Source organism: Danio aesculapii, chromosome 24 (genome assembly GCF_903798145.1).
Source record: "Danio aesculapii chromosome 24, fDanAes4.1, whole genome shotgun sequence".
In the NCBI taxonomy this organism is placed as follows: domain Eukaryota; kingdom Metazoa; phylum Chordata; class Actinopteri; order Cypriniformes; family Danionidae; genus Danio; species Danio aesculapii.
Genome location: NC_079458.1, coordinates 27,042,721 through 27,186,899, shown reverse-complemented (window position 1 = coordinate 27,186,899; position 144,179 = coordinate 27,042,721). Strand labels below are relative to the sequence as shown.

At 35.4% G+C, this 144,179-nt stretch overlaps 4 protein-coding genes across 6 annotated transcripts; 1 reads left to right on the top strand and 3 right to left on the bottom strand.

Annotated features, from left to right (window-relative positions):
* Positions 1-25,301: 25,301 nt before the first annotated feature.
* On the bottom strand, positions 25,302-27,823 carry myca (MYC proto-oncogene, bHLH transcription factor a). The gene is made up of 3 exons (XM_056451058.1): positions 27,589-27,823; positions 26,647-27,275; positions 25,302-26,252 (listed from the first exon to the last, which is right to left on the bottom strand). Exons 2-3 carry the CDS (start codon positions 27,266-27,268, stop codon positions 25,633-25,635), a joined length of 1,242 nt encoding a protein of 413 aa, XP_056307033.1. The 5' UTR covers positions 27,269-27,275; positions 27,589-27,823; the 3' UTR covers positions 25,302-25,632.
* Positions 27,824-43,647: 15,824 nt separating this feature from the next.
* ankha (ANKH inorganic pyrophosphate transport regulator a) lies at positions 43,648-75,229 on the top strand. Its single transcript, XM_056450718.1, has 12 exons — positions 43,648-44,055; positions 53,680-53,896; positions 53,986-54,104; positions 55,828-55,911; positions 58,378-58,548; positions 58,634-58,768; positions 62,044-62,136; positions 62,847-62,939; positions 71,402-71,531; positions 72,152-72,275; positions 73,248-73,347; positions 74,697-75,229. Exons 1-12 carry the CDS (start codon positions 43,960-43,962, stop codon positions 74,820-74,822), a joined length of 1,488 nt encoding a protein of 495 aa, XP_056306693.1. The 5' UTR covers positions 43,648-43,959; the 3' UTR covers positions 74,823-75,229.
* A 780-nt stretch (positions 75,230-76,009) lies between these two features.
* On the bottom strand, positions 76,010-118,593 carry LOC130218513 (fibrous sheath CABYR-binding protein). Of its 3 annotated transcripts, none has more exons than XM_056450717.1 (11): positions 118,506-118,593; positions 109,647-110,044; positions 105,912-106,934; positions 101,082-101,258; positions 95,288-95,578; positions 93,387-93,472; positions 93,166-93,272; positions 90,564-90,707; positions 89,480-89,608; positions 87,332-87,601; positions 76,010-81,694 (listed from the first exon to the last, which is right to left on the bottom strand). In XM_056450717.1, the coding sequence occupies exons 2-11, from the start codon at positions 109,778-109,780 to the stop codon at positions 81,479-81,481; spliced, it is 2,577 nt and encodes an 858-aa protein (XP_056306692.1). In that variant the 5' UTR covers positions 109,781-110,044; positions 118,506-118,593; the 3' UTR covers positions 76,010-81,478. The 3 variants fall into 3 exon arrangements, with proteins under 3 accessions (XP_056306692.1, XP_056306690.1, XP_056306691.1); XM_056450715.1 differs by having other exon boundaries at positions 76,011-81,694; positions 105,912-106,937; XM_056450716.1 differs by lacking the exon at positions 118,506-118,593 and adding an exon at positions 112,089-112,312 and having other exon boundaries at positions 76,011-81,694; positions 105,912-106,937.
* On the bottom strand, positions 113,221-118,616 carry otulina (OTU deubiquitinase with linear linkage specificity a). The gene is made up of 3 exons (XM_056450116.1): positions 118,506-118,616; positions 118,165-118,286; positions 113,221-113,653 (listed from the first exon to the last, which is right to left on the bottom strand). The coding sequence occupies exons 1-3, from the start codon at positions 118,614-118,616 to the stop codon at positions 113,221-113,223; spliced, it is 666 nt and encodes a 221-aa protein (XP_056306091.1).
* Between the last annotated feature and the right edge of the window lie 25,563 nt (positions 118,617-144,179).

Below are 144,179 nucleotides of genomic sequence, written 5' to 3'. Positions count from 1 at the left end.
CATTCATTTCCTATGACGGTCACTTTTGACCGAGAACACCACAAGTGTAACAAGGTTGATTAAAACACTCAAAATTAAATGAAAGAGGTGATCATCACTTTTATATATTCAAGTGCACAGTAGGGAGGATATCATAAGGCCTTGAGGCAATCAGATGTAAAACACAATATTTATGAGTGATTTAAGACCCGAACACGACAGAAAGGTTAAAACAAAGCATTAGATTCCTAAGCTATCGATCAGTGCATCTCTAATTATGTTTAAATCTTGCAATTTAGCATGTTTTTATTTTTTAGAATTAAATATACATAGATTTACCTGAATGGTGATTGCATGATCCAGCTGGTCTATTTATATTGTAAGTGTACAGTGTTGTCCATTTATATTGTTAGTGTTCTCACAGCCACCTGATAGCATGTAATCACTGTGGAAGGTTTTCACTGTGTAAAAGCGATGCTATATTCACTATTTGCTGCTATGCCTGCCCGAGTTGTTTAATTTCATGTACTCTTACACATGTAGCTTGATTCAAGTGAATCTCATACATGAAACCCACACAAAGAATGCCCCATTCATCTGGGAAGGGAAATAACAGAGGAAAGCTCTCCACTCACCTCTAGAGTCTGAGCTCCCCAGCAGGAGAAATGAAAAACATGCTGACCTACTGTACTGGACATCAACAGATTTTTTTCCCTTCGCTAGTGTTGATTTACAGATTAATCTACAGTAAAATTGTATCAGGTTTAAAATGCAATTTTAGCCATTGTTAATTTTTTCCCCTCTCTTTCAAGCTAAACATACATGACTCAAAATTGCTTTTAGAGAGAGAGAGAGAGAGAGAAAACATGTCATGTTGTCAGTACAAAACTGTAAATACAAATATGAATCCAAACATATTTCGTAAGTAGGGCTGGGCGATTTGACCTAAAATCAAAATCTCAATTGACTGAACATTTTAACTCAATTACGATTAATAAACAATTATTTTATATTTTATTTCATTTTTTTGCCCTCATAGTTCACTGACAAGTTTTATATGTCATCTAAAGGCATCTCTGGTGCAGCTTCCAATCATCGTCAATGTAGTGCAAAGGCTCAAGAATTAGTCCATCGTCCTACTTGACCAGAGATCAGATGTGGCTGCAAAAGTAGAAATCAACCACAGCCTTTAACAGAGCGGGGCCACATGACACGTAGGGAAAGTAATTTAAAAAATCGTCCTGGAAAACTTGATCGATTATAGGTTCTAAATGCCGATTTCGATTACTTTTTTAGATTAATCGCCCAGCCCTATTTGTAAGTAGTGTTGCCAGATGTAGCTGATTGATTCAAACCCCAAAACTGTCGAAAAACAGCTGAAAACCAAAAAGCGCCACCCAACATTCAGTAGACTATAATAAACTGTCGTAAGGCTGAGGAGCAAGGGGGAGGTGTTGGTGGATGAGTGACTGAGATGTCGTATCGGGGAGGGAGATCACAAGCGTTTCTACACTGTTCTAAGCGTTTGTATGTGAAGAATGGGGGCTATGGCATCTCTTTGGAGATCAAAACAGGTTTAAAAGTTCAGACCGGGGCTGGCGGGCACGCCATTACAAAACCTCCCAAATTTTCACAACCCGCGTATGTCATTTTTTACCCACAAAAATAAACTCAAAACCGCCTAATTAAGTGGAAAACCGCCCAATCTGGCAACACTGTTTGTAAGCATATGTAATTTTTGGACTTTTGAAAAGTAAGAAAAAACTGAAAAAAGTTAAAGTTAGATTGGGAAAATAATGATTACAGTTTACAATATTTTGTATTTTATTTATTTATTTATTTTTCTATGAAGTGATATCGGCAGGTCAATTTACCAAAAACATGGAAATCAGAATTGGCCAAAAAATTACAATTGATGCATCTCTACTCTGAATTGGGAGATTTGTGAAAAGTTGAAATGGTAGGATAATAATTGTATGATATTATAAACCTAAAAATTCAAGACAATTTATCTTTTGAATTTAATAAAATTTAATTATTATGTGGCAAAAACAAGTGCACCTTTTAAAACAGGAAGGACATCCTGGCCATTCTGGCAATCAAAACAACTGTGGTGCCAGACAGCCATACTCATCTTTAGCTTCAAATCTTGCTAACCACACTAGTAAAGATATAGATAAAATGCTATTTGAAATATTGAACACATTATATTTAAGACAGTAATTATGAATATGTATGAGAATGGTAGCCTTAATTTCTTAGACTTCACCACTATGAAGCACACCACTCAGGTTAATTGGATTAAACATTATTAAAAACCCCAATTCTATCTGGAACTTTATCCTTTCTTATGTTTTTTCAAATATTAGCAGTCTTATTAATTTAATTTTGATGTGCAATTACAATATAGACACAATTTCAATTAAGTTATCTGCCTTTCACAAAGAAGTCCTCCTACCATGGTCATTCCTCCCCACATCGCTATTTCATTTGGAATAATGGACACATTTTATACAAATGCAAAACTCTCTTTTTTATTTAATTGGTTTGAAAATAAAATTTATTTGGTAAGTCAGTTATAAAATAAAGAAGGTACTCTTTTCTCACAATAAAATCCTGTCATTAAAAAATTTCAATTAGCCAACAGTTTCAACTGTTAATGGTTCAATTCCTTCAGGAGCCCTTATGTTATTTAGAGGTATTAATCCAGACCATGCTTCGGATACAACATCTTTTGATATTATCTTATGTTGGCAAAATGCATGGCTCAGTGGTTAGCACTGTTGCCTCACAACACTTGCCACTGGGCCAGTTGCCATTTCTGTGTGGAGTTTGCATGTACTCCCCTTGTTCGTGTGGGTTTCCTACAGGTCCTCCAGTTTTATCCACAGTCCAAAGACATGCGCTATAGGTGAATTGGGTAAACTAAAATTGTCCATAGTGTGAAGGTGAGTGTGCATGAGTGTTTCCCAGCACTGTGTTGTGCCTAGAATGGCAACCGCTGTGTAAAAAATATGCCGGAATTGTTTGGGAATCATTCTGATGTGGTGACCCCTGATAAATAAGGACTGAGCCAAAAGGGAATGCATGAATCTCAAGAGTAATAATGAAGCTATTAGAGCTCTTTTCCAAAAGAAATCATTACTGTACCTTATATCCAGCGTAATTGGATGTCTTAATTAATTTGCTGGAAAAAAAGTGTGGCTGTTACCACATGAAAATCATATTAGAAATACAATTAAAAACATGTGAAATTAAAATTAAAAATATGTAAAATAATATACACTTCTCCACAGATGTTATCTAGGAAAAACATTATTTACAAAAAAATTTAAAGTGGGATTGATGTAATTGTTGTTTTTTTTTATGAATATGTGGACACGACTTTAAGGCATTATTTTAGCATTGTACATAGTCAACTTATTGGGTGAAGCACAAAAATTATTGATAACAAATTTCACTGTTCAAAACCTCTATCATTGTTATGAGAAAATGTACTTTTTGGCTTTGCGTATGCTTATGAAGAGGAAAATAGTTTTTATTTAATTCATTTACTTATATTAACTAAATTTTACATTCATAAATGTAAATTTACTATTAAGAAACCTTATTCTAAGGTATTGGTGACTGAAACATGCTTGCATATTACCAGTATAAGAGACTTTCTAAACTAGAAAGCCCTACACACTTTAAAGGGTACCTTTGATGAAAATCATCTTTATAAGCTGTTTGGAAAGAACTGTGTGTAAGTATAGTGTGTCGACCGTCATATTGTAGTAATAGAAACACAATAAGGGGCAGATTACAACGAACATGCTTTTTGTGTTGAGAAGTGCCTTTTTTGAATGATTTACTAATGTTGTGAGCATTTTGTGAGCCGCTTATGCGCCCTGCGCACCTCGTGTTTTAACCGCCTGCTGTGCCTCATATTTTTACCGTTGCACACTGTGCACTCGCATTTGAAAAAAAGTCAACTCTGAGCAGAAAAGTGCTTTACGTCAGTCACGTCTTTTTTATTCTCCAATCAAATGAAAGCAGAGGCGGGGTTTCCGTCGAGGTGCCTGCAGTGTTTGTGTTATCAAGACGACTATGGAGACATTTGAAATGAGAGCCCAGAGGCTGCTGTTTTGAATTATCCGAAGCTGTATGACTTTAAATATGCTGAATATTACAATATTATTAAATATTAAAATTATACCAATCAACAGCAACACTTTTGCACAAAACGCAGCTGATTCAGTCGTTGCCTTGCAACATAAAAAGTGCACCGCAATCCTTTTTTTCTTGTCAACAAAAAAGGCAGTGTGATGCGCCTCACATTTTTGGAACATAAAAGCACTTTCGGTGTGATCGGCCCCTAAGTCTCTCTTTTTTTTGTTTCCTGACGTTAAAATAGGATCCAAATCCTTCCCATTTTGAGGCCCACCGCAACGTGACGTGTGTTCGGTTTCCCCAATCAAAATGATTGACAGCCTTGTATTAACATGCTTCCGTAGTAACACATATAATCATATCAACAAGACAGGACGAGCGCAAAGCAACTGGGATTAAAGATCTGTTCAGCTCTCTGTGATCATCAGCCATCCTCAAATGTGTTCAAGAATGAGTTTTACAAGTTTAAAACGTTTTTAAAACAGTGCACGTTTGTAATGAAGTAAAATCAGTAAAATCACTTCATCAGCACAGCCATATGTCAGTACAATTATAAAAGAAGAAGCTTTAATTCCTGTTTGTGGACGTTAAATAAGGTTTAGTTTGTACATTAACATAATAGATATTCATACAGCAGTGGATATCAATGTGTATCCTGTCACATTTGTCGTGCAAAAACAGTGCAAAGTTAAACACGCACGCTGTGTGTGTGTGTGTGTGTGTGTGCGTGTGTGTGTGTGTGTGTGAACATTGTAACAACATAGTGTGCGACTCATCATTGCAGAAAGGCTTGAATTAACTCCACAAGCGTTACATGAGATCTGCTTCCTTCATATCTGTCACTGTGCTGTTTATATGACGCAGCAGGAGATGGAGAAACCATGGAAGACACTCATCAGAACCACAGGGAGCAATCTTCTGTGGCTCTGACAGGCATGTGGGAACGGTGGGCGGAGATTACTAGCTCATTTGCATTAAAGGCACAGGCAACAAAACCAGCTACAATGTACTCAGAGCTGAAAATTGCAATATTAAGAAAGATATATTAAATAATCTGATGGGTATTTTGAGCTGAAACTTTACAGAGACATTCTGGAGACACGAAAACTCTTAAAACTTGAAAAAGGGGGTAAAATAAGTGCCCTTTAAACATTTGTAAACTCTATAATGTTTTTATTAAATTAATACATATGCACATTTTGTATATCTGTATTTTATTTTACCGCTGGCATGTATTATATATGTTTTATTGTATATGTTATTTGCTTTTCTTTAAATAAATAAATAAACAACTGTGTGGTGGACTATAACTAACTAGTGGGCTGGCATCCATGACAAGGTGCTTTTATTTGTTTTGGATTTTAATGTGAAAGACGAAAGCTTTGACATGCTTGTGGTTTAACTTCAAAAACGTGAGATGAAAAAAGCCTAATCACTATCAAAATTAATATAATTTCTTTAACAAGCAACACACTCATTAATTTCCAAATTATCATACGCTTATAATAGGGGTAAGTTTAAATGCATGAGCAATACCAGCAGTAATAGCAAACACAATTTAAAAGTTTATTGGCCGTGAGAAAAGTACACAATGTACCGCAACCATTCTGTTACATAACAACCAAACAAGGTTCTATTTATATATATATATAAAAAAATGGCAACTTGTTTTATATCTGATCATTCCAAATGGATAAATGCTCAGATATCCTGTTAAACAGCCCTCCTCTTCAGCGTGCCTTTTATGTAGGTCAGTTGTACAGTTTGGATTTGAATAACCCTTTAGTTTAAAATTGTGTGTGTGTATGTGTGTGTCAGAGTGTAGTTCATTGTCCATCAGTGTCTGTTGTCCTGGCATGCAGTGTGTTGGCAGGGAAGCAAACACACTGTTTGTAGTAGCAATGACTCACACATTAACAGAAGCTGGAAAATGGGCCAATGAGACCAGCCCATCATCCTTCTATGGCTTTTTCAATCCATCTCTTTTCACCCTCCACAGCTGCTGACATTCAACTGGTTTGACTCACACTTTCAATCTGAGTAATACTAAATCTTTAAAGATGTAAGCAGTGTGCTACTGCGTGCTTACGGTCTATCTGAATAAAACATGCTATTCATTTTAAGTCATACCATTTGATATAAAATCATATCATTGTCTTTCATTACTTTTTTTTTCCTCAAACTACAAACATAACGCAAGGTGGTTTAATCTCAATTCAAAGACGGACTTTGAAGGCTCAAAGTCGCATTTTCTTTGTTGTCATCAGAGGCTTGTCAGTTGTAGCTTTCATTACCTTTGCAAATTACATCACCATGACACGCCTCTACTATGGGAACTGTCCGGCTAGTGAGAATTAACCTTAGGCTAAATCCTGTTGACACGCAGGTGAGTGAATGGAGAGAGAGAGATTTGTAGATTAGGTGATGAGTTTGAACTTGACTTTGTGTGTCAAAGGGTGTGAGAAAGGACGGATGTCTGCCTAGGGCAATGTTATCTCACAAATTCAAAGATCAATTTTAAAGAGAAAGAAAGAAAGTTTTTAAAATTCAGTGCATATTCAGAGGGTGTTTCAAAAATGTGGCTCTTGTTAACAAGTAAATGTCAGGTTTGCTCCTAAACTTGAAAACTACTGAGATGGGAAGCACAATAAATACATAATATATTGCATATATCCAAAACATAATAGGGGTATAATTCTCAAAATAGTAAATACAATCACCGGCCACTTTATTGGGTACACCTGTCCATCCTGCCTTGTATTAATGGTTCAGGCTTGTGGTGGTGGTGAAATGGTGTGGGGGATATTTTCTTGGCACAATTTGGGGCCATTAGTACCAATTGAGCATTGTGTCAACGATGCTACCTGAGAATACTACCAGAGTAATACTATCTGAGTATTGTTGTTGACCATGTCAATCCTTTTATGACCACTGTGTATGTACCCATCTTCTGAAAACTACTTCCAGCAAGATAACTTGCTCATGTCACAAAGTACGAATAATCTCAGACTATGTTCTTGAAAATGACAATGAGTTCACTGTACTTAAATGGCCTCCACAGTCACTAGATCTCAATCCAATAGAGCACCTTTGGGATGTGGTTGAACGGAAGATTCGCATCATGGATGTGCAGCCGACAAATCTGCAGCAACTGTGTGATACTATCATGTCAATATGGACCAAAATCTTCAAAAGGAATATTTTCAGTACCTTGTTAAATCTATGCCACAAACGATTGAGGCAGTTCTGAAGGTAAAAGGGGATCCAACCCAGTAATCGTAAGGTGTACCTAAAAAAGTGGCCGGTGAGTGTATATTACAATAATACATTGCTTTTTTCAGTACTTAAAGTACTATACACATTTGGAGAGGGAAATCTACGCAACCACCTCCAGTGTGCAACATCAACCTGGTTGACACAACAGCAGCTGAACTGCAAACAGAACACACAACAGCTTATTGGTGGAGATGCCACACATTGTTTAAAACAACTATTTGATAAAGAGATGGTTAGGAGGCCAAGATGAACAGAGGCCCATGGGCAAGTTTGACCAGGTTGCCCGGAAAACACCTATACACATTTTTTAAGACATCTTGGTACTTTTTAAATATATAACCACTGAGATTCAGCACCTTAGTTTAACATCCAAAAAGGTGTTTTTGACAATAGTTTCCTTCTCACTCACTGTGGCACAGGATCAACACAGATAACAGATTAAGCATCCCATGTTGGCCTCGCAATCACCTCTTCCAGCAGCACTCTAGTTTTCTCAGGAATCCAGGTGCTGACCAAACTCAATCCTACTAATAGTGGGCAACTAGAACAGAGCTACAGAGTGACAAGATTACTGTTACTGAGTACTATTAATTTACTCATTTTAAATAGTAGGTGACTTTTTCTAAAGTACAAAATACCCATTGTCATTTAGACTATATATTGAGGTTTTATGAAGAGAAACAATTGGTCTGTTTGAGAAACACTATTTAAAATAATAGCATTATTACCTCAAATGCTCCTGACAACAGTTTGACAGTATGGAGCTTGAATATTAAGAAAAGAACATTTTAATGAACAATTAATATTAGTATTCATCTCCTTTAAAAAACATTATTTAAAAAACATTATTTAGACAATCATGTAAAGCTGCAAGTAAATTACACAGCAAGTCTGTATTATTTTTAATGACACTTTTCTGATTAGGGATGCAAGATATATAGAAATACAACTGATGTAATGATATTATTAGATCGCAAAAGTTAAGTAAATGCACATTTCAAATTGAGAACCGTTTTACACCAAAATACATATTTTTTGGTTTATTATAAAGCCATTAAAACAAAATAGGAAAAAAAAAAGCTATGAATTTGTTTGCTGTGTAAAAGCAAGTCTTAGTCAATACATGTAAAGCTCAGGTCACGTAGCTGAAACTAATCAGTCAGTGTTTACAATCAGGTCATACCAGGTCAGGTACACTATAGCATGAGACGGCTGCCTATTCTTCAAAAACTAGTTGCTGTGTTCATATTAAGAGCAACTGGTAAAGTGCAAATATATTTAAATAAGGTGCCTTTGTTTACACAAATTCAAATGCAATCGCAAATAAAATGATTCGTCCAATCCCGATGCCGGTTATTTCCTGACTATTTCTCAATGAGCTGAAAGTAAATCAATTAATTTACTTAACTCAGCACAAATATTTCTCTGAAATTTCCATATTGCTTGGAATTGTTGCGTGTGTGTGTGTGTGTTTGAGTCTGTCTGAGCTGCTTACATACTGTCACAAGCGCTAGTCTATACTAAGTCTTTAGCAGCTTACATTCAACAGTCATCCCTTACACTGAGGTACCTATTGCATATACAAATACCCTTTCATTTAAGCCTGAGACAGACATAAATAGTCTCTACTGCTGAGTACTGACACATCACAGAGCGCATAGTAGAGAGTATATAACCGTAATTCAGTCTATATTTCTGAAAACAAGCTTGTTTTTAGAATAGAATGACTAACATAGGCTCTGACATCACAGACTTTTTCCCTCAACAGCTGTTTGAGACGACAGGCATGTGCATTCGCGCGTGTTCGCGTCTGTGTGTGTTTGTCTTGGGGAGGTCTGCTTAAATATTCACAGAGGTGCCCTGCGCTCCAGAGACTGTAAATGAGCAGGATTACAGCGGGAGTCCTGATCTTTGGTGGTCCGAACATGTCTCTTTAAGTGTGTAAATCTGGATGACTTAGTTTTGCAGTGCTGCTTTTTATGCCTAGGATGCACTCGGTGAACGCCAGCTCTTGCAGAGCTAACACGGGCGAGAAAAAGCAGAAAGCTACTTGGCAAGCTGACAGCCCAGGGTCAGCAGGGCCAGGAAAACACAGACGCTGCACCAACGTCACTGCTGTCTGATGGAAAGAGTGAGAGACAGGAGAGAGAAACTGAAGAAAAAGAAGTGAGAGAGAGCATGTTTGAACCTTACTCCTCAGGCTTCTAAAGGTGTTCTAGTGATAGAGGCTATGTTCCATGGTCTTTAGTCTCCTTGGTAGAGCAACCGACTCCCATTTGGAAAGTCGGCGGTTCGATCCTGGCTCGGAGCGGGTTGGATGGTGTAGGACCGGAAGGGTTACACTGGTGCCGTAACCTGGATGGGCGTGAGGTTTAGGGGGGTGGGTGTAAAGGAAGCCAGCTAGTAAGTGTTGTGCAGGTAAACCTCACTCCTCTGTGCTCTAGAGGTGCTCTAGTGACAAAATGCTAGGGGCCATGGTCTTAAGCCTCATAAACCAACTCAACTAAAACAACCAGCTACCATGTGGAAGGTCGCAGGTCGATCCTAGCGGGGTTGCACATGTATGTTCACATGCAAACCATGCATGTTCACAATTTGTCTATTATGTAGTAGATGCTGTAATGCACATGCTGTGATGGTTGAGTTTAGGGCTGGGGTAGACATTAATAACTGTGAGGAGTAGACAGTGTATTTTAAAAAATAATACAAATAATTTTCTTTTTTTCTAGCAATAATCGATCACACATGCACATCGACAAATTGGATGTAACCGCTTTACACCCATTCATTTGTGCAGTTTATTTATAAACTAATTTCGAGAAGATCAAGTACTTATGATTGACCATGGCTGGTCCGGCATCATCTTCATATAGTGCATCAATCAGATGAATCTTAACTCCCAATAAATAAACAGTTTTCCACTTCATTCATCTTTGTCTAAAAGAATCCCCCCTTCCACCCCTAATTCTCCCCCTCTCCTGATAGGGCAACATGGCGGCCCGGTGGTCCAGCAAGAATGCCACTGGTTCGAGCCCTTACCGGTCCAGTCTGCGTTTCTGTGCGGAGTTTGCATGTTCTCCCCCTGCTCGCGTGGGTTTTTCCCGGTTTCCTCCCACCATCTAAAGTCATACATTAAAGAGCCCATATTATACATGAAATAGGGTCATATTTAGGTTTTAAGGGTCTCCAACAACAGTCTAATATGCATGCAAGGTCAAAAAACACTTTCATGGTCTTATAATCTGCATTTATTTTTACCTAATTATCCCAGCGACTCCCATATGATTCGTTCAGCGATTCATTTGTACCCAAACCCGTCTCCAGCGCGAAGCTAATCTGCGCATATTGGACCGATGACAGCCTGTTGCGATTGGTCGAAACTGACAGCCTTCAGCGCGAGACAGACTGAAATCCCCAGCAGCTAATCAACAATATAAAAGTAGTCACAGTGCATACACGCTTTATAGTGTAAGGTGTGGATTTTGGCTGCCAGTGGGTGAATGTAAATACAGACGATGGACTAAAAAAAACAGACGACAAATAGGCTTGTGCCGGTATTCGGTAATGCGATAAATCACGGTAATGAATATGCACGATATTGTTATCGCGGGCACTTCAAAATACCGTGAAAAATAATAGATCCGAATTTATATTCTTAGAACGCGCCTTAGCTTATTTTCCATCAACCGCTTGAAGAAACACTGCGTATATGCTGCGCAGAACTGATGCGCACTCTGATGTAAACAATCCCCACATGTAGAAGCCTTGTGTGCGCGCCGCCGCTGCCACCGCACTAAAATTCTCACACGCAGGGGCGTACTTGTCATCTGGCAGACCGGGCACTTTTCCGGTGGGCCGACGTACTTTTTGGGCCGAGCTGATCATTGTCTTATGATTTGATCGGCCCATAAAAGGCTTAGCAGCCTATCGTTTTTTTCTGCGTTATTGATTGACGCTGCTGTGATCTGTGACTCTCTGAAAGTAGATGCTTTTTTTCCCGGACAGACAGACCGGGCCGGCCCATGTGACACTCTGCACCCCATTGGCTCATTTCGGTATTGACATTGGGCTGGCCCAATCACAAACTCCTATTTTGGACTCGTATGAGCGTGCGTCGTCTGTGTGTATTTGTCAAAATAGTCGAGAGTCAGAGAGAAGAAACGCAAGGGAGGCGCAGAGAAATCGCGGGAAATACACCGGCGTTTCATTTAGCGATTCTGAAAAGTTCTCTGTTCATTCTAGTACACGGCTAAAACGCAAATCACGTGACCACACACTCTCTGCCCAGAGCTGCAGCCACTAGTTCAGCGGGTAAGCATAAACCCCAGGTGAGAGTTTAGTGCATGTCAGACAGTTCATCTGCTGGGTAATCTCATCTCACTATAGTTGTTAAACGTGATATTGAATTAATCTTGTTGTCTCTATCTTACAATTCTTTTGTCTTTTGAATCACTTGTTCTCAGTTAACTGTTTTGGCTGAGTGCAAAGCTAATATATTAATTTATGTAACCACATACACTGAATCTGCACATTGACTGATTGCTTACCTTTATCGTTTAAATTTAATGTACGTTATACTGTTATAATGGCCATTATTGGTTATTAAAACTCATATTCTGCAAAAGAGACAGGGTAAATCAAATATCAAAATGAAACAAATTTGACTTATATTATGTTTTCAATGTTTAGATAGTGAAACAGCAAGCAGGATGAGGTGAAAGGTTATAATGTAACACTGTTCCCTTTGAAGATTTACCCATGCATTAGCAGGCAGTTTTTGTTATGTTTATTATTGAATATAGTCTGAGTGAATAGTGTATTGAATAAGCTAAATTGACTGTAGTGTATAAGTGTGTGAATGAGTGTGTATGGGTGATTTCCAATATTGGGTTGTGGCTGGAAAGGCATCTGCTGCATAAAACATGCTGGAATAGTTGGCAGTTCATTCCACGATTGCTGATCGAAGACGGTTTCCCTTTGCACATTCACTTTGATATAATTGCTCAAGTTTACTTTTATATTGTATATTGTTTTATTTATATTTATTTGTATTTAAATGTTTGAAGTACTTTTAGTTAATTAAAAAGTTCTTAAAGTTACTAAGTTGACGAAACTGAAGTTTTTTGTGTTTTTACCTGTTTCTCTAGTAAAATTACAATATCGTGATAATACCGTATACCGTGATAAAAGCTCAATCAATTAATCGCAGCATGAAAATGTGATACCGGCACATGCCTAACGACAAACTATTTTATTGAGCAAAAACTCCAAGAACTCCAAGCACGTCACCATCTACCTGCTCTTTTCACACAGACACACACATACACACACACACACAAACACCTCCTCCTCCTAAGAAGACACAACACCAATAGAGAGGGAGACGTCCGCGACACCTCCCTCACCACCTGCGTCCACAGTCATATCTGCGACACCCACCGTGCTCACTTTGCTAACGGGTCACTTTTGTTTTCACTTTCGGGTTGAGGGCAGAGTGATTGTCCTTAACTTAGAGCGGCAGTTCAGCTTGCTGAACCGCCCCTGCGCAACACACGCACATTACCCTCACCGTTCGCCTAGACTAGAGCGCCAGTTCAGCTTGCTGGGTGCAATTTAGAAACCTCACTTGAACCTGAGCTGAAATATTTTGAAACTTGACCGTTGCATGTGTGTAGGAATAGCTGGCGATCCGTAAACAAAGCGGCATGCGTCGCGTTTTCAACATGGCTTTACACGCGATATGAGAATATATAGAGTTAACCTGATACAGTACACACGGTTACAAGTAACAAAACACAACTAAATACATAATTTGCAAGCTAGAGTAAACGAGGCAACAATTTTAATCGCACGTACTTACACTTGTGAAATGGGGGTAGAAACTGATTCATGATTCACTGATCCATGTTCTGACAGTCTTTACTGATCCTTCCTTTAACAAACCGATGAAGTCTTCTTTTTAAGCATGTAGTTTCCAGAAGCACTCTGGGCTATAATGCTGAGCTTTCATCTTTGGGTAGGCTGTCAATAGTATCCATCTGCACAGCGGGACTTCATTCGACCGGTGTCTGTGTGTGTCTCTGTGTGTGTGTGGGGGTGTGTGTGTGTGTGTGTGCGTGTGTGTGTGTGTGTGTGTGTGTGTGTGTGTGTGTGTGTTTGTGTGTGTGGGGCTTTTTTTCTGTGTTAGTGGGCGGGGCCGCAGGTTTCAAATGTCCCGGGTTTGTGCGCGCAACTACTTGTGTTTCGTAGCCGCGTCATCACGAAACACCTAATGACTCGTTATCAAGACGACTCGTTTGAAGCACTATGAGTCGACTCCTTTATAGATGAATCAATAGTTTTAAACACTGTACACTTACAGATTTAAGCCTTAGCTGGATATTTCACTTCACTTAGAGCTGTGTTACACACTACATGGAAGGGCATTTTCAAAAACCCATAATATGGGCTCTTTAAAAGTAAATTGTCTAATCCACTATGTGGCATCATAATACAAACTCTTAGCCAGCTACATCTCTCAGTTATTCCTAACATGTTCACAAGCAGGGGAGTTCTCGAGACCTTCCTGAGCTCAATCACCCCTCTTGCCCAGTTACCTCACAGCAAGAACGCCACTGTTTAGAGCCCTTACCAGTCCAGTCGGCGTTTCTGTGCAGAGTTTGCATATTCTCCCGGTACTCGCATGGGTTTTTCCTGGGTTCCCCAGTTTCCACCCACCGTTCAAAGACATACATTATAAATAATCCAAAGACTAATCCAAATGGACTAATCCAAAGTGGCATCATTATACAAAGTCTTAGCCAGCTATACCTTTCAGCTATTCCTAACACATTCACAAGCAGAGGAGTTCTCGAGACCTATCTGAGCTCAAACTCCCCTCTCGCCCTTCAAACAGGAGGGTGCTCTGGGCTCAATTATATTCCGATGCAAGCGGTCAGCACTTGCGCGAAAAGGAACAGAAGCTGTCAGGGGCGTCATACTGCCCCACAATATTCGTTTTACAGATGAAATGCAGCCAGATGTACCTCTGGGTACATACTTTATGGTCTCCAGAAATGTAGACCTAAGTACTAGGGCTGCACAATATTGGAAAAATCTTTTTTGTGATAAATATTGTGATGTAAATACAGTGTGAATAGCTCTATTTGACAGTTTTCTAGGGATTCTAACAGTATTTAAGAACAGTAACTGAATAATCAAAATGCTTTACTTACTTTGTCTCGTTTCTAATCCAAATATCTGAAAATTCTTAAAGGGCACCTATGGTGAAAAATCTACTTTTCAAGCTGTTTGGACAAAAATGTGTGTAAGTATAAGTGAGTAAGTGTATAAACTGTCATATTGGGGTGAAATGAACACACCCAGTCCTTTTTTTTCAAATTTAACAACATAAAAACAGTGGACCAATTGGAGCTGTTTTCAGATTGACCGCAACTTTACGTAGGAGAGCGGTCCCCCCGCCCACCAATATTGATTGACAGCTGCGCGCATTAACATGTCCGGTAGTCACGTGTATAATCATACCATCAAGAGAGGACGAGCGCAAAGCAGCCGGGAATAAAAGGCCTGTACAGTTCGCTAGGATCATTAATCATCATCAAACGTGATCAAGAGTGAGTTTTACAAGTTTAAAATGTTTTAAAACAGAGCATGTGTGTAATGAATTATAGCGATTCACTTCAGATGGACTTAATCAGCACAGCCGCGTGTCAGAACAATTATAAAAGAAGACGCTTCAATCGCGGTTTGTGGACGTTAAATCGGGTTTATTTTGTACATTAATATAAGAGATATCCATACAGCAGTAGATATTACCAGTATCATGTCACATAAAAATCTTGCAATCATGCAAAGCTTAACGCACCTCTCTCTCTCTCTCTCTCTCTCTCTCTCTATCTCTCTGTGTGTCTTCGTGTCTGAGCTGTGTGTGTGTGTGTCTGCGTGCCTGAGCTATGTGTGTGTGCGTATGTCTGCGCTACGTTTGTGTGTGTATGTGTGTGCGCTATGTGTTCGTGTCCTTGCTGTGTGTGTGCGTGAACTTTGTAATGACATTGTGTGTGACTCATTGTTGCAAATCCACAAAAAAATGCATCAAATACTAATTGTTAAAGTTCTTACTGTAGTATTTCTCACACACGTTATGTGAGATCTGCTTCCGGAGGCAGCCGAGGGCAGCGATTGCTGACAGGCACTTGGGAACAGTGGGCGGGGAGGACTAGCCTTAAAGGGCCTGTACAAAAAAACAGCAAAACCTTTTTTCCAGCTATAATATAGACACTTCAAACAGCTATAATAAATAATCTGATGGGTGTTTTGAGCTGAAACTTTACAGATACATTCTGGGGACACAAAAGACTTATATTAAATATGAAAAAAGGGGTAACCTATGTGCCCTTTAAATCAAGTAAAAATATTGTTTTATTTTCACCTTCAGAAGAATTAAATCAATAATAAAAGTTTTCTTTAAAACAAGATAAATGATCTGCCAATGAGGTAAGTTAAAAATATATATATTGTTTTCACTGTAGATGTTAAATATTTGGACCAGAATCAAGACAAAAATTGTTTTACATTAATCGTATAAATTGTATAAATATTGTATTATCTCCAAACATCATAATTTTTGTGCCCAAAAGTTTTAAACTTATGCAAATTATAAACCTTCACTCTATCATTGGTTAACCTTAGCAGTTATTTTACAAATCAATGTGTCCTGTAGCTCACATGTGTTTTTAGACTCAACATTTCATATCCTGTGATCTGACGTTTGCGGATGCGCACATTGCGATATCGATGCTGAAACAATATACTGTGCAGCCCTACTGGGTATGTATCCACAATGATCCTGAGTTGGTCATTTCAACTATGTTGAATCCCATGTTTTAAAAAGAATCATCAAAAACCAGCCACAAATTCCCATGTTGGTCAAGGCTAGTTTATGATGGTTGGAGCTGGTATAGAGATGGTCTAGTTAGTGGACCAGCATTCTCAACATATTCTCAAAACCAAGCTGGTATTGCAATCACACCTACATACCAGAAAGCTCCAAATCACTAGCATCTCATGTCAGTTCCATCATGCAAAAACATACCTTGTGCTGGCGAAAAGCCAAGGCTGGATTTTTCACCGGTGATCCTAAAACTTTTGGAGGTACACATTGATATATGCAGTATCTAATATGTTGCAGCAGTATTTGAGCAAATGACAACAAGCAGTAAAGAGAGCATGTTATAACAGAGTGATGTCAGCAGGAAGTGATTTCATTGGTAACAGAGGCCTAACGTTGGGGGAAGAGTTTAAAAAAGGAGACGGTGAAGACAAAGACAAGCAGTCCTGCACTGTGCTCAGATCTTGCCGTGGAATGGGGACCTCCATTCCAAACTAAGGGAGGTATTACATAACACATGGAAAACCATCCAAAGAACTAAAACAGTCCGGTCTCTGTGTTGCCAAAGAAGCCTGTTCCACCCTCTCTCACAGCCTATAACACAACTGATGGATCTAATTTGTCTAAAGTGCAGTTCAACAGGGTTCTTGGAGTCTGCTCTCAGAAGTCAAATACCAAAAGTTATACACAGAACAATGTTTAATAGACTTTGTTCCCTGAAACTGAAGCACTAATAAATATCAGATGAAGAATTGTTAAAAGGGCACTACACAAAATTAAACTGAGCTGCCAAAGTGCAGGAGTTTTCTTTCCAAAACCCTGTTTCGATTACATTTTTTTTCTCCAGTTTTGCTTTGAGTGATGTTTCATGGGCATTCGTAAACGTCAAATTGACATTGCTACACAATTTTGAAGTATAAGTAGATTGTAATGAACTTGGTCAACGTGAATTTGTATTATATGTAAACATTTTCTAGTTGTTTTCCTCTCAATAACAAAATAAACACAAAATGGCTTTGGTCCAGAAAACAGCGCAAGTACACACAAAACTGAAAATTTAGCCATCATTTACTTGTCACAAACCTGAGCTTTGTTTTTCTTTTGAACACAAAAGTAGTTATTTAGAAAAAGGTTGGAAACCTCTAACCATAAACTATGTTTCCATCCACCTATTTTTATGTGCATTTTACATATTTATGAAAAGAAAAAAATCTAAAAGGAAATTTATGGCAAGATGCACATAAATTTGCGCATACATAACGTAACATATGTGCATAACTGAGTAGGACAAACTTTTTATTTGATAAGAAAACATGCGCATAAACTACGATGGAAACACTTCTACCGAACAAATTCCAGTATGCGCATTAAAAAACTCATGTCATTTTTTTTAAAGAGATCATGTGATCTTAAAAATGTGTGTGGATGGACAAACCAGCTGGCTGAGCACATTATAAAACATTTGAAATGTTGTTTTGGCCATTCAAAAAGCCTTAACCATTTCAGTATTAGTGTTATTATGTAATTAATTACCTCCAGAATTGTCAAGAGTGTCTGTGCTCCACGTCTGATGCCTTTAAACGCAACCACGCATTCATTGCGTGTTGGCAAACTGTCTTCTGAGGCGCAAGTCATTTATTAAATAAAGGAAAAAAACTTGCAGCTTCTCCTATAGCAAATTCCGTAGCAAATTCAGTCTTATATGCAATATTTCAGTTTTGCGCATAAATTTAATTTGCAACTTGGGATGTAAACAGCTATTGACTTCCATAATATTTGTTTTTCCTTCTATGGAAGTCAATGGTTCGAGTATCTTCTTTTGTGTTAAAGGTATGGAACCATCACTTTAATTAACGTCATAATTACTTGTATGTAATTTTTTACAACAAACAGTTTAAAACAGCTTTTATGGCATCATATATGAAAATCAGTGTATCAATTGCTTACATTTCAAATTACAACTTCAATATCTACTCTAAAGCAGGTCTCTCGTGGTTTCATATTATATTCGGTGCTGACCTAGGGTGACCAACTGTCCACACAGTCTGGGATGCGCTTCCCAAACAACGACGTAACTCAATGGCTCGAACTATCACAGTTACTATGCATCATTTGGGAAAAAGAACGATGTAGTGACGAGTGTTCCCAAAACCAGTAGTTGATCTGTAGCAGATCCATCGTTTTTAAACCATGTAGTTAAAACGTAAAACGCCCCTAATGATGCTCTATAAACGGGATGGGAACAAACATCTTTAGTGAAGAACCCCATAATTTCTTAGTGCCAATTATATTGTTTTACACGCACACACATTTAAAAAAAAAAACAATATTAGTTTTGGTAAAACATGCACTCGTTTTCCATATTAATTGAAATATTTGTAAATGGCACATGTAAAAGGGCTTATGTTTCCTTTTCAAATATGATTGAGAATATTCCATATTCTATTCTAAATTAACATAAAATTACTTACAAAAGCTAACACATATCTTATATCATATATTAATTATGTAAATAAATAAATAAATAATGAGGCTATTTATTAAGAAATGAAATTTTATATTTAATATTTATTAAGAAATGAAAAACTTTATTACTTTATTATTATTTAATACTTTAATAATAATATTAATGATGATGATTATTATAAAGTAGGATATATATATATATATATATATATATATATATATATATATATATATATATATATAATATATATATATATATATATATATAATTATAATTTTTTTATTTTTAAGTGAAGTTTATTTATAAACTAATTTCAAGAGGATCACATGATTCTGATTGCTTGCAGCTGGTCCCGCATTATTCAATTTATGATTCACCAATCAGACGATTCCTAAGCCACTATAAATACCCTAAGTTCCATATAACAGCAATCTTCGTTTGAAAAATTCCCCCTTCCACCCCTACTCCTCCTCCTTTTCTAGATGGGTGGCACGGTGGCCCAGTGGTTAGCACTGTTGCTCACAGCAAGAACGTCACTGGTTCTAGTCCTTACCAAGCCAGCTGACGTTTCTGTGCGTAGTTTACACGTTCTCCCCGTGCTCACGTGGGTTTCCCCCTGGTTCCCCGGTTTCCTCCCACCGTCCAAAATCATGCAACTTAAGTTAAGACTAATCCATATCGGCACCATAGACATGCTCCTAGTAAGTACTTATCTCTTAAGCGCAATCACTATCTGTTCATTAGCTACTACAGCAGGGGAGTTCTCGAAATCTATCTGAGCTCAAACTCCCCTCTCGGCTTGCAAACGGGAGGGAGCCCTGAGCTCGAGGATCTTATGAGCTCAGGGCTCTCTCCCGGGACAGCATGCCAAACAAGCTTTATAATCAATCATCAGCTAAGTGTGAACTCTTGAAACAAACTTTGTTTTTTGTTTTCACAAGCTTTGTATACGTAATGTAAATTCCGCTTTTAAATAATAGGTCACCTATAGCTTTCGTCATGAGCCACAGCAGTCTTCAAAATGACATTAATGTTTTCAAAGTGCACTACGAAGGGAGCGCAATTGCAAACATGAAAATTGCTAAAACTGAACTTTAAAAATGCTTTGAAAGCAAATTACACCTAAAAGTGATGCCATTAATGCTTTTTTAATCATTCCAAGATTAAATGTCAATGGTCTAAACGAATAGGAAATAGGGAGGATAACTGGGATTAGAACACAGCCAGGAACTATGTTTCTAACTACAGCTCAGAGGTGTAGTTGCAAGCATGGAAGTTTGCGATTGCAGTTTGCAAATGTTCATTGGAATGATGGATTTGGCAAATGCCAAATCAACAAACTATGTTTGTAACGACACAACTTGCGACCCTTAGTTGGCTAACAATGTTTTTTTCGGAAACACACACCTGAATGGCATTCCCAACATTGGGAACTTTGTGAGCAGAGTCCCACATTTAAAATTTTGTCAGTAGCTTATTGTTTTTCTGCCATTGAAAGTACAATAACACAATAAAAATACTGGGTTGAAATTGCTGCACAATATATTGTTTCAGCATCGATATAGCAATGTGTGCACTCGCAATAGTCACATCGCAAAGATAGGCAATGTCGAGTCTGAATTATAGTTGACCAGGAGCCACAGAATTGTATTTAACTACTGTATTTATATGGAATTTATATGACTTATGCAAAAAAAAAACATTTCTTACTTAGAATTTTTGTCTTGTTTCTAGTTCAAATATCTACATTTCAAAGCGAAAACAAGATAATTTTTTACTATTTTTACTACAAAAATTCCATGACTTTTCCAGGACTTTCAAGTCAATTTTCATGGCCTAATGCTTCATGTAATGTCTTCATTTACAGTTGAAGTCAGAATTATTAGTCCCCCTTTGAATTTTTTTTTCTTTTTTAAATATTTCTCAAAGGATGTTTAACAGAGTAAGGAAATTCTCACAATCAAACTTATTAGCCCCTTTAGGGTACATATTTTTTGATACTCTTCAGAACAAACCATCATTATACAATAACTTGCCTAATTACCCTAACCTGCCTAGTTAACCTAATAAACCTGGTTAAGGCTTTAAAAGTCACTTTAAGCTGTATAGAAGTGTCTTGAAAAATATCTAGTAAATTATTATGTAATGCCATCATGGCAAAGATAAAATAAATCAGTTATTAGAAATGAGTTATTAAAAATATTATGTTTAGAAATGTGTTGAAAAAATCTTCTCTCTATTAAACAGAAATTGGGGGAAAAAAAGCCTGGGGGCTAATAATCCAGGGGGGCTAATAATTCAACTGTACGTGGTAAATCATAAGAGACGTTTAAATTTATTACAGCATATCATAAAACATGCAATAGTTTCAATTTATTTTTATATCTCCGTAAAATAGATGATGCTTACACAGCACTAATAATGTGAGAGCATGGTTTTGGCCAAGAAAAGAAAAGAAGTAAAATCAACTAACCTTCATTCCAATACAGATATTTGTCAAACTAATTTTAGATAATCTTAATAGTTTGTTAAACTAGTAATAGTAGGTAAAACTACTTCTATTATAAATCCGTGATCACACTGCACTTTTCGCGCCAGACTTTCATTCATAGGCATGCAAATGCGGAATTTCACATTTCACTGCATTCGAAAGTTCAAACTTTGTGAATTCTTACCTGAGAAATCACACCAGGGGATTGTGTGAGACTAATAGAAGATGATTTAAAATAAGAAATTTAAAAATATGAAGCAATCGCTCACTTTTATTAATGTCTAATCCTATTGTTTAACCCTGCCTTTTTTGCAGCACCGTACGACAAGGTCTAGTGTAATTGCAGCTTAAGTCGCTTTGGACAAAAATGTCTGCTAAATGACTAAATGTAAATGTAATTTCTATGACTTTTCCAAAACCTTGTGGATTTTTTTTGTTTTCTTAAAACTTTTCCAGGCCTGGAAAATGCCATGTCAAAATTCTATGACTTTTACAGGTTTTCCATGACCGTATGAACCCTGTTCGTTTTGCTTGATACAGTAGTTCAACCAAAACGGAAAATTCTGTCATCATTTATTTCCCAACGTGTTTGACTTTCTTCGGTTGAACATAAAGAAGATATTTTGAAAAAAGCTGAAAACATGTAACCACCCAGTAAGCATATTTTGTTTTTAAAAGATGACTAATAGATGTCTAATAGACATCTAAACATAGTCGTGTTGGCAAAAACAAAGCTAAATTTGGGCTGTCAGTGAAAAACTAACAGATATCTAGGCCAAAACTAGACTAGTCATTAAATAAACAGAAATCAATGACTACACATATAGAGTCTGTCTAATATGTCTATTTGACGACTAATCTAGTTTTGGGCTATTCTTAGATCTCTATTAGACTTTCACTGACAGCCCAAGTTTAGCTTTGTAATAGCCAAGCTGTCTATGTTTAGATGTCTATTATACGTCTATTATACACAAAATTGTTTGCTGGGCATTCCATAATATTTGTTTTTCCTACTATGGAAGTTAAAGAATACAGTTTTTTAGCTTTTTTTTAAATAACTTCTTTTGTGTTTGAAGGTGAGTCAATTTTAATTTTGGGTGAACTATCCCAGAGCTGGACTAAATCTGTGAGATATTTTTAACTATTTTATTGGTCTATCAAGTGACAATCACAAGGCACTTGAAAATAAAAGTTTCCTCAAAAAGCTGAGACCTTACGTCATCATTCATGCCCATAGCACAAAGTGCCAAACTTTAATACATCCACTTAGGAGTTTGTTCAAAGTCTGAGCAACAGCAATCGTGCAATCACTGATGTCTGTCATGTTTAATTTTCTACATAAACTAAGCAAGTTCAATAAGACAAGAAGCTATTCAAATGACGCACCAACATATCCTAAATGCTCCAAGTGCAGGTCTGTTAAGAGAACAAAGTGTATTATCTACTGCTTGCCTATAATATCTAATATCACTTATTGATTCAATTTGAGGCTTTCAAATAATAAACAAGCTTTATGATTTCAGGCCACCTGTATTTACATTTATATATACCTATAACATACATTTATATGCTGTTAAACAGGGTTTTAAGACTCCATTTTGTGTCTGTGTTTCAGACTAACCCCGAGGCCAGGACAGACCTCAACTGTGTATTAGTGTGTGGTCTACCTCCCTTAGAAAGACGTATTCTGCCATTGCCAAAGGGAACCATGTGACCCTGGTGAAGGATGAGCCAGAGGAACCAGTTTCTTTTCTGCTTACAAGTGACTGCTAACTTTTGCTGTAACAGAATACTAAGAGCATAAAGTAATTAAACGTGTTGCTGTTTTTAAACATACTAGGCATTTAATGTTGTAGACTAAAATGTGCAGCACTACTCAGCTGTACATACAAATCTGTGCCGACCTTTGCACCACATCTGTACACTTTTGCAAAGTCTCTGCATACATATGTCAGCTGACAATATACAAAAAATGAAAAATGATTGTATTTTTAAGTCTATGTGAAGATTTAAAACACACGTTTTAAAAAACATGTTTAAAGTCGAATCTAAAATAAGAGAACACAATGCAAAGCATGGAAACAATAAACGCAAGCTATATGGTTGATTAAAACCTTGTTGGTGAGGAAAAATGCTAAATTAATATGAAATATGAATTTATTAATGCAGAATGCTTTCAAACATTTATCAGAATACCTAATATATCTAATGGCCGTTATATGTTGCAGCTTACTAAGACGTAACAACAATATTTAATGCAGGAGGAATCATATATAGAACAAATCATTTATATAAAACAGTAAAGATGTTGTGGTGCAATGTGGCTGCAATACTTATCTGTTAGACAAAAGGAGCTCAATCTAAGCAAACAAATCGCAACTGCTTACTTAAGAACCCTTTGATTCTGTTTTTTTACATGTATTAAACATTATTGAGTTCATGTTTGATTTGTGGTATTCATATATTCTCTATTGTTGTTTTGGTACACAAAACAGATAACAATGAACTTGAAAGATAGTAGCTAAGTGTTACATTGATAAAAATCAAATCTCAGCAAGGCAGTAATAATACATTATGAAAACTGGAAATAATGTGAATAAACATTATAACGTCTGAATACATCTAATAACATGCACATATGCCTATTGTCAAAGCATCAGTTTATCCAGCATGAACACATGTGTGCCTCTAAAACAAAATTCTAAATTATAACGCACAGTATTGGTAATATAATACAGCACCTACCCTCTTATGTTCCAGAATGGATTCAGTTTCTGCAAATATTCCTTTACAGGTGTGGAGTTATTCTTTGGACACTTCGTCTCGAGCCCTTTTCCATGTGCTCGGAGCACGCGCTCCGCGGCACGCGCTGCGTACAGTCATACAGTCGATGACGTCACGCAGACCTAATACAGCAGAGTCGGGAAAAATCACAGCTTTGTGTATCAGCGTGGAAGTAGTCAAGCAGAAGACAAACACTGAGCGTTTAAAGAAGGGGGAAAGCGTGAGCCTTCCAGTGACAAGCATGCTCATTGATTAGCTTATCATATCGGTGCATGATGTTCATACTTTTTATGGATATGAAAACTCTATAATAATGTCTAGACAGTAGACCATCTGTCCACACAGAGTGTGAATTATGGGATAAAATAGATGGGGGCGTCTGACCACTTCATTAAAACAACGGTTGTGGGTAGCTTTAGTAATAAGCACAAGGGTTGTATCAGTGGTTATTTCTTGTGTTTACATTTTGCTGTAGGCTAAATTTGTCATTCACGAACTGAAATCTCTTGCGTACATGTAACAAACATTTAACGCTTGTACTGCTTATTAATTTAAATATTAAATAAATAATAGATCTGAAAAGCTTGCTCATGCTGAACTACAACATGTACTTTTAAAATATCTGTTTGAAGAAATAAAGCTATAATTCTCACTGTCCTAATCATACAATTATGTCTGCAAAGCTGCTGCACTGATTTCTGAGTGGTTTGAAGCTCAGCTGCATTAACAGAGATTTGCCACATCCATAGCAGATGCTCTGTGAGCCTTGCTTCGAGACAAGATTTAGAGATCTTAATGACTCAGCTTCGGTAAATCACCTGAAAGGGACTTCTCCTGCTGTCAAAACGGTCCACAAAATAACTTTGCATTAACTTACATTTTTGGCTTCTGAATGCCAAATGTTAAGGGGTCAAGTTCATCTTGATGCAGGCATGCAAGTATTTATATTCTTTTATTCATGGTTCTAAGTATTGTCTGTGTATTTCATGCAGGAATCCCACATTACATTTTAGACAGATACGAATAAGTGATCTTAATAATAAGGAAAACCCCTGAATTTGTTAACATCTTGTCATTGTAAATCAAATGCAGTATGATATATTACTTTGCTATTTTTTTCTGAATGAACACTACACAAACATTTGTGTCTAATCTGTGTGTATAATGAGACCAAGAGAGTGAAGTTCAGAAAGAATTCCTTTATGATTGAGTGAAAACATTGAAAAACCATATAGTGAAAACGAATATGGTTTATGAGAACACATATCTAATACAGATTCAAAAATATTTTTCTTAGGAAATATTAATTCATTATATACAAAAACTTACAAAACGATTTTACTCTAGGGTTGTGCATCCCTATATTTTTCTTATTTTATTAATAAAAATAAATGCCTTAAATACAAATTATTTGAACAACCTTGCAGTTTGCAACCAAACTGGCAGTTTCAAACATGAAAAAAGTTGACAATATTCAAAAGGAAAAAAAAATGCATTTGACATGCAACGTTAAAACTATACACAGCAACAGTCTTGCATAAAAAAGCAGGGGGGTGGGAGTTCTTGGAAAGTCTTTTCGCTTGTGACACAGATTCATTAATGTGAACTCCGCAGCTGCTGAAGCCTGTGTTTTAACTGTTCGCTCTTTCGCCTCAGCTGTTCTTTGATGGACAGCAGCCTCTGCTCATCCAACTGCATGCTGTGGATGCACTCTGTTGCCTTCTTTAAGATAACCACTTTAGCCGCTTTCTCGTTATTCGCAACCTCAGGGATCTCATCCCGTAGTGCGAAAAAGCTTAGTTTGAGTTCGTTTCTGCGCTGGCGCTCCAGCACATTGTGAGTCTTGCGTTTGTCATTGTCCTCAGAATCCGATGTCCGAGGACTCGCACACTTGCGCTGCTTCACATGCCTGTTGCTGCTGCTGCTGCTGCTGCTGTTGATGCTGTTGTTGTTGCTAGCCTCAAGTCGTAGCCTTTTGACAGCTGGCTGGTCATGCCGCGTTGACGGATGGGCGGCGTAGTTGTGCTGGTGGGTGGAGACGTGACAGCGCTTCAAAACTAGGGGACTGGGGTACCTCGACTCTGAAGCATCCGTCTCGTGCCTTTTCTGTCGCTTTTCCACAGTCACTACATCAATTTCTTCCTCTTCTTCCTCCTCTTCTTCTTCCTCTTCCTCTTCTTCTTCTTCCTCCTCCTCATCCTCTTCTTCTTCATCTTCTGCAAGTGAATTAAAAAAAAAGAAAAAGACAATTATTACATTGCAAATAACATCCCAACATTACACAGCAGAGTGAATACAATCTAATTTGGCAAGTGGCTTTCCACAATGGGTGGGGTAAGGGGGTGAAATCTCTGCATTCCAGTCCCCGCCCACTTTCCTCATCAGCTGATATTTGAACATTGCAGCCTTTCCTACAGAACAGACTAGGGTCGAACAGGGGGAGGTAGAGAGATCTTATGCAACTACCACTTGCATCAAGGGTACAAAGATAAAGTCCCGTGACCGGCACACTCCATCTCAGTGGTGACAAGTAAAGGTCACTTACAAACGCAAGCATGCATTACATCAGGATTTGGGGAGATCTAAATGACATAACACTGCGTAACATACCTGAATCACTGCCACTGCTGCTGGAGCTGTTAGGTGGAGTGTCCAGAACCAGCATGGGCTTCGATGGCGCAACCTTGCTGGCTTTCCCACACTCTGTCAGAGGATATGGGAAGACCACAGAAGGATCGATGCATTCTGATGCAGAGGTGCTCAGATCCTGCAAATAACTCGCGTTTAGTCGATTTGAGCTGCTGTCAGACATCAGTTCCTTCCTCTCGGCGTGCAAAGACGCCAGTCTCTCCGAAACCACTTTCTCCAACTTGGCAGCGGCAGAAAAGCCGCTCCACATGCAGTCCTGGATGATGATGGACTTGATGAAGGACTGGGAGTAGTCCGCATCATCGCAGATGAAGCTCTGGCTGACCACGTCGTCTCCCAGGAACTCGCTGACCATCTCCAGCTGTTCCGCGGTGGAGAGCGACTGTCTCCGGCTGGGCGAGAGGGGCGGTGTGGGCAGCAGTTCGAATTTCTTCCAAATGTCCTCGCTGGGGGCTGAAGGTTGAGTCTGTCCTTGCTGATGGTGATAAAAATCCTCATCGTCGTTATCGAAGTAGAAGTAGGGCTGGATGGAGTCGTAGTCGTAATCGTAGTTTTTATACGCCAAACTCGCACTCACCGGCATTTTGACACTTGGGGGGAAATGAAAAAAAATACGAATTTGAATCACTACGGTGCACAGGCAACGTCTAACTAAACACACAACACAAATGCTTAACCAAAAAACTGCACATATCAAGATATACAAGCGTGTAAATAATACAAGCAACTGACAGCATGTGTAAAAACAGCGAGTGAAGCCCAAAGCGGCAGTTATTTCTACCAAAATGTCCTCGAGCATCTCTGCTTGTAGTGTTTTATTCGAGCGCACAACCGTGCCAAACTTACTGTCAAACTACACTTCAAGTCAAAAACGCGTGAAACGTCCAATTGTCGGATCCTTACCTTGTATTTAACGAATGCCGTTTCAGAATGGTTTCTTTCGAGACGCAATGCAATGAAAAGAGAGCAAAAAATAAGGAGCGAGAAGTAAAATCCAACAGTTTGCTCCAGTCTCTTGCAGCATAAGTGGCTTCAGAGTCACGGTCAAGTGGAAAGGAAAGTGATGGAAAATATAAACAACCCTGCGCGCTGGTGCAGCTCTCAGATTCTGGACAGACTGATAGGCTGCTTGTCAGGGGCAGGATGAAAAAGCTCCAGCGAGCTGAAGCAACGCCCTCTGACGTATAGCCGTGCTATAGTAATGTTTCCCGCCAAACCAATACACGGTAGTTTGCGAATTCGAGCGTTGGGCTCAAAAATTCAACCGACTGTTTGAAATCATATCTTTACTTCACAGGCATGTTGCTATTAACTATGAATGCGAAAAATACGGGACTATACTCGCGGAAGGAAAACAGTACGCAGACTGAGGGGTTTGACGTCATCATAGTAGCGCTCGGTCAAGCAGTGACAGCTCACTTTTAACAACGAGGGTGTATTTTTATATCTTCGTAAACAAGGGTCTAACCAATTCAGACCTGTCATGTTATGTTTAGAAACCACACAAAACATATTAAAAATGGCTTAAAAGAATCCAAATAGTAATACAGCATTATTTTACACATAAGAAACCAACAAAAGCACATAATTGTTGTTGTATATATTTATTCTTTTATATGTATTCTTATTCATCTGCCAAGTTTCATTATATTTTTAATTGCTTCTAGAATTTGTATGACTCGTATAAAAGACATACAGTAACAGCATGTATGGATTATCTACGTTAATTTGACCATGTATGCAATATATTTTTTAAATATATACATATATATATAACATATATATATATAACATATATATATATATATATATATATATATATATATATTATATATATATATATATATATATGTATGTATGTATGTATGTATATATATATATATATATATATATATATATATATATATATATATATATATATATATATATATATATATATAATTTTATTTTACTTAGTTTATATTATTATTATTATTATTATTTATTATTATTATTTTTTTTTTTTGCAAAATAACAACAAGGAAACTGTCACTAGTTTTCACGTAATGCCCATAAAAATAGTTAATACCATCATCAGCTAACGTCAAAATGGTCAAAGTAATTCAGAATGGGCTTGAAGTCCACTAGGGGGCCTTATAAAACATCTAAAGATGTTGCAAAATGACTTTAATTGTAGCACTATAATGAAGGGATTAATAATTTCGACAAAAAAAAAAAAAGATTTAAAAAAAGAAAAATATTTCCTCATTCCCCAGACAGGCACGAGCATGGAAAGATAAATACAGCCTAAATGATAAGATAAAGCTTTGTGCCTTACAAAATCATTAAACAAGATGGGTAAGATAATTGTAGGAGCAAAAAAAATCTATTAGTTCTGTAGAACAAGCCCTGATGTTGAAGGAATATTATGAAAAGAGCGTCATGTTTTAAATTTCACCAGGCATTATGTCTTTAAGCATAATCTTTAAACATAATCAATTAGAATTAGATAATTAATTAGATAAATAGAAAATTGGTTAGGCTCTTGCTCTTAAGGAATGATCAGAATATGAAGGGACTGTGGAGTTTCCACTGACTCTACAAAAGGATAGTTTTGGAAAAAGCGTTGGTATGCGGCGCCCTCTGCTGTTAACTCTTGTAGTAGCGACATCATATTGCATTTTAATTTTAATGAAACTCAAATAAGCAGATAAATGACATAGATAGCATCGTGAAGAAACGAAACTTACGATTGATTCGTGTATTTAGCCAAAATACTATAAAGAAATAAATATAATTAAAGAAAAGTTAACGCTTATGGGGATGGGGATGTTTTCATCCACTCTGGGGTGATTTTGTGTCTTAATTTGGCCATAACTTAATTCTATTTCAGCTAGCAGAATGATTTTTGGTGACAAATCTTATTTTGACACATATTTTGAGAAAATGTTTTGAATTACAAAGAAAAAAAAATCAACAATACACTAAGGGAAAATTGACCCTTTTGTTATGTTCGGGATGAAAACATCTAGTAAATTAAACTGCTGTAAAAATGCTTCAGATAAATATCTTTTTGCATAAATTAGTGAATCAACCTTAGTGCTGTTAAAACTACTAAACTGCTTAAAGAATTACAGGATTTTAACTCTAATTTCCAAATTCATAAATGTTGTCACTGATTTCGTGACAAAACACACAAAATGATGTATTGTTAATGTCAAAAGTAACTGTTTTTTTTTAAACCTCTTATCAAAGTCTTGAACATGTGAAACGAAATTGCTTTTGATGCATTGTTTTTGATTGATTTTAGTTTTTTCTCCCTAATTTGCTGCTTGTGGCTGTTTTTGCCTCATTGACATCCATTACAAACGATTGTTGGTGGTTTTCCCTGTTAATAAAACCAAAGACTGAAACAAAAATAAAAACAAAGACTGCGTATTTATGCACCATCAAATGTGGTTATAATGGGGGTCAATTAGGAAAAAACAGCCACCGACTGTAAATTAGCGAGAAAAAAAATGTTGCATGCATCTTGTATGCATCGAAACCAATGTTGTCACATGTCCAAGACTGATAAAAGTTTTTTAAAATCCAGTTCACAATTATTTTTTATATTGAAAATACGTCATCTTGTGTGTTTTCACCAAATAAGTAACATCATTTGTGAATTTGGCAATTAAAGAGTTTAAATCCTGTACATTTCTAAACAATTTTGTAGTTTTTATTAGAACTGAGGTTGATTAACAGATTTATGCAAAAAGAAAAAAATAATAATAATTTGATGCATTTTAACAGCATTTAATTCAGTGGATGTTTTCATCCCTATATAAAAGGGTAGTAAATTTGAACAGTGCACAAGTGTTGATTAACAAGTTTCCATATGAATGGTTTTTGGATTTTTTTTTATATCCCTAAGAAAACATTCCAATCTGTGTATTTGCTCCTTAAGAAATATAAAATAGTTTCTGTATTTAAAAACAGTTATTGTACAGTGCACTTAAAAATACAACACTATTATTTTCTGTTATTTTTCTTTTTATAGTAGCTTTTTTTGTATAAAATTATCAAGCTTTTATTTAGCTATTAAAAATGACTTTTTTTGAGATTTACAGTAAATGAATTGTTCAGAAATGGTAATCATGTTTATTAACAGTCAATTGATACACAAATGAGTAGATCATATTACCACTATATTTTGTCCATATCATATAAAATGACACTGTAAAAAATGCAGGCTTGTTTTAACTGAACATTTGGACAGATATAAGCAGACGATTATTTAAAGGGTTTAAACAACATTGCATTTTTTTTATAATGCTGCTGTACTTTTTTATAGTTTGCTGACTACTGATATGGGCTAATTTGTACCAAGAAAAAGGCAAGTCATTATAACTGTATTTACAAATTATTTTCCTAGTTGCCATAAAAAGTTATGTAGTTACTCAATAATGAATTTAATGACTCGGGACTACTTCAAATATTACTAAAATAGACAATAGAAATTAATCAGGGATCGCCACAGCGGAATGAACCACCAACTTATCCAGCATATGTTTTGAGCAGATGCCCTTTCAGCCGTAACCCAGAACTGGCAAACACTGGGAACTTATTTAATTCACTTGTACCACATGACTGTGGGGGGAAAACGGAGGACCCGGAGGAAACCCACATGAAAACAGAGAGAACAAGCAAGTTCCCACATGTCGACTGACCCAGCCGGGACTCGAACCAGCGACCTTCTTGTTGTAAGGCAACAGTGCTAACCATTGAGCCATTGTGCTGCCACAATCATCTTATTAATGTACAATAAAAATACAATTATTCAATTGATTAATACAGAATTGTTGAATTTATTTACAGTATCAAAGTCAAGCACATCATAAGTCATTTTAAATTTACTTTAAATTGTATTTTTTTCTTTAAATTTTAACATTGAAGAGATAGTTTCCCAAAAATAAAATATCTGCCATAATTCTTATCCTCCACATGCCCCAAACCTCTTTTTTTTTTAGAACAAAGTAAGGTGTAGAAAATTGGGAAAAAATAGCCATTGACTTGCATATATATTTTTAATGCCAGTAGCTTATTTTCTCCATCATTCTTCAAAATATTTTTTTTTGTGTTTGCAAGAAAGAAACTTAGTACTACTCGAGTGGGATTAAATGGTGAGGAAATGTTCATTATTTAGCTGAACTATCCCTTTAATTAACTGTTTATACTTTGAAACTACAGTAATTACAGCTCCTAAGGAGGGCCACTGTCCTGTACATTTTAGCTCCAACACACTTTGATTACAGTTTCAAGTCAGAAATCCTTGATTACCTGGTTCAGGAGTGGAACTCTTTACATTGTCTTTAGGAGCGGACATTAAATTAAAATAATCAGACATTCTAATTAAGCATTGTATTAAAATATAAGAAACAAACAAATAAAAGTTGAATTAAAGCAAATTATTTGAATAATTCTAAAATAATAAAATTAAAATAAATAATTACTAGATTAAAACAAATAAACAGCAAATTGAAATTACATTAAAATTAAGAATATAAATGTATTAATCCAGTGGTTTAAATGCTAGTCCTATAGTGAGATGATGCTTGTAATGAGTCGGTGGTGGTGACAGAGGTGAGCCTCCAAATGCAGTTTATTTAGTGAATGGTCATACATGCAAGGTTTAATAAGGGACAGAAAGGGCCATGCAGGTCATCCAAGGAGTAGTTGAAGTCACAAGCGCATGGTCGGGGCATGTGGCAAAGCAACATGAACAATAAACAAAGCAAGGGTCAAAAACAGAGCTAGAAAAGGCAAAGAAAACACACACTACAGTAAAAAAAGAAAAACAAAACAAAACAAGACTCAGCACAGAACAGCTCATGTGTGTGGTGTGTATATAGTCCATATAATTAGTCCTCAAGAACTTCAGTTGTGTTTATGTCTGTAACCAGGGGGTGATCTGGCGCTGGTGTGTGAATGAGGTGCATGATGCGATATGTAGTTCAGTTCAGCAGCAGGTGTATAGTCGGGTGAATGCAAAAGCATAGATTGCTGCTAATGATCATAACAGCGCTCTGCTTATATACCATTCTTATTTAACAAACCTGATTAAATTCATTGGCCCACAAGTAGAGCAAACTGAATTGTCTGCCTGAAAAAAAGAAAGACATAAATAATGAGCCTAAATTATATATTTTCAGTAATAAGGACTATAATAATAAATAACAAAAGACTATATTAATCTCAATGCAAAGCATTGTGGCGCAGTGGGTAGAACTATCGCCTTACAGCAAGAAGGTTGCTGGTTTGAGCCTCGGCTTGGTCAGTTGGCATTTCTGTGTAGAGTTTGCATGTTCTCCCCATGTTATTATTATTATTTTTACATTTATTTTTATTTTGCATATGAGTCATCTTCATCATACACAGACTTGCATATTAAAAAAGCAAACATCTATTCTAATTTGAATAGCTTTAATTTTATGGACGACAATGCGGTAAATGCACATTCACTTTTAATTTTAGTCAGCCAGCCCCAGGGCCTCTTTAATTGTCATCCCATACAACATCGCCATGTTTAAGATCTGATTTCTTTCATAAAAAAACAGTGATCTCGACTGCCTGACTGAGAAACAATAGAAAGTGGGTACACAGCTAAATCCTCTGAGTAAAATTTACTCAGTTCAGAGAGTATTTGGTCCCTCTTTATAAAAAGGCAAACAGGCTAGTCATAAGGAAACTGCTCTTTGTGGAGTTGCTTATTGATCGAGTTGATCCTCTGCTGAGATTTTGAGAGATTCAATGTATTATATTTCAGCTGATTTCATCTAAGGCTGTGACTGAAGTCAGTTGTAGTTTTGTGTTTCTCTTCTGTGTTTCTGCTTAATAACAACTAGTGTTCATCATCAGTCCTCAATCATCACCTAATTAATAATTTAATTGTCTCATTAACTTGAGTAACATTAACTTAATTTAATCTAAACTGAAATTTTACTCAGAGGATTTTGTTGTGTATCAAACCAAACAAGAAGCACTGCATTAAATTCTATTATTCCACGTCATGTATTTATAATATTAATATTATAATATTAATAACTTAATTTTACCCCAGTATTTTCAATGGAATTTCTGCGCTAGCCTGCTACTAATGACAGTCTTTTATCTCTTTTTACACTTTAACAACCAAATGAATGCTTAAGTCTATTTAACTGATTATATTTGAATTATATTACAACATCGATGCTGTAAAATGAACCTTATGAAATTGAAAATAGTCACATTAAGCTTTCACCGAAATTTCATCAGTGGCTGAAAAACACTAGCTGTGCATGTAGCTTATTAAGGCAAATATTCTAGTTGGAACTAGTTTTTAATTCTAAAAACTGAATTAAAAAAAACTTTAAAAACTTATTTATAAACTTCTAAAAAAAAAGTTGCGATGAGTTTTCTAACGTTTTCTAAAAAAAGGTAAGGTGAATTCTAGAAACAGTTTTGTAAAATGCAATGAAATTAAGAATCTATAATTTGTTAAATCTTGTTAACTTTTTTTCCATTAAGCAAAGTAAGCCGAATTTTTCAGAATATCGAAGTAAAAGTGAAAAGGTGCAAGAATAGCCATTAATAAGTTTAAAGCAGTCCACAATGCACAGGTAAACTGGTGATACATGAGGGTTTTATGTTTGGGTATAAAATTTGCATCTTTGCATGCAAGCAAAACAGAATCATGGCTCATTGTTTTGGGTCAAAAGTCATATAAGAATTGTAAAACAAATAAACAATTACATTTATCAATGGAAAATCAAAACCAATTTAAGTCTTTCTCTAACCATATTTGATATTGTGAAAACTTTGAGGAAAATCCAGAGAAATATTGATCTATATAGAGCAGGGGTGTCAAACTTAGATGCTGCTCCAACACACTCACCTGTAGGTTTCAAACAAGCCTGAAGGACTCAATTAGTTTGATTTGGTGTTTAATTAGGGTAAAGCTAAACGATAAAGCATTTGACACCTGTGATATAGAGCAAGGCAGGAACCCTCAGCTGAATGTACTCCACCTTAAAGCCTCATATTTTCCTGCGTGAAGAACTGTCATGTTTTGACTTTGTGAATGTGTTTGACTGGCCTTCTTGTAGTTCAGATCTGTGGATTATTATAACTCCAAATCAGAAAAAGTTGAGACAATATGGAAAGAACAAATAAAAAAAGTTGTTTCTAAATACTTTTTTTATTGTATTTTATTGCAGACAATAGAACAAACATTATTTAATGTGTTCCATATCATTTTTATTTTTTCAAAATAAACATGTATGCCAACTTTGGTTCTTGCAGCACATTTCAAAAAAAGTTGGAACAGTAAAGCAGTTACCATTTTGTAATGTTGCCAATCCTTTTCACAACCCTTAAATTTATAGATGTATAACGATTCTTGATGCAGTGCTGCCTGATTTAGCTTACCCAATTCACCATTCACCTATAGCGCATGTCTTCGGGTAAACCAGAGCACCCAAAACCCATGCGAACACGGGGAGAACATGCAAACTTCACACAGAAAGTGACACAGCCGAGGCTCGAACCAGCAACCTTCTTGCTGTGAGGCGACAGCACTACCCACTGCACCACCCTTTGTTTATTTTGAAAAAAAAAAATACAAATAAAAATCAATAGAAAAACATTAAACAATGTTTGTTGTATTGTCTGCTATGGAACAATGTAAGTCAAAGTAAATTTGGAAATCATACTTTCTTTTTTTTTTTTTTTTGTTGCATTTTTCATACTCTCCCAACCTTTTCTGATTTGGGGTTGTAATATAAAACCAATATTTTGGAATATATGTTGCATATATGTGCATATATATGTACAGCTGAAGTCAATTTATTTTAGTTTTTATTTCCCAAATGATGTTTAACAGAGCAAGGACTTTTTCACAGAATTTCCTATATTTTTTCTTTTCTCCTGGGATTTTTTTTTTCTTATTATTTGTTTTATTTCGGCTAGTATACAAGCAGTTTTTAAATTTTTAAAACCATTTTAATGTCAATATTTTAGCCCCCGTTTTTTTTTTTTTTTTTTTTTCTACACTGTAAAAAATGATTTGTTACTTTGATTTCAAAAAAGTAGGTTACCTGGTTACCTGACTTACAAATTTAAGTACACCCAACTTAAAACTGTGAAATTGTTGAGTGAACAATCCATTTGATTGCTTGAAGAAGTTGATACAATATAATTCAAAGTTATATGAACAAAAGATTTGTCAACTACAACAATAACTAAGAAGTTTACATGGTTGCCTTTAAATTATGAGTTAAATCAACTAAATATAGCTTGTTGTAACAATTAACCATGAAATTTACACAGTTGTCTTAAAATTATTAGCTAAATGAATTCACCACATGCTAACATGACAAACGCATTAATCAAAAGAAATCTGTAATATCATTTATTATAACTTCAAGAAGCTATTTTCATTCATCAGTTCAATGACTTAATTTTAAAACTCCTTGAATCAACAAGATTTGTAACTCTGGAGATCAACAAGTTCAACACTCTGTAAATGTACTTCATACATCATGCGAAAGTTATAAATCTCAACAAACATTAACATTAATTTCTCCAATGGCATTAAAATGAACCCTTGGAAACGTTTCAACATTTTAAAGGCTTACACTATTCATAACATAGTGAAAAATGTGTTTACAACTGTTCTGTAATGAACATATTCAAATAGACTTTCTGTTACAGACATTGTGTATGAACTCAATCTGCTAAAATTGTGGGTGGTTTAACACAAACTCAAGTCATAAATCTCAGGAAACACTTAAATGCATTTTTCAGCATTAAAATTAACTCTTCAAAATGTTTCTTCATCTATTCAACATTTTAAAGCTTACATCGATTCATAACATTTCATAATGAAAAGTATGTTTACAACTGTTCTGTAACAAACAGATATTCAAATAAATTCTGTTATAAACCTTCTATTCAAACTCAGTTTGAGTTAAAGTGCAATTTTAGCAGACAGTTTTTATATCTAACTCAATGAGAGCGATATGAATTGTGTGACGTGTAATGCGAGAACAAGAAAAAATAATCACTTACTCTGAAGTTTCCTATCATCAAACAGATTTTCTCCTTTCCATTAATATTAAGTATCTTACATTTGATTTAGTCCTCAAAGTTGAATGAACAACATGAATATCAGTAAGTTTAAGCATAAGAGAGCAAAATCCACTAAACACTTAAGAGTTTGCTTCGTGTTCTTCTCAGTGAACTTTTGCAGAGCATGCTTTGCCACCAATTTTTATCAATTTTTGGAGGATTTCAAATGTATATTTGGCCTTGGGATAAGTGATATTAAGGGCAAAAAGAATCCCTATAGGGTATATGCCGAGCTAGTGTTTTTCCCATACTGATAAACTTCCGGTGACCTGTTGAGTTTTTTTCCATTTTATACGGTTGCTTTTACAGCTTTTACAGCATCGATGTTGTAATGTAATTAGAATAGAATCAGTTAAACAGACTTTGGCATTAATTTAGTTGCTCAAGCGTAAAACGAGACAAAAAGCTGTTTGCTCGCACGCGCCTGTCAGAATCGGCAGGCTAGCGCAGAAGCTCCATTGATTATACTGGGGTAAAATAAATGCTCATATATGCTCAAGACGTGGCAGGAAAAATGTAATTTAATGCAGTGCTTCTTGTACAATCTGAGACCCACTTTATATCGGATATCACTCAGCCAGTGGAGATTGCTGATTTTTAAAGAAAACAGAACTTAAATGCGCCAAATTTGCATTGGCATACAATTAACCGGAAACGATTAACCCAGGTTACTAGAAAATTAAAAGTCCTATTAGCATGCTTCAGCATATACCCCATTAGCAGAGCAAAAGCATTTGACACATCCCTCAAACACATTGACACATAATATTAGCCCCTTTAAGCTATATTTTATTTTGTTAGTCTACAGAACAATTATACAATAAAAAAATTAAAATAAAATAATAATAATAATAATAATAACAACATATATATATATATATATATATATATATATATATATATATATATATATATATATAGATGTGTATATATGTGAATATTTGTGTGTGTGTGTGTGCGCGCGTGTGTGTGTGTGTGTGTGTGTGTGTGTGTGTGTGTGTGTGTGTGTGTGTGTGTGTGCGTGTGTGTGTGTGTGTATCAGAATTATTAGCTCCCTTGGATTTTGTTTTCTTTTTTAAATATTTCTCAAATTATGTTTAACAGAGCAAGGACATTTTCACAGTATTCCTGATAATATATTTTCTTCTGGAGAAAGTCTTATTTGTTTTATTTTGGCTAGAATAAAAGCAGTTTTTAATTTTATTAAAATTATTAGCCCCTTCAAGCTATATTTTTTTCGATAGTCTACAGAACAAACCATCGTTATACAATAACTTGCCAAATTACCCTATCCTGCCTAGTTAAACTAATTAACCAAGTTAAGCCTTTAAATGTCACTTTAAGCTGTATAGAAGTGTCTTGAAAAAAACCTAGTTAAATATTATTTACTGACATCATGGCAAAGATAAAATAAATCAGTTATTAGAAATGAGTTATTAAAACTATTATGTTTAGAAATGTGTTGAAAAAAATCTCTCTATTAAACAGAAATTGGGGAAAAAAATAAACAGGGTGGCTAATAATTCAGGGGGGCTAATAGTTCTGACTTCAACTGTATATATATATATATATATATATATATATATATATATATATATATATATATATATATATATATATAAATATAATACATACACACATTAGCTGGCTATGATGATTTGTGACCTTCTAGCGGTCACTAAAAATTGCTCATCAGGCAGCAGTTAGTCCACAGCTGGTAAACTGTTCCAGACATGGTCAAATATACAGGGGTGTCCCAGTTGTGAAACTCCTTCAATTCAAAGGTGTGCTATGGCTTGCGTTCTCTAGCATCTTCTTTGCTGAACTGAGTTGCTGTTTTGAAAGGTGGTATGATGAGTTTGGTCCCTCGCTCTGCTGTTCTCAATGGTTCTCAATGGTGAATCCTTTGTCAGCCATGCAAGCATCCCCTGGTTCCAACAGTTCGAGTATACCTGACTGTTTTGTCAACTCTTGATCTGAAATGGAAACAGTGAACAAGCTGGAAACAAATGTGACTGCTCCACATGGGGCAACACCAATCAACCCCTTGAAGGTGGTAGTGTTTTTAACATGAGGAGTGTGAGGGAAGACGGATTCTGGAACCTTATCTCTGTGTAGTCGATGATGATCCGCTCCTCTGGACAGAACTATCAAACTTCTCAGACATTGTGGAATTCACTTGCTTTCTGCTCATCCAAACTGGAAAAGATCCAAGGATTGGGTAAATATAATTAGCCCAGGTTATGATGATGCGACTTACTGTGGAGAGACTAATTTTGAAAATGTCTGCTAACATTTTCTCTTTAAGTCCTGCAGAAACACGACAGCAATATATGAAAAACTCATCAATCAGTGGCAAGCTTCGCTGATGACTTTGAGAAGCTTCCATTCCAGCTGTATGTCCCTTCTTCTGGGCCAGAGACCAATAGACCATCATGGATGCAGTGGGCTCAACTGCTTTCCAGAATGCTTGGAAGACTTCTTCAGATGGAAACCTTGTGTAAAAATGTATGTCTTCATCTGAAGCACAAAATCTCTGAAACTGTGACAGAGATTGGTTTATTTTCAGCTGCCCGAGCTCAGTTTCCAGTCTTCTGACTTCAGCTTCAAGTTCCTGTATACGTGCTGCTGCTGCATCCTGTTCACCTACATTCACAAAAATAAGTACATTAAAAAATTGGGCAAAAAAGTATCATTACCTACTTGTCTGAAGTCAAACATGCAAAACTGTGACATACAAATACAAAAAAATTGGTGTATTGTTTTTAGTGGTATTATAGATGGTAATACAAAAGCTGACATTATCCCTAATGTATTGCAAAGTTAGCATTAGTGTAAAAACTGTAAAAATCCAACCCACTATAACAAAAAGTTTAAGTTACTTTAACAGATTTGTGTTAATCTGAATTTTGACTCCTTATTTAGAGAAGCCTTTAAAATTAGACAATTTACAGTAATCTTTTTTCTTAAACGTTAAATTATGTCTTGAATAAAATGGAAACTATGATTAAGAATGAAATCTTTTTAGAAAGTAATACCTTTAATTAAACATTAAAGAAAAATGTTCCTCAACAAGTTCTTTTCAGGAATAAACATGTCACCTGGAAGAGGAGCGACTGCATATTCGTGGTCAGCTCCAGCTTTTGGTGGTACTTCAGGAACAATGTCGCCGTTTTGAGCATCGTAAGAACTGAGTGGAGAAGTCCCCTTCGATCTACTACTCTGTCATACACCGACTCTCGTGAAGAATCTCCCCAGTTATTCCAGTGGAATCGGGATGGAACGGCCCCTTTTCTGATGCACTTTCGGCCGGTGGCGGCAGTGTAATCCGCCTCAGTGAAGTGCCGGCTGCAAACATATGTGCTGCCTCTGAGGATGTTAAAAGTCAGAAATCAATGTTGCTTCAGCAACTAAAGGGTTTTCCGCATTCCAATCCCGCATGCGTGAAATCTAAATAGGCCTTTTTCACACTTCCTGGTTCCGGTAAGCGAAACGGTGTATCACAACATCCGGTTCCAATGGAACGGAGTATGATAGAATGGCAGAGTCGTCTCGTCGCTGTTATTGCAGCGTTCCCGGCTGCTCCAGCTTAAAAAAAACGACATCCTTACCTCAGATTCCACGAAAAGACAAAGTACAGAGGAAATCATGGGTGAAATTAATTAGAAGAAATGAATGTCCTTCATTTCAAGTTAAATACCAGAGTATGCTTATGTGCAGTATGCACTTCAAAGCGGAGATCATTATGTTTTATCAAATATTGGTGGTCTTAGTTTTATTTATTTTGATGTGAAATTTTAATATAGACAATATTCCAGTTAAGTTATCTGCCTTCCACAAACAAGTGCTCCTATCAAGGTCATTAATATATAAGCATTTTCCCCCACATTGGAATAATAGACAACTAATACAAATGCAATTTTTTTACAACAAAATTAATTTGGTTAGTCAGTTTTAAAATAAAGCTGGTATACTTTTCTTACAATGAATTTCTTTCTCATCACAGTATCTCAATAACCCTGCAAGTTTTTAACTGTTATTGGTTCAATTCGTTCAGAGACCCATGTTATTTAGAGGTATTAATCAAGACCATCATCTTTTGATTTTACTAAATCTTATGTTGGAAAAACTTGTTTTACAGTAAATACCAAAAGTAATAATAGAGCTTTTCGAACTCTTTTCCAAAAAGAAATCACTACTGTTCCTTATATAAAATTTTATTGGATGTCTTTATTAAAGGGTGACTTGATTTGCTGAAAAAAAGTGTGGTTGTTCCCACAGAAATATCAGGTTAGAAAAAAAATTAAATAAATATCCTATAAACTTCTCTACAGATTTTATCCAGCAAAACATTATTTAAAAAAATTTAAAAGTGGAATTGATGTAAATTGTATTTTTGTAATGAATATGAGGAGACGGTTTTACACTTATTTTGGCATGGTACATACTCAGTCAAAAGGAAGAGGTGCAAAAGATTATTAACAATTTTCAGTGTTCATAACCTCTTTATCATTGTGGGAAAATGCACTTTTTGGCTTTACTGTCTTATTAACTAATAAGCGACCAAATTTTAAGGTATTGATCATTAAATTATGCTTGTATATTACCAGCATCAGAGACTCTTTAAACAAGGAAGCCTACCCACTTTAAAAAATTGTGACCTCTATGATGTATTTATTTAATTATTACATATGTACATTTTTTACATTTACATTTGTATTTTATTTATAATTATCCCCTGGCATGTATATTTTTTGTGTTGTAAAATGTTATTTGCTGTTCTTTAAATAAATAATAAAAACATTGAAAGCAGATGAACAAAATGAACTGGAACATGAACTAACTTTAACCTGAAGATTTAGAAACACACCCTATACGCTACAGACAGACTGTTTTGAAGATATTTGCTTTAAAATTTAGTAATTAGTGGAAAACTAAAGTGCTTTAATAGAATCGTATTGAAACACTGAACACAACAACAAATATCTTTATATTTTCCAGCGAGTTGGAGCTAAATTATGTTTCCAGACTTGAGTAAACCTTACGAGCATTAAGCAACCTGTCATTATGGGGCTCCTCGTTCTTTCGCATTGACCGATAGCAACTCACCCGTATCTGACCCTGAATACAAAGGAAGGAGGGGGTTAGCACAGCTTACGGACAACTACTAACATAAAACTAATCCTGCTGGATATTTAGTAGTTATTTTTGCTAACGAATGGCTTGAGTTAGCAGATCTTATGCTGTTGGCTGCGCACCTTACGGTAACCTAACGTTGCAAACATTTCGTGTAAGACACATTTTCTGCACAAATTCCTTTTAAATGCTGATTTATTTAGGCTATGTCAGTTTTACACATTTTTACACAGTTTTACACAAGCAAACAACGTGTTCTTGTCCAAATGACGGCAAAGTTGACAGTGAAAATGTCATCCAATGTCCTGAGGGTGTCGTTTCTGCGACTGTAAGCGAAACCGGAAACAGCGAAGCATTGCTTCGGAGGGCGCTTCCTGTATTCAATTCCTCTGTGAAAAAGGTCTATTCCAGAGTCTTAGGTTCATCTTTTTTTATGAATGTCAACATTCAAAGAAGCTTTGGGAAGACTTATCATTGTATGTCGAAAAAACAAATCAGGTTTTAGATGTAATTTGACCACCAAAGATGATATATTTTATTTTGTCTCAAACATTTATCTGTGAAATTTATGAATCTTTTGATTTTATTTGGTAAATTTCATATTCATAAATGTAGATTGAATAACTCTACATCTTGTTTAAAGGGTTTCTATTATAGATTTTCATATAGACTCGCTCCAGTAGCTATATTAATAGCAAGAAATGTCAAGATACAATTATAGTTGCAAAGGAGCTGAAGTTAACTGAATAGTAAACGTTAATTGGGTAGGCTAAATAATAATATCATTGTAAAGGTTTCTATGTTGAAGTTGTCTTTTTATTTATTTTGATTGTCATTTATATTTTAGTTTATTTTATGTTATTAGTTACATTTATTTTAGATGTCATGTTTAAAGTGTATATTTGCTGTTGTTTAAATACATTTAAAAAATAAATGTAAAAAATCCTTTATGCGAGAAAAAGGCCTGTTATGATAATTATCAGGGGTGGCCAAGTTTTGCGTAAAACTCGGTAAAACTGTATATACAAATAAATTGGGCTGTAAAGAAGATTTAAACGTGACAGAATCAATATATTTCCTCAGAAAGTCATAGTTGGACAATTACCAAAATAATTTTTTACAGCAAAAATAAATTTGTAGTAATCTCTAAACAGGCCCGGGTGCATTAAGCAAATTAAGCAAAATGTCCACTTTTTGAGAAAAAATAACCACCCCTTTCAATAGGCTGGCTACAGGCCTGCTAAACATTAACAATGTGTGCTCACTGATGACTCTAGCCTAGATCAGTGGGTGTGCTCCTATTTAACATATAGGGCTTATAACAGTAATATGGACATTGTATTATATTGATTTATGTGATTTATAAATGAATCTTTCATGTAATTGCAGGCTGCAGCATTACTGTTGGACCACATAAAGGTTGTGTTTCCATGTTGATTTGAGTTGCCCTGTCTGTTTCTCCAAATAGTCTCCAGTAGAGGGCAGCATATATTTTAAAAAACATATATAAACATAACTTTCCATTCCAAGTCACTAAGGCATTACCTTATTGTAACTGCATTGCTCTAAACAGATACAAAATAAACTGAAAAATATGTCTAAAAAATAAAACAACTCTTAAGATTAAAAGCACAGCGTAGGTCAGACTGACGTGAACAGCTGGAGAAGGATTGGTGTTGTGACGCCCCACGTGTGTTCTGCACAAGAATAAATAACAGACACGCGCGAACACACGCAGCCACCAGCTCTTCAGCCTGACGGAGGTTAAAATGCTGCTTTCCGACATCAGCACTTCATTTGGCAGTGAGATTTAATTCGCGGGCGAATGACATCATAATATAATGCGAAATGTTTGGATGACCTTCTCATCTTATCGGAAAGGGTAACGACAATGTCTCCAGTTTCTCCAGTTTTAGTTCAGGCAGCAGGAAGCCACCAGCCATAAGCAAATCTTCAGTGCAGCCTGCCGGGTCGAATGCCTTAATTATTATCATCATCATTAACTTCATCATGAAGGACTGTTTATCACGGACTGCGTACTGGCCCCTGATTCGCTTTCTGCTGCCACTGGCCATAACTAATATAGCCATAGACTTCGGGGAACAGGTGAGATATGATGACATTGAACTTGTCCACTTTGCTATTTTGACATTTAACAGCTTTTTACGACACAAACAACATCGACGTAGGTAAATAAACACGTTGGACTTTGATTTTAGAGCCACAAAGTTCAGTTTGGGTCATGATTGATATAAATGTCGTTTCGTATTTGTCATCTGTTAGTTCTCAAAGATTAGTGTCGAAAGTTAAATGTTGTTTATTGTGATGTGCTTTTGTACCCTTGAGCAGTGAACTTTTATGAGGACAGGATTTATGAGGATAGTTGAAGTTTGTGTCATTAGTTTCTATTATTTCAACCAAAACAATTGGTCTTGTAAGGAGTTTTACTTTCTGATTTTTTTTGTTGTTGTTGATTTGTGAATTATTTATGTTAGATTACTCTTTCAACATCGTTTCAGCCTAGACTATTGCAATTTACACTTTTGACTGTTTTGGCATTTGTTATAAATCTCTTCAGTACGTGGTGATAACAGTTTTGGCCTTATAAGAAACTATATTAAGGTAATGGAAGGTAAAACTATTGTCCCAGTTAGGAAAATTTGTCTTGGGCTCTTGCCCTCAGCTGCAGTCATCACAAACATGGAAAAATAATACAACATACAAAAAACAAATGAGAATATAAAAAATAAAACATACCCTTCTCCATATATACACACAACTAAGCAAAACAGATACTCTGTCTATAAGCCACCACTACTGTTTAATAGCTTAATGGTCACTGGATAAAAGGATTTTTAGATCTATTTAATCTACAGCAAGGCACCTTTTCCCCAAAGGTAACAACTCGTATTCATTATGCAGAACGTGATGCGTCACAAACTATTTGTTTAGCATGTCTTAATGTGTCCTATTCATACATATGCTGCAGTGACATCTGTTCTGATACACCAATAATTTTCCAAGCAGTGCGAATCAAACGGACTACTTTAGATCTCAGCTGCACAGACAAGTTGCCAAACCAGGCTGTGATGCCGTACCTTATCAAGCTCTCAAAAGCAGCCTGATAAAACATGACCATACATTTTTGATCATCTCCATGAATTCTTAGACGTCATAAAAAATACATTTGTTGCTGAAGTTTCATGCAGAGATTGACAACATGCAGATTCCATTTCAGTGAATTATCAAAGACGCCAAGATATTTATACGAAGTGACCTGTGTGATGGTTTGATTATTGATGGTCACAGGGTTATGATCACCAATTCCTCTAGGGTCAAACACCATCTTATTTGTCTTACTGACATTCAAAGCTAGAAGGTTATGATCGTACCAACTCGCAAATCTTCCACTCTGAAAAATATTCATATAAATCTCTGTTCTTATTCAATAAGCCTAAGATGGCAGTATCATCTGAGAATTTAAAAATGTAATTATTAGAATAAGAATGCACAACCCTGCGGAGCTCCCGTACTCAGAAATTTTGGCTCAGATAGTGTTCCATTAACACTAACTTGCTGTCTATGATCGGTTAAAAAAGAATAATACCAATATTGTGAAGATGGACTTTACTACTGCTACTCATTTTTTATAAGTTAGATTTTTAGCTTTTGGAAATCATAGTTATTCAGAATCAGAAAGATATTTATTGCTAAGTGGGCTTGCACATACAAGGAATTTGTCTTTGTTATGGGAGCTGGGATAGGAAAAACAGAACATAAATAAATAACAAAAAAAAATAATTCCACCAAATATTGTTTGCTTAATTTTTTTGAAGTCCAATTCAGAAGTCATCGGTGTTGTCCTGTAAAACATTGTCAAAAATGTATATAAACATGTCTGAAAACAAAAAAAAAAACCTATATTGTCATTTTAAATTCTCATTTTATTTTTCATGTGTAACCTGTGTTACACAGGATGTGGAAACCTTATTTTCAACCATAAGAATTGGAAACATTTATTGTTCTGACCAACTTGATTCATAACCACTTAAATGTGTGAGTAAATGGTTTATTTTGTAGGTGAACTATCTTTTTAGGTGCCAAAAAACGCAATGCTATGTTTTTGTCAATTATTTATGGATAACATGGTTTTAATTATTGACTTATGCCGTTAAGACAATTCTTGAGGATGTTTGTATATGAGTATTTGCATAATGTACTGACACTATTAATCCAGTATAGTGTAGCACCTTTAACCTAAGATTTTGTTAAAGTCAGGGAAACTTTAGCATGCATCTGGTTTATTACATAATTAAATGAATGAGTTAATAAACAAATAACTTATCTTTGACAAACAATAGAGTTTAGTCTCATCTTTTGCATAATAAAAGGAGAACTTCTTTAATAGTGCCAAGCATAAATATCCTTGGTACACCCCTGGGAGATCTTTCTATAAAATAGATCGTTTTTTTCTATATGAGACAGTAATGTATTTTCTGTATATTAGATTATATTAGTCAGTACCAGTAGGCTGGTCACGATATCTTTTTTTGTTGTACGATATATTGCAAAATATATTGCAATAAACTATATTATTGTCATTTTAAGACCGTTTTATGTCACTCATTATATAATGCCACAATGATAATATAATATTATTACAATGCAAGTATGCTCTTCCAAAGAACACATCACATTTTATTCCTAAGAATATTTAATTTTAATTTATAGTCATTTTAACAATTTAATAATTAGGCAATGAAATCAGAATGTGAAAACGCATATCCTAAATAAATAACAATAAAGTGCAAGGTAAAAAGTAACAGAGGCTGTGGTATCTGCTACCAGATCTATTTTCAGTTGCCCTCATGAAAATATACTATATTTATTTATAGTAAATGCTACAGTGTTTTTATTTATTTATTTATTTTAACCATACTGACACGGACGCGTCCAATAGAAATCGAGACGTTGCACTGCTAGAATTTACTTTTAATGTATGGGTGACGTATATTGCATCATTAAAAGTGATTGTGGTTATTTTTGTGTGTTGTGCAGTAAGTGGATTATATTGATTATTGTGACAGACCTAAGTACCAGGGCCAAAACTACAGCTAATTTTGCAAAACTATTTAAGATTATGGTGTAAAATATAAAAATCCAAACTAATATATGAGAACATATTAGTATAATATAGGGACAATACTAAATAAAATAATAAAGAGGTTAAATCAAAAGAATAAAATTTGTTACAAAATTTGCAGTTTGTAATTTCTTTTAAATTATTTTAAATGTATTTATTATTATTATTTTTTTAACTATTTAAACTTATTCTCTCCTCTTAATGATTCATTACGACATTAATATGATCTGTTGTGGTCCAGCGTATGTTTCCTTTTTAATAAGATTTTTTTTTAAAATCTGTAATAGGCTACCACTGTTGACCCTCATCGCTGGTAAAATAACCAGCATTTTAGTAAAACCTGATATATTCTTGCAGGTTTGACGCAGACTACACTGTCTGAGGCCAGTTTTACTTAATAAATACTCCCTCGCCAAATCTTGCCTTGAATGAGTTGGAGAAAATGACAGCAGGTCAGCACTGAGGAAAATTCAGATGCTCAAGACATAATCTTTTTAAATTATGACTTCTATTAATCAAGTAGCAAATATATGACAGGTTTGTGATACAAAAAGTACAGTGGAGCATTAATTTAATCAAATATAATGAGAGAACAAACTCATTGTAAGAATATTTTATGGAGCGGCGCACATCGCGTCTGCGCAACCGGTGCATGAATGAAGAGCTTGATACATCACTAACACATAGCTCGCACCCCTATGGTATCTGTGGACACTTCCAAAACTTAGCAGCACAAAAGGAAGGCCTACTTTGTGTGTGAAGAGCAGGTAACAACTCTACTCCGGTGTTGCGAATGCGATCTGCTGATCTAACAGACACAGTGCAACGTGATTTCGAAACAGCAGTGAACTCCTTGTTGCCAGTCAAAATGAATCCATTTAATGCAAAACAAAATGCATTTATCCACTGATTATTTTAACTAATAGGAACAAATAGTTTTGGAGAGTATTGTGTTGTCGTAAATTAACGTGACACGCAGTTTGAATTGTGAACGAATGAAGAATTGTAATTTAACCGTTTGAATAATCGACTGTACTTCACATTAAACTATTGAATGGCTTCAGAACATTTGGGATGTAGTAGGCCTACATGACAACTTTCTAGTGCCTTATAATAGGCTACCTTCTTGGCTTTTGTTAGCTTATAAATTACACAGAATATAGTGCATGCGCAAGATCAGATTTGGATCGGTATTAGCTAGTTGATACCCTATCCAGCACAAATGTGCGGTATCGAACCGATATCCAATCAGTATCGGATCAGTGCATCCCTATTAATAATACTCTTCACCTTTATCAGCAAATTTATTATGTCTATATTCATTGAGAAATGTGTGTGTGTGTGTGTGTGTGTGTTTATCTTTTCCTCTATTTTTATACTAGGTTTAATCATTTTATTACCTTTTAAACCACCTCTGAAGCATGTATAGAGCGCATGCCTTTGTTTGAGCTCAAATGCTATTAACTAAATGCTTTTTAGGCTAATGGGCAAATATTTACCCATAACATTTATTGTAAACATCATGCAATTTTTAAAAGTGGCATAGGCACACACAATTCTATGCTATCAGTGATGCTACAGATGTAATCAAATTATTGTTTCAGTTTCTTTGTGTCAAAGCTCAACCCAAGCCTTAATTTTGCAGCTTGGGTATCTTACGCTATTCTGTTTGCGTATATAAAGATATACAGGACTAATGCATTTATTTCTTTTCTCACTGATGTTTAACATACACCTTGTGTCCTGTAGTGTTGGACATTGACAATCTTATTAAGTGTGTGCGTGCGTTTAAGCTAGGAGACAGGGTAAGGATTAGTTATGTAACTACAGTTTGAGTGTATTTATAGCAGACCTCTCATTGTCTCTCTGACTCTTGTTCTTCCTTTTCTGTAAAGCTGCACAAATATGGATACAATGAAGAGAACTGAAGATTTATGTTTATTGTTTTGATTGAATAATGATGACCATATATACTTATTTTCATTTACCTGTACTTATTTACACATGTACATAATCCTCTTATCTCTGTTTATTAGAATAAAACAAGAAAATACAGGTTAGAGTTAGATTTTTTTTTCCCCGTCTAATTGTTTAAGACATGTGAAAGACCAAGTTGCAGAGAAGTGCTTTTACAGTACATTTTGACGGTAATAAATTGTAGTTTAATTGCTTTTATTTAAAAGCTTTTATCAAGGAAGGGCTGTGCAATATGGACAAAATAATTAAATTGCGATTAAAATAAATGTGGTGATAGACACTTGTTGCACTTCACAAGTCCCCATGATGCTAAAGTTTCAGAAATATATTCTCCAGTGTGATCTTCCGGTTTGCACACATCAAATTTTCATTTCAAAGATGTCATTAGTATAGTGGACCGTTAAACTCGTGTATGGCTACATTGTTCTGCTGGACCACATATCTGTGGTCATGGTGAAGTATTTAGTAAACCTGCTTGAGCTCATGTTCAATACCACCTTAGATTTCTCATACATTTCGGGAATAGCAAATCGTGTGAAATGAGTGCGAGATGTTAGATGGTATCTTTTGTCAAGTGTTTGTATTAGTCTTCGAAAGCCGTCTTTACTGACAATGTGTGCAGGCATCATATCTTTGCATATATAATAGGTGATTGTGTCTGTAATTTCTTTGTGCCGTTTTGACACTTTCTCATAAGGCACGGGCGCTTGCAAGTGCTTGAACAATGGATGCTTCAGTCTGTTTGGGCTGGCAAATTTGATTTGTGCTTTTGTTTGTTTTGATGGACTTTGTCGACTTGCATTGATTATGCAGATTTTTATGACGCTGTTTTAAGTGTTGGAACAGATTTGTAGTATTGCTCCGTTTTGTTGGAATAATCATTTCATAAGTCTTGCAAATTACCTTGCCCTGTGACGCATCCTCTCTCCTGAATCCAAAATACTCCCAAAGTCCTGCATCCATATTTTATGTTATTTTCTCCTGCTCGCCTATTCGGTTCTCCCGCTCTACTTCGTCATGCAACATTAGGAAATGTTAGTTAATGGATTTTAAATCAACAGTGAATAAAGTCCAATTAATTACAGATTCTAAGTTATTACTAAGTTAGATACTATCAGTTATTAACTTTATTTAATAAAGCAATTTTAACTGCAAATCTAATGCAATATTAGGCATTAATTAAGAAGTTAACATCACCGAAGATTGAATCAAAGAGCTCTTATTGTGCATTAAAAAAAGGTAATATTTTGGTTTTGGGGGTCTTGAACAACAGTCTGATATGCAGGCAAGGTCAAAAAACACTTTCATTGTCTTATATGTATTTATTTTTACCTAATTATCCTAACGACTCTCATATGATTCGTGGAGCGCTTCATTTGTTCGCAAACCCCTTCTTAGCAAGATGCTAATCTGCGCTGATTGATCTGATGAGAGAGAAATGCCCACCACCCTTGTCGACGGCTTATTGTTGAAGTAGTCGGAGTGTATGTGTGAGCCCAATGCAGGAGTGCATTAAAGCAATGCAGTTTAACACCAGCATATTGCTCTTTTTTTAACCAATGACTCTAATTCAGTATTAATCTACACAGTGGCAAAAGCTGAACTATTTTGAAGCCTGACCACCACATGTGTAGGAACAGCTGATGTTGGCTATTGCAATGACAAATGGCAGTGGATTGTGAGCTCAAACTCATTTAAATTCGTAAACAAAGCGGCATGCATCACATTTTTAATGTGGTTTAGTCGCGATATGAGAATATAAAGAGTTAACCAGATACAGTAAAAGCCACATGGAGCAATTACAAGTAACAAAGCACAATTAAATACATAATTTGCAAGCTAGAGAAAACAAGGAGGCAACCATTTTAATCGCACTTGAGTTACTTACCCTTGTGAAATGGAGGAAGGAACTGATCCATGAATTGTGTACTGTAAAATTCCTCTCAAGCTCTGTAATCAAGTCCCATATATCAGTAGTCTTTTTTGAGCCTTCCTTTAACAAACGGCCGACGAATGCCCTGTTGTAAGCATGTAAATTGCTGAAGCACTCATCAGAAAAATGACAGGAACAGAGCACAAGGCTATATTGCTGAGATATTTTTGTTGAAAATAAAGTTCAACTACTGACTCGTCACAGCCTCAACTTTGGGTAGGGAAAATAACACTAAATTTCCCTCATACTTCAGAGCACAACGTCTTCATGACATGATTCAACTGAGATCTGCTACAGTGTTTGTCTTTCTCTCAGTGTTTGTGGGCGGGTCCGGGGGGTTAATTTTTCCAGGTCTGTGCAATCAACAAATGGGCGGGCCTCTGTTACGCTGACACAGCTAAAGACTTGTTACCCCACGATTAATTTGAACCACTCTGAGTCGACTCTTTTATAGATGAATCAATAGTTTTAAACATGGTGCACTTTCAGAATAAAACCTTAGCTGGATGTTTCACTTCACTTAGAGCGTTGTTACACACTGCATGGAAAGTCATTTTCAAAAACCCATAATAGGGGCTCTTTAAAAGTAGCTTTTGTACTATTGATTTAGATTTTTGGGAAGTTTGTTCAATTAACCAATGTTAACTAAAAGGGCCTTATTGGATGGTGTTAACATACTGTACATTAGTCCTATAAGTAGTCACAAAAGTCTGTATTTACTTACTGAATTCACTGCATATTTGAAAGGAGAGAGAAAGAGAGGAAAAAAAAAACAGCTGATGTAATTCAGACAGTCATGAAATGGCCTCCACAGAGTCCAGACCTGAAAATTATGTAGGCAGTATAGGGTCACCTTAACAGAAAAAGTTAGATATAACAACCTATACCTAAAGAAGAACTATAGGGGATGCTGGATAGGTCATGATAAAACATACACAATATTTCAGATAACCTCAGGACAGTCTGCCCAAAGCAGTTGTTCTTGGTCCCAAGGGATGTCACATTTGTGGGCACACAGAGGTGCTTGAAACATAAAACTATTTATCCTTGTTCAGTCTTGTCTTTAAGAATATTTTGAGAAAGTGAGTTTAATAGGTGGTCAAAGATATCTATGAACAGTATTAAGATATAAGCCCAATATTTCAATATACCTACTATTTTCACACTTACTTGACTGGAGATAATAAGAACAAACATGCCCTGGAAATTCTGATTCAGTTTGGCCAACCAAAACCATATTTAGTTTTTTTTTTTTTTTTTTTTTTTTTTTCCTTCTTCTGCTTAAACCTTGTGTATTGTTCAAATTGACTACCTTTTCGTTATGTTCAGGGCTGTTTTTGCCTTGTTGACTTCCGTTATAATGGATTTTATAATTTTTTGATTGCAAAGCCATGACAGCAAATTATTATGCATTCTTGATTATTGGTATTTTTTTCCTCCTGGGAAGAAGTCAAACTTTAAATTTTTACTGTTAACACCATTAACCCTATAAATAGGCATGTGCAAAAAAGTTTTTGGTTTTATAGTTTATGGAGTAAAACTGCAAATTATAGTGTCCATGCATAAATACACGTATGTTTACTATGTTCTGGAAGCTGAACTGCTTATTTTTGATTTTTCTCTAACATGTCAAGGTAAGTGCACAAGGTCTTTCTCACACACTCTCACATGCCAACACACACATACACTATACTTCAAATAACCATATAATTTTTTTATCCAGAAACTAAGCTGTTTTTGCACTGCAACTGATGATCAAAAGTAAAAATTTTAAATTTTACCTCTTACCAACTGGAAAAACTAGCAGCAATCAAAAATACATCATTATATGGTGTCAAAAAATGTAATTATAATGGAAGTCAATGGGACAAAAACAGCCACAAACATAACGAAAGGATAGTCAATTTGCCCAGAGTGTATTGTTAAATTTTACAAAACTTTCAAAGCATTTTCCCAAAATATGTGTTAAAATAAGATTTTCACCAAAGCGCATTGTATTTGCTGAAACACAGAGACAGTTGTGGCCAAATTAAGACTCAAAATCAAAATAGGGGTTAAGACTTCTGGCATTCTATAGTAATCGAAATGTTTTTTTGTTTTTTTTTTTGGCTTGATCGATTATTAAACCCCAAAACATGACTATAAATTCATTATTTTCAGAACTAATAATCTGAAAAAAAGTGAGTATATTCTTTTGGTTCAGTGTCTATATGGTTGAATAATGATGTGGCGTAAACGCTCTATACTTTTACTTTAGGCATAATTTAAGAATTTTTGTACAAATTAAATCAAACTTTTGAAACAACACTCTACTGTTTTGGAAATACATTTTACAAGTGACAGTTTGGCAAAATTTCTTGATTATTACAGTTTTAGTACATAATGTAACTACAGAACATTAATGCTTTTAAATAGGAAAATTATACATACTCTCTTTTTTGAAAATTGTGTAAGATGCTAATGGTCTAATCTGATTCAATGATTTATGCTATGCTAAGCTAAGTCCCAAAGATCAGCTGAATTGATAAAAAAAAAAAAAAACTCAAACTTTTTAACTCTAGGGGAATTGTAAAATGTGCCTATTTCCAAAAAGGTGGAGTGTTACTTTAAACTTTAGTAGTATGTGTGTGTTTGTGTGTATTTTATATTAAACAACTTCTCTCCTTCATGTCTTCAGGCTCTGAACAGGGGCATTGCTTCTGTAAAAGAGGACAAGGTTGAAATGCTGGCAAGCTATGGTCTAGCATACTCTCTTATGAAATTCTTCACTGGACCCATGAGCGACTTCAAAAATGTGGGACTTGTGTTTGTCAACAGTAAGAAGGAGAGATCCAAGGCTATCCTCTGCATGGCTGTGGCTGGAGTTATTGCCATTATCTTACACGTCCTCATAGGTGTGTTTATCTTGTGAATCAGTTTTTCAAAGATATCAGCAAACGTTTCTCAATGTAAAACCTATTTTAACCTGTTATATTTTTTCTAGCTTACACCGATCTAGGCTACTACATTATAAATAAGCTCCATCATGTGGATGATTCAGTTGGAAGCAAGACTAGAAAAGCTTTCCTGTACCTCGCACTATTTCCGTTATTAGATGCAATGGTAAGTATGAAGATTATATGTATAACCTTAATGTAGCAAATCGTTCTTTTTCCTAGTTTGACACACAGTGGCCACTTTATTAGGTACACTGTTCATCTGCTTGTTAATGACTATACCTAATCAGCAACGTAAGTTTTGGGCCAACAACCACCAAACTATTCCAACCTGGTTAAAATAAGAGGGTATTGCACAAAAGTAAGATAAGGGATTAAGCTGGGATTTTTGAGGTAGAGGTATGCAGTCGCGGGACCCGACCAGTTTTCTTGCAGCGCGGGAATAAATTTCAGAATAAAAGGCAGTAGTGGTCGGGAACTCTGATGTAATTTAAACGGGAGCGGGCGGCCCACCTATAGCTCTCCTGAGAGAGAGAGAGAGAGAGAGAGAAAGCATGCGCGCATCCTGTGTGTGAAATAATGCTGATATGATATATGAAACTCAATCGGTAGTTGTCAAATATATTAAGTGGAGAAAATATATTGGGTAGAAAACAGGGTAGGTCCGGCAGTGGGTGAACAAAGACTGAACATATGGCGGGAGCGGTCGGGTGCGTTATAAAACCTGGCGGGAGCGGGATTTAAATTTCAGCCCTGTGCAGATCTCTATTTTGAGGCTATCCTGGTGGAATTTAGCCTTGACTCAGTTGCATGAAAGCAGGCTAATTACTATGAAATTTAGTCTTTGCAGCTAGCCTGCTCCAGAGCAGACTAACAGCCAGGGGTGCATTTCTGAAAACCATCGTTAGCCAGCTAAGGTTGCCAGTTCCATTGTTTCAAACATAGTTCGTTGATTTGACGTTTCCCAAGTGTATCGTTCCAACAAATATTTGCAAACTGGGTCGCAAACTTGTATGCTTGCAACTACACCTCTGGAGCTGTAGTTAGAAACAATAGTTCCTGGTTGTGTTCTATTCCCAGTTATCCCCCTATGCCCTATTAATTTAAAACATTCTAGCATTTAAACTTGGAATTATAAAAAAAAAAAAAAAAACATTTAAAGTCATCTCTCTTGGGTGTAATTTGTATTTGTAATAAGTATTTTTTCAGTTCAGTTTTAGCGATCTTCATGTTTACAATTGCGCTCCCTTTGCAGTGCACTTTGAAAACATTGATGTCATTTTGAACATAGCTGTAGCTCATGACAAAAGCTATAGGTGACCTGTTATTTAAAAGCGGAATTTGTTACGTCTCTAAATCTTGTGAAAACAAGAAACATAGCATACGTTAATTCTTTTGTGTGTGTGTGTTCAATGTGAGTTCAATGTGATTTGATGTCGATACAAAATAACAGTGAAAATGTATCAAGCTAACAATGACAATTGAGACCGTTTGAGTGAAACATGGTGACCAAATGTCCATCCAGCAGAGTTCTCTGTGTTGTTAGGTGGAATATGAGATTCGTATCTTCTTAATCATATCAGTATTGACCAAAATCTTTTTACTCTGTGTACCTAGTCAAATCTGTCAATTAAGAAGGCAAAAATGGTTTCCAACTCGGTCACTTTGTTCATTGGGAATTTCATGGTGACTTGAATAATACATGATTCAGTATGATGAACTGTAGGAGTGCAAGTACAGGAAGTGCAGTATTGGAAGTTTGTTTGGGCTGATAAACTATTATTAGCACAGCTTGCTTCCTGCTTGATGTTTAATGATAAACACTAATTTGTATGGAAACTTGTTGCATGTATTTTTTTAATTCTTACTTTTTTGGTTTTGCTCTAAAGGCATGGATTCATGCTGGGATCCTCCTGAAACACAAGTATAGCCTTCTAGTAGGATCTGCCTCGATATCTGATGTTGTTGCACAGGTAAATACTAATATGTTAACCGTGCTTTACATTCCTTGTTCCATAAATTGAATAAAAAGTGTTTTGCTAATCTTTTGGAATTACCAATTTAGGCATGATATTCAAAAGTTAGATTCTTGGCAAAGAGGAAGCAATGGATGAATTGTAGATCAAATGAGTTTATTATATAATCATACTTGTGTCTTACATGATTTTGTTTTCCCCTTACAGATTTCTTTTTTTTTTTTGCATGCTTGTCACATTTAAATCTTTCAGATCATCAAACTAATTTAAATATTAGTCAAAGATAATGCAAGTAAACGCATCATGCAGTGTTGAAATGAAGGTTTTATTATTAAGAGAAAACAAAATGCAAAACTACATCGCCCTAGGGAAAGATGTTGGGCCACTCTTAGCAGCAACAACTGCAGTCAAGCACTTTCAATAAGTCTTTTAAGTCTGGTTTATACTGCGTTTATACTGTGTGCGGCGGATGTGAAGTCATCGCTGTGTTTGCGGAGGTTCGCTTTAGGTGCATGAGACATGATTTCGGCTGGCGGAGCGCATGATTTTATTTGAGACTCGAGCGCCGCGTTTGATTTAAGTTGAATATGAGTCACTTTGAAGAGATTTTGTCTGAAATGGGTAAGACTGTACAGACATCTTTATGATCCGTGATCAGCAAAGGATCAATAATTCTTGGCTAGAAATTGCAACAGCCGTGGAAAAGGAGGGAAGTTTTTGTTAAAAAGTATGGAAAAACCTGAGGGATAAGTTTTGTTCAAGCCAAAGAGGACATGGCAAAAGTGGAGACCCAGGTAAACAATTACAGAATATATTTTTTCCAACAGTCATAGGTTTTACATATATTAAAATTTTTAACAAATTATTATTAAAATTAAACAAATTATTTATATAATTACTGGAAAGGAATATTTGAACCTATCGGTTTAAAATATACTGATGCCCTGTTTTTCTTGCCTTTATTGGTGATTAACGGTCAGGAATGTTGGACCATTATAGCCTTTTTAGCATAAGTAGAGGACAGAAACTAGCCAGACAGTAATGTGTGAATTGTGGAGCGGGCTAAATAAAAAAAAAAATAATAATAATAATAATAATTTTTTAAAAAATCAGTTTTTTTTTTTAGTAAGTGTACTTTTTTAGTTTTTTGTGCTTTTTATTCTTGCCATAATGAAAATATATTTGTAGAGTAACCCATGTTCTGTTGTCATTTAAAATTTTGATAACCGTTAATTGGTAGAACTGTCCGAGATATAAACAAAAGCAAGTAATGCATCAAAGTTTAAATAAAAAAACACCTGGAATGGTTATAAAAATCCTTAAAATCTTAAAAATAATTTATAATAAAAATAATTAGTTAAAAAAATATTTAATGATATGATGTAGTTCTGAAAACTTCCTACTTCTCTGTTTATCCGCTCAACTTTACGGTCAGTTTCTTTTGAGAATATCACAACCGCGAACGTGGCAAGTGTAAAAGCCTCGTTAGTTTCGTGAGGTGCACGCTCAGTCAGCAGAGGTGTGCGATGCGGCTCAAGACGAAAGTATAAATCCAGCATTACAGCGCTGTGGAGGAATTTTGGCTCACTCTTTGCAGAATTGTTGTAATTCTGCAATATTGGAGTTTTCAAGCATGAACGGCTTTTTAAGATCAAGCCACATCTCAATTGGATGCAGGTCAGGACGTTGACTAGGCCACTTTAAAGTCTTCATTTTGTTGTTTTGCATTCAGAAGTGGATTTCCTTAATTTTAAACACTGCCTGATGTGTTTTCTTCTTGGTTTTTGAGTAAAATATTTTAATTAGTTTGATTATCTGAAACATTAAAGTGTGACAATCGTGTAAAAATAAGAAATCAGTATTGGGGCAAACACTTTTTCATGCCTTTGTTTGAATATCAAGTAAAAAAAATAGCAACTATGTAATGATGGTTTTATTAACCATTAGAGTTGTCACATGCCTCATTTTATCAGATGTACTGATGTCTGATCGCTGATTGATCAATGTTGAAAAAATATATATATTTTTTGTAACATTACATAAACAAATTACTTTATATTCATGTTAGACACCTTTTAATGTATCTGTGGTATATAAAAGTATAAAATTATTAATATTTCTCGACTTAAAATGCATAAAACATTTAAAATGTATTGAAAAAAAATATGCGATAGCAAAACAAAAATGAGTCATCACAACATGTTTTAATATTTAAGCTACATATGAGCATTTTTTTTTCTTTACATATAATAAACAGTACAGTGTATGCAAATCTTGCTGTTCTAGCTGCTGATGCCTATTCTGAGTACTCATTTTGCATTGTACATTTGCATACAGCAGGTACAGCATATCCCTTTTGTAACCCTTAAATGCATAAGTAGTTTTTCAGGTTTGTGGTGCGTGTAAACATGTACACAATTTTGCTCCATAATAATAATTGATCTTTGTCTCGTTGGCCCACAGATAGTATTTGTGGCGATCCTCCTCCAGAGTAACCTGGAATGTTTCGAGCCTCTTCTTATCCCCATTCTCGCTCTGTATATGGGAGCCCTTGTGCGATTCACTATAGTAGGACTTGGCTACTACTGCAATGTTCATGACATCACCCCCGAATCTACCAGCATTGATCAAGGGGTACGTCCATTAAACAGATTATTGCAGAAAAGTAATGATTCATATAAAAATAATTCATGCTAAGTGCACTTTTGGTCACTTTCAGGGCGATGTCACCATAAAGAAGATGCTTAGCTTCTGGTGGCCACTTGCGCTAATTTTGGCCACTCAGCGCATCAGCAGACCCATCGTCAATCTGTTTGTGTCACGGGACCTGAAAGGCAGCACTGCATCAACTGAAGTGAGTGCTAAAGCTTATTCAATTTATGCATTTTCTCTGATTGGTTGGTCTGATTTGTATGGTAGTCCTAAGAGGCCATGCTTTAAAATATTTGTTCTCTCTTGCTTTCACTTGATTTCAACATAACTAGTTTTAGTGGAATCGCAACTGTTATTTTCTTGTCATCTCGACATAAAGTAGTTATTCGTCGTCGTAATGGTTGTCATAGTCGTAGTAGTTCTTCTTGTGATCTCGACAGAATTTTTCTGCTTTTCATCATTTATTTGTTTATTTTGTATATGTATTTGTATTTTATTTATTTATTTTCTTGTTCTTCGCCTTCTAGCTTGTAGGCTACACTTATTATATAACATAATACAGAATTGGTAATAATAGAGGATGCATTTTAATACAATTTCAGCTATGAACAATAAGTCAAAAATATAAGTTAATGATGGTGTTTTAATGAATGAGTATGGTGAATGGGGAACATGAGTGTTCTGCCTAGAGCAGCAGTTGAGTCTGCACTGGCCCTTTGAAATAAAAGAGAAATAATTGCAGATGTGCAACACATTAAATCAGAACATCCTTGATGATATCAAATGAGCATAAACATGTGTGTTCATGATTATATATCATTTATATACATTAATAATCCCTCACTGTTTATACCATTTAGAGCATAAAATTTGGCCATTGCAAAATAAGTTTGTTGCATGTATGAATTCGATTATGAAGAAATTGAAAGATTATGCCTTTGCCTTAAATCATCCTTTTCAGTTACTTTAAATAAGTTAGTAGTACCTGCAAAAGCTAATACATTATACTGTACCGTGTAGGGCTAGGTGATTATTGCAAAAAAATTATCACGATATCATGTTTTATATCATTCAATATTGATGATTGTTGAATCATTTTAACAGTACATTTAGGAATATTATTATTATTTTTTTTTTTATTTACCATCATTTCTAAGGCAAATTGTTTTAATAGTCAAATGCAAAAATATTTAAACAAAATAACTCGTCTTTTCATAATAAAATAGACATAAGTGCTGAAGAGACTCTTAAACTTGATAAATAAAATGTTACAAAGTGTGTGCAGTAGTAAAGGTAGATCAACGTCTGTAAGGTGTCAAATAATGATCCAGTAAACCTCAAACTCTGTAAACAAATCAAATTATGATAATTAAATCAGAGCTTTCAAGTAAAGGAACCAGCCGTCATTATTCAAATACATATTGAACATACAAATTGTCAAGTTACCCACTTGGTAAAAAATCTTTCAGATTGGGATCTAGAGGCTGGGATGCACAAGAAAAGAAACCAAAAAGCCACTCTGGTGACATCCTTACATGCTTACATTTTATTTACAATCTTCTCACTGCTGCTATACGGCACTCATTTTCGTATGTGTTGTTATTCTGACCTGAAGTGACAAACGTTTACTCGTGCTTTCCTTCACCATTTTCTATGGCGTCTCTCGTAACTATGCGTACGTTATCTCAGGACAAACCAATGCTGCAGCTTAGATGCAAGTTTATAGAGAAAAGTAAAAAGCACTGCAGTGTTTGGATGCGCTGTGTTTGTCTGAGGTAGTTAGCCTGCTGTTATTACTGAAAGGTGTATATTCCATACAAAGTCTGAAGCAGATTGGTTAGTTCTACTTGCATGAATCGTGGTGCGCTCGGAGCAGTCAGAAAAGTTCTGATGTTTTTAAACTAGGTGTACCTGGAAAATTGGTGCACATCACATGCGTGCCGTTTGCACACTGTATGCATGTTGCTCCCATGTGCACGTGATGCACATCACAGGCCTCCATTGGAAAAACAAATTGATACCCTAAGCTAATTGGCATTGCTTCCAAGCCGCCCTCAGCAGCCACATTTTAATAAAATTACAGCACTTATACTAAAACTTCATAACTTTTTTTTTTTTTTAATTATCGATATTGACAATAGTGTTCGGTCAATAAATACAGATATCGATTTTTATCACCCAGCCCTAGCACTGTGCATTCACTTCTTCTAATTGAAGACATCTTCTTATGCTGAATAAGCAGAAAAAAATAAGTCCGAGAAAACCAGAAAATTTATTTTTGATGGCAAGAGAACATGATTTTCAAGATTACAAAAAGACAAGAAAGTAAAATTATATATATTTAAAAAAAATTATTTTTAGCGTGTTTGCATTTTATTTGATAGGACAGTAGGATAAAACAAACAGGGACCACAAACAGGGATTTGATCATACGACATCAAGTCCGATGCCGTGTATATGTCAGCACACAAACCACTGGGACAACTGCATTGACAAGAAAGTAAAATATAATCTAAGTAACTCCAAAGCTTCTAAGGACTTTCGTATATTAGTGAAAATTCATTATGTTCGATCACATAAATGTGTCTCGACTAAACTGATATGATTCCAATATTAGGCTATATAGACTATTTTGAGGCAAAAAAAAAAATGGTCCTAATGTATTTCCTGTTTTACTTTTTGAAATTTCTGTAGCTTCAGAGAATTCATAAAGGTCCGCATATTGATAAATGTTATGATAGCTGTTTGACGTTACATTTTGATTATATTGTCTCTTATTACAGTTATGAAATAGTTTGATAACAGTCATGAAATGTTCATGGGCCAATGGCATCGCCACATTGAAATGGTCTATATCTATATTTTGACATGCCATTGGTTATAAATGCTAAATAAAACATCTATTTCTATCATGCAGGTACATGCAAGACATTATTCAACACTGTATAGGGTTTACGTTAATTTGTAAATGACCTACTTAAAACTATGTTTTAAACGCTTCTAAACTTTATTTTATATCTACCTGCTGTTATTTTTCTCCTCTCTTTTGATGCCATTAGATATTATTATTTAACATTCTAATTTTATCATTCAACAGTAAATAACTGGTCAAAAATAAAATGAAACAAAAAATAATTAAATCAAACAGACATTTTAAACTGCCATCTCTGGCATTGCATTATCACTGCTATAGCTGACTATATCATTTACTATAGCTTAACATACACTCGCATGTTTGTTTTTGACATTAACTGGAATACTTTCTAGACCACCACCTGACGTGGTATTTAAATCCATTTTAAATGCATTTTGGGGAACATTTACATCCCCTTTTTTACAATCAGATTGTTTTCCGATTCAACAAATGTATGAAATGAACAGGTGTAAACGGCTCTCTAGTGTGCTATTTTTGTACCACAGTAAAAAAGTAAACATACAGCAGTTTTTCAAAGTGAGTTGTATTTTTTTTTTTGATAGGCAGTAGCAGTTCTCACAGCAACATATCCAGTGGGTCACATGCCCTACGGCTGGTTGACAGAACTACGTGCAGTGTATCCAGCTTTCGATATGGTAAGTAAAGGTTTTCTCTTAATTTACCCTAAATAAAAAAGAAGAAAAAACTTTTTACTCCCTCCACACCCACCACCAAAAGAAAAAAACATGTTTACTTCTTCAAAAAACATATATTATTTTTTTGCCTTAAGGTTCGGGAAATTTGTTTTGCTCAACACATGATGACTGGCATTCACTATAAAATGCCTCATCTTGCAGACCTGTAATTATAGACCATTTAAAGCCATGCAACAGTCAGACTAACATGTGCCTGATTCAACTTGTTTAGGTTTTGCCCTTTAGACCGATTAGAGACATAACCAATATCAGATGTCTGTGTCTTAAGAGCCCTAAGGTTTTAATTGTGTGGTTGTGTTGGCAAGTTTGAGTGAAGTATTGGTGAGAACTTGTTTTGTAACTTGTAAATTGTGTTTTTGTCTTCTAGTACATAATGTTCTTCTTGATGACCAGAAAGATGACACTTTTGTTTTAGCAAAAATAGTTTTGTGGTTTTAGATGTTTTAGTTTGTCAAATTGTTTTTACTAAGGTATTGAGAAAAAATATTAGCATTTTATTTAACTTTTTTTTTTTTTATGCATGTCATTTATCAAATATTTTCAAATAAAAAAATTTTTACACTTTTTTTGTTTATTATATTTATAATTGTTATAATAGTTTTGAGAATAACTAACATTTGAGTAACTGTATTTCTTTCTCTTTTGAACAGAATAACCCTACCAATAAGTTGGCCAGTGGGATGATGGTCACCAAATCACATATCAAGAAGTTCACCCTCTGCTGTTTTATTCTCTCCTTAGCGGTAAGATATTTTTATAAACAGCAAAACTTTTTTTTTAATACTTTTAATTCAGGAAGGAAACTGATCAGTTTGAGGGAGTTATGATGTTAGGAAAAAATATTTTAAAAGACACTAAGGTAAATAAGAAGTGCTCCTTGTGCATTAGTGTAAAATCTACATATTAGAATAATTCCTGAGCATTCAGAAGTAATGGCTGCTAATAATCAGTTATGCTATTAAAAGAATAGTTAACATTTTAAAGCAGTGGTTCACAAACTTTTGTTTTTTGTAAAATATTGTAAGGCCCCTCTCCACATTTTATGATATTATCGCTCATATAATTTTGCAGTAAGAATGACAAAAAAATGTTGTTTTCAAACAAACGGTATGTTTATTACTATATCTAGATATGTTTATGCACAAATAATAGCCTAATGTAAAATAAAAAAGCAAAACATCAGTAGGCCATTTGTTACTGAAAAACGTAAGTCTGGCCTTTAAATTGGCCCTATTTTAAATTAACTAATTCATTTTCGGCTTAGTCCCTTTATTAATCCGGGTTCGCCACAGTGGAATGAACTGCCAACTTGTACAGCACATGTTTTACGCAGCAGATGCCCTTCTAGTTGCAACCCATCTCTAAATGCACGTCAAATCTTGAGGTGGATGGGCTACAGCAGCAGAAAACCACACCGGGTACCACTCCTGTCAGCTAAGAGCAGGAAACTGAGGCTACAATTTGCACAGGCTCACCAAAATTGGACAAAAGAAGATTGGAAAAACGTTGACTGGTCTGATGAGTCTCGATTTCTGCTGTGACATTCAGATGGTAGGGTCAGAATTTGGCATTAACAACATGAAAGCATGGATCCATCCTGCCTTGTATCAGTGGTTCAGGGCAGTGGTGGTGTAATGGTGTAGGGGATATTTTCTTGGCAGATTTTAGGCCCCTTAGTACCAGTTGAGCATCATGTCAACACCACAGCCTACATACCCGAGTAATGTTGCTGACCATGTCCATCCCTTTATGACCACAGTGTACCCATCTTCTGATGGCTACCTCCAGCAGGATAAGTGCCATGTCTTAAAGTGTGAATAACCCAATAGGGTTAAGGTGTACCTAATAAAGTGGCCGGTGAGTATTTTCATAATGTTGTGTTTACATTTTTGGAAAACATAAAGAATTAAGTTAGTAAGATAAGCATCTTCATTTTAAAACAAACACATAAAGAAACAACCCAACTGAATTTTCTCCTGCTCATGGAAAAACAAAATGCGTTTTTCACATGCCATACAAGTAGTAAACCCCTTTTCAACTGTTTACTTGTCATGCTCTTACCTCAGGGCCTGTAGACAAAAAACAAAACAACATTAGGTGAAAACAGATGTTACATTAGCAGTGTTCATTTTGTCAATGGAAATAAGTGTGCAAATACTGTGTGTTGCCTATATTTTGACACAAACTGAAGCTTGACAGGTCATCTGCGCTAGTAATGCATTAGTGCATTATTGTTTCTGAAAAATTACAAGATTAAAAGCAGTCCAATAGATAAAAACGAACCAACGTCAATTTTGATTATAATTCACTGCATTGTGCTGTTGATTTATTAGATGAGCAGATAGGAGTTTGCACATTCAGTCACATTAATGGCCTTTTAGCAGACCTGTGAGGTTTTTATTTGTCAGGCTATTTTTGATGACTAAATTAACAGTTACACATATAGAGAAAGTTATACTTTTATCCTGGACAATAAAAAAGTCAAATTGAATAAGACTTTTCTCACATGTATAGAGGATAAACATGTATTTATGTTTATAAAGCTGAATAAACCAAAGAGATTGACTGTCCGTCTCAAAGTTTTAAACATCTTGTTTTTGTTTTCCGTGACATGACTTGTACCGAAAGGTGTGTGTTGTGTAATTATGGATTAGATGTTCAGATCAAATTAAATTTAAAAGAGCATGTTTGGAGATCTTGCACACCCACTTTTCTCTGTGTAGCTGTACTGTAACACCTGTGCCACCAGTGGAGAAAACTCAAAACAGCCTGAAGATATTTGGCAGCTGTCATGCTTGTTTCATAATGGTACAAACAACATATCAAACACCTTACAGTGAATATCTGTCAGCAACCAAATGACAAACAGATTTTTTGCATAAGTTGTATTTTGTGTGTGTGTGTGTGTGTGTGTGTGTGCTTGTTTTGCTGTTTAAGAGCATACGTGTTACATTGGGATGTGAAAATACGGGACAACAATTACCAGCAGATAAGAGAATACATAGTAAACATTAGAAAATATTGACAATAAAATAAAAGGTTTAGCCTATTAATATTAATACAGAAATTAAATCAAGTTATAAAATCTTATTCACTTTTTATTCGCTGTATTTACATATTGATTAAAGTTACTAGAGTTATAGTTAATAGTCATAGTTAAGTTACAGTATACTATAGTTATAGTCATCAGTTTTTCAAGATTTTTTTTTATTTATTTTTTTTAAATGACTGATTTCGTGGTGTTTATTCCCAGAATTTGCAGACGATTTTGAAAAAAAAAACATTAAAAATTATGCATTATTTACCAGATTGAGTAGCCTACTGTATTAAATGTGCAATCTGAGACAATGACACAAATCCTAAAAATAAAGCTTTATTTTGTTCTTTTGTCAAGACAAGATCTAAAACGCATCTAAAACGGTAGGGATTAAGCCAACGGAAGGTTAAATAGCTTTTTTTTTTATCCACGTACTTACTTCCTCTCAGATTTCTCTCCCAGGAGCATCTGATGTCAGGTACCTCACTCCTGACATGCATAAGGGCTTCTCCTACCGTAATACACCTAAAACACATATTGCCGTAATACTTGTCAATGGCAGAAATCAGTTTCTCTCATTAACTGCAGGAAAATGAAAACATTTATCGATTTAATGCACATTATAATACCAGCTATACATGTAAAGCACAAATAATGTCCTTCAGTTCGGTTACGTCCAGCGGTCCTCATTCTCAGCGGTCTCCATCACTGTAAGCTTCTTCTCTGTTTGTTCCACTGCTCTGTTTGTTAGATGTTTTCCACTTTCTTTTGCAGTATGAAGCATGTCAAATGCACCAAACAGCCAATTCAGGCTACAGGATGTCTCTTCCAATCTTTGTAATGATTTCACTTGTAAATTAATTGTGCTTTATCCGCTTTTGCTTGCTGTACAGCCTGCAAAACAATTTTCCCTCTCCATGTAATGTAATGATTGTGAGGGTGCAGGTGAGATTTTAATGATATTTTTTTGAGAGACACGCAAATACATCACGTGCGCTGTGTATGCGATGTCTATAAGTCATGTAAACCAATTAATTGTAAACTGAAATAAATATAATTTGACTATATGGTTTCTAATTGGATGTTTTATGAGATTATTTAAATTTTTTACGATTTTAAGAATTTTACAGGATCGCAAAAATTTGTGACTTTTTGTTGATTTTTGCATTTGATTCAATGATCACAGCATCACTAAAAACTAGGGGGTCTGTAAAGTTATAGTAAACTATAGTTATAGTATAAAAGTATAGTGTACTATAGTTATAGTTAAATTATAGTGTACTATATAGTTAAGTATTAGTATACTATAATTATAGTTAAGCAAAATAAAAAAACAAATCCATCATGGCATCTTTTATTGAAATGAAATGACACTTACTTTTTACAGTGCATAATCTTTCAAACAACTGTTTTTAAATAAAATAAAAATTAATATGCATGTAAGGGAAGTTGGGTATCAAGTAAAACTGATCTTTAAATAGGGTTGGGTAATGAAAACTGGTGCCAATACCCATGTAAACGGTATCTACCAGTAGGGCTGGGCGATTAAAATCGGTATGGATATTTATTGACCGACACCATTGTCACTATCGATTTAAAAATACAAATAAATAAAAAAATCTGTATTAAGTTTCGGTATGAAGCGCTATATTTTTATTAAAATGTGGCTGTTGAGCACGCGCCTTGGAAGCAGTGCCATAGGGTGTTAGTTTGTCATTTCCTATGGATGCGCACTACTTGCCACGATTCATTCAAGTAGAACTAACCAATCTGCTTCACACTTTGCCCTTACTGAAATATGTATATTCCATACAAACTAATTACTTCAGACAAACACAGCGCACCATAACACTGCGGCGCTTATACTTTTCTCCATAAACTTGTATCGAACCGCAGCAATGGTTTGTTCATTTGTCATCCTTTGAGAAAACACTCGATGGTCGCCTAGTTACAAGAGACACCAGGGGAGCGTGAGCAAAGTTCATTGTAAATGGTCAAGGTATCCATGTGCACGCTTGTCACTTCAGTTCATAATAACAACACCTGTGAAAATGAGTGCCGTATAGCAGCAGTGAGGAAATTAATAAATAAGGATAAATAAATAAAAAAGGATGTAAGGATGTGGAGTGGCTTTTTGGTTTCTTTTCTGTGCATCCCAGCCACTAGCCTCTCACCTGAATTTTTTATTTTTTGGAAGCATGGGGGTAATATAGTCACTGAACTTCACAAATTTGTAATGTTGCAATATGTATTTTAATAATGATGGTGAATTCCTTTACTTGAAAGAACAGATTTGATTATCATAATTTGTGTTGTTGACAGAGTTTGAGGTTTACTGTATCCCTATTATTCACACGTTAAAATTTGCTTCGATTGTTCAGTATTTACGCTTTACCTTTGCACACACTTTGTAACATTTTAATCATCACGTTTAAGAGTCTCTTTAACACTTATGTTTATTTTATTATAAAGAGATCAGATATTTTTGTTTTTGAATATTAAAACTATTTGCCTTAGTGATGTTGATAACTTTTAAAATAAAGTGGTTAAATAAAAAAAAAATCCTAATATTCCTGAATGTATTGTTAAAAAATATTAAATAATTATCTATATCAAATCAAAACATGATTTATTTATTTTATTTTATTTTTTTTTTTTGCAATATCGCCGGTGCCACTAAAATGGCTGAACACACATGATTGCTAGTTACTTCGTTGATGGGCTGTCAGAGTGATCACAGACATTATTTCCATTTGAGAAAACTCAATTGAACATCAGAAAGCTTTAATACAAATTCAACATCTTTGTAATAATTTTACTGTCTTGTTATTTAACAAAAGAGAGGGAATTCGATTTTGCATCTTTTTAGCTGATCAACCTTTTATTCTGTTGCTCCCTGCCCCTGTTAAAGCTACAATGAAATCAAAATGTCCTGTTATTTTTATGTGCGTATAGTAGTGCTTGTTATAAACAATGCATCTGTGCACACCTCTTTCAACAATCCAATCGTTTCCCAACAGACAAAATCATAGTATGTGTTCGTAAACACTGGGTTTTTATAAATCCAGGCCAGAGTTTGTATGACAAAATTTCAGATGACTGTTTATAATCTACAGTGAATCAGCCTGTCAGATTGCAGTTGCAGTGACTTCCGTATTGGCTTCACAAGGGAGAGCGGGAGTTTGCCCACAGTGTAATGTTTGTACCACTACACTACCATTTTAGAATCAAGTTGCTCACAGTCTACAAATGTTTTCATCTTAAACACCGAGATTAGTGCAGATCTACTTTGAAACATAAGCAAACATAACATATAAAAATGTTTACATCACAAAATGAGTGGGAACTATACTAATTAAGGCTATTTTTAAGATTATGTTATAGTGTACATTATAATGTTCTGTTTTCCTCATCTGTAATCAAAGGAAGCCAAATTTAATTTTTCTAATTATTTTTGTTTTAAACATAATTGGCACAATATGTTGTGATACACTCACACCTAATGTGGTGAAAATATGACTTGCATGAGATTGACTGGAACTTATTGAGGTTAGAAGTTTAACATTTCACTACTGAAATTCCTACCTCCACTTGTGTCTGGTTAGCTCTAATTAGCTCTGCGCTAATCTTGCTGAAGCAAAAATAGCTGTCATATGTGAATTCATGTCAAATAGCATGTCTTGTTGAAGTTATTTTAATTTGTTTGTTTGAGTTCACCGGTCACATATCCAACTTCTAGAGGTAGGAAATTCTCAATTGTGAGTTGTCTGTAATGTAGCATTAAACAAATCAACCACAACGGTTGTCATTATGATATCTCGAGCACTTCTTGACTTCAAAATTTGTGGTTTTTGTATTTGAGAATTTATTTTTGTCAAGAAATAATCGAATAATTGATTTTTTTATTTTTTTGCTTCTCTATTGGGCTTAAATTCTGAATGTAACTTGTAACCATTAAGTTGACTTGACTTTTTATTAATATGCACAAAGGTCATTTTACTTAAAGTGAGTAAAACAAACATTGTCTTAAAAATATTAAGTAAAGTCAACTAAACCGTGTTTAAGGGCACTGAGCTTTGCCAAATTCAAACCTTCAAGTCTTGACATTATCATTTTCAAAGAATCTTGTTGGGTGTTTACAGACACGACATTCCACTTTGAAACCCATTTTCAGAACAATACATTTTCAGTCACCAAAAAGGGAGTTAAAAGGTTTAGAATTTTTGGCTAAAGACATTGTCATATAAACGACCCCTAAGAATACTAAAGCATTTGTGGATAGAGATGTGGTAAGGAATGAGCAGTGAAGATCAAAGTAAAGGCCACATTATCTGACTCAAGCCCATCGCCTTTAACTTAGTCAGATGTGGAGGATCTTTCTCTGTAAACACAGGCATGCCAGGCCTTTGTCAGATTGGATTGTGCCAGATGAGAGGAATGCCTGTAGGCAGGGCGTTGAGTAGGCTTGCTGTGAGATTGTTGTATAATCTTTTCTTGCTGGAGTGAGAAGAGTGTCATAAAGACCCAGTTAAAATGAACTGGCACATTCGAGGTGACTCAATGAGGGAGTTTACATGATGGACAAGGAGCACATTTTTATTTTGTATGTTTGTATGTTTATTTTGTAGTAGCACTAAAAAGTCTGCTTGAAATCAAAATTTGCAATGTTCATTTTGCTAGCTCACATTCTTTACACATCCGTGCAAGTTAATCCACTCAAAAAGGGTTTATTTTTGTAATCTTCAATGTAAGTCTGAGCATTTGCTTCCACATTTGGGAGTGGTAGTGCTTCTGTTGACGTCAACTTGAAATCTTCCATAGCAATTGGATTTTTTAAAAACCTGTCTTATGGGTAGTTTCCACTTTAGGGAATGATGCGCAAAAGAAAGACCCAGCCTACTCAATATTTTGTTTGAGTTCAAAGAACATCAAAATACTTGCGTCTCAGCAACCTCTGGTTCACACAGACTTTAAATCAGGTTATGATTTATCATGTGACTCGAATGACTCAAAAAAAAATAAACGTTGCCATCTCAACAATTGCATTTAAATGTATATTAAATTGTTATTTGAGACTTTAATAACATTTAACGTAAAGTATTAATATACACTCACCTGCTACTTTATTAGGTACACCTTACTAGTACCCGGTTGTACCCCCTTTTGCCTTCAGAACTGCCTTAATCCTTCGTGGCATAAATTTAACAAGGTACTGGAAATATTCCTTCGAGATTTTGCTCCATGTTGACATGATAGCATCACGCAGTTGCTGCAGATTTGTCGACTGCACATCCATGATGCAAATCTCCCGTTCCACCACATGCCAAAGGTGCTCTATTGAATTGAGTTCTGGTGACTGTTGAGGCCATTTGAGTACAGTGAACTCATTGTCATGTTTAAGAAACCCGTCTGAGATGATTCGCACATTTTTAAAAATATTTTTGATGATTTGACATGGCACATTATCCTGCTTGAAGTAGCCATCAGAAGATGGGTACACTGTCACAAAGAGATGGACATGGTCGGCAACAATACTTGGGTAGGCTGTGGCGTTGGCACGATGCTCAATAGGTACTAATGGCCCCAAAGTGTGCCAAGAAAATATCCTCCACACCATTACACCACCACCACCAGCCTGAACCTTTGATACAAGGCAGGATGGATCCATGCTTTCATGTTGTCGATGCCAAATTCTGACCCTACCATCTAAATGTTGCAGCAGAAATCATCAGACCAGGCAACGTTTTTACAATCTTCTATTGTCCAATTTTGGTGAGCCTGTGCAAATTGTAGCCTTAGTTTCCTGTCCTTAGCTGACAGGAGTGGTGCCCGGTATGGTCTTCTGCTGCTGTAGCCCATCTGCCTCAAGGGTTGAAGTGTTGAACAACCATGCCACGTTCAAAGTCACTTAAATCACCTTTCTTCTCCATTCTGATGCTCTGTTTGAACTGCAGCAGATTGTCTTAACCAGGTCTACATGCCTAAATGCATTGAGTTGCTGTCATGTGATTGGCTGATTACATATTTGCGTTAACGAGCAGTTGCACCTAATAGTGGCCAGTTCTTGTTTAATCTCATAATAATTGATTTTAAAACTTCATAAAACAAAGACAAACCACATAAGCGAGTCATGTGATTTCTGTTCATATTTGTGTTCCTGTTTGCCAGATGTGTTTCATTGTATTCTGGAGCCCTCATGTTTCTGAGCGTATCCTGGTAGATGTCATTGGAGTTGATATGGACTTTGCAGAGCTCTGCATCATGCCACTGAGGGTCTTTTCTTTCTTTCCTGTGCCAGGTAAGATTAAAGGCCACTTTTTTTTTTCATTTTAAAAGTCACCTAGAGTTATACAGTTGAGTTTTACAATTTTTGAATCCATTCAAAAATTGCACTTTTAGCTTAACTTGGCAAAAATAATTGAATCGGATTACACCATTAGCATTTCCAAAAAAAAGAGTTTTGATAATTTTCCCATTTAAAGCATTACCCTTCTATAGTTACATTGTGTGCTAGGACGGACACAACTAATTATTTTGTAGACCAATATGGCTTGTAACAATACTCTCATTGTGGTGTAATAATCAATTAATTTTCTATGGTGCCATGGGAGCAATGATATCAAGCAGCTCTACAAATAGTCCCCAGCTATGTAAGTATGCTGTGTAATATAATTGCACATGCTACACCTCATTGGTCTAATCCAATTCAATGATTTATGCTAAGCTAAAAGAGCTCCTGCCAGACGCAGAGAATGGCTGAATGGATTTAAAAATGGTAAAACTCAAGGGGAATTGTAAAATGAACCTATTTCCGAAAAAAGGAGAGTGTTCCTTTTAAACTTTTGACATGTAACTTTATTATATTTATAATTTGAACTGCATTACGTCAATGTGACCTTTTTGTTTCTTTGTGTACAGTTACGATTCGAGCTCATCTGACGGGCTGGTTTATGACGCTAAAGAAAACGTTTGTGCTGGCACCAAGTTCAGTTCTGCGCATCATTGTGCTCATCACCAGTCTTCTCGTGTTGCCTTATATGGGGTTGGTATATAGTAGGATTTTGCAAATATGCTTAAATGTATCATTTAAATATCATCTGAATGTGCATCTCTGCCCGGTATGATCTGTGAGTCAGTTAATACTCATGCCTCTGAATGTTTAGTGAATCTAAAAATAATTCGCTGCATTTCGCTGAATTGATTATGGCTCAGCTCCACAGCTAAAGCAGAAGGCTGCAGCAACATTAACAAAATAAGCTTTGTTATTGAAATGATGTGCTACAGTATACATTAAAATGCAGGGCCTTACAATTTTTTTTCTTTTAAAATTCAATTATGATGAATTCAATTTTAAAACGCTTAGAAATGTACTCAAGTGGTTTCAAACCTTTTTGAGTTTTTTATTCTGATGAGCGTTAATGATATATTTTGAAGAAAGCTGAAAACCTGTAACCATTGATGTCCATAGCAAGAAAAGCACAACTATGGAAGTCAAATGTTACAGGTTTCCAGCTTTCTTCAAAATATCTTCTTTACTGTTCATCAGAATAAAGAAATTCATAAAGGTTTGGAACAAGTGAAGGGTGAGTAATTGATTCGAGTACTTCCATTTTTTGGGTGAACTATCCCTTTAATAATTGAACAATTAGTGCCGGGGTGCCCAAACTTAGTCCTGGAAGGCCGGTGCATATTTTAGTTCAAACTCCAGTTAAACACACAAGCTAATCAAGCTCTTTCTAGGTATACAAAAACTTCCAGACAGGTGTGTTGAAGGAAGTTAGAGCTAAACTATGCAGGATGCTGGTCCTCCAGGACTGAGTTTGGGCATCCCTATATTAGTGATCGAAAATGTGCTTAATTGAGACTTATCAAATTAACTTGTATATTTTTTTCAGTGTTATTACATTTTATTAGAAAAAGTAATGCTAATGAAATGACTGTTAGAATAATCATAGGGTTATAAAATGATCATGTTTATCAGCTGATCTGATTTGTCATGTTTTATTTTGTGCAGGATTCATGGTGCTACACTTGGCGTGGGGTCTTTATTAGCAGGATTTGTGGGGGAATCTACAATGGTTGCAATTGCTGCCTGCTATGTTTATCGAAAACAGGTGAGGAGTGATCAGACTAGTCATGGGAGAAACAAATGCTGCGTCCCAACTCGCGTATTTTTCCTTCACAAAAATGTACATACTTTTATGGCGTAGGATAAGTATATACTTTTGAGTGTGTAATAAGTCAATCATTCACACATCATTCACATTTCCTTCATGTTTAAATTCTTGCCTTATTGGATAAGCAGCAGCAGGATAATCTCCCCCAGTCTTTCATGAAGAGAAATGTCCTCAGGTCGTTGAACATCTGAATGCATAATTATCCAAACACCTAGCCTCTCTACAAACATGATGGACTCGCGAGACCAATCGTCAAGTAGTTAATTTACACTTTTCACTCGCACAGTGATGGGCAGTAGTGCTACTAGCTTAACTATATTTCTCAGGAGTGTGGCGGTAGCGTCGCTACTTTCTAAATCAAATAGCTTTTCAGTAGCGAACTATTTTTTATCAAGTAGCGCCCACACAAGCTACATTCACCAATTGCAGATCAATAAGTTACAGCAACAGTGGCGCAGTAGGTGGTGCTATCGCCTCACAGCTAGAAGGTCACTGGTTCGAGCCTTGGGCTGGGTCAGTTGGCGTTTCTGTGTGGAGCTTGCTTGTTCTCCCTGTGTTCGCGTGGGTTTCCTCCGGGTGCTCCGGTTCCCCCCAAAGTCCAAAGACATGCGGTACAGGTGAATTTGGAAGGCTAAATTGTTTAACTTTTATTTAATGTTTACAATGCAAATCCAATTACAACCACTTATTAAAAATATTTAAAGCAAGTTTCTCATATAAGTTATCCACTAAAAGACTGAAAATATTACTTTACAAAGTGTATTGTAAAAAAATAATATGAACATATCATATCAGTTAATAATATTACTAAAATTAATTTTTAAAAACTCAATTAATATAAATTTACACATTTACAAAAGTAAATATATAGACTCTATGACAGGCTAGAAATCTGCAGATTTCTGTGTGTGCAGATGCCATGTGGGCCTACAGTACCCATAACCCACTGTAACTAACTTCCTTTTTGGTTTAGTATTTTATCATCGCAAATTGTGGTAGTAGCAAACTACCAGTACCTTTTATATTATTAAAAACATATTACAATAGTGCCTGTAACTATAGTAAACATCATTTTTGTTATGAGTTCCAGTGGCTTAAAGGTGGATTGTATCAATATTGCTTTGTCCTGTCATTTCCATACAGTTCTCTTGAAATGGTGGTAGCTAAATGTGAATGCAATAGTGCAGATCAAGAGTATTGGCCATCAAATTACTCCTAGACTTTTAAAAGATTGCATATTCAGTATCTACTCTGCAATATCCATATTTCTTAACTTCTGTTTTCAGAGGAAAACCCCAGAAGCAGAAGTGGTTGTCGAGAACAATTCAACGCCGATCACTGATGTCGCTTCCAGAGCAGAGCTGGATGTCATTGCTGAGGTTGGGGATGAGGAAACTGAAAGATCAGATTAGTGATTCATTTGGATATGCTGAAGAAGAGGTGGACATTTGCAGCAATTCATGGATTTTTGTTGACAACTACTTTATTTTGTTCTATTAATATCTTGGTTTCTACAATCTCTGGAACTGTCAGATTGACTGCTGCTGCTTGTATGAGGAAGCAGGAGCAGATTTGCATGTCTACAACATACAGTACGCACTCCTGCACTTTTTGCATATTTACACACAGACGTCTTCCAAAGTTCTGACACTCGCATCTGAATATAAATCTTTTTTTTTTTTGGAGAACGAATACATTAAAATGGACTTGAAATCTGTTTTAGTGACACAACTGTTACCTGCTGAACTTTGGCTGAGAGACGTGTTTTCCTCTTGCCTTGAGACGCACAATAAATATTTACACCTTGAGTGAATTATAACTTGCTTAAGAGGGATTTCTTTTACTCACTTGGGGCACATACTAGATTTAAAGGCATTGTTCATCAAACAAAATGGGAAAAAAAAACTCTCCCTCAAGGAGTTCCAAAGTTGTAGAACTTTTTTTTTTTCTGTTGATCACAAAAGGAGATATTTTGTAGAATGCTGAAAACCTGTAACCATTCACTTACATAGTATTTTTTCCTACAAAAAATCTCTTACAACAGAAAAGGAACATGTCAAACATGTTTGGAACTATAGAGTGTAAATAATGACCATTTTTGGGTGAACTATCCCTTCAAGTTGTATATTTCAATTGATTTATTTTTGTATTTACTGCACATTATTCTGATTTTGTACATTTTGTAAAGAGCACTATGGAGTTCTTTAGGTTTGACAATCACTCTTACACTATATAGACACACCATGGACTATTTATTTGAGCTTAGTGAAAGCGTGAATCATTTCTGATAATCAGCTGATCCAGTATTTCATACATAGAACTTATTATATTCCATATTTCAGCTATGTACTTGATTTTTCAACATCTTTTGTCAACTTACTAAATAGAACTATCAAAACTACTGTATGTTCTGTTTTACTTGAGGAAAGTGGTGCTTGTATATGCAGCCGCAAGTAAACTAAGCACATTATGAATGGATTAATGTGTTTATTAAACAAGTGTTGGGCTAAAGCTGTTCCCTATTCCATTTCTTATGTATCGTGCATATTAAAGTTAGAGACTCAAACGAATCATATAATATTTTATTCATATTTCCTCAAACGATGTCTTCCAGTTCTTGAAAAATCTTTTTTTTTTAACATGACCAATACTTTTTTCTTGTATGTTTGGCATGAAAGATACTCTGAGTAATTTGTCATTCATAATTACAAAACTGATGAGCAGGAAACAAAAAACAACAACAACAACAACAACAAAAAGTGCAAGTAGTTGATTAACTTCACAATGAGCTAAATATTAAGAAGTCTTCTTGGCATCCTTGTGTACCACCAGCTGCCTGTTAATGAGATTTATGCACATTATTGTAGCTTTCAGTGTCTGTTAAGAACATGTAAACATAACATGGTATCAACATAAGTCATACTGACTTTAACTGCTCAAATTTTAATATTAATACTTGGTTCACTCCAAATGCAGAATTTGTGTTTGTGCAAGTTACACAAAGTCAATGCAAACGCATAAACATGTATGAATTACCATAGCGTAGTATAAATGACGCAGAATGCATGCCTCATTTGCCATGTTCTACGGTGGCTGAGAGAGCTTAACATGCTGTATTTAAAAATTATACAATTACAAAAACCACCAGCAAGTTGAGAAAAGATCTTCATCCTTCTGACAGCACACATGCTGCAAATCATCGCAACATGCAAACATTTTTATAAAACGCGTTGCATTTTCACACAACACAAACATTTAAAAAATACGCTGCATTTTCTCAGTGAAGTTGTAAGTGATCTTTGAAAGGTGAGTTTTTTTTTATTTTTTTTATTTATTTTTTTATTGTAATATCTTGATTTCCATGTCTTTAGTATTTATTAGCCTTAATCCATAACCTAAATAGCCAGGTCCGTCACATTTTAGGGTCTCCTTGAAACATGTTGTAAGAAAAAGCAGCGTGTTTTTGTGAAATATATGTGCATTGTGAGAATGCAGAGGGTTTTCGTAAAATGTTAGTGTTGTGAAAAAATGCTGCGTGTTTTCATCAAATATTTGCGTTGTGAGAAAGTGCAGCGTGTTCTCTTAAATGTTTGCGTTGAGAAAATGCAGCGCGTAGCGTTGTGAAAAAAAAGTGTGTTTTCGTAAATCGTTCTTGTTGTGAGATTGCAGCCGTTTTCATAAAACGTTTGCGTTGTGAGAATGCAGCATGTTTTTGTAAAATTGCAGCCGGGTCCATACCAATCACACAAACTATTTGCAGCACATGTGCTGGAAAACTAATGCAGATCTTTTCTCAATTTGCTGGTGTTTTTTTTTTTTTTTATTGCACTTGTTTTCTTAAATTTCAGCTCGTAAAGCTCTCTCAGCCACTGTAACAAACACACGAAATTCACCTCAATCTTGACGATAACGCAAATTCAAATAATTGAACTCCAGTGGTGAATTTGTGTGGTGAAAAACATCCTGCGAGTAAACTAGAGCAAGTGAAGCGGTGCTCTGCATTTGGTGTGAACTGAGCAAAACAATATTCACAGATGTAGGGGTGTGCATTATTGACAAACATTGTGTGTCTCAACATTTGAATTAGATCAAAACCTTTCATCAAAGTTGTCCTAAAACTATTCAACACCTCCCATTAATGTTTTAGAAGTAAATATATTTTTGATCAACTTCTACTAGTTATTAATTGTTATTCTAATAGTTAATTACTGTGTACATATGTATTACATACTCTGTAAATGTATGTATTACTTTCAACCCATTAACCTTCCTGTGGTGTTTGGGTCAAATGTGACCAATTTACAACTTAAAACTCTCATACATATTGCGTTTTACATCTGATTAACTCATGGCCTTATGATGTCCTCCACACCTGAATATATAAAAGTGATGATCATCTCTTTTATTGAATTTGGAGTGTTTTAATCAACCTTGTTACACCTGTGATGTTCCCGGTCAAAAGTGACCGCCATAGGAAATAAAGGGGTATAAAAACTTTGAGTTCAGTCGTATGAAAATGTATGATTTTTAAAAGGAGGCGTGGCACCCTAACCCCAACCGACATTGGGAATAAGCAAATTGTACTAAATTGTATGATGAGATCGTACGAATTGATACAGATTAGCCACTAAATCAATAAGTTATGAATTGCCATGAGTGTTGGATCCTCTAACGTGAATCAACTCTTGATAAAACAATGTATCATATTTTGTGATACAGACTAGACAGGTGTCTGTTATATGAACCCATCTGTGTGTTTCTTTCTTTCTGCCAATCTTCGTTCAGGGTCTAACAGGAGAACTTTTAGCTTATCTTAGCATCAATTATTTTATTGGAATAGACAGTTACCATCTTGCTCAAAAATGACCAAAGTATAACGAGTGCTAATTCTTTGCCCATGCTCACCATCTATACCCTCAGTCACTATTCCCTATATCAGTACACTAATATAGTGCAATTGAAGGACTGAATGAAAATTCGAGCACTCAATACTCAAGAAAGTATACTGTTTTGTTTGCTCTTTGCTGGTTGATAAATCATTCAGATGGCTTAAAAGGTCAATTTCTTTGGTCAGACCCTCTGATAGTTATTTTAGTGAGCTGTCTATTAGTAACGAAACAAAGTATTTTGATTTCTGTCATCTATTGTTCATTTTGTAATACATTTTCAGCGCCTATTTGTATTGTCACTGCAGTTATCTACATGTAATTCTATAAATTTATGTTAAACACTACTTTGAGACATTGTTCACAGCTAAAGAATGTTGAATAAAATGTTGGTGATGTAAGATTTTTTTTTGTGTGTGTGCCAATATAAGAGCAGTTAAAACAGACATGTCAATTTTGACCAGGAACACTAAAGTAAGGGGTGGGATGTGAACACGACACAAGGGTTAAAGACTAAATGTGTGCTGGTTTAGACCTGTCATAAATAAATCTGACATAATAACTGGCAGTAGGGTCAGAGAGTCTCTGTTTTAATGTGTGAATTATTAATTCAAGTGATTTGTTCAAAATGGCTGATTGCATACAATATTGCGAATGGATGTTGTGATCACTGACTTATTTAATAATTAGCTAGAATACTGATTTCATTCATGAACAAAACACTTGTTTTCTCTCACAAAACAACCACCCTGTCTAAAATGTAACTAAGTATTAACATTTTTTTGAACTGTTGTACAAACTCAATATATCACAGTTAGGGGCCGATCACACTGAATGCACTTTTCCGTTCTAAAAACGTGAGGGGCACCACACTGCCTTTTTTGCTTTTTGTCACTGGGCAATGACTGAATCATCTCGGTATTGTGCGAGGGTGTTGCTGTTGATATTATAATTAATTATAATATTTAATAATATTGTGATATTCAAGATTTGTGAATCATACAGCTCCGGATAACTCAAACAGCAACCACAAGTCTCTCCTCCATCTTCAAAAGTCTCTGTAGTTGTCTTGACAACACAAACACTGCAGTCACCATAACAGAAACCCCAGTTCTGCTTTAATTTGATGGGAGAATGATAAAGACGCGACTGACTCAACGTGCTTTTTCCGCTCAGAGTTCACTTTTTTCAACTGCAAGTGCATATTGCACAACGGCAAAAATGCGAGGCGTGCAGGCTGTAAAGCAGTGCACTAAACGCTCGCGGCCACTAGTAAATCATTTAAAAAAGGCGCCTCTCAACGCAAAAAAAACGTGTTCGGTGTGATCGGCCCCTTAGACTTGCAGTCTGATATTTGTCAAATGGCAATCTTGCTTGCGATATTACTTTAGATCAGGGTTGCCCAAACTCAGTCCTGGAGGACCGCTACCCTGCACAGTTTAGTTCCAACCCTGCTCCAACACACTTACATGTAGGCTTCAAACAAGCCTGAAGGGCTTAATTAGTTTGATCAGGTGTGTTTAATTAGAGTTGGAACTAAATTGTGCAGAGCTGCGGCCCTCCAGGAGCAGCTTTAGATGATATCTTTTAAAAACAAAGCAAAAATATTCCAGTATGGGTTTCAGATTTTCAGAACTTGAATTAGGGTGGCACGCTAATTGGCTTTAAGTAAATGCTTTTGGAAAATGAGTGATTTACTCGATACTGTCATACATTGTTAAAGCAATAATTATGATCTTATGATAGACAATATCACACACCCCTACATGGCAGTGTCAATCAAAACCAGTATAAGAAATTTGTTGCAGTTTGTCCACGTATGATTAAAAAGTTTAAGAAAAATGAATAAGGATGTCTGACAGTCTCTATTTTGAAAATGCCACAATCCCAACCCAGGCTCATTCTGATAACATACCGCTATATACATTTCTGGAGAGCGCCAAATACATCCCAGGAGCTGCGTTTTCTTGCAGTTTTTTGTTTTCGCGAATCCACCAGAGGATTCCTGTGTGTGCTTTTTCAGACCTCAAATTTCTCTCGCGAGTGCACTTCACTCCTGCTGTTCTCACGTAAATCCACCAGAGGCCGCTGTGTACGCTTCTTCAGATCTCAAATTTCTCTCGCGAGTGCCATTCGCACCTGCTGTTCTCACAGAAATCCACCAGAGGCAGCTGTGTACGCTTTTTCAGATCTCAAATTTCTCTTGCGAGTGCCCTTCACTCCTGCTGTTCTCACGTAAATCCACCAGAGGCCGCTGTGTACTTTTTTTTCAGATCTCAAATTTCTCTAGGGAGTGCCCTTTACTCCTGTTGTTCTACCGTAAATCCACCAGAGGCCGCTGTTTACGCTTTTTCAGATCTCAAATTTCTCTCACGAGTGCCCTTCCCTCCTGCTGTTCTCACATAAATCCAACAGAGGCCGCTGTGTACACTTTTTCAGATCTCAAACCCCAGACTTGAACCCCGTCGACGTGGTCAACTTTTCTCTGGGTCTTAAGTCCCCCGACGTACATGGCGAGTTAACTGGATAAAATAGTACAGCGGAAAAGCCATCCATACGGAGGTAAGCAGATCAGCTGGTAAGAGCGAAAAGGAACGGCGTCATACTGCCTCATAGCGTTTGTTTGAAAGAAGAAATGCAGCCATACGTAATTCTGGTTACATAATTCGCGATCTTTGTATATAGAGCTACGCTTTCAGAATGAGCCTATTTTGCACAATCCACGCCAGTGACTTTTTTGTAGACATTTTATAGATTGAAATAATAGGAAATTTAACTAATTGACTTACAGTAAGTATACCATTATCTCATTTCCCTTACTATACCCACAATACATTCTTTTGAATTAAAATTCTCTAAAATTATTGTTGTAAACTCTTTAGTATTCTTTAAAGACATTTCCAACAGTGGGGGAAAAAAGACCATAGCTACAGTAAAAAGGCAGTAAGGTTTTTTTTTTTTAACCAGTGTTAATCATCACAGCGTTTCCTGGCAGACAGATGTTCATTCTGTGATTCATTTAGAGGGGAAAAAACCTGAGCACTTATGCATGCAATTTGATCTTGGTAGATTGCTGTAAATTCCCTTCGTGTTTTCATTCACTGTATGACCAACAGATCAAATCAGAAAACAAAACATCATGCCACTTTGTAGATCAGGTTTGTTCTCTGAAGTGTCTGTCGTTAGGTCATTGTGAAATCATCTCTGTGCTGGTGTTGAACAGTCCTCCTGACGGGAACATTGTAATGGCGATCGTCCTCTGTGACGATACACACACATGGCCACTCGTGCTTATGGTCATCTGGGTAATGCGTCACAAACTCTTCTGTGTCGGTCATGTACAGACGGAAGGCTTGAATGGTGTAGTTTAAGGCATAGCCCAGCAGAAACATCTCTACCTACAACACACAAAGTAAAAATACATTCATTTGAACCGGTTTTCAAATGTAAAAATCATAAGAAAGCTAAAGGTGATTGTGCTCAGAAACTTTTTGTTGTTAAAAGTCTCTTCACATTCCAATAATAATGGTTAAAGTAAATGATCTAAATGTATTTATGTGTATTTTTATATTCTGGGTAAGGTATAAGACTAAAAAATGTTCATCCAATTAAAAATTGTCATGCTGTGTTTGCATGCTGGAAGGACAACACCATGGCTGAAGTATTTCTTTTAGAGACGTAATGTTATGTTTTAAAACTACTTTAGTCACGCAAAGCTTATGTTGATTTTGTTGTTTTACGAATGGATTATATGCACAGAAGTGTTGTTCAGCCACTGAAATCTTCTGATGAAAGATGTGACTATTTTCAGTTCAATAAGGTAGCTTTTTTCTGCATTGATGATTCTTATTTAGTTTAACAACAAAAGTATGAATTGCAAACAAGTAAATAGCGCTATTCCGCCTAGCCTGTTTTATCGAGGTCAAGTTGGTTTTATATTCGCGTTGGTTCATTTTTGAACAATGACAACCTGTGACGCGCTCCCTGTATTGTTTACCATGCTACTTTAAATAATCGGTCTGAAATAGCATGCAAGTGTGACTTAGTAATAAGTGTAATTTCTGCATGCTGTCGGCCGCCGAATAGTCTCGCAACCTTCTGTCTCGCAACAATCCAACCCATTCTTTAAGATCTCAAAACTCAGGGCTTCTGGTAGTACCTAGAATAGCAAAGTCTACTAAAGGAGGTTGAGCCTTCTCATTTATGGCTCCTAAAATCTGGAATTGCCTTCCTGATAATGTCTGAGACTGGAGCTAGACTGCAGCTCCACACAGAAAGTTTGGCCAGAAAAATAAGAGTCATGCCCAACAAAGCCTGGTTTCTCTCTAGGTTTTTTTCCCTTAACTTTGTCAATTGAAGTTTTTTTTCCCTCGCCATTGTCACCACTGGCTTGCTCGGATCGGGACTTGTGGAGCTATGTTTCGGTGGAGTTGCTCTTCAGTGTTTGAACTTTCAGCAGTGAAATTTAAACCACGCTGAACTAAGCTAAACTAAACTTTAACTCTGAAATCTGGACTTTACTAGAACTATGTTAAGCTGCTTTAACAATCTACATTGTAAAATGCGCTATATAAATAAACATGAATTGAACTGAATTGAATAATAGTCACTTTAGGACAAAACAGGTGAGAGTGTAAGACCACCGATCCTTGCATGCATGAAATATTGCACATAATGACAAGTTTTGCTTGCTACTCAATTGAAAACGTGTTAGATATAATGCAGTTTTTCATTAAGAATTGTAGTATTATAAAGAACTCTAAAGTTTTCTAACTGGTGAATGACACGATCTAGTGAATGGTACACTGTCATCTTTAATGTGCGAGTTCAGGATTTCAGAAGACGTGGCTTTGGACGGCAGGGGAGTGACTGTTTTCAAAGATATTATGCTAAACGGATAGCATTTTGGCAGATCACCTACTGCACCTTTAAAGTCTGTGTGAAATCCCCATTTACAATGTTACATTGCTAGCGCACATTAGGTGAACAATTAATCCATACAAGTAAATCCAGTGAAAAAACGTTTTGTTAATCTTCAATCAAAGTCTGACCTCAGTGGTAGTGGTACTCTGTTGATTTCAGTTTCAGATGGCTTCATTAGTTTGCAATGAGGGAATGAGACACAAATGGAAGCCCCACTGCCTACTCAATATTCCATTTCAGTTCCCTTGACTTCTGAAAGAGTTTTACGTCTACACGACAATATTTTCAAAATAATCCATGTTTACACATATCCATGAAAAAAGTAAAAAACACTACTATGTATGTCAGGCCAGTATTTTGCACTCACCGTGTTAATAAACAGGGAAATGACAATGTGTTGGCGGCAGCTCAGTGCTTGTATCGATGAATAATTTGCCATGTGTGTAAGATGCTTATCTACTTTCGGAAATAAGATGAAGTAAACCCACACTTTGCTGATGATGCATTAGAAAAAAATGAGTTTGTTTGTATTGTAAATGCTTGTTTGTAATTGACTTTAATCCATAGACCCTAAAAACAATTTACTATGCATGCGCGTCACATCATCCTTTTCCAAGACTTTCATTTTCGAATGTATACACAGACACAACAATGACAGCGTTTTGAAAAGCATCAACTTTGAAACCTGTTTTTAAATGTATGTCTTCAGTCCCAAATAAATGAATAAATGAACAAGCAATATGTATAAAAAGCTTCCAAATTTTGGCTGAAAGCATTGTCATGAAAATGGCCCCTAAAACCAAAAAGGGGCTGACACTCAAGGGCTAAATCCATCGGTATTTCAATGAATCAAAGTTAGCAAGTTGAAAATGTTGAGACTGATTTTGAAACTCCAGTTTGTTTAAAAGGGTAAATTTGATAGCTTGCTATGTTTTGATTTGGAAAATTATTTTTAATTAATTTTCTGATCTGGCAATTAAGGACAAACCTCTCACAAATACAGGGTAGTGGGGAACTTGGGAGTTTCTTAGGAGTAGTGTTGTCACCATACTGGAATTCAATACCAATCAGTACTGAAATTTTTAAATCGTCCATTTACCGCTAACATTTGAGCGCTAATGAGCACATTCTTAAACAGCACTGATTTGCCACTGTGTTCACGTGCTCAACAGAAATCACTGTAATTGGCCGTGAAGGTCATCAGTTCACCAAACTCACCACTGTTTACTGAGTGTAACTACAGAGACAGGGACGCTGGAGCATTTTAAAGCCACAAAGATCAGCTGGTCTGTTTATGAGTGATCCGCTGATGATCTAGAGTCTGTGTATCTGTAGTTAGGTGCTCAGAGAGTATGGGTCATACTCCCAGAGTATTACCCATACTCTGGGAGTGGAAGGTGCTCTGGGAGTGGGAGTATGGGGTCAGAGGCTCTCTGTTAAGGGCTGTCTCGTCCCTGTATAAACGGAGTAGGAGTTTGGTTTGCATTACGGAGAATCTACGTCCCTACTCTCACCTATGGTCATGAGCTTTGGGTCATGACCAAAAGAACAAGATTTTGGATACAAGTGGCCCAAATGAGTTTCCGTCGTAGGGTGGCAGGGCATACCCTTATAAATAGGGTGAGGAGCTCTGTCACACGGTAGGAGCTCGGAGTAGAGCCTCAGAGTAGATATGACTATCTAAGGAGGTTTTCCAGGCATGTTCCAGTGGAGGAGGCCTCGGGGAAAACCTAGGACATGCAGGACTATGTCTCTCGGCTGGCCAGTGAACACCTCAGGATCCCCCTGGAGCAGCTGGAGGAAGTGTCTGGGAAGAGGGAAGTCTGGGGTTCTCTTTCTTAAGACTGCTGACTGCTTTTCCCTGTCCCAGAAAAGCAGTTAAAACAAAATGAATGAATTGATGTTTCCTCATTCAAACAGAATGCCAGAGTACACTGCTCAAAAAGCATTTCAAAGATGGCCATCGAGTGAAAAGACTTAATAAGGGTGCTGTGACCCTGTATAAAAGTTTACAAGGAGTGAGCAACAGAGGCTGTTGGACGAGGGTGCAGTAGAGGACAAAGATTATCTCTGATTGATCCAGATACTTGTCACTTATGTGGAGAAAAAGGATGGTCCAGGGTTGCTGAATCAAGTGACACAAAGGACAACGACGACCATACCAGATTTAGAGCGAGCAAAAAGGGTGGGGGACAAGACACATTTACTCATACTCTAAACTGCAATGATGATTTGCTTTCCTGTTTATATCAACACGTTTCAAGACTGGTAAACCAAAAAGGTACAGGTAGGCTCTATTTAAATGATTTAGCATACAAATAGCTGGCTGTTTTGTTACCAGGTAAATGCCCAGCAAAAAAATAATACATACATACTGGGCATTTCTTTTCTCTTGTGTTCAAAGAGGATTTAAATCATACAAGAGATACACTCACCCACCTTTCTGACTCCCTTACAGCTATGCAGGTTTTCACCACAACTGAGGATAAACGACAGTTGGTGAGGGTTGAGTACAAGCCCAAAACAATCTGGATAAGGACCCAAGACAAGCCATGTTTCCTAAAACACTTCTCTCACTTTGCAAACGTTACCCATGTTTTAGATCACAGGTGTCAAATCCAGTTCCTGGAGGGCCGCAGCTCTGAACAGTTTAGTTCCAACCCTGCTTCATCACACTTACCTGTAGGCTTCAAACAAGCCTGAAGAACTCAATTAGTTTGATCAGGTGTGTTTAATCAGTCGTAAAGCTAAACTGTGCAGAGCTGTGGCCCTCCAGGAACTAAATTTGATACCTGTGGTTTAGATCAAGAAAGAAAGAGAGTAATGATTTGCTAAATCAGTATTGGTTCACAAAAGGAATCACTTCCTTTGTGGACAGGCATTGCAAGTCATGCAAAATTAGTGCCACTAATAATGTGGTCTGAGGACAAACAATAGCCTTATTTACTTCAAGGGTGTCCAAACTTTGTCTTGGAGGGCAGGTGTCTTGCATATTTTAGTTCCAACCCCAATTAAACACACCTGAACCAGCTAATCAAGCTCTTTCTCGGTATACTAGAAACTTCCAGGGAGATGTTTGTGGAAGGATGTTAGAGGTAAACTATGCAGGACACAGGATCTCCAGGACTGAGTTTGGACACCCCTGGATTACTTGAACCCAAGAAATTCACTTGTAACCAGACATAGCCCAATCGGAATAACAAAAGTCATGCGCTAGCTGTCCAATCACAGTGGGGAAAGAGCAGGACAAATACTATACAGACAGAAATCAGCACTGTGGATATTTTTGAATATTCATTACACGGTGTGCTACAGGACCGCTCTCTGTTGTACATTTTTAGAAAAGTAGATATTTTTAGCAGCGTAAAAATGCTTTGGTGGACATGTGGATTGATACCATTTCAAAATGTTCCATCCACTTTCAGAGAAATACTGCAGGACAGGGTTTCTTCAGACATTCATATACAGATGCCTTTCCATTATCTCAAACCAGTCTGGCCATTCTCCTCTGACCTGGCATCAACAAGGCATTTGCACCCACAGAACTGCCGCTCACTGGATATTTTCTCTTTTCCGGAACATTCTGTGTAAACGCTAGAGATGTTTGTGTGTGAAAATCGCAGTAGATCAGCAGTTTTTGAAATACTCAGACCAGCTCGTCTGGCACCAACAACCATGTCACGTTCAAAGTCACTTAAATCCCCTTTCTTCACCATTCTGATGCTTGATTTGAACTGCATTGAGTTTCTGTCATATGATTGGCTCTTTAGAAATTTGTATTAACGAGTAGTTGAACAGGTGTACCTAATAAAGTGGCCAGTGAGTGTATTTATTAGTTATTGTTTAAAAATTATTTTCTAAAATAGAAAAGAAATATCTTTCTGGAAAGTGACTCACAAGGATTGAGACACACTCCTTCTGGAACGAGACACAGCTTGCTGCCACCAATCAAACAAACTTGTTTTTTAACAAGTCTTCACAGTTGTACAATGTCACACTATCCTGCAACATTAATGACAACTGTGCTCATTCTATGTGAACATGTGCAGCCGAAAAAATGATTGTTATTATAAGCTGTAGACGCTGCATTACGTTTGCCAGTGTTGTCATACCTGTTCTACTCCTCCACTGAAGCCGATCTGGCTCAGGTGATTGACCAGGAGGGATTGTGGGTTTTCTGATGTGTCGCGGGCAAAGAGAAGCCAGCAGAACACAGGCACTTCTTGATCTGTCACCATTTTACGATGAAGCTCAATAGCTTTGGCCAGCATCAGGAACTTGAGTGCTTCCAGGAGACCATATTCCTCATCTCCACCTTGAAACACACATTCACAAAGATTCTGCTTCTTCTCTGGGCTCTCACAGGCCACTGCTGCTCTCCACTGAATAAGCAAAACATAAAAGACACAAATACATGAGAACAAAGAAATGATGATGATACTTTTATTTTCAATACCACACATAATTCTGTCAAAACTGTAATTAACTTAGTTTGGTGGGGGATTATGTACACTACCTGACAAAAGTCTTACCTATCCAAGTTTTAGGATAGTTTTAGTGGCTTATATGAAAGGCAAAGGCCTCTAGATTACACTTTTTTTTACCAAAATAAAATATGATCATGCCTTGATTCTTAATTATTTAATTAGGACAGTAAGGTCTCACTTTCCCCAGATATGCTCACATAATATTCATATATCTGGGGACTGGTCTGGCCAATCCTGGAGCACCTTGGCCTTATTTGCTCTCAGGAACTTTGATGTGGAGGCTAAAGTATGAGGAGCGCTATCCTGCAAAATAATTTGCCCTCTCCTGTGGTTTGTAATGTAATGGGCAGCACAAAAGTCTTGATACCTTAGGCCGTTGATGTTGCCAACCACTCTGCAGGTCTTTCACCCCCAATACTGAATGTAACCCCAAACCATGATTTTTCCTTCACCAAACTTGACTGATTTCTATCAGAATCTTGGGTCTATGCAGGTTCCAATAGGTCTTTTGCAGTATTTGTGATGATTGGGATGCAGTTGAACAGATTATAAGTTATTATTTGTTGCCCTTACAACTGGGCTCGACAAAAAGACATTTGTCTACTTAAGCACTATATAAAGACCCGTATAATAGTGGGTAAAACGGTCATATTTCACATCCTTTGCACATTCTATTAACTTTAAGTAACTTTGGAACTACATTTCAAATACAAGTCATTGCTAGACTTTCTCCTTAAAATCACTTTATTTTGATGAACTCCTAGCAGACGTCCTACTGTCAATAAAAGTTCTGAAAGTATGACTTTTTTATTGATTTATTTATTGACTAACCCTAATCTAACAGTCTACTAATCCTCTAATAAGTGAGGGGCGTGTTGTTGTGAAGTTATGTACAGTACAACCTAAAAATACACCCTTACATTGTACGTTCCAGTGTATTCATTTACTTATTCTTACTTGTCTAAAGTGATTTCAGAAATTGACTTTCATAATTGATAAAGATAACAACCGCCTGGATGTACTACATCCCTTATTTATTTTATTTATTTATTTACTTAATTACCTATTTACTTGCACTTCATCTTCAATGCTTTAAAAATATATCAAAAACTGAATGGCAAAATATGGGTGAAATAATAAAATTAAATAAAGTCATTCAGCATATAATCATACACGATCATCTGTTGAACTGCATCTCAATCATCACAAATACTGCTGAAGACCTATCGGAACTCGCATGGACACAAGATTCTCACAGATCAGTCAAGTTAGGTGAAGGAAAAATCATGGTTTGGGGTTACATTCAGTATGAGGGCGTGCATGAGATCTGCAGAGTGGATGGCCACATCAACAGCCTGAGGTATCAAAACATTTGTGCTGCCCATTACAGTACAAACCACAGGAGAGGGCAAATTCTTAAACAGAATTGCACTCCTTCTCATACTTCAGCCTCCACATCAAAGTTCCTGAAAGCAAAGTATTCAAGGTGCTCCAGGATTGGCCAGCCCAGTCACCAGATATGAACATTATTGAGCATGTCTAGGGTAAAATGATATAAAAATATCAAAATAAAACAACCTACACAATTATTAAAATGCAGACAAACATAATATTGATGCCCAAAATTAATATTTTAAACAATTAGTTCTTGATAACAAACAGCTAAAACTAGTGGGTAAACTAGTGGCAAAGCATAAAAATTTAAAGATTGGTGTCAAACACATACATTTTTTTAAGCATTTAATAAGTAAAAACAAGAAAAAAGTGCTTTACCTGAGTTTTTAGAAGATCCAAATAATATTTCAGTTTCTCCACAGAATTCTCCTCACTTCCCAACTTGCATTCCGGGGGAAACACCCATCCACCAATCAAATGCTCCCGAGTTTCAATACTCTCTGGCAACTGAAAAAATAATTAGCAGCTGTGAATTTGAGCTAGAAAGGAAATGTAATCTGGAATGAACAAAAACTTACTTATGGAGGGGGGTGAATTTGCAGATATTCACCCAGCACTGTATTTTCTTAAATCAGTGGTAAATTAAGATGTTTCTCTGCTACAACAAAATCTCTCTTTTTAAAGGAACACTCCTTTTTTTTTTTTTTTTTTTTTGCAAAAAGGCTCATTTTAGAACAGCAAACAGCAAAAACTTATATTTGGCAGCAAAGTTCCTTAATTATTATGCTACAATGGGAGTATGGTTTCTAGCCATAACAACCTAGAAAATAGCAAATTTTCATGTTCTGTCGGTCTTAGTACAAGATTTACCTAAAGAAGGGTCAAGCTTCAAATGGGAAAACTTGTGAAAATCTTTTTTGAAATTTTTGAATGAGATACTAATGGTCTAATATGATTCAATGATTTATGCTAAGCTAAACATGCTCCTGCCAGACCCAGAGATTGTCTGAATGGATTCAAATAACTGTAATAACTAATAACTGTAATTCAAGTAACTGGTACAACTGTTAAAACTCTAGGCCAGTTTAAAATGAGTTTAAAAGTGCTGTGTAGTTCCTTTAATTATTAGCTAATGTCTCATAGATAATGCATTTTCCCACCAATGGAATCTCAGATAATTACATGTATTAAAGTCTTACTACAGCAATTATCTCTGCTTTCTCTAGCCATGTAGCACAGATTACTTTTACCACAACCACCACTAATAACAACAACAACAACAACAATAATAATAATAATAATAAAAAAAATAATAATAATAATAATAATAATAATAATAATGAAAAGAAAATAATACTTAAGAAGGTCTTCTACATCATAGCAGGCCCTATTCCCAAAGATGCCCTAATATAAAATTCAATTACATCAACTGAGCTCTATAAGAATACTCTGGTCTCCTTACCAATAGAAAACCTTCATCCTGCATCCAGGTGGGCATGTTTGTGCTGGTTGCCAGCACCTGGTACAGTGTAGCACGCAGGGCACAGTAGTTATCGCCTCTGACTCTCCTCAGACCACTGAAGCTATGAGACATCTCACTGTAGCCCTGAAACAAACACAGTCAAGCAGGTCAGCATTTACATGCATCCTTAAAGGGCACATAGGTTACCCCTTTTACCAGATTTAAGATAAGTCTTTTGTGTCCCAGAATGTGTCTGTAAAGTTTCAGCTCAAAACAACCATCAGAGTATTTGTTATAGCTGTCTGAAGTGTCTGTATTAGGGCCGGTAAAACTTGGTTGCTGTTTTTTTGTACTGGGCCTTTAAGGCTAGTCCTCCCCGCCCACTGTTCCCACGTGCCTGTCAGCAACATTCCTTCAGCTGCCTCAGGAGGCAGATCTCACGTCGCGTTTGTGAGAAATACTACAGTAAGAACTTTACCAATCAGTATTTGATGCATTTTTGTGAGTTGCAACCATGAGTCACACACAATGTCATTACAAAGTTCACGCGCACACACATAGCGCAGACACCCCCACACACAGAGGGAGAGAGAGAGAGAGAGAGAGAGAGAGAGAGAGAGAGAAAGAGAGAGAGAGCGCGTTTAGCTTTGCCTTGTTTGCACGCATATGTGACAGGATACAGGTTAATCCTCACTGCTGTATGAATATCTGTTATGTTAATGAAAAAAAATAAACCTAACGACCACAAAGCAGGATTGAAGCGTCTTTATAATTGTTCTGACACGCGGCTGTGCTGATGAAGTAAAGCTAAGCTAAATTGCTGTAATTCATTACACACATGCTCCGTTTTAAAACATTTTAAACTTGTAAAACTCACTCATGATCACGTTTGATGATGATTGATGATCCTAGAGAACTGAACAGACCTTTTATTCCCGGTTGCTTTGCGCTCATCTGGTCTTGTTGATATGATTATACACGTGACTACCGGGACATGTTAATACGCACAGCTGTCAATCAATTAGGTGGGCGAGGGGACCGCACTCCTACGTCAAGTTGCGGTCGATCTGAAAACCGCTCCAATTGGTCCACCGTTTTTATGTTGTTAAATTTGAAAAAAAAAGGACTGGGTGTGTTTATATCACCCCAATATGACAGTCTATACACTACATCTACACACGTCTGTGCAAACAGCTTGAAAAGTAGATTTTTCACCATAGGTGCCCTTTAAAGGGGATATAATTGCTTGATCTACTTACTTTCTTCATTTACACAGCAAAGATTACAGTAGTCAACATTTGATGGGGATCAAAACCTTCAAAACGAAAGTCATCCTTAAACTGTCTTATACCAATTTTGAAATACTTTTATGATCTACTTCAAATGTTGACTACTGTATGAACAAACACATTTTTTTAGCATATACACAAAACACGGAAAAATATTTACCGTTTAATTTGTTTGGTTATTATGTTATTTTCTTTTTGTATCGAAGCAAAGTTATTACAGTTTTAATTTTTTAAAACTTTTTTTAATTGTAATATTGTTTTTAAACATGCCATCGATTTTAGTTTAGTTTTAGTTTGTTTCATTAATGGTTTTGTGTAGTTTAGTTTTTATTTTGTAACCAGATTTCCTTATACATCTTTATTTACAGTTTTAGTAATGGTATAACTTTTAAATTTGTAATTTTATTTTAGCAGAGTTAAAGTAACACTTTCCGTGTAAACCAGAGGTAAGTTTAATGTTTGTAGAGTTTACATTTACTCTTGTGTAAATATCTCCTCCAAACGCCCCATTTACAGGTACTTCCATTAACAGCCACAAGTCAGATTTTCCAGCACAGAATGAGTACTTATTCATTCATTCGTTTTCTTTTCGCCTTAGCCCATTATTAATCAGGGGTCACCACAGCTGAATGAACCGCCAATTTATCCAGCATATGTTGTACACAGGGAATGCCCTTTCAGCTGCAACCCATCACTGGGAAACACCCATTCACATACACTATAAACAATTTAGCTTAATCCATTTCACCTATAGCACATGTCTTTGGGGGAAGACTGTGGGGGAAACCGGAACACCCTTGAGGAAACCCAGGCAAACACGGGGAGAACATGCAAACTCTGGAATATGGAAGTCTTTGGAATAATTAGGTAAAAATAAATGCATATTTTAAGACAATAAAAGTGTTTTTTGACCTTGCATGTATATTAGGTTGTTGTTGGAGACCCCCAGAAGCAAAATATGACTCTTTTTAATGCACAAAAGGGGCTCTTTATTACTTCATGCATGAACTATAAGGAGCACAACGCCACCTCACTGAACCCAGACTGTTATTTTCAAATTCACTGATTATCTACAGTTTAATGAAAGTCACTCCCATAATCCACACAATGCACCATGGGACAAAGGAAAAAAGTGAATAGTTGATGACTGGGACAAGCTGGAAACAGTTATTTTCCATCTGCATTTGTTCTTCGGTTTTGGATTGGTGTTTTGTTGCAAACACCAAACCAACGTACATTTATTTAAAACAATGATCATATTTATATACTATGAAAAGCATAAAATTTCTGAAAAAAAGACAAAGTTCGATCACCTTTCGTATGCGAGCACTTTTATCCGTGCTCCCCTTCCATTCTCGCTCACTGTAGGCCAGTATGTCCACAGCTGGTGCTAAGCTACATCTGGTCTCGACACCAGGAACTAAAAGAAAAGAGGACAGTTTTCAGATTTTATTATTGGTTTGATTGTCTCTAATAAGTTTCCCTAACAGCTATATTAGCACTATATTTCTGACATAAATAAAACCTGTAGTACTTGTGAGCTCTAGCAGTGGTTTGGATGGCTTGTTATTGCTGGCTCCCATTTCAATCTCCTCAGCTCCCAGATACAGATCTGCACTCCTACAACATAAAGAGGAACTGTCATGCATATTTTTTTCACTATGACATGCAGTCATGAGTAGTCTAATATGACGAGCTAAAACTGTATTATTTACGTACAACATGCACAAATCACATCCAGATAATGATTCATTCAGCAAGACTAACTAGGTCGAAAGAGGTTTTGTCATGATTTTTTAGCTCTTTTAGATCAGTTCTCAGAATATAGCTATGATTGCCTTGTTCATATAAGAGAGGATAATAAATAACTTTACTCACACAAGGTTCTATATTTACACTCGCCGGCCACTTTACAACTGCTTTCACAACTGCTCGTTAACAAATTTCTAATCGGCCAATCAATGCATTTAGGCATGTAGACATGGTCAAGATGATTGCTGCAGTTCAAACAAAGCATCAGAATGTGGAAGAAAGGTGATTTAGGTGACTTTCAACGTGGCATGGTTGTTGGTGCTACACTGGCTGGTCTAAATATTTCAGAAACTGCTGATCTACTGGGATTTTCATTCACAACCATCTCTAGAGTTTACAGAGAATGGTCGGAAAAAAGCTTGAATCATCTCAGACTGGTTTCTTGAACATAACATTGAGTTCACTGTACTCAAAAGGCCTCCACAGTCACCAGATCTCAATCCAATAGAGCACCTTTGGCATGTGGTGGAAAGGGAGATTTGGATGTGCAGCTGAAAAATCTGCAGCAACTGCGTGATGCTATCATGTCAATATGGACCAAAATCTCTAAGCAATATTTCTAGTACCTTGTTGAATATATGACACAAAGGATTAAGTTCTGAAGCCAAAAGGGCGTCCAACAAGTAAGGTGTACCTAATAATAATGGCTGGTGAGTGATTAATCTATTTTTTATGTTCTATAGAAGTTTTAATTGATTCATATTTATTATATATAATTTAATAGGTTCTACAGCATTTTAATACTAAAAGTAAATTTTTTTTAATTAAATTAATAGAAATTAATATAACAAAATTACACTGCACAGTTAGAAGTGTAAAATTTACATTTTTAATAAAATAAAAATTGTAATACAAAATTTTCCTAATTAAATATCTAAATAGATCTATTTGATGTTTTTTAGGTGGCACTGGCACAAAAGGACTGAAATATTAAATATATATATATATATATATATATATATATATATATATATATATATATATATATATATATATATATATATATATATAAAATATAGTCGTGTATAAGGGATGTAAATTAATTAATACACATTTTGAAAACAAACTCTGGCTTCCAAATCTTAAATAACTCTGTGTAGTAAAACAATAAAAAAAAAAAAGTTTTTATGATGTAAAGAATATATCATTACGGTATAAAGGGCTCAGACTAAAGAGGTTTGAAGATACTCCAGTGTATCCATTAATTTGATCTAATTATCAGCTAAAAGAATAGGTCACCAAAAAAAATTATGTCATCATTTACTCAAACTTTAAACTTGTTTAAAACCTGTTTGAGTATCTCTCTTTTGTTGAATACAAAAAAAAAGATTTTGAAGAATGCTGGTTGCTGGCACCCATTGAATTGTATAGAATTTATTTATTTATTTTGTTCCTACTATGGAAGTCTATAAGTACCAGCAACCAGCAATCTTCAACATATCTTCTTTTGTGTTCAATAGAATAAAGGACGTGTAAATGTTTAAAACCACATGAGGCAGAGTAAATGATGAGATGATCTTTATTTTTGGGTAAACTATTGCTTTAATTGTGGTGTCCAGACATTATCTGACCGTGTTTTCCAAAACCACAGCTGGAAAAACTGAATAAAAGAATGACACATACTCATCCAGTGTCACCTGCACTTCCTCCACATTCTCTTCTGGCTTTCTTATGATCTGAACTTCCACCGAGGTACTGCTAAAAATGGTCTCTGATTTTGGGGTGTCGGAAATGCCTTCTTTTTCTTCTTTTTCCTGGGCAACACTAGAATCCTCTTCCTGTTTGCCCTTTTCTTCTTCTGTTTGCTGAGGTCCAGTCTCTGCAACATCTTTTACAACTTCCTCCAGTAATTCTGCCACGCTCGACTCCGTAACCTCAGCTTTGGCTTCAGTGTCTTCTACAGCAACAAAATCACTGTAAACACAATATATGTGAATATATCTGTTTTAATAAAATTATTATATTACTCATTTATTCATTCATTCATTCACTCATTCATTCATTATCTTTTCGGCTTAGTCCCTTTATTAATCAGGGGTCGCCACAGCGGAATGAACCGCCAACTTATCCAGCATTTGTTCCAGCTGCAACCTATCACTGGGAAACACCCATACACTATTATTCACTCACATACACTACGGCCAATTTAGCTTACTCAATTCATCTATAGCGCATGTCTCTGGGCTGTGGGGGAAACCAAAGCACCCAGAGGAAACCCATGTGAACATGGGGAGAACATGCAAACTCCACACAGAAATGCCAACTGACCCATATTATATTATTTCACCCATATTTGGACACATTGAACACGTTTTTGTAAGTATTACTTGCATTTAGTATGCTTTTCATTCATATAAAATAATTATACATTTTATTTGGTTTGAACATCAATATGTACTTGACCCATATCATGTATTTTAAATTTCATTTTTATTTTTCCAATACTAATTATTCAGACCTGAAAATATTGCATCTATCACTGGCTAAACTACATATTAATACAAGTGATCAAAAATGCAATAAAATAAAGCAAAGATTTTAATACTAATCTAAAAGCTTTTCTTTATATATTATTTATTGAAAATTTGAAATTTGTATAATTTCTCAGTGAATACAGCCAATATTTTTTGGTGCATTTAAACAAAACCATATTATTAAACAGTTATATCCATTATATCCAAGAGATTGGTTAACAAACATCTTTAGGAATAGAAAGATAATGTATTTAAATTTAAACAAGTAAAAAAAAATAAGTAAACTACATACTATACTATATTATAAACTACAATATTTCAACTAAATTTGATATTTTTATGTTTCTCTTGGTTTTTCTTGTTTTTTAAACGTGTGTTGACTATTTCCCCCAACATATTAAATTTGGCATAATAATTATTGGAGTGCATTCTTACATTTTTTGTTAGTTAGTTGCAGCTTTGGTACAGATTAATCTAATGTACAGTATGTGCAGAAACAGGGTTTTTGCTGGTTTCAAAGTCAAATTTGGGACTTAAGACATTTTTAGGACCATGAAGAATGACATTTCAGATGTATATAGGGCTAAACACTAAAGATTTTTTAATGGCCCATAAGAAAAAATTAACTTGCCCTAACTAATATGATTTGCCTATAATTATAATTAGCTATTTCTTAGCCACATATTTTAAATAATGTGTCAAAACAAGCAGACCCTAGTATATACATATTAGGGCTGGGTGATATTGCAAAAAATAATTATCACAATATCATGGTTCATATCATTCGATATTGATAACTTTTAAATATTTTTTTAACAATCTATTTAGGAATATTACGATTTTTTTTTATTCAAACCACCTTACTTTACCAACATTAACAAATAGTTTTAAGTCAAAAACAAAAATATTTAAATAAAATATCTGATGTCTTTATAATTAAATAACATAAGTGTCAAATAGCCTCTTAAACTTGATAAATAAAATGTTACAAAGTGTGTGCAACTAGATCAACATCTGTAAGATGTGAACAATAATGATACAGCAAACCTCAAACTCTGTAAACAAAACAAATTATGATAATCAAATCTGAGCTTTCAAGTAAAGGAACCATATATTCAAATACATACTGCAACATTACAAATTGTGAAGTTGGATGACTACATTACCCACATGCTAAAAATCTTTCACATGGGGAGCTAGTGGCTGGAATGCACAAGAAAAGAAACCAAAAAGCCACTCTGGCGACATCCTTACATCCTTTTTCACTAAAAATCTCCTCACTGCTGCTTCACAGCACTCATTTTCGCGTGTGTTGTTATTCCTGAAGTGACCATAGCGTCTCTCGTAACTAGGCGACTGTTTTTTCAGAGGATGACAAACAGAGAAACTATTGCTACCGCTCTGATGCAAGTTTATGGAGAACAGTAAAAAGCGCTGCAATGTTTGGATGCGCTGTGTTTGTCTGAGGTACTTAGTCTGCCATTACTGAAACATGTGTATTCCATACAAAATGGAAAGCAGATTGGTTAGTTCTACTTACATAAATTGATTTCGAAACATATATCGTTATAGTTCAATATGGAAAATAACTATTGAGATTGCATTTTTGCCATATCGCCCAGCCCTAAACTAAATGCAAGCACAACAATTTGTTTATTTAGTTTATTTTATTATTTAGATGTATTTGTTGGTGACTGGGTGTGTGTTGGATTGATTGGGTAGCTTTACACACTGTAAAACTCAATAAGTTAAGGTAACGCAAATCATTTGAGGAAACAGATTACAACAAACCATTTAAGTTCAAAAACTAATCCTAATGAGTACTGTGAACTTAATCCATTTGAGGAAAATAAAGCAATTTGATCACTGTAAAACCCAATAAATGAAGAGAACTCAAACAGTACTGTAAAACCCAATAAGTTAAGGCACCTCAGATTGTTTGAGGAAACCGATTGCTACAAACCATTTGAGGTAAATAAAATAATCTATATGAGTACTGTGAACTTACTCCATTCAAGTTTAAGTAATGAGATATTAAATTAACTCATTACCTTTAACACTGAGTTCAAAACTCTTTTAAAATCAGCAGAATTAACTTTCAGTAATTTTTGAGTTAACTACACATTTAATAAAGTTGACTGTTAGGTTTTACAGTGCATAAACAAAGGAAAGTTAACATCCGTTTAAAATGATTTTAGACCTACAAGACAATATTTCAATCAATCAGTCAAAAACTTAAGGCCTAAAATTTTGTTTTTGAAATTTAAGACTTTTTAAGCCAACGAATACCCTGAAAAACATATTATTGTAAAGCATCCTGTATAAAATATTAATTTTAAAAAAGAGGCCTGGAGAGGTGTACTCATTCTGAGCACTGTATATATGAAATATATAATAGGCTTGGGCAATTAACTGAAAAACCTATAATCGATCTAGTTTTCCCAGGTTGATTTTTTTGATTATTTTCCCATCAGTGTATGGAGTCACAAGGCCCTGCCCTACACGTTGCGATGACACATTCAGCTCTGTGAATGGTCGGTTTGGTAGCGGTGACTTGCGGAAATCAGATTTGCGCAAATAACAGGTCGCCCCATTGAGCCGGGAAAATACGGAAATACGGATTTATACGGAAGAATCACATCTTTAGTGTTTACAAGTGTGGAGTCCCGTGGAGGAGCTGTTTTGTGTTTATGATTAAAGTTGTTGCACGTTTGCCGCTTCCTTCCTCGAAATAAGCAAGTTTTTAACTTCTTGTACATTTAGGTAGCGTTCAGAAAAAACAAAACTCCTGTGAATAAACTCGGCACAGAGGAACATAAAAACCCACTGCTAGCGTTTCGGAAGTGTTATTGCAGAGCAACACAAACGCTGAACTATAAATGGACAGCTACGCACAAGGCAGGTGCCGTAAGTCACGAACATCACTCGAATCAGATGTATAAATCAGCCTTAAAAGTCTGAAGCTGATTTATACTTCTGCTGCCACTTTGCAGCTACATCTGATCTCTGGTCAGGTAGGATGATGGACCCATTCTTGAGCCTTACTTTTCACTAAATTGATGATGATTGTAAGCTGCGCCATTACATTAAAATATTTGTTTACAGAAGATGCAAGAAATGCACTGTTTAAAATATTATTTACAGGGTATAAGTTACAAGAATTATTTCATTTAGAAGAGAAACTGCTTATTTTCTACTTTTAATATGAAAAGCACTGAAAATAATTTAGCAAGTTACTTATTTTTATTTTTTTATAAGAAAAAATGTTTTAGGCAATGTGTGTTTTAATTTCAGTTGTTCAACATTGATGTTCAATGAATAATCATAGAAAGTAGATAATGTGTGTTTCCTTCAATTATTTTGAAAATCAAGCAATGCACCCTTCATTCAAAAATCTATGACTTGTAATATGTGAGCATATCTACTGTACAAATGAATGTGCCAGTAAACTATGAAGGAAAATATAAAAAAATATATTAATTTAATTAAAAATTATAATTTATAAATTATATATATATATATATAATCATTCATTAATCGTAATCATAAAATGATCATTCATTAATCGTAATCAAGTTCAAATGTTCAATAAATTGAGATTTTGATTTTAGGCCAAAATTGCCCAGCCCTAATATATAACTACTAAAGTGCCACATGACTTTTTTTTTTTGGTATTGTCATACTATGACAATTTGTTTCTTAAAAAAACATTTCTGGTTATTATCACTATAAAAAGCAATGAGAAAAAAAGAGGAACTGTTCAGACTGTCTAAATGTTGCCATCCCAGAGATACTAAACCATGTCAAAGGTCACTATGCACTTTAATCACAAATTCAAAAAATAAGAATAACAGGAATGAGTTCAGACATTTTTTTTTTAAATTGTTAAAACAACTGAATAAATACTTAACCAAAATAGCCTGATCACACGTAATAAATACATCACATAAACATTAGTACCACAGAAAGTAGGTGAAGAAATTAACACTGTTTAAATAAGCAGTGTCTCATCTACACTCAAAAAATATGTTTTGCTGCTTCTTCAAACTAACTTATAATGTGCTGAATCAACACAATTCTTGAGGGTTTTTTGGGGTATAACTTAACTGTTTTATGTTTAATCAGCTTAAATTTGTAAAAACAAGTTAACTTAGTAATAACAAGAAGTAACTGTGTGAAAACCTACATTTTTTTGTGTAGGAAGACATTAATCTAAAACAGAGATGACCAAAGTAGGGCCTGCGGGCCAAAGTTGGCCCATTGTAACCTTTGATTTGGCCCACCATCCCAACTGAGAGGAGAGTGAGAATGAGAGGGTGAATGTCTTTAACACAGAGATCATCATTTTTAAATTTACTTTTTTGTCAAGTTAAAAAGTCAAGAAATCAGCAAGTAAATCAAGGCAAAAACTGGAGTTCTGTTATAAATGTTTTGTTTTTGCTGTAATAAGTTAATTATAAAATGTAATATATATTTATTTATATATATATATATTTATATATATATATATATATATATATATATATATATATATATATATATATATATATATATATATATATATATATACTGTATTAGTTAATATAAAGCAATGTTTTCTTGTCACTTTTAAATATTATTACATAAATTAGGAATTTACCCATGGCAACTATATTTACCTTTGGCCCACTAGCCTCAATTAAGTTTGGTTTTTGGTCCTTCATAAAAAAAGGTTTGGGCACCCCTGATCTTGAATAATGATACAATTTTATATCATTTGTTTGTACTCAATGGCTAGTTGTTTGGCTTGGCATGACAAATAAGCCTTTGTTAATTCATCATTGCGATTATGAGAGGTCTGATGTGTGTTAACTACTGTACATTTAGTAACTAAACACTTCTGAATGCAAACTGAGACTGTTACACCACCTAACGGTAATAATGGTGAACAGCAGAAAGTATACCTCATAGTCTCAGTGGGTCTGCTTTGTTCAATGGGGCTTGACGGTAAAGAGGCACATGTGGAGTCCAGGCCATTCTGAGTGGGTTCTGTAGCTTCACACTTCTCTTCTAAAACTTTCTCACTTTTCTCTTGATCAGTCATTGAGTCTGAGACTTCCGGTTTGTCCAACTCAATAGTGCTGTAACAGAATACAAAGACTTATTCAAATACACACATAAACCACGGCTATTCGGGGTAACTAAGGCCCAATACCAATTCTATTTTTGTACCCCTACCCCTTCCCCATGGCCCTTGAAACAGAGTGTGAAGGGCGAAGTCTTCAAAATTTACCCATAAGAAATGGGACACCACTAGAACATACTGTATGAGATCGACAACGGCGACTGCTGTAGTTATTCCAGTTGCTCTATTTTTTTGGTATTTATCTTTAGGAAATCATTGAAGGCGTATATTATGTTATCATAACGATATAATGTGACAATAAGATCATAACTGTACTGCGCATTTACACAATGGCCATATTCATCTTTGTATACACACAAAAAAACATTAACATTATAGCAGACACTGTAAAAGGGTCATTCCCAACCACTAGACTATTCTGACAGGGTATTCCAGTGTCACTGAGTGACAGAATGTTGTGGAACTGCTATACAGGAGTTATTATTAGGAATTATAGATAGTGAAATTTAGCAGTTTTTATATTAGCGTTTTTTTAAGCATGATGGTAAAACACGAACACGGTAATGAATATATTAAAACATATGCTTGTTTGTTGTAAAAAATTGTAAAAAAAAAAAAAAAAAAAAGAAAAAACATTTTTTGCATCTCTTTACCTCCATGTGCAGCCATGCTGCCGATGTAGATGGTGTATTCTGGGAAATTTTCATTCCCCTTGGTTTCTAGTGTGGTCCTGAAAATCTCTGTTTCGAGGGGTACCTAGCCCTTCCCCTTAGCCCTACGTCTTCAAGCTAAAGAGAATTGGGACACCCCAACCCCTTCACATGAACGTGCAAAACAAGGGGTAGGGGTAAGGGGAAGGGCTAAGGGGCAGAATTGGGATTGGGCCTAAAACTAGTCAACGTTTGAAGTGGATCAAAAAAGTTTGAACAAGAATGGGTGTTGTTCAATAGTTTAACGACAACTCTGTTGAAATATTTTGATCCACTTGGAATGCTCACTACTGTACATATGGGTAGTTGACAAAATAGAATTTTTTTTATGTTGTTTTTTTTAATAAAACATCATATTTGAAGAAAAAAATTACGTAGTTTGAAGTCTGATGTTTGAGAATATACAAGGGCTCACTAACTTTATGAATTCACTTTTTTTTTTCAGAACGTTTTACTATTGTATTTTTATATCATTATTTTTATGGGTTTTTCACATTTATAGCTTGCATTGGCCCCCAGTTCAGTGTCCTATCATTTTTAAAATACACATACTTGCATATAAAGCTCTACAAGGTACAGCTCCTTCCTATATCTGTGACATTGTCTCTCAGTACACACCATCTCATGCAGTCTGCTGATTCTCTCACCCTTGAGCAGCCACCCTGTAGATTAAAATCAATGGGGGAGAGAGCCTTCTCTGTTGCTGCACCTATGGAATGCTCTCCCTTATTCTGTGAAAAAATGCTTCCACACTAGCTAGCTTTAAGAAGATGTTAAAAACTCATCTTTTTAAAACGGCATTTTTAGAATCTTGATCATTCTAACGCGTTTATATTTTAGATTTTTTTATTGTATACTTGTATTTTATTGCATGCTTGATTTCTTTGTTGTTGTAGCACTTTGGGTTTTAGAAAAGCACATTATAAATAAAACGTATTATTAAAATAAAATGTATTTTTATTTGATAGGACAGTGGAATGGGAATGAGACCGGATTGAACTGGGAGCAGAAATAGAGAAAGGTACTGGCAAAGAACCTTGAGCTGGGAATCGAACTCAGGTCTCGCCGACATATAGCACCATGGTGCTTACAGCGACCCGAGTTCGATTCCTGACTCGAGGTCCTTTACCAACCCAGCCCCTCTTTCTGCTCCCAAAACTCTCCTGTCTGTAACCTCCACTGTCTCTTCCAATTAGAAAGGTGAAAAAAACAAAAAAATAATAATAATACTAACTAATAACACTACAACTAGTATGAGATCAATTTATCTTCATCGTTGGACAATTGATTTTATATAGTGCTATTTCTTTTATATTAAAATTTGGGTTTTTTTCTCTATGGATTGTTGGACATTTTCAATAAATTGTCACACCAAAGGAAAACAAAGCTTATTATTATGATGGTTCCAAAAATGTTAAATACATAAAAGATTTTGAGACAAAAACTTAACGGGTGCACATAATGGGCTTCACAGGGTGTCAGTCACATGATGATGTGAATGGAGTTCTTCAACTAATTAAAGTTTTCTGTGGAATTTGCTATTTAAAATTTGCATATAGTGTCACATGGTTTTTAGTGACAAAATGTATAAAGTTTCTATTTAGAAATATATTATTTAATTTCCCTTTGGCTTAGTCCCTTTATTCAGGGGTCACCATAGCAGAAATGAACTGCCAACTTATCCAGCATTTGTTTTACACAGTGGATGCCCTTCCAGCTGCAACCCAGTACTGGGAAACACCCATACACCCTCACATTCACACACATACACTACGGCCAATTTAGTTTATACAGTTCACCTACTGTATACCGCATGTATTTAGAATGCGGGGGAAACCGGAGCACCCGGAGGAAACCCAAGCGAACACGGTGAAAACATGCAAACTCCACAGAAATGCCAACTGACCCAGTCGGAACTCAAACCAGTGACCTTCTTGGTGTGACAGTGCTAACCACTGAGCCACCCCGTTTAGAAATATATTAATCAAAAAAAAAAAAAACATTTGCATTTACTGAAATAGCTACTTGTAAAATTAGGCCTGAGGTATTTAATATTGATTTTATGCTTGAAAAAAAGGCAGAGATTTGCCTCAAAAATGTAACACCACAGCAGTTTTTAAACCAAGAGGTTGGAGGACAAAGCCATGTTTAAGCATTTACTTGTTAATGATGATAATACTAATTATATTCATTTGTGTTATGTGTGACACTGAAAAAGCAATGTCATGTCAACAACCCATATATATTTAATTTCCCATTTACATTTAGTTTAACTTCATGTACTAAAATAGGTAAAACTGGAACAATAGTTAAAAGAAAACAGAATACACAGTGCTCAGCATAATTGAGTACAAGATAATACAATTAAACTCAAGCCAAATATTGCAAAAACAATTACAATCTACAAAATTTCAACTAAATTTCTTTTTTTTTTACCTCTCTTGATTTTTCCTTTATAATAAATTTGTATTTATTATTTTTCTATAAAATATAAATTTGGGTGTACTCGTTTTTTGATGTTATCGTAAGTTGTTTTGTTAGATAAGCTCCAGATTTGGCTTCAGTACTGAGTAATCTAAGGTATATGCACAATTATAACATTGTATAGCTTCTAAGGCTGTATGATTTAGGGAAAATATCTAATAGTGATTTTTCTAACAGATAATATGATTTCGATTTGATTCGCGATTTAATTTTGTAGTAAAGTTTTGGATCAATATCCTGTATCGTAGCTTTTTACTGCTAAAATGCAGTGAGTGTTAGTTAAAAAAAGAAACTGTAAAAGATATTAACATACTCCAACATTTATTCAAATTTGTTTATAAATATTCAAAAATTAAACACCAGTTTTTCTCTAGAGAAAACAGTAGTGAGTTGCGTGTTAGTTATTTCCTGGTGCCTTCGTGATGTTTTTTCATATGGTGTAACAGCCACAAACAACTCAGAAATGGTACTTTGCTGTTGCTAGCTACTGGATTGAGTGTCACTGGCAATACTTTTAGTTGACTTTTTAGCAAGATACTCCTCATATAGCCACCTGTGGCGCTTTTTTTAAATGCTGGTTGCTGTATTTTCTTGTGCCGTGCATGGCAACATTTCTGCGACAGCTCTTTCAAATTACCTGTTTTTGTTTGGTGTCTGTGACTTTGAAACCACAATATTCTCATATTACCGACATGCTGATTTTCTTTGACATGAATTTGTCTATTAATGCTTCTGAAGCAGCAGACACCATCATCCCAGTCGTCCGCTCTTACTTGTTTGTTTGTTTTATTGTGGGCTTTCCGCATAGTTTGGTCGCACAATTCTTATTCTGTGCTCACTCAATTGGATAGTAGGACTGTCACGCATTTGTTCTGGGTGATGTAAATTATATAATACAAATACATTTTATATCGCAGCGTCTTGCGATTAGCTAATCGCAACGTTTCAAATCGCGATTGCAATTCGATAAATCGCACAGCCCTAATAGCTTCCTATTAAAAATATTAACTTAAAAGGTATATTTGTGAGGGGTTTATTAATATATACTGAGCACTGTATGAAAAGTTAATAAAATACTATAAAATAAATAGAAATAAATTAAGTAATATAGCATCACAGTGACAACTGAAATAGAAGTGACATTAACTACTGCAATGTTGATTAAATGTTGATGATGAGACCAAAATCGTATTTTACCATTTATGATAAATTCTATTTCATTATAACGAACGTTTAGTGAAACTTATTAAAGCTGCAAAAAAATTTTTAAACGTCATGAGAAAATTGAAAATGTGCAACTTATTATGATTTAGAATAACTTGAAATGTATATTGTCAATTAACACAGCACTGCAATCAATGTCAGGTAATCTCAACTTTCTACCAGTTCATCATGTCAACCAGTTGCCCACCTCTAATAGATTGGTTGATTATGATTTATTATTTATCATTTACCTTTCAGTTTGTGCTGAGAGTTGATTCTTGGTTTCCAAGGCTTCATCATTTGGTTTCTGGACTGCATCATCTTTCTGAGGCAGCTTTTCTACCACCACGACATCAACGCTTCTTTCAATCTCGCACTTCAGACTCTCAGAGTCTTTCACTAGACCATTCTCAATGCCAGAAGATACTCCATAGGAAACATCTACACCTGGGGATTCAACTTCCTGTGAAAGTTCCTGAGTTTGAAAAGCTTCAGATGTTTCTTGCTTCTGTTCTTCCTTCTCAGACTGAACATCCTCTGAAAGTTTCTCCTCCACTTCAACTGTTGGTTCAGTCATTGGTTCCTCAGCAGTCAATTCAGGTACGCTTTTCTCAAGAACAACTGATTCATTCGTTTGACCTAAAAGGCATAATTCAGGTTCAATGCTACTGTTCTCCATCAGTGAAACATCTCCAGTATTACTGAGACCAGCCTCTGTAGTGGTGTTATTCAAAGCTTGTTCCACTTCCTTCTCATTCACAACATGTGTTTTAGGCTCTGGTTCGGGCAAGTTCTTGTCAGCTTTTACCTGAGTAAGCACGATCACCGCTTCAACAGGTGCTTGTTTAACAGGTGTCTCCTCAGCAGGTGCGAGTGTTGAGTCTGAACTTGTTGGAGCAGCAGCTGCATCACCTGGTGGACCAGCTGTGATGTTTCCCTCTTCAGCTGGCCCATGCTCACCCTCTATCTCCACTTTCACTGAGGCAACGGTTTCCGCAGGTGCTTCGACAGTTTCGTGAGGTGCTTCTGAGACTTCAGTTGCAATGTTTTGGAGTTCTTCTGTAATTGTTTTTGGCATTTCTACAGCTGAGATTGGAGTGTCTGTTTCAGGTGAAACATTGTGATTAACTTCAGTAGCAAGAGAGGCTTCAGTGTGCAACAATGATATGGTTTGAGAGTAAGAGCTCTGTGCTTTGGTAACTTGAGCCTCTGCGACTGGCTGCTCAGTTACAGTGTGTTCATCCTTCAGCTGTGGGGTTTTTAGTTCTTCATGCCTGCTGAGAGATTACAAATGCTTTTAAGTCAAATGTGTTATGAAAACATTGGGAAAAAACATTCACTAAACTTGATGTACCATTAATATCACAATGCAGAGATCTCTGCAGACCATCTACAGATACTAAAATAAAAAAATAAGTAATTGAGGAAAAACATTCAGATACTGTTACAAAACTAATATTAATGTTGCACTGCTACTCAGTTCAGATAGAATTCAGTCCCTCTCTACATAGATAAAGTTACTCAGCAGCTGAGTTAAAGTTAATGAGACAGAGTTGATAAAGTGTTGACTGAGCACTGATGATGAACACCTGCTATTAATTACAAGAAACACAGAAGAGAAAAAAGGCTACAACTGACTTCAAACAGCAGCTTCACGTTTTACTAACCTAGGGGCTGTTCCAAAAACCAAGCTTAGAGTAAAAGCTAGACTTATTTTGGTATGTCAGGTTTAATAATGGCGGATTTTGTTTCGTAAATCAAATTTATGATCAAACTCTGGCTCTTACTCTGGCAACTTATGCTGTAAAACTAGCCTGGTCTGGGGCAGGTTAACTCTCAGGCTAAGTCTTAAGTTCATGCTTAATCAAAGTAAAGTTAACCTGCCGTAATTTGATGCCATTTTATTTCAATTAACCTCTTAATAATGATTAAAAGTTTATGGTCACTTAATAGTAAATATTTATACACCAATCATCTTTTAGAATAGAATGATATATACATTTAAATTCAAGTAAGTTATTCAAAGGAAACAAATACAAACTACATTTCAACTAAATTTTTATTTGTTTAATGTTTATGTTAATTTTTTTTTTCTGTTTATTGAAATTTTATTAAACATTTTCCCACAACATATTAATTTGGGTGTACAAATTTTTGGAATATGATCTTTTTTACTTTAATTTCCAGTTTTCTAAACAACTTTTATGAAACAGCCCCCTGTTTGACTTTATTTCTGTCAGATGTCCACAAATGTCCATGAGACTTATTGAGAATGAACTGTTTTAGTTATTTACGTTTTTACATTTTTTTTTTAAAAAAACAACAACAACCACTGGAGAAAAGTGATTGATTTATTTGGGCTCTTTGACTCGATTTCTAATGTTAGTTTTTCTTGGCTTGCTTTGACAAGTATAAAGAGAGCAAATATGATAAGATTAACTGATCCAGTATTGATTTTTACTGTTAAGTAAGTTTATTTATACTTTGTATTGTGTTTAATTTAGAAAATTATGTTTAAATGAAGGGTGACATGGTGCCTCAGTGGTTAGCACTGTCGCCTCACAGCAAGAAGGTCGCTGGTTTGTGTCCCGGCTGGGCCAGTTGGCATTTCTGTGTGGAGTTTGCATGTTCTCTCCAGAGAGCATTTTTAGCTTAGCTTAGCATAAATCATTGAATCAGATTAGACCACTAGCATTTCGCTCAAACAATTAAAAAAAAAGAGTTTTGATAATTTTCCTATCTTCACTCTTCTGTAGTTACATACTACTATTCTCCTATTCCAGAGTTATAATTAAGGCACTTTGCTACCATACATTGGCTGCAGCAGGCTTAATGACATTATGTAGCGCTGTTACCTAGCTGGGGACTATTTTCAGATGCTGCGTAATATCATTGCACCTGCTGCACAAAGAATCATTTACACTCATGCAAAATGAGCATTGAATAGGCATTATCAGTGGTTATCAACTGATAGATATGGGCCAGTAGGGGCCTTCTGCGCCTGCTGGTATGCTCAGAAGGCTGTTATCATCCATCCACATGGTTAATAAGCTGGTTAATAAGCTGTACTGGTAGGGAAGACTTTAGATCCAGATCTGTTTTTACATTACTGTGATGGTTGGGTTTAGGGTTAGAGGAGGGGTAGACGTTAATAAAATACATTTAATGACAAATTTAATAAATAATATAAAAAATTCTCGTTAACTTCCGACCGCAGTCAGTTGTGGTCTACAGCTGATTAACCACGTGGATAGATGATAACAGCCTTCTGAGCCTACTAATAGGCGCAGAAGGCCCCTACTAGCCCATATCTAACAGCTGATAACGCCCATCCAATCAAGCGATAACATTCATTTGACTGATGTTTAAGTGCAGGGACACACCAAGTCGACACCAAACAACTAGCCCAGACCAAAACCAACTGTGTTGTTAGCTCGTGTCTGGTCCCATCTGGACAAAATAGCTGCCCGTGAACACACCAAATGGGCAGCAGCCAACTGATTCAATAGAGCACGTTCTCTGTATGCATGAGAGGACGTGCCTTTCTGCAACCTCAAGGGGCAATGATCTGTATTTTCATTCAACAAAGAAAAACCAATAGATAAATTGCACACAGCATTTAATATCATCACAGTTATTTTCACTTACCACGGAGCAATTTGCTTGTGCAAATATGTCTTATAATCTAATAATCCATATCATTTGCTAATATTTGTGAAACGTAGTGAATTTTTTTTTTATTGTTTACTTGGTTATGTGATTTCAGTTTTTGTTCTCACGCTCTGATTCAATGCTAAATAACCAATCAAAGCACCCTCTAGATCCATCAACTAGATCCATCAATAACCTGAAGAGAGGTGTGAAACACACCAGTCAAACAAGTCTGAAGATTCGATGGGCGATCGTTGACTTGGTGTGTCCTGGCCATAAGACATTAAGAATTATGAAAAAACCTGATTAATTAAAAAGACAATCCATATATTTACCTGCACTCCTCATCTGGACTGGTGCAAGCTTCTGTTCCTGTCTTTGATTCAGAACTGGGCAGTAAACCTTTAGTTTCATCCTCTGTATGGTCACATGGGGCTTTTTGTCCACAACAGTCCAAACAGTTCCCCATATTGACACAGAACTCAGTGATAACTTTAAATAAATCCACTGTTACTGGGTCTAAAATCAAAGGATGCGCAGTTATCTAGTGCAAGCCGCTTTCACTTCCAGCGGGTTAGCCATATACAAATATTATTTCTCCAGACGGGATCCTACATGTCTTGTACAAATACATTTGAGCAGTGTCTGTAAATAAAATCTTTCTGTAAGACTAGTCCAGCTGCAGGAGCAGACTGTAAACTGCACTTCTTGGTATCTGGTCATCTGTTCAAACCTGTTGATGAAATCACAAAATTCTCCATTAGTACTAAATACACCATTTAATATGAATAAATAAACAAAAACAAACTAACTAACTAACAAATAATACATACATATACATACACACGCATACACACACACACACACACACACACACACACATATACATATATATATATATATATATATATATATATATATATATATATATATATATATATATATATATATATATATATATATATGTAATGTTATTACTATAAATTATTATTATTATTACTCACTATTAATTACAATAAACTCCTTAAATTGTAGTTGAATTAAAAAAAATAATTTGCCCAAAAAGGACAACAGCTGGTCCCTGTCCAAAAAAACTGCAAACAGTGCAAAAAAATTATAATAATAAATTCTACTTATACAAATGAAACCACTATTTTGTGCTCCAGTTTCCCCCACAAGTCCAAAAACATGTGGTACAGGTGAATTGGGTAAGCTAAAATTGTCCGTAGTGTATGTGTGTGAATGAGAGCGTATGTTTCCCAGTATTGGGTTGTAGCTGGAAGGGCATCCGCTGCGTAAAGCATATGCTGGATAAGTTGGCGGTTCATTCCGCTGTGGCGACATCAGATTAATAAAGGGACTAAGCCGGAAAAAAATGAATGAACGAATGATTAAATAAACCTGATGGTGTTGACATCTGACAGTGACGGTTAACATTTTAGTCATATTTTTCACAAAACATATGTAGATTATTTATTTGCCATTTTACCTTGAAGCAAGTTGCTAGTGCAACCAGTTTCAGAGAAAAATAATTTCCTCAGAAACTGGAGGATGGTGTTGTTCACATATCCTGGTTGGGACAGGATATTTTACCATCAGTATTCTAAAACCATAAAACATATATAAACCTATCTGACACTGGTGTACTTTGCAGAGGTAGACTATGTCAAAGAGGTCCTTTAAAGTGACGACTTCCAATTATAATTGAACACTATAAAAACAATACAAAAATAACAATTATTATAACAGTATAAATGGTTAAAAACAATGTAAAATGTCTCAGTGTTGACATAAAATGCAGACACAATGTTGAAATCTTATAATACCTGCATATGTCATTGTCACACAACATTTATTCAATATGAGATGTTGCTTTTGATAAAAATTTTAGATGACATGACTAACTCTTCTCTGTAAAAGCACTGTTTTAGATGTAGAGAATTTGATAAGATAAAGATCAAATCCAAAAGATAAAAGGAATAGTGGAGTTAAATTGATTATTAATCCATCATAACATTTACAGTTCAGAATGGTTTTGCCCCATGGCCCATGAATTATATAATGTGTGATATATACTGGATTTACTAGGCATGGGATTCAATCAAATGACAACTGATCTGACTGAAAAATAGGGTTACAAAATAATGATTTATTAATTCCTCTGAAGTCAAAGCATATTTTGTGCTGTCTAAATAATAGCATAAAATAGTTTGCACTAAATGGTTAACATTTGCAAATACGAACTAATCTGACAACATTTTTGCTTAAATTTGTAAAAAGTCTCCATACATTGTATATATCTATACAAGACTTTAATGTTCGCTATCCCTGCATTGTCCCTTATGTGAGTTTAAGTGCGTTTGTTTGTTAGTATTATAAATGGTGACAGAGGGTGTTTAGCCCCGCATGGCACAAGCGTCCGCAGCCTCGGAATGATGGTTGTTGACAAGAGATTGTATTGCAGCACTCTGTCCAAAACACAAAATCGAAGTGATCTTATTTCAAAATAGATTCAATTTTGAGAGATTCAAATAAACAAATTGAATATATATATATATATATATATATATATATATATATATATATATATATATATATATATATATATATATATATATATATATATATATATATATATATATATATACGAATGTTCAAAGGTTTGGCGTTAACAACGTGAACTGTCAACAACATCACGTGTATCTGTAGGCTAATCGATATTCCACATTTATCGTTATGTCACGAACGCTAAAATACATTAATGCCATGAGTCCTACCTAAATCTGAAGACTTGTCCTTTTACTTCTCAAGAGAATCGTCCATTTTTTCGTCCAGGAAGATCGACGTGTATTAATGACTGTAGTTTCACTTTCCGTCTATGAATATACTCCCCACAGGAACTCATTGAACTTAAAGCTTTCTTGAACTGTTAACTGCAAGCCCTAATCGAATAACTTGTTTTTAATTACCCAAAAGTGACAAAAGTAACCCAATGAGTACCCTTATTTGTTATTAGTTGAGTTTTGCCTCAAAGCAAATGTGAGAAGCAGTGCAGTCTCAGATTAAAGGAATGTAGTGAAATCTGATCTAAAGGTCTCCACATCCATTAGCCACATATCCACACAGCTATAATCAACCCAGCTTGTCTAAACTAGGATTATGAAAGTTATTATAACTGCTTTGTTACACTTAAATAGAAGTGCACTTTTAATACAATTAAGCTCACTTATTTCAAGAAGGGCATTGCATCTTTTCCTGATAGTGTTCAAAACAGGATGGTTTATAGATTACTAATAATTCTGCTGACATTTCTGGAGATACAACCCACAAAATAAAAATACACGCACATTAGAAACTGTGTGCCTTAGTTATTTGATACCTGACCCATGTTCCCAGCAGCTTAATTTTGTTTATACAAATAGATCATATTAATCAAAATGGCTAATATTAATCTCAGATAAATAAGTGATAACAAAACAGCTTTCTTAAATGAATAGCTTTATTTGGTGGCAACTCACTCAGTTTGCTTATGTAAAGTGGATTTTAAATGCATCATTATACAAAGTTAAATAGATTAAAATAAAGAACAACTCTTTTTTAACTCATTGTATGTATTTTTACATCCCTAACAGGTGAATATGGATTCAAATGTTTACATCATATCACACAATTTCTCAAATGGTCTCAAAATGCACAGCGTTGATCATGTATTTTTTTTAAAAAATGCAGAAAAATCAATCACAGTATAAAAAAATATATAAATAAACTCCCTCGAGTACTTTATCAGTTTGAGTCAACTAATACACAGGCTATTTTATTTCCAAGAATATGCTGTTTGTTTCCTGCCCACACAGGATGTTACTCAGACGTTATGCCGCAGTTATTAGCACACACAATCCTGAATCCACTTCAAGTGTCTATGAGCTGCTGAATGTGCAGTTTTAGCTCTTCGGGAAGCCCAAGTTCTGTTACAAAGTCCAAGCAGCGTTTCTGCAGCTCTCTGAGGCTCTCTCTTTTAGAGATAGAACCATGGGGGAGAACTCCTGTGGAACCTTTACTCTCAGCTCTGACGTTATCGCAACATTCATGATTCGCTCCATCTCTCCCACAGCAGTCCTCGTTGTTTGAGCATTTAGATTCTCCACCCTGGTTGGTTTGCTCAACATTTAGGTCCTCCATGTCATCCACCATCTCAGTCACACTAGGTATAGGCCTCTGCTGGGCTTTCCTCATGGCTTCCACCAGTTCATCCTCATGCGTCTCCAATCTCTGGAGCAAATCAGTGGCAGAGGCTAACTCGGGGCTTTCAGGCAGCTGAACCTGACACCAGCACCGCACCGCACTGTGAAAAACAATAAAAATACATTGTCAGAAACAACAGAAGACTGAAATGAATAATCTTTGTATTGTGATTGAAGTATAGTAGTAGTGACCCAATAGAAACAACTTATTGTCAGTGATAGGGACAGTGCACAATATTCGAAAACTTTAACATTGTGATAGATTTTGTTATTCCGCAATATGAATACAATTTCACCAGATAACTTGAACATCTCTATTTGTAAAGAACTGATCATTTTAGATTGATTGGCATGATTCTTTAGTGGGAGTGCATCAGCATAAAATCTAATAAACAATCTATTGAATAATAAAAATAGAAACTCATTATTTAAATGATATAAATATCAAAAAAAAATAAAAATAAATAAAATAATAATATTTAAGTTTTCAAACAGTACAATTTCATATTCCTATTAAAATCATTATACATAGGCCTCAAAAATAGAATGATAAATTATAAAACAAACAAAAGACAAATGTAACTTTTTATTTTATGATGTATATTGTGATAAGAATACAATTTAACCAGATCACTTAATATCTCTACTTGGAAATGGCATCTCCATAATATCTAATAAGCAATCTATAAAATTTTGGCGGATCCCAAACATGGTTTCGTTGTCTGTGCTATTTGCAGTGCATTTCTGTATTTGCACATGTTTAGTAAGAGACTGATGAATTATTAAAGTTTACTATTTGCATCTTCATAAAATCTAATAAAAAAATTAAAAAAATTATATATATATATATATATATATATATATATATATATATATATATACACTTTTTGGGGTCCCCTGACACATTTTCGTTGTGGTCTGTGCTATTTGCAGTACATTTCTGTGTTTGCATGTGTTGTCTTTTATTGCATAACAATCTATAAATACAATCAAGAAAAAGACACAATTGAAATGAAGTGTTTTATCATTTCCCTAGTCAAACATAATAAACAAAAATAATTCAATAAAATTAATCGTAGTTAAGGACACAAATGGTAAAATTTATTATACCTCAATGTTTTTAAAATCATTATACAATCACAGGCATCAAAAACACAAGTAATAAATTATAATACAAACTCAACATTGCATTTCCTGTGATGTGACTATTGCGAATATCGATGCTGAAACAATATATTGTGCAGCCCAAGTCAGTGATTGCTTTTTCTTCAAGCTCACACAAGTCTCTTTAATAAATTTAAAGATTTATAAGATTTTATACAATATTATATATGTGCATTTACATTAGATTAGTCAGTGCAGAAACCAAATCTGGAGCTTATCTAACAACATAACGGTCTAAGAACTAGTACATTCAAATTTATGATTTACAAAAATACAAATCTAAAAAAATAGGGGAAAAAAAAAGGAAAAATTTAGTTGAATTTTTAGTTGTATTTTTTTTTTTGCAATATTTTGCTTTAGTTGATTTGTATTATCTTTCAATTTCTAAAGATGTTTGGTGACTAAATTATTATTTTAATTAATATATCTGTTTAATAAATCTGTTTTGTTTAAATTCACCAAAATGCATTGCCTATATTCACAGAGAAATGGATAAAAATATTAATTGTCAAAATGGGGTGTACTCAATTATGCTGAGCACTGTACATTTACAGAGTAAATAAACAGATTCAGCGATAGGCTAAAAAAACCTGTCGAAATCTGTGGATTTCCTATGTGGTCTATTAGCATACATGTGATGTTGATCTTGTTATTGTTTTATTATGGTGTAAAGAAGTGAAAACAACACTAGGATTTCCTATTACGTGACACACACAAACAAAGATCTGCTGCAAAGATGAATGTCATCATCTCTGCCTGAACTGAATAGTAATGAGCAAGATGCAGACAAAAATCTGAGGGCAGGTACACTTAAAGAATTTTGTCCTGTTGTTGGTTTGTTTATTTTATTTTTTTATCTGTGCTCTGTTCATATTTCAGTCAAACCAAAACAGAGTTTGTTCAGAAGCAGACTGAGCCAGCTGAAAAGGCTTGTTGTTTAGTGCATAACATGGTTGGAGAGCAGTGCTCACAGACCACTAATAAACGAGAAGTGGTAGAGAGGAAGTCAGTCATTTTCTGTACAGAGTAGCAGAAGGGCTGTGGAATTCAAAATGCATTAAATGCAACCATCTGACTGGATGTGATGTATTGTAGTCAAAATTATAAGCTTCAGGATAAAAATACCAGTGTATTTTGACTAAATGTTATTAACATACTTTAATGAAAATAGAATGTTTTAAATATTTAAGGAAGATGTATCTTACAATCTTTTAATCTCAAATTATTTAACTAAAAATTATTAATTTATTACCTTGGAAAACATATGATGTGATACTCAAACATTGATCATTTTCATTCAAAGCATACATTTGACCATGGTGATAATTAGGTTTAATGAAATAAACCAGCAAAATTTAATTTTAAAATAAATATATATTTTGCACAAAGAAACAACCTCATCACAAACTCTGTGAATGTCTAGTTTTCCATGTCAGTGTACAGTATTTCATCTTAATAGCAGTAAAAAGTGTTTAGCAAAAAAGTATTCATAAAAGTGAAAAGTAGAAGATTCTTATCTTCTTATCTTATCTGTGTGTTTGAGTGTGCCTATAGTCAGTGTGCAAATTATACATTGACCATCAGTGGGGTCAAATTTTTCAGTAATGTTAGTTTGTGTAATACATCCTTCAATCATTTATATATTTATTCAAACTACATCTAATTTATTAATAAAACATATTTAAGTTTTCAGTGTTTTGAGAGAGTGTACTCTGACCTACAGTATCCTATGATTAGCTACTTTAGAGGTTACTGTAGGTCAAATGTATGCATCTAATTTGACTTTACTTTCAGGCTATATGTAGAAACAAACAACTATTTTACAAGAAAACAGTCTTGTGAACACTTAGGGCCCTATCATACACCCGGCACAATAAGGTGCAAGACGTGTTTCCATGACGTGTTGCTATTTTCAGACCAACGCAACCTTAATTTTCCCGTTTTCCACCACGTTGTTTAAATAGCAAATCCATTTGCGCCACTGTGTGGACTCATGGGTGTTTCGGTCTAGAAAAGAGGCGTGTTAAGGCGCATTGTTGGAGCGTTGTTATTTTGAGGTACTAAAGTTCTGCGCAAAACACATTACTTATGCGCCTCACTTACACATTGCTTAATACACGCAGGATGTACGGCAATACGCAAATATCTTTACATGAGAAAAATAATTAAAGGAATAAAATATTACAAAAATTATTACTTTCTACATAAATATAAAACCCACTACCTCCATGCCTTCATCTCGGGGGGCTTTTTTTGTATAGTGTTATTATTTTTTATCAGTATTATATATTATATGCATATTTATATTTGTTTTATTAAAAACAAGCTTAGATTTGTCCACCTGTCAGGCTTTGGACCAAATGGGGCATAGCATGTGTATTTGGATTCAACTCAGTTGTTTGACCACACTTCGTCATTACGGTTCATTTATTCATTTGCTGGAAATTAGAACTGAATTTAGAACTTTTTTTGTGCTTAAACAAAATTAATTATGTAGGCTAATGGATGTCTGTGTGTACAACACGTTTCCCTATCCACGAAAGAGAGAATAAAGGGAAAGTAAAGGTAGATTGGAGGAGGCTCATTCTTTATCCTCGTGCTGCAGATTCTCTGTTTAACTGTTTTCTCACTAGTAAAGTGTGCAGTTTTTCCACTTACAAAGTCCGCCATGTAAATGGCAAATGCGCCATGGCGCGACGTAACTGACTCTTAAAAGGAATGGGAGACGAGACTCTGATTGGTTTATTCTCAAAACACACCCATAACTCATTAAGAGATTAAGCACAACCCTGTTAGACCATGTGTATTTTTCTGTCCTTAATACAGCAAAAGTGGATTCGGACACGTTCTTAATGCTTTTGCGCCCTGCACTTTAGACTTTGCGCCTAGATCACTAAAATAGAGTTAACAGTAACAGTTAACAGAGATAACAGTTTCAATCTGTTAAATTAATTTTCTTTCCTGCATAGACTGATTAGCACAATTAAGCATTAATTTTTTTATTATTATGCATTTGCCATTAATTAAGGGGGTCAATCCCCCCCAGAATTCATGAAAACAAAAAAAATGATTTTTTATAATGTTGAGGTCATTTTAAAAGTCACCAAACTTCAAAATAAAATTTAGGGCATTTATACTTTTGACTACCAGGGCATTCTGAGAATGTAAAGTTACAATAATATAACCTTTCTGCTGCAATTCTGTTTGCTAGTATTGTTGGTTAATCTCATTATTATGCCATTGTTATGTGAATGTTCCTCAAATATCTATAATGACAGTAACGTATAATAATTATTATGAATCTGTAAAGACTAAAATTAAGTGTCACTCCAACTAAATGAATCCAAAAAGCTGTCAACTACACAAATATAATTAGGTCTCACTGATATGTGTTGGTGTGTAAAAACACCCTGAAATAATGACAAATAAGACAAAAGCACCTACTTACCTCATGATTCCCTTGAGCTGGCCGATGACAGTCATTTTAGTGGCTCCTTCTCTGTATCCCATGTTGAAACCAGTCTGTAGGGACGCTTCTTTCCCTGCATCAATGCCTTCTCTGAAACCATCCTGACAGAAAACCACATGGCAGTCGTTTCTAGACTGCGCTGCTTTCTCTAGCTATACACCCTGATTGTTGCTTTTGTCACCGGTTTTTGTAAGGACTTACAATCAACATATGAACGGTCTCATTTACATTCGAATAAAATAATATATTTAAAAAAGGATTTCAGCACACAAAACCATTTTAGTAAAAGGTTCGACGTTCATAAATGACTGTTCACATACCTTTACGCGTTTTTCCATGTTGTATTTCCATTCTTTGTTCTGCAGACTAATATCATCCACATCCTCGTCGAACACTTCCTCGCTAGAAGCCACTGATTTCAGCCACGACATGATGTTTCGAGGCGACGGTTAAACTCACTGACTTCGAACTCAATCAAAAGAAGGCGTCCGATGAGTAAAAGATGCTTGTTTCGGCCTTTGACAGGAACCATAAACCATATTCACATCCACGTGGTCATGTGACTGACGTCATCAGAGTGCATATTAAGCGATTTTCTTCTTCTGGTCGCTTCTGGGCTTATTTGCTCAGTATGTCGCCCCTTCTGGTCTGCCCGTGAAGAGCACGATTTTATTTAAAATGTGACGTCACAAACATTTAACAAGATGCCTTTGTACAGTAACCTAGTGGTTCTCATATATTTGATTCTGCCATGCAATGCTGTGAATTACTTTAATCTAAAAGACATTACTTTTTATTATAATAACCCAAAAGATAAACCCCTGGAACACATACTTTTTTTTTCTTACGTGGCAAATTTTTCATTCACAAACAGAAATTACCAAATAATTACCCATCCTTTGCTCATTGTAAACTATAATTTAACTCCCTCCTAAAATCACTTCATCTTATTAAGAATAAAAAAGATAAGATTCCTGAAATATTATACAGATGTATTTAAAGAAGATCCTCGATTTTAGCTGCTTTCCTTATGGCTATTTGTTTAATTAATTTCATTCATTTATTTAATTTTGTTTGTTTCATTTAGTCATTTTAGTATTATTATTTAATTATTATTAATACTGTAAAAATAATATTGTTATTATTTTCCCTTTCTATCTAATCGTGTTATTTGTGATTATAGTTTTTCTTATGACTATGTATATTATTGACCTTTTTTAAAATCTGTCTGTGATCCCTTGGACTTTGTTCTAATGTTCTTGTATTGTCAGTTAAAGCAATAACAAAAGATAAAGAAAACAGTTTGTATTAAATTATTAAATAATGGATATATATTGTAATAATGCACTATATAAAATTAAAAATGAAATATAAATAAAGACTATAATTTATGTAAAAAAATATGATTGAAACAAACAAATACATTCATTTATTTATTTTCTTTTTGGCTGTCCCTTTATTAATCAGGGGTCACCACAGCGGCCTGAACTGCCAACTTATCCAGCATGCTTTATGCCCGTCCAGCTGCAACCCATCAAACAACAAACAAATTAATCAAATATGATGTAAATGAATTAAGCAAATTGATAAATAAATGAAAATAAGATAATTAAATAATAAAATGAAGGGAGGGTAATATAAATAAAAATGATCATAAAAGACTCATTTATAACAAAAATCTTTTTAACCTGTGATATCCATCTGCATAAAAAAGAGGTGATATCACAAATATTTAACATAATAGTACGTCTATAACAACATCGTGTTCACGTTCTTAATTGAAATAGACACATTTGGATCTATTAAAGGGCACCTGTGGAAGTCAGAATTATTAACCCCCCCCCCCCCCCCCCCCCCCCCCCCCCCGAATTTTTAGCCCCCCTGCTTATTTTTTTCCCCAATTTCTGTTTAAGAGAGAGAAGATTTTTTCAACACATTTCTAAACATAATAGTTTTAATAACTCATTTCTAATAACTGATTTATTTTATCTTTGCCATGATGACAGTAAATAATATTGTACTAGATAATTTTCAAGACACTTCTATACAGCTTAAAGTTACATTTAAACAGCTAAAATGGGTTCATTAGATTAACCAGGTTAGGGTAATTTGGCAAGCTATTGTATAATGATGGGTTGATCTGTAGACTATTAAAAATGTATAGCTCAAAGGGGCTAATAATTTTGACCTTAAAATGTTTATACAAAATTAAAAACTGCTTTTATTCTAGCCGAAATAAAACAATTAAGACTTTCTCCAGAAGAAAACACATTATCAGACATACTGTGAAAATGTCATTTCTCTGTTAAACATCCATTGGCAAATATTTAAAAAAGAACAAAAAAAGTAAAAGGGGGCTAATCATTTTGACTTAAACTGTGTGATGGATACCAAAGTTTGTAAGCTGTTTGGACAAAACTGTGTGTAGGTATTGTGTTCACTGTCATATTGGAGTGGTATAAACACAATAAGATTTTTTTTCTTTTCCTGACGTTAAAACAGTATCCAAATCCCAGTGATTTTAAGGCCCACCGCAATGTGACATAGGAGTGCGTTTTTTTATCTGCCTACCGAATTGATTGACATGTGGCATGTTTTTACAATAACATGTTTACACATTTTTTTTTGCAAATAAACTGAGGTTAAAGTATTTGCATTTGTAACTCTGTTATTTTTAAAGGTTTAAAAGTTTAAAACAGTTTTAAAATAGAGCATGTTTGCAATAAAGAAAGTAAAACCGCAATCTAATTCTTAACCGCTATAATCACCATGGACGCATGGTGTCAGCAAAGACGCATATACAGTTGAAGTCAGAATTATTAGCCCCCCTTTGATTTTTTTTTTTTTCTTTTTTAAATATTTCCCAAATTAAGTTTAACAGAGCAAGGAAATTTTCACAGTATGTCTAATAATATTTTTTTTTCTCCTGGAGAAAGTCTTATTTGTTTTATTTTGGTTAGAATAAAAGCAGTTAAAAAAAAATATAAAAATTAGGCTGTATACTACTATATTGGAAAATATCTAGTCAAATGTTATTTACTGTCATCATGGAAAAGATAAAATAAATCAGTTATTTGAAATAAGTTATTAAAACTATTATGTTTAGAAATGTGATGAAAAAATCTTCTCTCCGTTAAACAGAAATTGGGGGAAAAAAGGGGGGGGGGGGGTAATAAATCTGATTTCAACTGTACGTGCATGTGTATTGCAAATGATATTTATGTGTGTGACTCATCGTTCCAGAGAGGCTTGAATACACTCCACCAGAAATAAACTTGGTATTTTTGACTATTGAGCTATTTTTGACTATTGAGTGTTTATCTGACGTAAAGCAGGAGAAGCAGACACGTCGGAACAGTGGGCGGGGAGAAGCAGTTCATTAGCATTTAAACCCACAGGCTGCAAAAACAGCAACACTGTAGTCAGACACAAAAATGGGCAGATTCTGGAGGCTATAAGAAATTATCTGATGGGCATTTTGAGCTGAAAATTTACAGACACATTCTGGAGACACCTTAGAATTATCTTACATCTTGTAAAAGGGGTAAAATAGGTACCCTTTAAATTGGTTAAAAAAACCAGAAAGTGATAGAAAAAAGGAACATTGCAATGTCTCTGATGCATAAACCTTTCCTCTGCAGTTGTTTCTCTTATATAATTATTTAATATGTATTGGTGTTTATTTAATTCATGTTTAGTTAAGCTATTTTTGTCATTGTTGTAATTAGTAATTGTATTCCTATGACAAAAAAAGTATATAGGTCTCAACTACGTTTTTGAAAGTTGCCAAAGGAGCATTACTTCAATAAAACTTTTGCATTCAAATAAAAAATATATACATAAACAAACAAACCAACATTAAGAGCATGCAATGTTAATGTACCATATAATTGAAATATGATGGGGGTGCTGGAGAAAAAGCATAAAAATGCATATTAATGTAAATTAATTAACAAATAATTTAATAAGTAAAATGTAAATACGATTGAAATAAGCAATCAAGCTAAACAAAACAAAAAAAGAAAGAAAGAAGAATAGCTGTGTCAAATTAATAAGTAATCTATATAAATTTATGACACAATAAAAAATGAAAATGTAAAATAAATGCAATAAATTATTATAAATAAAAATAAATACATTGAAACAAACAAAAACAAATTAGATTAAAATGAACAATCCAAATATGATGTAAATTAATAAAGCATACATTAAAATAATATGAAATAAAGGTACAGTATAGGCATATAAATCAATCATATTTAAGACCTATGTATAACATTATTTTATTGCATTTCCCAGTACAAATAGAATATATTATTATTATTATTTTATTATTATTATCATTATTATTATTATTTTACAAGAAACTATATTGATGCGTTTTACATTTAAGACTGTAAATTCCTAAATAGGCATCTTTAAAAACTGTACTGTGTTAGACCGCTAGATGACGCTAAAGGCATATTAATCTGTGTTTGGTTTTGAGGCTGGTTGAGCTGATGATCGGTCCGAGTCCTTTATGAGGAAGCCTACGATCAGTGTTTTAATGAATCGACTGTGATAATATATTCATTCCTTTTGCTTTCGGCTTAGTCCCTTTATTAATCAGGGCATCCAGGCCATTAATCCAACATATGCTTTTACGCAGCGGAAAAACTCATACACTCTTGCATTCACATACATACACTATGGTTAATTTAGCTAATTCAAATCGCGCATGGCATGTTTGGACTGTAGGGGAAACTCCACACAGAAATGCCAACTGAGCCAGCGACCTTTTTGCTGTGAGGAGACAAAAATGACAAAAATACAATCCTGCAATAGCCAATAATAACAGTGTAAACAATTGATCGGAAATGAAAGAATCTGACAATGACTGAAAGAACCATGAAATCAATATATTAATTAAAGTGTCAACATCACTTAAGAAACACCACTTTATTTACTTTATTTATTTCTCAAAAGTGTCATGTTTAATGAGGAATCTAATTAGTTTGGCTAGTCGAAGCTATTATGCTATATGCTAAACAGAGCGGTTATTATAATGTGAAGATGAATCCACCTCGACAGAACTGTGACCTTTACAATTATGCTAATTAAAACACTTCATTCATCTCCACTGCTATTTTGGGAAAGGGATAATTTTCAGGTATGCAACTTTTAAAACGAGTCGTTTGTCATCCTCAGAGGTGCCTAGCACAACGGTGAATTGTGCTTGATCCTGGTTATAAATTATGCCTCATAAAGGGTCCAATTTTTACAAGCTGGTGTGATGGTTCATACAGCGAAGTGGCGCAGCAGGTGAGAGTTTTATAAGAAGAATCATCCTCTGTTGCCCAGTGGGTAGAAATGTATCCATTTAGGGTTCTTTTCCTCACCGTTAGCACTTTGTTCAGTGCTGATATCAGTGTGGAAAATCCAAATTCATCACAGGTGCCGGGAACCCTCAGGAATTCATGGTGAAATTTAATTGAAAAACCACCAGCGAGCGATGCTGCTCTGTGGAAAAGCTAAGCAGCTAAGCAAGTTTCAGCTTATAGAAGACTTTCAGAGCAGAAGTAACAGAGATTATAACGTTTTAAAACACTTACACTATTATTGTCTTAACGATATATCTATATCTCATCAATTATAAGTATTTAAGTTGAATTAAGTATTTAAGGTGAATTAATTCTGAATTCAGCAGAGAATCACTATGATCCATTACAGTATTTGGAATAGGCCTAAATAAAACATTTGTTTATCCTGCATGTTTGATTTTAAAGAGTAAGAACTTATAATGTCAAATATTTATAAATACGCAAGTAATCTGTGAATATATTATTATGCATCAGTAAACAATTTATGTCACACTTTAGAATAAGGTATAATTTGTTAACATATTTACTAATATGAACAAAGACAGATCAGTGTGTGCAGCATTTATTAATAAACCACAAAACAGTAATGTGCGCACATCTGAGATTCTCAAAGGCAGGTGCTAGATCAAAAATAAACACAGTGGAAAAAGTCACAAGAAAATCAGCACGCTGCCACGTTAGCTCTCAGAAAACTTTTATTGTAACTGTTAGCAATAACAATAATAAAAACAGTTATAATAAAAAAAAAAACTGAGAGCTAAAGTGGCAGTGTGCTGATTTTCTTTTGGCTTTTTACTCATCATTTATTAATAACCATAATTAAGCATTTACTGATGCATTAACAAAATCCAAAGTAAAAATCCAGTCTTAAAATCAGGTCTTTATTTTTGGATCTTGTCATCTCAAATCTCTCTTCTATTTCTTATTGTAACAACCTTTTTGATAATATTAAAGGGTCGTATGTTAGGTCACTCTCACAGATTTTTTTTAAGAATGAGATTAAAGAAATATCTTTTAAAATTATTTATAGATTTTATCCAGTTAAACAATTTTTACAAAAATTCTAAAATGACATTGGCGTGTCTTGTTCTTTCTGTGAGACTTCTTCTGAGTCTGTTGCTCACTTGATTTGGCAATGTCCGTTTGTTAAATCTTTCTGGTCTGATGTTAATTATCTAATTGTCCAAAAGGTTTGTAGTGATTTTTCTTTAAGCTATAGACATACATTAACACATTTTTTACATACATTAATACATAAATGCAAATCTCAATGTAAGCCAAATTTTGTATTTTTTAAACAACAATTGGAACTGTACTTAAAAACAATCACGGAGTCTCATAACAAGAAAGCAATTAAACTTATAAAACATAATATTCTGCATTAATTTGTATTATTTTTTCATGTGCCCTCATTCATTTATTCATTTACTGTTCCCTTTTCTTTCTCATTGTCTTTCTTTTGCTTTATCTTTAATATATTTCTTTAAATATATTTAATATATTTCTTTAAAATTGCCACATTTCTCTTGTTGTGCAATATTTGTATTGCATGTGCTATACTTCTATCTGTTTGTGTTTCTATCTGTTGTAATAGCCTATTGTAATTGCAATAAAAAAAGAAAAAAAATCAAAATCCAAAGTTGTGTTTGCACTGTGAGTTAACATGAACAAACAATGAATAACTTTATTTTCATTTACTAACCCCAAAAAAATAAATCAATTCATCAAGAAATACTGTAACTAATGTTTTATTCATTGTTTGTTCATGTTAATGAATGCATTAACTAACATTAATTAATGGAACCTTGTTGTAAAGTGTTGTTATTTTACCTTAAGATAGACTTTGAGAACAGAAAGCATATTCACTTATAGGTATCTAAGTTTATTTCTATTTAGCATATTTTATTTATTTGTTTGATTTAGCTAATTAGGTACAGTAATAATAAATAATGTGAAATAATAAAATGTATAAATAATCTGACACATATTATTATTTATAATTTGAGAACTGAAAAATTTATTCACTCTCTGTGTCTTTAAAAATTATTCAGAAAATAATATATACATTTAAAACATTTTAAAATAAATAATCTGGTTTCTCTTTTTAAAGTGAGTTTCTATATAATTTAGCATATATTGATTATCTGTTTATTCAAATTTTGAGTAAAGTGTTTGAATATCTAAGATAAAGGAATTATAAACAAAATAGAAGGGATTGGCCTTATTTTTTATAATATAATTGTAATATACTTACATAAATATGCTAAAATAATTGCATATAAAATGATAGTTAAATGGTATATAGCTCAAACACTGTTTATTCTTTAAAAGCATGTTATTTTCTGGAGCAGTGTTTTGTGTTTTCTTCTTCATCTTTTGTACTCTGGTTCTGGAGATACGCTACAAGTGATGACAAACACATTACTCTCATCAATATTGCATTTTCCCTTTCTTTCCTGCGCACCACAGAGACAAAGAAAAGAGGTCCCTGCTTTATTTTAAGATGGGCTATTCTTCATCTCACGCTTTAAGGGAACACACAGGAGAGACGCAGCCAGTGGACAAATGCATTTCACCTTGCACAGAGTGCATTTGCAGGAGCCGGACAACAATGGCCCAGAGAATACTCGGGAGGGCTGCTGCGAAGGCCTGAAAATGGATTCCGAGGGGCCTGCATGAGGATGCCAGGCTTTCTGCCGCCACACCTTCCTCCAGCACGGCGCTCTGCCTTCCTCGCTCTCTCTCGCTCGCTCTCCAGGAGAGCAAAACAAGCAGCCGGGGCAATCACCTGACACATTTCCATCCAATTTCCACTGCCGAATGTGTTCATTTTCGGCCCTAATGGCATGTCATTTCAGCGGAGCCTTTGGTCAAGAATTAATCCTGGAATCAAAACAGATTTTCCGGGGAGCAATCTTCCATCAAGTATTGATTTTTTTACACTCACAGAGCCTGTACTCCCTAATTTAACCTGACAGCACACTGCACAATGGACTAGAGAGCACCTTGGCGACTCGCAGAGGGAACTCTCTTGCGTTTTCTCTTTCTCTCTTGCTCCCACTTTTCACCCTCTCACTCCCCCCCTTCCTCCCCACCTCCACCTCCTTTTGAGCAGCTTTTCAAAAAGTCAGGGAGAAAAGGAGAATTTCCAGGAGAGAGCTTTAAAAACAAAGGACTTTGCGATGGTTACGTGCAAGGATGATGGGAGATGCAGTCACTGTTTTACCTCTAATTATGCTTTCAAGCGCACCGCGTCTGAGGCGTGGAGCAGCGAGAAGGGCTCTAGGAAAAGGAAAAGAGGGAAATTAAAAGAAAGAAGAAAAGGGGGAAAGAGAGAGGAGTGTTTTCCAGGGGCTATCAGGTATCATTATGGGCCTGTTGACATCCAGGACTCTCTGTGCAATGCACCTCTAAGATTTTCTCCTCCTCCTGCAACCATTTTCTTGCTCTGAGTGGGTGAAAAGGGTTTCATCAGGGCCTGGAGTGGAGAAGAGGGGGGACAGGAGAGTCCGAATGTTCAGGGTGCAGCTGACCACTAATGAGTAGACCCTCCTGAAAGGGCTTCCAAAATCCACTATAGCCTCAACCTGTCTCCTGGCAGAGGTTTTCCAGCTCATTTTGACACACTCGTTGTCTCTCGGTTGACACAGAAAAGTCTTTAAAGTGATCCCTAATGCTGTTTTAAATTAAAAACAATGTCATTTGAAACAAAAAAATGATGCATTCTAAATTAAAGGAATATTTAAAGGGATTGTTTGCCCAAAAAATGAAAATGAACTCATTTACTTACCCTTGTGTGGTTTTAAACCGATATAAATTTTTGTTGTTGTATCTAGACATGGAATGATAACTGTTTTCAAGGTATACCACGGTTTGGAAAAGTCAAGGTTTTAAAACCACCAAGATTTTCTATTTTACCGTTCCTATATGTAAGTATATGTAAGATTTTTGTTTTACGTCTTGTTTCGTTTTTAGTACAACAGTATCGCTAGCAAAAAAGATATCCAAAGATGCTGTTTTAAATTGTAACAAAATCTGTGATTCATTTGTATTATTTAACCTATATGTTTAAAACGTTTTTTAAACCAATAAAATATTTTAAATGCTTCTCAAAATAAAATATAAAAAAAGGTTTTGTTTTTATACCCAGACATTTTAAAAAAACATATTTTGGAGCAGTAATCACAATACCGTCAAGCCATGATATTTTTATTCAAGGTTATCATACCATCAGAATCTTATACCGGCCCATGCCTAGTCGTAGATTGTCATTGATTGTCATAGTAAGAGACGGTTACATGTTTCCAACAGAAAAATCAATAAGTAAATGATGCCAGAATTTTTAGTTTTGGGTGAATTATCCCTATAAGATTGACATGGAATGAAAATGTCACATTCATTAAGTCATAAGTTGAAGTCATCATTTGCTGACACTTTAGAACTATACATTACTGTAATGCCGCATATTATTTTTCATACCTCAAAAGGAGATGTTAAGGATGTGGCTCACACATTATTTAAATATACAATCACACTCTTAACAGATTAATAACTAAAAATAGCTCAATAAACTATTAATTAGCTGCTTATTAATAGTAGAAATATGGTTTAAGTAGATTTGTGGTAGGATTAGGGATGTAGAACAAGATCATTCTATAAGTATTAATAAACAGCTATGATCTTATAAGAAGGTAATTGGCCAGTACTGGTAACTGTTCTTTAAACTAAAGTGTTAGCAAAATATCTAGCTTGTATTGGTTATAAACAATGGCAGTAAATATTGACAAGCATTACACTTAAAAAAAAATCTAAGATTCAAACGAATGGTCCCATAGAAGGGTACTGGTACTGCCGATTGCAACCGAGGCTCATTTTGATTAGGTACCCCTATATACAATTCTAGAGAGAGCAAAATACGTCCTTGGAGCTCATTTTTTTTTTTTGCAGTTTTTGTTTTCGCGAATCCACCAGAGGCCGCTGTGTACGCTTTTTTCAGATCTCAAATTTCCACCAGAGGCTGCTGTCGACTGACTGATGTACTGACTGACTAAACGATCGATCCCGCCACATCCACCTTCCCTAAACCTAATCATTAGTGTTTGAAAAAGCACCGATTGACTCGCCCACCCTCTTCCCTAAACCCAACCGTAGTGTTTTAAAAACAAGTCCAGATAAAGAAAAGCCCCCTGATTTTTACCATGGTTTCAGAATTTACCTCATTCTCACCTTGTTCTTTACTTGTTTATTTTATTTTTTAGTTTTAGTTTTTGTCTTACCTGCATTCTGAAACAGTTCTTCACCGGACTTGAACCCCATTGTCGCTGTCAACTCTGCTCTGCATCTCAAGCTACCAGACAAACTGGTTTCAGCGGAAAAGCCGTCCATACGGCGAGAAATGGAACGCCATCATACCACCCCTTATCGTTCGTTTTTAAAGATGAAATGTAGCCATACATACTTCTGGCTACATAATTCGCGATCTCAAGAAATGTATATAGGGCTATGTTTTCAGAATGAGCCTATGTTGGCTGGTTCAGTGAGTTCCTTGACATTGTCTTTAATGTCAATCTTTTTCTTGAATGGGTCGGAGTTAATTGCAGAGCAAATATTTCACTAATAGTGTTTCATGAACACACTGTCGACCACAAAGACAAACAGACAAGGTCAGGATTTTCTTTAAATAACATATAGAGTTTAGGTTTCTTTAGAAAACCCAGTTGTATTAATTCCAAAACTGTTTGAATGTAAGAAATGTTGCATAAAATCATTCTTTGAAACCTTTAACAAAAGATTATTGTTTTTTTTGTTTTGTTTCTATTTCTTCAATGTGGTCAAAAATGTATTGAAAGTATATAGCATTGAAACAACATCATAAGTGAGTAAATATGTTGTAAAATGCTCTTATTTGATTAAAATGTGGGTAAGTAGCACACAGTGTAGTTTAATTTTCTTGGTGAGCTTACCGTTAAACTCAACCCCTTACTAACAAACTTTTATTCATTTTCAGGATTATTTTGATTGAGGATATGCAAATTAATGGTTACACTTTGGTTATTATTAGTTCATTACTAACATGAACAATACATGTACAGCATTTTTTGTCTAAGAAAATATTTTTTTTCAGAGAATTTCAGTAGACATCTGACAAAGAAAGCTGTGACGGAAATCAACTGTTTGTGTTTCTCATCAGTAATAGCAGGTGTTCATCATCAATGCTCAATCAACACTTAATCACTTAAATACATCATTACTTTAACATAAAAGAAGTAAATTCACAGTACTCATATAGATTAGTTTTTGAACTTAAATGGTTTGTAACAATCGGTTTCCTCAAACGGTTTGAGTTGCCTTAACTTATTGAGTTTTACAGTACTCAGTTTAAGTTCTCTTCATTTATTGGGTTTTACTGTGCTCAAATTGCTTCGTTTACTCAAATGGATTAAGTTCTCAGTACTCATTAGGATTAGTTTTTTTAACTCAAATGGTTTGTTGCAATCAGTTTCCTCAAATGGTTTGTTACCTTAACTTTATGTTCGAATTGTTTCATTTTACTGTGACTGAAGTCAGCTATAGTTTTGTGTTTTTCTCAGTGATTCGGCTTGTTAACAGCAGGTGTTTATCATTAATGCTCAATCAACACTTACTTAATCACTTAATTATTTCAACTTAAATGGAGTAAGTTCACAGTACTCATATAGATTCGTTTTTGAACTTAAATGGTTTGTAGCAATCGGTTTCCTCAAATGGTTTGAGTTGCCTTAACTTATTGGGTTTTACAGTACTCAGTTGTTTTGAGTTCTCTTCATTTATTGGGTTTTACTGTGCTTAAATTGCTTCATTTACTCAAATGGATTAAGTTCTCAGTACTCATTAGGAACTAGTTTTTGAACTTTGTTTGGTTTGTTGCAGACGGTTTCCTCAAATGGTTTGAGTTACCTTAACTTGGTGGGTTTTACAGTGTATTAATGTATTATTCAAATCCAAATTTAGGCTTGCTAACATTAATTAAGGCACTGTGCGTTAATATGAACTTTATTTCCGTTAACCAACAATAACAAAAATGAATAAATACTGTAATATATGTATGGTTAATTGTTTATGTTAGTAAATACATTAGGATAAACCAAATTAATATTCGATGAAATGATTTTCATTTTTGATGCAAAAACAGTGCGCACTTTACATTTGTAGTTTAGTTCTCTTGAAAGAAAATGATACATAGAACATTTTATTTATATTTTCATAAACTATTTTTAATTTTCATTTGCTAAAAATAATGTAAAAATAGAAATTATCGTTGCAACCCAGGCTCATTCTGAAAACGTACCGCTATATACATTTGCTGTTCTCACATAAATCCACCAGAGGCTGCTGTGTACATTTTTTGAGATTTCAAATTTCTCTCACAAGAGCTATTCACGCCTGCTGTTCTCGTGTAAATCCACCACAGGCCGCTGTCGACTGACTGACCCACCCTCCTCCTTCCCTAAACCTAACCAATAGTGTTTTCAAAAGCACAGATTGACCCGGCCACCCACTTCCCTAAACCCAACCGACAGTTTTAAAAAGCAATCCAGAAAAAGAAAAACCCTCGTCTGATTTTTACCACATTTTCCGATTTTACCACATTCTCACCCTGTTGTTTACTTGTTTGTTTTATTTTTTGGCTTCTGCTTTTGTCTTACCCACTTTCTGAAACCGTTCTTTGCCAAATTTAAACCCCATCATCGTGGTCAACTCCTCTCTGCGCTCTGCGTACATGGCGAGCTAACTGGACAAACTGATAACAGCGGGAAAGCCGTCCATACAAAGGTAAGGGGTCAGCTAGTAAGCGTGAAAAGAAAAGGCGTCATACCACCACGTATCGTTCGTTTTAAAGATGAAGTCCATCCATATGTATTTCTGGCTACATATTTTGAGATGTCCAGATACATATATAGGGCCACGTTTTCAGAACGAGCCTGTGTTGAAATTATCAAATGAAAATTAGGCCTATATTTTATCAGCAGAAAAACACTAATACATATATTTTTGGATTCTTTCAGGTAGTAGCTATACACCATTTTGGATTGCATCCCGGAGCTCATGGCGTTTTGTTGTTGGCCGCTCTCACCTTAAATTTCTGCTTACTGAACGCTAAAACGCGGCTTTAGCTGCTAAAGATAAATGGAGCGGAGGGCAATTGGATCTGTTGTCCCAGTCACATCTCCATCAGCATCAGAGGCAGGGGCATTATTTACCCTGTTGATAATGGAGAGGAGAGATGGACGGAGGGAGAGCATTGGGACGGGAGCCCATCCACTGACACCTCAGACAGGCTGTGAGCATCGGTAATTGCCCCTCCGGAGGCAACAAGGTGTGCACAAACAGCAGAGATGCCTGAGTGGCTATATATTTGTGTATGCGCCTCGGAGTGTGCAAGGTAGACGCGTTTGAGGGATACGGCGACAGTTCATTTTCCGAGAACATCGTCCCGCCACACGTCCAGCGCTGAGGAGATAAGCCAAGAGAGCACCTCGCCGCTGATGGAAAAACAAAAAGAACAATTTAAAAGCATCGGGATCGCACAAACACACGCGCACATTCACCCGCAGCCGAATATTCTCTCTCACTTTCCTTTTCAGAGTGTCTTGACTGATATTGAACAGTAATCCATTTGAGCTGCTGACATTTCATAATGTTTTCTTCTCTCTTGTCTTCCTTCTCTCTTTCTCTCTCAGGGCAATTTCTGACACTTGGAAGTTGAACAGAAACGTGTTCCACTGAAGCAAGCAGTAAATATGAGAGGATTCTGCTTTTGAAAAGCAGCGTGAAGTCTAGCGTGAGGATAATTATTGCTTTCACTGCCCTGAACAAATCGATCCAGATACGCCGCATTATCGAGACTTCTGCTTTTAGGAGAAGTTGGTCCACAAGCAGGACGCGCTTCTGCTTTTCATAAAGGATAAGAAAATATTACAGAAAACAGAATGAAAACAGGCATTGGTGCATTCACGTAATTTATCTTGCACTGAAGTTCTTACAAATTACAGCTGGGAAAAAACAGCTTGCAGGAATAGATTTGTTTTATGAAATGTATTGGTAAAAGACTTTACGGAAGTTATGTGAAGCTATTTAGTTGGTATCTTGGTTAGTTTAGACAAGATTCATTTTTATTTAGCTCTAGTTGTACTGGTTTCCAAAGTGGGGGTAGCAGAACAATGAGCCCTCAGGTCCCTTAGTGATTTCCAAAAGCCAAATAAATTTGATTAAACTATTAGAATTACCATATTTTACTCATAACCTACAGAAGATAAAAATAGTAGTTGATAGTTACATAAAAAACAACATGCAAATAAAAAGACATCAGCCTTTCAATTTATTTTTTATCGGATTGGTGTGTTGATGTTAGATTAACAACACAGCAATATCGTCAGCTGCAGCAGATTGATTTTATAGCACCAGATTAAACTTTCTGACATCTTTATAGCAATTAAATACATTAAAAAAATAAATACAGGCCACAACTGAACATTGAGGATGATCTCCAAGTGACAGTCTCCAAAATTAAACCAAGAATTGTGTTGCAAACATTGTGATTACCAGTCTCGTTAGGTGAGGTTAATATTAACTTAAACAAATTAATAAATGACAATGAAAAAGGGTTGTTGTTAGACCATTGCACTTTTTGTGTTGTCAATATGCTCCTGTTTTTAAAGGCCTATTTGTATATTTATAACCCCGCAAGGCCAGAGGATGTTTGGGGTCACGAGTCATTGGCATTGTTATTTTAGAAATCGCGGGCTGAAAAGTTTGGAAACCCAATCCACTGCATGGATAAGAAGGAGAGTTCATACCAAACAGCTGCACGGGTTTATCCTGAATGCAAGGTTTATTTCAGGAAATCAGTGGCATTTTGATACTTTCCCTTTGATACTGCAGCCACCTAAAACAGACTTTATAAATGCAAAACAGGTTCACTGTGAAAACCTACCAGGTATACATTTCTGGAGAGCATGAATTATGTAGCCAGAGGTATGTATGGCTGCATTTCGTCTTTAAAACGCACGCTACAGGGCGGTATGACACCACAGACGACTTCTGTTTGTTTTCGCGCTACCAGCTTGCGCTTACCGACATGTGGACGGCTTTACCGCTGTTACTAGTTTGCCCGGGAGCTCGCCATATATGTCAGTTGGCTTGAGACGCAGAGAGGAGTTGACCGCGACAACGTATTTAAATTTAATATTAAGCCTTGAAGGGCAAATGCTTTTTTTATTTTATGGGGCATATAATTCAATAAATATAATTCAATAATTCATTAAAAGCATAAAATGTAATAAATATTACCATATAAATTATATAAAATTAAAAGCTGCACAGGAAAAAATATTTAGCACAGCCTTGTATGCTTAATTTTAAAAGAAAAAATATTCATCCTAAAACATGAAATAAATGTTACAGAAAGCAAAAATGTAACTTTTTCAAGCGTCAACATATTGTTACAACACCAACTTATATATTTTTGATTGTATTTCTTGATAAGTAATGCTTCAGTGAATGATCTGCCAGATAGAACCTTATAATTCCAAGTGGAAAATTACTTTTCAGAATTAGAAGGTTCTATCTGCATTTATTGTGGTTATTTCACTCCAATTTGCAAATGTAAGAGAGCTTTGATAATTTACATTTAGAGAACCCTTAGGGTCTCTGTCATGTTAATGTATGAAAGAGAACTGTTACACACATGTTGTTTGCTATATAGAAGGCAAAAACTTTGAAGCTCAATATCTCAAAATCATTGAGAACGCAGATAGAACCTTATAATTCTAAGGTGACGATATATCTCATATAGGTTATTTCCATGTGGGAAAGAAAATACAGTGGTCAGGAAGTGCAAAAAAACATTACAAAGTGTAAAACACTTTTACGAAGCTCGAGACAAATTTACATTTTGAAAAACATTTTTACCTATCATAAGCCACAATTACATTGCAAAAACTATTTTACCAAGGACGAAACAAATTAACACTTTAGAAAAAAATTAACAACACGCAAAACCCTTTTACCAGTCCCGAAACAAATTTACAATTACAGATTGTTTACGCAAAGGGAATGTACCACACATCGGAAGTGACGCAGAATGTACCACACACCGGAAAATATCAGCTCGTATGTGACTTTGTAGACACAGGTTATCACGAGTCCAAAAGCACAGGATAACATGAGTCTACAACTATAAAAATCATGGTTTGATCAACTGCGATAAAACATTGTTTTGTCATTTAGAGCTATTCTGAGAAAATACCAGGGTGAGAGTATGTAGAAACATGTAAACGCAAGTACATGGAAACAAGTTAACACGAGTCCACAACCAAAGCACGACTTATATTGACTGATAAAAAAATCAAAACCGGCCTCAACATGTATACTCTGGAATAGCTCAGTTAAGATAGGTTGATAGAAACGTGTGTTGAAACTTTTGACTTGGGTTCGAATCCCGTTGATGACATGCAAATTATAATTAATTCCTTACATTAATTTTGGTTATATACTGTTCTGCCACACAAATATTAAAATCAACAATGTTTACAATGACACTGACACCAAGTAATAAGAATATTTATTTGGTGTGGGCATGTTTTGTTGCTGTGAAAAAGTGACAAATCTGGCAATCTGAAAACATGAATAGTTTACATCTGGAAAGGGTCCCCAGCTAACACGGTCACCATTTAAACCGTAACACCGGCTTTGTTCTGTTCACGTTTAAGAGTCCTCAAGCAGATGTTTACACCATGTAGACTTGACATCATATCCACGGTTACAGCATACCAGTGGCCCTTGTTAAAATTTTGAACACATTGATCCAGTTGGCTGGTGTTTCCGTCTGGTCAGCGTCCTTTATAAACTTCAAACACCGACCACACGTAAAGCAAAACAACGTTAAGCTGCTAATGTTTTTGCCACAAAATGGGCAAAACATTTCTTGACCGCAGTCCATGTTTGGTCACCAGAAACTTTATTTACACCATGTAAGGCTAATGTTAACTAGCCTGTACGGCTAAGGCTAACATCAAAAGGCTAATGTTTAGCTAAAATATTTAAAAGTTGAATTCTGCACAAAGTTGAATTACATGTTGGTTTGACTTACACCACCCACCTTTGTTTAAACAAACAAAAAAAATCTATTTTAAAATAGAGTCTAAATCCCAGCAATTTTGAGTCCCATTGCAAGGTGACAGACCAATATGGTTTTCCCTGCCCACCGATATTGATTAACAGATGCATATTACCAGGTGTCAGTATTAATGTGTATAAACATGTCCACAAGACAGGATTTGCAAAGAAACAGAGATTAAAAGATCTGTTCTGTGATACAACTGCACTTCAAGAAGCAGTAAGTGGTACACTAAAAAAAAGTTATAGGATTTTCAAATACTTTTTGAGCTACGTAGTTCATAATAGCTGGAATAACCATAGGTGCATAATGTACACAACTATAAATGAGGATGCTGCAGTCACACTGTAGTCCCAGTTTGTGGACATTAAATCAAGTATATTTTGTATAATAATTTAGATATAAAGGGTCCCTATACAGCAGCATATTTACCTGTTTGGAGGGCATCAAATTTGCTCTGAGTAGATAGCAAAAACAGTGTAACATGTTTTTAAATACGTGAGCAGCTAGCATTGCAATGGCATTTGTGTGTGGCTCATTTATTTTAATGTGGTATTTGTGGTCTCTGTTTTATTATGTCATCGTTTAATCAAGTTGTTGTGTGTTATGTTGTTGTGTTTATCCTGACATGTAAGCCTGGTTAAGCCGCGATCACACTAGAGTTTGGACATGCGAAATTCTGTTGCATGGCACTACGAACAAGGTGTTGTGACACTGGTAAAACAAATGATTACTCCATACTTTAATTATCTGCACAGAGGGGTCAAGTTTTGACCTTCTAATATGAATGGAAGTCAATGCGGCAAAACGTGCCATGTGACTGCAGCTTTAAACTTCTCTGAGGTGAAATGTCCCAAGAGTTTTGCAGGGAGCATCTACTTTAAGTGGGTGGGAAGAACCAGCTCATCTTCATTTAAAGGCACAGGCGCCAAAACTGCTACAATTTCATCTGACCCAAAAATTGACATTTCCAATAGGGCATAATAAATCATCCGATTGGTATTTTGACCTGAAACTTCACAGACATTCTGGAGGCAGAAAAGATTTATTTTACATCTTGCAAAAAGGCCAAAATTTTAGCCCTTTAATGCTTGATCCCCCCTGAAAGGCATCAAAACAAGATGTGGAGAGGGTCAGCCCTTAAAATTGTGGAGTTCACGCTGATCTGTAGCTTTAATAATAACAATATGGAGTTATCAGCGGTAAAATCAGGAACCTGTGGAAATTCAATTGTGGAAATTAATTCTTAACATGATCAAATACTTTAGCCAGTAAAGTGTTACTCTACCCCTTTTGTTTAAAATTATTAGTTGACAGATACACTGGAGACTGTGGTTCCTTCATTCTTCTGAAAACCAAAGCCGTGAAAAGGCCACAACTTGCAGATTTGTTTGATCTAATCAACATTTACCTTTTAATCAACATTGTCTCAGGCCCTGTTAACACGGATATGTGTGAGTTTTAAAATGCATAACTTTTGCTACAGTTATGCCTTCTGTCCACACTTCCCTGAACTTTTGACTACCGAAAATGGAGAGTTATGAAAATGCTGATGTTGCATGCAAATTAAAATGCTGGTGCTCCGTGTCAGTGTGGATGGAGGAAAATGGAGACATCTGAAAACGGAGGCTTGGCTGCTGATATCCACTCACTGATTGGGGCCGTTTCTCAATATTAAGTACACAACTTTACGACTTTCATCCTTTCCATGTAAATTCAGACTTTGCAAGTTTGCAACAAACTTCCCAGAACGCAAGGACATTTTACATAATGACATTTAATTTTTATTCATCATGGAAATAACATAGTATCACAACCATATCTGTTTTGGAATTCGCTGTGTTTTGTTCCTTAAGATTATTTTGTTTTCCCTACAGAAAACAATGAGAAGTGTGCACAAACACACAAGGAATTTTTATTTTTTTATACATATCAACACAAGAGGACAGAAAGGACATCTAAATTAGTGGGAAATAAAGCAAACAACACACACACATGTATACATATACAGTACAAATTTGTATGTGAATTATGTGCAATATGTAGACTCTGTTAACTATGCTCTGTTAACTATGTGCGTTTAATAGACATTGTAGACTTTTTTGTCAAGTTATGTTTACCTTGTCAGAGTCAAACTTTTTCTTCAGACTTCTTCAAATCCACAACACGTTAAACCTTGAAGCAGATGAGCAAGAGCAGCAGAAGAGCACTGCTGCTAGCTGAGAACATGACATGATACTCAACTCAGGCTGCCACATGTTTAAATGCCACAACCGTCCAGAGTATTGTTCTTGACCATGTCCGTTCCTATTGTGACCACACTGAGCCCATCTTGATGGCTAATTTCCGCAGGATAACTTTTGAACATGAGTTCACTATACTCAAATGGTCACCAAAATATATACAGTAGTTTTCAATTTAATATAGCACATTTTGGGATATAGGAAAACAATGTTGTGAATAAAATAAAACACTCTTTCAACTTAAATAAACACCACTCTAATTTGACCATTTTCATTTCACTCAAACATTTTTAAAAAAGAGTTGTAAAGTTTAGAACATGCTGCTAGGGGCGAACTGGCCATAGGGAGCACCGGGACATTTCCCGGTGGCCTGACGGTCAATCGTGAATCTGCCCTGCCAAAAACACCCTCTGCACAGTGTTTTTTGGAGTTAAGCTAATCTTTAACCCAAGTAGATAAAATTGTCATTATATACTCACCCTTGACTTGTTCCTTACCAGTACTTATTAATTTTTGTCTTCTGTTGAACATAAAAAATATATTTTCAGATACTTGTAATGGGTGATGCGGTGGCGCAGTAGGTAGTGCTGTCACCTCACAGCAAGAAGGTCGCTGGTTCGAGCCTCGGCTGGGTTAGTTGGCGTTTCTGTGTGGAGTTTAAATCTTCTCCCTGCGTTAGCTTGGGTTTCCTCAGGGTGCTCCGGTTTCCACACACAGTCCAAAGACGTGCGGTACAGGGGAATTGGGTAGACTAAATTGTCTGTAGTGTATAAGTTTGAATGAGTGTGTATGGATGTTTCCCAGAGATGGGTTGCAGCTGGAAGGGCATCCGCTGCGTAAAACATGTGCTGGATAAGTTGGTGGTTCATTCCGCTGTGGTGACCACAGTTTAATAAAGGGATTAAGCCGAAAAGAAAATAAATGAATAAGTTACTTGTAACCATTGACTTCCATAACTTTTTTTTCTACTACAAATGCAACATAGGCTCATTCTAAAAATGTCCCCCTATATCCTCTGGAGATCATGATTTATGTAGCCAAAGCTATGTATGGCTACATTTCATCTTTAAAACGAACGCTACAGGGGTATGACACCATTCCTTTTCTCGCTTATCAGCCGACCGCTTACCTTCGTATGGCTTTTCCGCTGCTACCAGTTTGTCCGGCAGTATGTCGAGCTTGAGACGCAGAGCATAGTTGACTGTGACAATGGGGTTCGAGTCAACGGTTCCAGAAAGCATGTCACATGTAAGATCTCAGCTGTCATAAAGTCAGAGTGAACGATAATGAAGACGTGCCAAACACGTAAGAAAACACCCCCGGAGTTTGACGTCATCCACCCGTGACACTTTCACTATCCCGCGTTCTGAAATGAATCCTCACAGCAAATGTAATCAAGCTGTAGTGGCAAATTTGCACACGGCGAGTCTCAATAATAAAACCGGGAAGAAAAAAGCTGTCTTGACATTTCCCCGTGGTCATTTGGATTGTCCCATAGATTGCGTCAACAGATTCAGCGCTCCTATTGGTTCTTGGATTGATGCTTATCGCAGCTGTTGTCACACTGCAGGAAAGTGTCTGAAATCTTTTGAAAAATCTGATCGCAACAGGCATGGTAAAATTTGAAAATGTGGTAAAAATCAGACGAGGGCTTTTTAAAACACTGCGGTAGGTCTAGGGAAATGGGTGGTGGGTCAATCTGTGTTTTTTAAAACACTATTGGATGGGTTTAAGGAAGGAGGAGGATGGGGGGTTATCAGTCAGTTGGTCAGTCAGTAAATCAGTCAGTTGACAGTGGTGGATTTACGCGAGAAAAGCAGGTCCGAATGAACATGCGAGAGAAATTTGATTGTGAAAAAGCACAAACAGTGGCCTCTGGTGGATTCGCGAAAACAAAAACTGCAAAAAAGATTTAGCTCCTGTTTGAGTGATTTGGGGAAAATATGTAATTGCGATTTCAATTTGATTTGCAATTTAATTTTGTAGTCAAGCTTTAGCTCAATAGTCTGTATTGTAGCTTCTAAAATGCAGTGAGTGGAACTGAAAAGATATCAACTTATATCAGCAAACAACTCTAAAATAGTACTTTGCTTGCTACTATTGAGTGTCACTGGTAATACTTTTAGTTGACTTTTTAGCAAGACATTCCTCATATAGCCGCCTGCGGTGCTTTTTTATGTGCTGGTTGTTGTATTTCCTCGTGCTGTGGCAACAATTCTGCGACAGCTCTTACAAATTACTTGGTTTTGTTCAGTGTCTGTGACTTTGAAACCAAGATATTCCATATTACCGACGTGCTGTTTTTCTTCGATATTAAATAATCTATTAATGCTTCTGAAGCGGCAGACACCATCGTCCCACTCGTTCGCGCTTTCCTGTTTGTTTGTTTTTTTATTGTGGATGTTTCTCAAAGTTTGGTTGCGCAATTCTGATTGGGCGGAACCAAACCCAGATAGCATACGGATGTGGGCCACTTTAGGCAGTTATGCAGCACTGGTGTTCTTCCTTCGGCTCAGAAAAAATGTGAGTGTGAGCCTGAAGTGGCCCACCTGTACAATGGCAAAGGGGGGCCAAAGATTCAAATTCATATAAGGGCCATTTAAGGCAAAGATTTGACACTTATGGCAAAATGTAATCTGAAAGTGAGCCTAATGTGGCCCATGTGGAAAATGGTGAATTTGGCCCAAATGATGGTGGACAAATGTGGGCCACATTTGGCATAAATGTGGCTTAGTCATTTAAGGGTAATCTGGGTCTAAACCTAAAGTGGCTCACATGTGTAGGTGCAAATGTGGCCCACATATGTGGCTTAAGACATATGTGGGCCACTTTTGGCAAATATTTGGCAAAGTAAGCTCTGGCTATTGTGGATGTGAACCTAATGTGGCCCAGAGAAAATATGGAAAATGTGGCCCAGTTATTTTAAAACATATGTGGGCCACTTTTGGCAAATATTCGGCACAGTAAACTCTGGCTAAAGCAGCGGTTAGCCTATAGTGGCCCAGAAAAGATATGGAAAATGTGGCCCAGTTATCTTAAAACAAATGTGGGCCACTTTTGGCGAATATTCGGCACAGTAAGCTATGGCTAATGTGGATTTGAGCTAGTGGCCCAGAGAAGATATGGCAAATGTGGCTCAGTTATCCTAAAACAAATGTGGACCACATAGACTAAAGTCACCATCATGGAGAAAAGTGCTTGTTTAAGTTGGGCTCATAGCCCTGAACCTCTTACTGTAAATTTTCTTTTGGGCTGCTGTAACTTTTAAGAACTTTGCTTGAAAACTTTATTCATTACAGCAAACAAGCCAAGTAAAAAAAAACAAAACAATAAAATTAAGTGACACAAACCTGTGATGAAATAATATAGTTTACTGATGTTAACCAATGTTCAATCCTTTATTAAAAGTAATGTAATATCATGGTTGCACATGCCACAGAATTATGAAGGTTTATAAGCTAAAAAAATTCTATGGTTCAACTTCTCCTCACAGAGACATCTATAATCAGCGTATGAACCTCAACAATGGTGACAATTAACAAAATGAACAAAACTCAAAAACATCACAAAAAGGATACTAGAAGTGACAAAATCAACAACATCAACATAAACCGCAGAATCAAAAGCAAATAATGAAAACTGGAGCATCAATAAGCTATATAATGTATTCATACTGCAATGCATGCTGGGATTTTAGTACTTTGACACACCCAGCAAGTGTAAGTTGTAGGCCAGATCTGGGCTAAAATAAAAGCAAATTGTGGCCCAGAATAGGGTCAATTCTGGTTCATTTGTTTGAATTCTGGCTGATATGTGTTATTGCTTTGGCTTATTTGTGGCCCAGATCTGACAAACAAGAGCGGACCGCCCTAGAGCCATCATTCCATTCAGTATGTGGCCCAGATGTAAGTGTCTGGTGTGGGCTGGATCTGTGCCACATGATTTTTGCTAGCTGGGAGGTGTGCTTAATTGGCTAGTAAAACTGTTACACACAGATGGCAGTCACGCATTTGCTCTGGGTGGGTGAAGTTAAACAAAATCTATGTCATATCGCAGCCTCTTGCCATTAGCTTATCGCAATGTATATAGGGCTACGTAATCAGAATGAGCCTGGGTTGTACAGATGTCAATACTTTTCAACATTCTTCAGAATACCTTTCTTGCTGTAAAAAACAAATAGAACATAAATTCTGGTTTGGAACAAGTCAAGGGTGAGCAAATGATAACAGAATTTTCCTTTTTTTGGGGTGAACTATCCATTTATCTGAATTTAAGTTAAACCCTTGCCTTTTAAAGTTGAGTTAACAATGGAAGTTTGTTAAAATTGAAGAGCAATTTTTTTTTTTACAGATAAATCAAATCATGGACGTTGAACTTATAAATGCAGGAACAGTGTGATACTGTCATATAAGAACCAAAATCTCTTAGAAATATTTCTAGTTCCTTTTTGGATCCTTGCTAAATAATGAAAATATATCTGAAGACATAAGGGGTCCAACCTGATATTAGCACAGAGCACTTAACAAATGGCATAACTTAATGTTTTCAGGCTATTACAATCCATGTACATCCATTACTACTTCTCATTGCTTGAATGACTACCTGGGAGCAACTAGAAAACTGGCTTATTTAGCAGAAAGATCCCTGTAATTGCTTCAAAAATGGAGCTGTTGTACTTTCTTCCTACTTGGAAAAGTTTTTGAAAAGCTTCAACTCGAACGGCAAAACAATGGCTGCAAAAATAGCACATCTCTGCGCGTTCATTACAGAACTAATAGAAAATATGATGAAATGGTGTAGACAAAACAAAAGAATTTCAAATAGCACAACTTTTAGCCTATACAACTGAAAAATACATCTGCTACGATTGAAATGAAGAGCAGGATGAGAAGAAAGGACGGCGCAAACATCAGTTCTCAGCCTAATGTTAATAATTTATGTTGTATGTGCTTCTTTATGATTAATATTTATTTATTTACCGCTCTTCAATTTGCCAGCCAGTCAAGCTTTCAAAGGCTTCGTGGACAAGAGAAGCCGTCACAAACTTCAGAGTTTACTTTCAAAAGCCTTTCAGCAGAGAATGTGCTTTCTCTCTTAGAGACGGCTCATTATTGTTATCTGTTGCAGCAAAGAAATGAAATATTGATGCGAAATAACCCTGGCAATGGATTCCTCTCTACTGACCCTATGGAAATCTAAATGAATTGCTGCTGACCCTGGAAGCCCGTGGGCCGCCGGTTTGCTTTTAGGTGTGAATTCACCATTGAAAGCTTGCTCGGCTTTAAGGAGAAAAGCATTTCTGTGCAGCTCTTCGCTTTATAACAGCGATTACATGGAAGGACGCTGCATTACAGAGCGACAGAATGAAAGACGGCTATTGTTCAGAGGAAGAGACGAATCACTGGAAAAACTAGTGGCTTTAACGTGGTTAAAAAAGCAAGACAATGTGTCTTTTAAAGGTTAAACGGGATTGTTTTGCCAAACTAACGTTTGAATTCAGCCAAACTGCTGAAAATACAATGCTCTATTGCGTGACAATAACTTCTGAGACATTATTCAGAGTATGCGGAAGTAATTTCAAGTTTTACCATATGGCTATTATTCACCATCATCATCATATAGCTTTTAAGCTTTTGTTGTTTTAAAAAAATTCTAACATTTTGCTGTTTTGTATTTGAAGTTTAAGAACTTGTACTAGAGAAACAAACACTGTAGAAACTTCTAATTAAAAGTTAGCCATAGCATGTGCTTTCGAATTGCTTTATAGGAACTTGATCTTTGTTTTGTCAACTTTTTGAGCTTTACTCTCATTCCGCTACATCTGTGGACTTACAGAGGAACGAAATATCATCTCTCACAAGACAATGGTGCTACATAAATGATTCATAAATACACAAAAACACAACACTGTCTATAAGAGCTATTAAAAACACTAATCATAATGAACATTTACTATAAGATACCAATCTATACACATAAGACAGGCTATACAAGTACTGAGACTGAACAATGTTGTGCAAGATATTGTGCAATTATTTTGCAAAAGAGGTATTTTAAGGTTAAAGCAAACAGTGCAACATGATTGTAGTACATTTGTAATAAACATTGTTTACCTTATTGAGTCATTGTAAAACAGGTTTTGATGGTAAGAAGTTTAAAATGGTGGCTTTTATTGGCATCGTTAGCAAACAAATTACTATCTGGATCGGTCATGCAAATCCTAATACAATAACC

Coding starts and splice junctions, on each gene's coding strand:
- LOC130218513 (XM_056450715.1), bottom strand. CDS start 109,780: ATGGGGAACTGTTTGGACTGTTGTGGACAAAAAGCCCCATGTGACCAT. Junction 87,602..89,479: donor TGGATCTTCTAAAAACTCAG/GTAAAGCACTTT, acceptor TTGCTTATTCAG/TGGAGAGCAGCAGTGGCCTG. Junction 81,695..87,331: donor TCAGTGGAGGAGTAGAACAG/GTATGACAACAC, acceptor TGTGTGTTGTAG/GTAGAGATGTTTCTGCTGGG.
- otulina (XM_056450116.1), bottom strand. CDS start 118,616: ATGTCGTGGCTGAAATCAGTGGCTTCTAGCGAGGAAGTGTTCGACGAG. Junction 118,287..118,505: donor ACATGGAAAAACGCGTAAAG/GTATGTGAACAG, acceptor GTTTTCTGTCAG/GATGGTTTCAGAGAAGGCAT. Junction 113,654..118,164: donor CAGCTCAAGGGAATCATGAG/GTAAGTAGGTGC, acceptor TGTTTTTCACAG/TGCGGTGCGGTGCTGGTGTC.
- myca (XM_056451058.1), bottom strand. CDS start 27,268: ATGCCGGTGAGTGCGAGTTTGGCGTATAAAAACTACGATTACGACTAC. Junction 26,253..26,646: donor CAGCAGTGGCAGTGATTCAG/GTATGTTACGCA, acceptor ATTCACTTGCAG/AAGATGAAGAAGAAGAGGAT.
- ankha (XM_056450718.1), top strand. CDS start 43,960: ATGAAGGACTGTTTATCACGGACTGCGTACTGGCCCCTGATTCGCTTT. Junction 53,897..53,985: donor TATCTTACACGTCCTCATAG/GTGTGTTTATCT, acceptor TATTTTTTCTAG/CTTACACCGATCTAGGCTAC. Junction 62,940..71,401: donor GTTTTATTCTCTCCTTAGCG/GTAAGATATTTT, acceptor CCTGTTTGCCAG/ATGTGTTTCATTGTATTCTG.